Raw genomic sequence first — 144,179 nt, 5'->3', positions numbered from 1 at the left:
GTAACTACTGAGGAGAAAAGGTATTTAACAGTTTACATTTACTAGAATAATTGCACTTCCATGTTAGGTGTACTATGGGAGACCACATATAGTGAATGCAGGGTCCTGAGTTTAGTAACACTTTAAGTTGTCTCTTTTTTAAGGTTTTCTCTTCTAGGGTTTTTGTAAGATATGGACCAGCCCAAAGACTGCTTTTCTCACAGTCACACACCTATGGTTTTTGACTCATGTAAAATAGGTTCATTTTCAGATGCAAAAGTATTAAGACTTCTATTGTGTCATGTCAACATTGCTGTAATGCCTCATTTCATCAGTCATCACCCAAAAGTGTTAACAATTGCAAGTTTTTAAAAATCTGGTGAACTCTTGAGATAATGTCCAAAAAGATTACATAGATGCATAGTCATCCTTGCCTGCCACTGATCTTCTGCTTCCCACTGATGCTAAGAAAACCTTTGACAGGATGGACTAGGTTTTCTTGAGGGATTGGTATGTTGGGGTTGGGACCTCTTATGTGAAGGTGAATATCTGCCTCTACAAAACACCTGAGGCCCAAATAAAGGTCAATGATATCTTCAATCATCCTTTCCGTATTTGTAATAGAACTAGACAGGGGTATCCATTTTCCCATCTCTATTTTGCTTAATTTTTGCTTAAATTTTAGATCCATTACTTGGGAAAAACAGGATGGACCCCAATATCCATGATATCAAAATTGGCTCAGGGGAACAGATATTTTCCCATGCAGATAATATTTTGTTCTACATTATAGATCCACTTACCTCTTCCCCAATTTACTGCAAGAATTGAAAGAGTATGCGCAGCTTTCTAACTTTAAAATAAATTATACTAAATCATAAATTTGGCCTACTATCCTGCCCCTGGCCACAATTCCATACTTGAAAAAAAGCCTTTTTGTTCTCTTGGAGTAAAGGTCCAGTGAAATATCCAGATATTCAGATATGTTGTTTTGGTATTTTTTCCAGACCTTTTTTTTGCAGTGTGTAAATGATGCCTACTTTCATGTCCCTAATCATCCTACCCTCTGCTTATCTCTCTTTGGACATTTTATTTTATAACTCTGTATAGCCACCACAAACTCATCAATGAATCAAGAGAACATCAAATCAGTGTTTCCATAAAATTAAAACTGAATGTATCCCATGGATAAAATTGGGCCAATATAGGTATCAGGACAGCACGCCAATAATCAAGATGGCGGCCACAGAAGTTCCCCTGTACTGCATGTCCCACTGAGAAGGGCTGCACGGGCACACTTGCGTGCACTGATGCACATGAACATGCGCATGCAGGCTAATACTGAGCGGAATGCCAACAAGTTATGCGCGTGTGCGCGCAGGTGCACGTGTGCGCACCATGTGACAGTTCTTGGCGCCAAAGAGACTATTTAAACGGACTCATTCTCCAGGATCAGTGTTGTCTGGTCTACAGCGTTCCCTGGGATTTCTAATATCCGTTTGCCTGTACCTGTTCCAGTTGACCTACCCAGCTTGTCCCCGACTATATTTCTGCTATATGCCTGCACTCGACCCTGGCTTGTCTTTGACTATACTCCTGCCTGCTCCTTCTGCTACCTTTGCGGCCAGCCTGTTGCCGAACCTGCCTGCACCTGACTTTGCTCCTGTATCCACATCTGTTCTGGACTTGTTTACCAGTGCCTCCAGCCAGCCTGCCTGCACCTGCCTGAGATCTAATCTCCAGCCTGACAGCTGTTCCTAGTCCTATCCCGGCTCTACCATTAGTTCCAGTCCAGCTCCACAGCTAGCAACTCTACCCGGCACTCGTGCGACTCTGCACTCCCACACCTCCTGTTTGCTCTACCAGGGGCCTTGAGTCAGAGGTGTAAGAGAGGCCTCCCTCTGCATAACAGACTCTACCACCAGGTACGGGACAATAGGTAAAGTCCAATAAACCTTTTTTTTTATGGAAACCCACATAAGAGCAGATACAACCTATAGAATGTGACCATAATGGAGATTGCACCTATGACTTCAGCACTGCAAGGTAACATCATTAAACACTAAACCACTATGTTGTATTATTTACAAATTATATCAGGATTATATTCTAATAAAGTCAAAAGTGAATTCCACCTTATAATAAGTTGATGTAAAAATCTTCATTGATGCATTAGTGTGGCTATCCATTAAGTGCAGCATCGTACATTAATGATTTTTACGGTTCAAAATATTCTCAATAATGCAGTAGGTATGTACTGTTTTAACTAGGTGTGCTGCTCAGTCACAAATCATGGTAAGTACGCCATATAATGCAGAGGTGTCTTCAGGTCAGAAGAATGGAGAGCTCAGTCATTGTATTGCTGACATCTCATGACAAAGCCCAGCATTCATAATTATTTAATAAACCATCATCCCATTCATACAGTGTAGCATAAAACTTTCATTAACATTTTGCTCTCTGAAATTAGCCTTTTAGTTTGCATCCCCTTTCAGTTTCTTCATCTCTTTACCAAAATGTTTCTGCGGTTCAGGGAGCCATGTGAGTACCATGCCTCCCTACGTGACTGATGGCTCATCAATAACATTAAGCAGCATTATGGACCACATTGGTGTAGACCAGAATCAATACACCCAAGTAAAAAGTCTAATACGTTGACATAGCCATACTCTAGAGAGCTCACATTACAAGAAATTAGGAATTTGCTTTTTTCTCAGAAGGAATGGGGACGTCAGGACTGCTTAGCTGCTTCAAGCTGTGATTGTTTGACTAAGATTTATGGCCTCTTGTTTTGTTGGCAGGGTCAGACAACTTGGTGAAAAAAAAAGAGAAAGATGTATATTAGTCTTGTTAGACGACCACTATAGACAATGCTAAGAAAGTATCTTTATAAACTATTTTTTATCTTTTAAAAACTATATTTAAATGATTAATATTAGTATTTATATTTTTGCATATAGTATTACTGTCAACTTTTGCAACATCATATTTGGTAAATTCTAAGATTTGCTAAACAAAACATGTATACCGTTGTTATCAAAGGTGGATTACATTTTAAAGCAATAGGAGGAAGCCTAAAAAGTAACCTACGCTATAAAAGACAGGGTCACAGGGTGACATCTGAAGTAAAAAGAAATATTGTTCAACATGTTTTAAATATAAACTTTGTAAATTGTGTAACTGCTGTGTAAATCAACACAGTTGATGCAAGCAGATAAAACAAGGGCCTGCATCACCTAGAATTTAGCATTGCCCATATATGCAACAGACAAGCGGTCTGTAGCATTAGAACAGCTCTAATGACTTGCAATAAACAAAATATTGTGAAGTTTACCATAGGATTAACCCTAGATCACCATGTACAGTGGAACCTTGGATTGTGAGTAATGCGGTTAACGAGCGTTTTAAAATACGAGCACTGTATTTTTAAAAGTCCTAACTCGGTTTGTGAGTGTTGTCTCGCAAAATGAGCAGGATTCAGGCCAAAGCAGTTCGGAAATGTTTGGAAAGACACAGAAATACTCAGTTCCTGAGCCTTTGCTGAGGTCAGCCAAACTGTTCTCAGACCTTTTCGGGTGTTTCTGAGGCTCTCCGGTGCCCCCCCCACCTCTAGCCGCATGCGGTATTGCATGCCATTGAAGTCAATGCAGAACTAATTATTTTCATTTCCATAGATTTCAATGGGGAATCTTTTTTTGATATGCCAGTACTTTGGATTACGAGCATTCTCGTGGAACGGATTATGCTCGTAATCCGAGGTTCCACTGTATAAATAATTTGCCTCTAATTTTAGTGGAAATGTTATAAATAGGATCTGTCTAACATATTAGGCCTTGTACTCACGACCGGATCTGTGCGCTGGAAACTGTCTGCCCGACAGTTTCCGGCGTACAAGGCTGATTTGTGTTTGGTTCCGCTGGCGTGTACACACCAGCGGACCAAATTACCGTCGTACCGGAACACGTGCACGTAAACTACGTACGACGTCACTATAAAGGGGAAGACCAAACTTAATGGCGCCGCCCTCTGTTCCTCTTTTGCTAGTTACGGGTTTGCTCGTGTTAGTGAAGGTTTGGTTAGAGCTGATTCGCGCTTCTCGGTCTCCAGGCTTTGACAGCGTGTATTCACGGGTTCAGTGCGTGTGCTTGCGGTAACGTAGTTGTCATTCGGCTATAGGCTAGCAGGTTGTTTCTGCTTTAGCAGTTGCATCCTGTGCGCTCGTATCTGTTTGTCACGCGTTTGTCGCAGGTAGTGCTGGATTTGCGAGTGCTTTCTGTTTGAGTGTGTTCTTGACTGACCAGCCGGCCGGTTTGAAGCCATGATGGAGCAGCAGCGTCAATTTTCGCGAGTTGGTGCTGTTTATGGGATGGCTGCTGGATATGTTCATTTGTCCAGTACTTTGGCCAGAAACAGGGGGCGGAGGCGTTTCTGGACCAAGAATTGGTTGCGCCAGCGTGACCAGTTCTCACATATGCCTCTGCTTAGGGAACTCCAGGAGAATAATCCTAATGACTTTAGGAATTTTCTCCCCATGACGGACCCCGTATTCAACAGTCTGCTGGAACTTCTGTCCCCCTATATCACGAGGCAGGACACTGTGATGCGCCAAGCCATCACGGCCGAGCAGAGGCTTATTGCCACGTTGCGGTACCTGGCGACTGGGAGGAGCCTGCAGGACCTCAAGTTCTCGACAGGCATCTCTCCGCAGGCGCTTGGGGTCATCATACCGGACACGTGTGCTGCCATCATCAAAGTTATGCATGAGGAGTATATTAAGGTAAGTTTTCTGGCTGTAATAATGTGGCCAACTAACTTTATTTTTATTTTCCCAGATATGCTGTGTGTTTAACTAACGTTACCTTTTCTCCCTATGCATGTTGATATCAGCTTTTACATGTTTTTTTCTTGACCTACCTGCATATTTGTCCCTTACCCAATATTAACCTGTCCAGCATGCTATCCTAGGGACAAACCCACCTTGCCATTTTTTAAAACAGGACTTTTTGTTTTTTGTGTCCCCCCCCCCCCCTTCAAACTTTTATTGTCCCCATCAGAGGGCTGTGGAGTCTCTTAATGAAGTGGCCCTATATATTTCATTTCCCAAATTCTCCATGCACATTTTTCTAATGCAATTTTAATACTGTGAACTGTCACAAGGATGCTTGTAGGATGTTTTTGTTACAAAGTACTAAATCTCTTTTTTTGTTTGTCCCCACAGCTACCCTCCACACCACAGGAATGGCAGTCTGTGGCTTCCCAATTTGCCCAGCGGTGGGATTTTCCAAACTGCGGTGGAGCAATAGATGGGAAACACGTCCGCATTGTGCCCCCACTCCGCTCGGGGTCCTACTATTATAATTACAAGGGTTATCATAGTATTGTGTTGATGGCGGTGGTGTCGGCACAGTATGAGTTTCTATATGTGGACGTGGGGAAGAACGGCTGGATGTCTGATGGGGGAGTGTTCGCACGGACTGATTTCTATGATCGTCTCCAAGCTGGTGGTCTGGCATTGCCACCAGATGAAGATAATGTGGAAGGACTTCCGTTTGTGTTCCTAGCGGACGAGGCTTTCGGGCTTGGTCCTCACCTCATGCGGCCTTTTCCCCAGAGGACCCTCACCTCAGAGAGGAGTGTGTTTAATTTTCGGTTGGCCAGGGCTCGGAGGGTAGTCGAGAATGCCTTTGGGATACTCACCAACCGGTTCCGCCTGTTCAGGACATCGATACATCTGTCGGAATATAAATTGGACACCGTTGTATTTGCCTGCTGCATTTTGCACAACTTTTTACGCAGGCACTCCCAGACGTACCTACCCGACATCGGTTCTGAGGCAAGACTACCCTCAGATCCCCTTCCCGGGCTGGACACTGGTCGCGCTGGCTTGGCCCCCCAATCAGCTCGTGAGGTACGCGACAAATATGTTGAGTACTTCATGGGTCGGGGGGCCATTGCTATGCCAGATCATATTTCTTTCTAATTCGGCCCCCAAAGAAAGGAATATTCTCAAAAATAATAAATAATTAGACCATTGGACTTTATACAGTTGTTTGTCATTAATGCTTTTTCTCTTTTTCTCTGTCTTCCTGGTTCTCTAACTAACTTCTTCAATTGTAATGCATAATTGATTTCTCCACTTTTAGTAACTAACCACATTTTGCACAGTATTCACTCATCTACAAACAGGGTATTGAGTCTAGAAATAAGAAGCAACTCCATTTGTAAATTTTGAGGTCAAGTATTTTAATTTTTGCTTGTTCATGACCCCAAAAATTATTTTATATTTTTTTCATTACTCCCTGCTTTTGTACTTAGGAGTCTACAAAATTTTTTTATTATTTTTTTTTTTTCAGGTAATTCAACCAAAAATATTATGCAGATTATACATTTATTAACAAGTTCACATTTTTTTTTATCAAATATAGTTAGATTTATTGTTTACATATATATATATATATATAGACTATTTTTGGTGGGGTGTTTACCGCCTTAATTTTTTTTTTTGGGCATATTTTTTATGCACAAAAAACAATAATTTTTTAACCATTTTTTTTGTTTTTGGTGTGTTTTTCAAAAAGTAAATTTTTAGGTGAGATTTTGGAGTCAAATCTCTACTTCACTAAATTCAGTGATTAGAGAGATTTATAATTCTATATATATATATTTTAAATTTTTTGGCGTTGTTTATTCTTTATGGTCTAAACTTTATAGTATCCCAAAATGTTCAACATGGTCAAAAAGAAACAAAATCCAATTCCAAAAATATAAAAACTCACAACAGCAGTCAGTCATGGTGTGCTTTCACACTGGAACACGCCAAAATTGGAAGATACACACATTCAGTGCAAACTCGCCAAATGTCATTGGTTCAACAGACAAATGGCCACATGTGCTATCTGACATCATGGGTGATCAATGTCTGTGTTCTGTGGGAGCAACCCCTTCCTCTCAACTACTTGAGGATGGAGGAGGGGGTTGGACCCACAAAGCACAGACATTAGATATTCTGTGATGGCAGATAGCACATGTTGGCACACTGTGTGTGTATCTTCAAATTTTGGCGTATTCATTATTAAAACTGTAAAAATGTTTGTGGGGGCGGGGGATGGGCGGGGGGTGTTTCAGTCTTTGACACGGCCCATCATGTCAATAATGTTTTTAAAATTAGATTCGATGACCATCATTCTTTGCCGCATATTGTCCATTTCCGTGCAGCATTCCAAAAGGACATTTGTTAAATTCTCTTCCATGACAACCATCCTTTCACGCATATTGTGCATTTCAGTGCTGCACTCCATTACCTGCTGAATAATTATAGCAGCACTTGCACGTGAAAATATTGGCACACCATCCTCCTCCCCTAAAAAAAAAAAAAAAAAAATGGCATTTACAACATTATTTTTCGATGAGGCCTATCTACATATGTTTTTTTGAATCAAGCTAGGGTGACACTGACCTGATGGGCTTCTCCTTTCCACCTCTTCGACATCTTCTATCACTCCTCCTTCTTCCACCACCTCCCCATCATCTTCTATCACTCCTCCTTCTTCCACCACTTCCCCATCATCTTCGACTCCTCCTTCATCCATCAATCCACCTTCTTTCAATTCGCCAAATTGTTCTTCCGCCACTTGCCCTTCATCTGCTATAACTTCTAAGTCCAAAATTACTTCTTCCTCCTCTCTTCCTTCCTCCTTTCTTCCTTCCTCCTCTCCTTCCACATCCTCTTCTCCTTCCACATCCTCTTCTCCTTCCACATCCTCTTCTCCTTCCACATCCTCTTCTCCTTCCACATCCTCTTCTCCTTCCACATCCTCCTCCTCCTCCACATGTTGAGATGGCAGATTTTGGCCTTGTCTGGCCCTCTCTGCCTCCTCCAAATGCTGGCGACTTCTTTCCCCTGAAATAAACCAAAAAAAATGTAGACTCATCAGCACACAGATATTGGAGAGCATAAATCGCACACATTGCTTAGAAGATGCTTTCATTTAGTTACTTTTATCTTTCACCAAACCTACATTTTGCAATTACTTCTATATGGCAAGCTCTGATCCTGCCCCTTTTTAGCAAAGTGACACACATGGATGTCCCCCCTAAACTGTATTTCTGGGAGACCCTACCAAAACCCATTTTTGATTTGGGGAGACACAGGTGCTCTGCATTGCAGATGTGAAAACATCTGCTTTATTACCACTGTTTTTAGAATGAATCCTGTTTGCCTTTCCCATTCTCATAATTTTATTTTCTAGAACTAGCTTTTACACAATGTTTACAAACAAAGTTTTTGGCCAGTGAGCCATGTCCAGGTGTGTTGTTCCTGGAATAACCGAGCCTTTCTGAGAAACTATGTGATGTTACGTTGTTTACTAAGAACACTATTTGTAAATATGTTGGTATTTAGGTCATAAAAAATAAATGACAACATGTCTTTAAAATTACAAGCAGGCCAAGGAGGCAGATGGTGAAATATACATGGCAACACATTATTGCAGACAATCACCCCCCCCCCCCAACCCCAATATATATTTACTTACTTTTACGCAGAATTTTAAGTATTTTCTTCATCTGATGTGGCTCCCTCAATTTTAAGTCTGACCATCGTTTCCTCAGCTGTTCCTTGGACCTGGTGATCCCAAACAGCCTCTGCATTCTCCTCGCCACCTTGTCCATAATATGTGCCTTTCGGCGGTTAGGGGTCTTGTATGGCCCTAATTCACCATCATAGTCCTTCTTTCGCATGATGTAAACTAACTCCACCATTTCCTGGAACCGCATATTAGTGGCTTTATATCTTCTTTGCCTTGATCGGGACGTCCCTGCCTCTGTCCCTTCACTTGTGGCATGAGAGCATCGTGCCCGCTCGTGTGACATCGCCATCTTTCCTTTCCCACAGAGATTATGGGCGTGGAAAAGATGAATTCTTACGCCATGGGCGGAGAAGAGGGCGGCGTTTAATACATACGCGGAGTGTAGAGAATGCAAACAACGTGTTTACGTCGGTTACGCGGAGAATCTTCGAGCGCATACAGAACATACACAGTTAACGCCATATTTCCTAAACTCATTGATTAGGGGCCTCGCAAAGGTGACGAGGGCGGGGTTTAATAAATACGCGGAGTGTTTAAAAGGTGCACGCCGTGATTACGCATCTTACGCGGTAATTAGGCGAGCGTGAGAAACGAGGAGCGAGAGACAGGAAGGTAAGGAAATTAAAAATGTGATCAGCAGAGGCCTTGAAAATGTAGACACATGGGATGGGGGTTTGGGCTGTTGGTTGCACCCTTTTTAAGCTATTCTGTCTATGGGGTACCACAATGTTATTTTGGTATCCAAATGCTTTTGGACACCTCACAAAATAGAGATGTGAACAATGCTGTACCTCATTGACAAGTTTTTGAATGGTGTATTCAGATCAGGCAAAGTATTGTTCAAGTGTTGGTTGTACAGAGGTCATTAGGAAGTGTCTTTTATGTCATCCATTGTCAGGGGCATGAGATTTACACATGAAAGAGTGCCTAGATGAATACTGTCATTTGTAAGCATTGTTTAGTTTTCTATATTAAAAATATTTACTGCAATGTTAACAATGGCTCTGCATCTAGCAAATCAATGTTTGGTACAAGCAATGTGGCCGAGCTGCCAATCATTGTTTAAACAAGAGAGACTGTGTTTGTAATTAGATATAGGTAATAAATTTGAAGACACATATTAGATCAAGGTCAACGCTGATCCTTTTGAATATTTATTTTTCTGTGGTTTATGTTTTTGGAATCTAGACTCAAAAAGAAATATAATTTTTCAAAAAATTCAATGGACCTCCTACAAACCAAGGAAGCTATAGAGGCCTTACTCCAAAAATATCAGGAGACGCCCATCCTGTGGAATTCCAAACACGCATTATATTGCAATAAAGAGGTACGAGCGGCAGCACTAGAAGAGCTAGCAAACTATATGCAAACTTGGGTGCCAGGATGCACTGCCAACATGGTGAAGGATAAACTTGCCAACCTCAGAAGCACATACAGGAGAGCATACAAAGCTAATAAAAGCAAAAAATCAGGAGCAGCAGCAAGACAAGCAAAGGAACCCAAACTGTGGTATTATAAACAGATGGCTTTTTTGCGGGACGAAATGGAAGGCAGGAAAACGATGTCGAGTCTTTCTTCCAACCTTTCCTCCATGCTACCTTCCAGCGGACCTTCCCCAGATGACCACAGCCCTGCAGAGTCGGAGGAAGAGGGCCTGGCTGACAGAGATGCAGATCTGCCACCCTTCGATGAGGAGGTATAGTAGTTTCCTCTATATTTCTTGCGTAAATAATTCTTGGTGGATTAATGATTAGATATTGTAAAAAAAAAGCCAAGCTGGGAAAAAGCAAAAAAAAAGGTGTTCAGACAAATAGGTGTCAGAGATGACAACTGCAGGGGTCAGAAGTAGAGTGTATTCAAGTAATAATGAACAGAAAATACTAAACGAAAAACATGAAAATGAGTGTGGTTTTATTTAGCGAAATTGTAAAAAATGTCCTTTTTTTTCCACACAGGAAGAAGAGATCAGCCAGGAGGTGGCAGATCCTCAGGTGTCTGTCAGCCAGGAGGAGGCCGGGGTCAGTGGCAGCCAGGAGGAGGCCGGGGTCAGTGGCAGCCAGGAGGAGGCCGGGGTCAGTGGCAGCCAGGAGGAGGCTGGGCCCAGTGGCCTGCAGCAGGTCCCCCCGGCCAGGAGAACCACCACCAGCCAGTCTTCTCCCCCCCAGGTGAGGCCATCAGGCCGAAGGAGGCAGTTGAGGCCTGTGGAGGAGGCAAGCCTCCGCATGATACAGGAGGCAAGCGCCATCATGAGGGCCCCCCTCAACCCCACAGAGGCCTTCAGTGCCTCATTGGCCCATGATTTAAATGAAGGGGAGGAGGACCAGAGAAGACTGGCAAAGGCCCTGATGAACCAGGTCCTTTGGTGGATGCAGAGGGGCCTGCTGACCCCAGAGACTGGGCTATGTGACCCGGCCCGGCTTGCGGAACACCATCCTCCTGCTGCCACATCGACCCCACCTGCAAGACCCCGTGTTAGATCCGCTGGAAGGCTGCCTGGAGGGAAGGCTGGAAAGAGGAGGAAACGTTGATTTTCTGCCTTCCATTTCCTTCCACATAAAGGACATCTTGTTTGTACTACCACAGTTTGGGTTCCTTTGTTTGTGTGCTGCTGCTTCATATTTTTGTGTTTGGCTCCTGAGGCTTGGAAGTTTATCCTTCACCATGTTGGAAATGCAAGTTTGCATATAGTTTGCTATCTATTCTAGTGCTGCCGTTCTTTTTATTTTTTGTGATGACATTTGCCTGAATAAAAGGCTTTTTGCTTTCATTTGAAAACATGTCTATTGTTTGTTATACTGTGGGGATTATTAGGCAGCAAACCTTTAATAAATATACAATGGGTAATTTACAAAGGACACACTCCTTGGGGGGGGGGACATTTGGTGTGCCAACATGGTTTAATATTCTCTAATGAAACACAAAAAAAAAAAAAAAAAAAATTAAAAAATTAAAAAAACATGTAAAAAAAAACTATTTTAAATGGTGACATAACTAGAAACAACAAAAAAAAAAGAAAATATGCACATTCCTTTACAAAAATGACTACTATAAATTATGGAGGACCACCAACCAAAACACACGTCTGGCATAGAAAACATTATTAAAGGATTACATCACAAGCAAGAAATGTGACATTTCAGTATGGGACAACTCTATTGAAATTGCATCAGCAAGAGAACGGGGTTATTCTAGCAAGAGAAGAATTAATAAAACGAGGCAAGAAAATTTGGTTTAGTGCGCCTTTTTAAGACATTGTTCTCTTGCTAGAATAAAAGGTTTGTAATGACGAATGTGCCATATCCCAAACAAACGCGAGTTTTACCTGAACGAGCGCTCCCGTCTCCTCATTTGGACTGAGCATGCGCGGGGTTTTTGTACGCTGCTTTTGTGTACAGACGACCGAACATGTCTGACGGACACGATTCCAGCAGACTGTTTTAAAGCAAGACCAGGAAACAGTTGTTCGTTGGAAAACGGTCTGGCCGACGATTGTTTGCTGGAATCCTGTACGTTGCTGCCTACACACGAACGAACATGTCCGCTGAAACTGGTCCGCGGACCAGTTTCAGCAGACATGTTTGGTCGTGAGTACGGGGCCTTAGTGTTGATCATGAGCACATTGTGGCTGAAGTTGAGACTCTTCACTCGAAAAATTCAGATGCTTTGAAAGTGATTAGATAATTGAAGTAGATTTTCACACATTATTTGAGTGAAGATTCTAAATTTAGTAAATCAATCCAATTGCCTAGACATTACCAGGTAGTTTTTCTTTCTAGTCAAAATAAATTCAACTCAATTCTATGGTCATCCCTCATTCAACTCAATTTATATTGTTAATTTATGCTATGCTAAACCTCTTTATTGGTGTCTTTGATGTTTTCATTCCAGATGCATTCCGAATGTGTTTTTGCATGCCCGTTTTTAGCATGGTTTTGGTGCGTTCCGATGTATTTTTGATGTGTTTTTTGAATGCATTCCACTGTACAGTGGAACCCTTAGGCCGGGTACACACGAACAAACATGTACGGTGAAACCGGTCCGTCAGACCGTTTTCACCGTACATGCCTGCCAGAGGGCTTCTGTACGATGGTTGTACTAACCATCGTACAGAAGTCCGCGCGTAAACAATACGCGGGGCGTGACGCGGAGACGTGGGCAGGCCTGCCATTTAAAGGCTTCCACGCATGCGTCAAAGTCATTCGACGCATGCGAGGGACGGCGGGCGCCTGGACATGTACGGTAGGTCTGTACTGACGACCGTACATGTCCGAGCGGGCAGGATTCCAGCGGACGGTTTTAAAACACGTCCACGAATATTTGCCCGCTGGGAAAAGGCCCGGCGGGCAAATGTTTGCTGTAATTCGGCCCGCTCGCGCCTACACACGACCGAACATGTATGCTGAAACTGGCCCGCGGACCAGTTTCAGCATACATGTTTGGTCGTGTGTACGGGGCCTTAGATTACGAGCATAATCCAATTTGGGAGAATGCTTGTAATCCAAAGTGCTCGCATTTCAAAGAGAGTTTCCCCATTGAAGTCAATGGAAACGAAAATAATTTGTTCTGCATTGACTTCAATGACATGCAATACCGCATGTGACTAGAAGTGGGGGGGGGGGGGTGCCGGAGAGCCTCGGGAAACACACAGAAAGGCTCGAGGACAGCTCGGCTGACCCCAGAAAACCTCAGAAAGGCTCGGGAACTGAGTCTTTCCGGGCATTTCCAAATGGCTCCTGCTCGTTTTGCGAGGAAATGCTCGCAAACCGAGTTAGGATTTTTTAAATACAGTGCTCGTATTGTGAAACGCTGGTTAACCGTGTTACTCGCAATCCAAGGTTCCACTGTTCTGGGGTCCTGTGCATTTCTTATATGTTTTCGATCCATTCCAGTGCATTGCAGTGCATTTTTGATGTGTTTTACTTCCACCATAGCCCACTGTGGGAAAAATGCAGCATGTTTTACTTTTTTTCTGGATCTGGAAAGCCCTGGAATTGACTGTACTTGTTGAAATTATGCCATTGGAAACCATATAACCCACTCTCCATGTGTTTTTGATGCAGAAAAAAATGCACTGGACTGCATGTGGCGTAAACTGGTATTCCATACATGTATTGCACATTTATAATAGTTATACTGCATATTTTTAATAGATATAAGGAGATGTAGTATCCATCAGGTATCCATTTAAATCAGATAAAACAAGATAAGTATAGATTTGTCCCTATGGGTTACTCAGTGCACAGTAAACTTTGCCTTATTGAGTAAACCTAATACCACATAGTTATGAATAAGGCATTAGTTTAGATTTTAGTGCTTCTAAACCTTTTGTCAGTCAAGACAACCTTTAATGCACATTCTCGAAGCATCTCATTCTAAAATGTAAAACAACTAAACTAAAGCTAGATATACATGGATCTAATTTTGACTGGTTCCGCAGGGACCGGGTGAATTTCGATCCATGAATGGGCAGGCTGACTTTACAAAAGTCAATCTACTTTCTGAGTTCTGTACAACTACCCTGTCAGATTTTTGCTGTTCAATCAGCACTGCTGGTTATAGTCGGTGGTAATGATCAGTGTATTCTGAGAGCAAGTCTCCTCATTGTCAGAATACAAAGACACTGTGGGAGGATTCCCCCCATACACCCATTCAATCCAGTCATTTTTTATCCTTCAACCCTGTGGTTGAATGAAAAAAAAATCATCTTAAATTTTGAATGAGACAATTTTTATGAACTGCAGTCAATACTACATGACATCAATAGTGTTGCTCACGAATATTCGCATTGCGAATATTCGACTCGAATATAGCATATTCGAGAAATCGCGCTATATTTCGAAATTCGCGGTGAATATTCGCAATTCCGAATATTCGATTTTTTACAATTTTTTTTTTTAATCAGATCACATCCTAGATATCTCCATCGACGTCTAAAAGCATTGCTGGTATCATTAGAGACCCTGGGCCGAGTAGCTGAAGCGTTCATTGAATTTTCCAGAAAGATCGCAATGCGATTATTCGGCAAACGCAATATCGCGCGATTATTTTCCTCGCCCCGATCTTCCGCATCAGAGCGATTTTTACAGTTTCATTTTTAAAACAGATCACATCCTAGTGATCTCCATAGACGTCTGAAAGCATTGCTGGTATGATTAGAGCCATTGGGCCGAGTAGCTGAAGCGATCATTTTATATTGCCGAATATTCGCAATGCGAATATTCGGCAATAGGAATATTGCGCGATTATTTGCTCCGCCCTTTTGCATCAGAGCCAATCAGAGTTCTCCTTCCACACTCGTCACAGGTTAGCAACCAATAGGAACCTGCCTGCATGGACATTATATAAGCTCACTCCCAGCACCATTTCATTGCAGATTCAGAAGCTTGCTATAGAGTGTGGAGGCTGTTTCTGTGTTCCTGGTTTCCTGGTTTCCTGTGTCTTTGTTCTTGATTGATTTAGATCATCACCAGCATTGCTATTTAGTGATTCCAGTGGATCTTTTCCAGTATATCAACTGCTTTTTTCAAAGCAATAGACCCAAGAGCTTTTTTCAAAGCTACGTTTTGTGCTGTTTTGTGCTGTTTTTTTCATTTGTGTTACTGTTTGATCCTGCAATCCTCCCTGTTCAGTTATATTTGCAAGAGATTTCAGAACACATTTTGCTGAGCTTTATAAAAGAGCTTTTCTAAAAGCTAAGTTTTGTTCATCTTGTGTTACTGTTAGATCTTGCAGGTTCGCTGTTCAGTGATATTTGATAGGCATCTCAGTTCAAATTTTGTTTAGTTTTCCCTAAAGAGCTTTTATAAAAGCTAAGTTTTGTGTTCAGTTTAGTTAAATTTTGTGTAGTAAGTGTACACACTGTTAGTGTACATTTATTTCATCTAGCTTAGCTTAGTGTGTGTTTAGTGTCTGTGTTTTGTGTTTAAAAAAAAAAAAAAAAAAAAAAAAGTTAGTGTTTGTTTAGTGCTTTTTTTTTTTCTTTAATTTTGTAGTCCTTGTCTGGTGTACTACTTTTCTTATAGTTTAGTAGCTGTCTGTGTACGTCTTTGTCTGCGTGCCTGTCTTGTAAAAAATACACAAAAACACATTTTGTTCACATTTTCCCCCCCCAATAAAGTTTAACCCCCCCACACACATATCAGCAATTATGAGCGGCATCCGTGGCCGTGGCAGTAGGGGTAGGGGAGTTACTCCCAGTGCTGGATCGCTGCCAGCACGGGGTACCTCTCGTGCCCCTACTAGTGGTAGAGGATCGGGTGCAAGGGGAGTACGCCTGATCCGGGAGTTCTTCCCATCGGGCAGCCGCCCGATATTGCCATCTCAGGCTCAAGTAGTGGTGGACTACATGGGGCACAGCAGTGCCACTGAGTCGTCGGTCCCGACTCACAGTAGTACCACCATTACACCGTTGCCTGTACTACCCCCCCCCCAGCCCCCAAGAGTCCAGCATCTTACTGTTCGACAGCGACAGTGAGAGGGATCTCTTGGGGGAGGCCATGCATCAGGCAGACCTCCAGCTCTGTCCTGATGGTCAGGACCTTTTTGAAGGGATGGATGAGGAGGATGGGATACCTGCTGGCAGTATCCCAGAGACATCCCTTCAAACTGGTGCTGCTGTTTTGGTGCAGGAAACAGCAGCACCTAGTCAGACCCAGGCGTGGGTGAGGGGACAGCGGAGCCAGGCTAGAGGCTCCATGTCACGTGGTTCCCTCAGACCAACACATCTCAGCCCTTGGTCTGACATCTCTGGGGGCGAAGAGGGTGACCCATCATGGTTGCCATCTGACGCGTCGGCTCACTACGTCAGTGACGACGGGGAAGGTAGGCACCCTGGTGAAACGGTGCGCCAGGTCACCACCAGGGAGACCATCGTCAGGGTCTCCACTGGTGATGGCAGCAGGAGGTGTCAGGAGGAGGAGCAGCAGCAGCAGCAGCAGGCAGCTCCACCTGTGCGCACCGAATCCCAGCAGGTGCAAGTAAGTGTCACCCCATCTGACAGGAGGGCGGTGCTGAAGTCACCTGTCTGGAATTTCTTTACCCTGGTGGCAGACAACCCTACCGTGGCCATCTGCCGGATTTGTAAAGTGAGGGTGAAGAGAGGGAAGTGTTTGGCTCGGGTGGGTACCACAGCCCTGAACCAGCACCTGAGGATAAACCACTGGGCGTTGTATGACGAGATGAAGCGTGGTGGTGGTAGCAGCGCCACCACCACAAGTGAGCAGGGTACAGCAGCCCCTGCCACATCTTCATCTGTTTCCAGCAGGTCATGCCCCCCCGCTCCCTCTAGTAGAGGTACTGGTACCGGCAGCCAGACCTCTACTTCCACAGCACCCTCCACGTCTGTGTCCCGCACTGCCGTCCGGCGCCAGGCGTCGATTTCAGACGCCTTTGACCGCACCACTCCCTTCCCCCCTGGAGACCGACGTGTGCGTTCCCTCAATGGGCTCCTGGCAAGGGTTATTGCCCAACATCTGCTGCCCTTCAACATAGTTGACAGCAACCCCTTCAGGCAGATGTTGGAGCAGGCCCAACCCCAATGGCGTGTCCCCAGCCGCCATTTCTTTGCCAGGACTGGTGTCCCTGCCCTACACCAGCACATTGTGCAGAATGTAACCCTGTCGCTGGATCACGCTGTCAGCGACAGGGTTCATCTGACAATGGATGGCTGGACCAGCAGGCATGGGCAGGGACGCTACATCAGCTTCACGGCCCATTGGGTTTCCCTCCGAGGCGTCGGTGAGGGATCGTCGGCAACCGATCTTGTGGTGCCGCCCCGGGGTGTCCAGGGGAGAACTGCTGGTCTCCCTCAAGCCACTGTCTCCGCAGCTGCTGAGCCTCCCAGCAAGCGCCCCCGTAGCTACTCAAGTGTGGGGCACGTGCGCTGTCAGGCCGTGCTCCAGCTTGTTAGTTTAGGGGACCGGAGACACACTGCAGAAGAAGTGCTGAAAGCACTTCAAGCTCAGGTCCAGAAGTGGCTGACACCCCGAAGGCTCCAGCCAGGTATGGTTGTCTGCGATAACGGCAGCAACCTACTCGCCGCCCTCCATGCTGGCAGTCTGACGCACGTGCCCTGTCTGGCACATGTCCTCAACCTGGTGGTGCAGAAGTTCCTGCGCACTTATCCAGGGTTGAGTGACATTGTGGCAAAGGCGCGTAGGATTGCCAGCCACTTCAGGCGCTCCCCAACCGCTACCGCGTCCCTGTCCAAATTGCAGCGGAAGTACAATCTGCCCCTTCACAGGCTGATTGTGGACAGTGTGACGCGGTGGAACTCCACCCTCCACATGCTGAAGAGGTTGTGGGAGCAGCAAAGGGCGGTGAGGGAGTACCTGATGGAACTAGGCACTGAGAGGGCTTCACCACAACTCCCTTTCATCGCCTGTGCGCAGTGGGGGCAGATAAACCAGGTCTGCCAAGTGTTGTCCTCCTTCGAGCAGGCGACCAAGATGGTCAGCAGTGAGCAAATTGGCCTCAATAGCGTGCTGCCAATACTGTTCATGCTGGAGAGGACACTAGATCGCCTGCTCGAGGCTGGGGAGAGTGCCTTGGTGGAGCAGGAGGAGTCAGCAATGCTCCACCGAGACCAGGGCCAGGACCAGGAGGAGGAGGAGGAGGAGGAGGATGATGATGAAGAGGAGGAGGAGGTGGTTGCTGGTGTCGTCCCGGAGTCAGGGCCTGGTCAGGAGGGAGAGCCGGTGTTGGGGGCACCGATAGTCCGGGGGTTGGGCATGTCTGAGTTTGACCAGCAGCGCCTCAGGGAAGAAGAGTCGCACCTCATTCACCTGGCCAGCATTGAGGAGTCACAGCGGGCTGTGCTCTTCCCCATGGCTGCCCACATGCTGAGATGCCTCAGGAGGGACCCCCGGGTTAAGACCATCAAGACGAGGGATGATTTCTGGATGGCCACCCTTTTGGATCCCAGGTGCAAGGGGAAACTGGAGCAGTTCATCCCAGCCAGCCGGAGGCAGCACCGGATGGAGGAACTGCAGGCAGCCATTGTCAGACGGTTGGAGCAGGCAACTCCCCGGCCTCCAGTTGTCCCCCCTCATCTCACCCAGCAGGTGGCTGCACCCAGCTGCAGCCGAGCAGGGGACCTAATGGAAGAGATGAGGATGTTCTTCCAAACCGAGCGACCCAGTACCACCACCAGCAGCAGCAGCAGCAGTCACCACCAGCGGCTGGCCCACATGGTGGCAGACTACATGGCGTCCGTCGGTGCTTCTGACAGTATGAGCACCGACGACCCCATGGAGTACTGGGTTGCCAGATTGGACACCTGCCGCGAGCTCGCTCAGTATGCGCTGGAGTTATTGTCTTGCCCCCCCTCCAGCGTACTATCTGAGCGGACATTCAGCGCGGCAGGTGGGGTGGTCACGGACAAGAGGACCCGTCTGTCCACAGACTCCGTGGACAGACTCACATTCATAAAGATGAATGAGTCCTGGATCGGCGGTGACTTTCTGGCACCCGTCGTCGGTTCAGGGCGCTGAAGGGTCCCTTGCCATGCATTCCCTGATGAAGCCCCGGACCTGATGTATTTACAGTGCTGAATATAACTATTTCAACATCAGAGAAAATCAATGTTAATATTTGGTACAGTAGGCTTTCTTTGCAATTACAGCGGTCAAACATTTCTTGTAGTTTTACACCAGCTTTGCACACACTGGAGGAGGGATTTTGGCCCACTCCTCCACACAGATCTTCTCTACATCAGTCATGTTTCTGGGCTATCGCTGAGAAACACGGAGTTTGAGCTCCCTCCAAAGATTCTCTATTGGGTTTAGGTCTGGAGACTGGCTAGGCCACGCCAGAACCTTGATATGCTCCTTACAGAGCCAATCCTTGGTTATCCTGGCTGTGTGCTTTGGGTCATTCTCATGTTGGAAGACCCAGCCTCGACCCATCTTCAAAGCTCTAACTCAGGGAAGGAGGTTGTTGCCCAAAATCTTGCAATACATGGCCCCGGTCATCCTCTCCTTAATACAGTGCAGTCACCCTGTCCCATGTGCAGAAAAACACCACCAAAGCATGATGCTACCACCCCCATGCTTCACATTAGGGATGGCGTTCTTGGCATGGTACTCATCATTATTCTTCCTCCGAACACGGTTAGTGAAATTATGATCAAAAAATTATATTATAGTCTCATCTGACCACATGATTTTCTCCCATGACTCCTTTGGATCAGTCAAGACAATTATGTCAGCAGTTATTTCACACCCTATATACTCTTATTAAGACTGCTGTACATCATGGCAACTCCTGCCCATGTGATATGACTCTGTATCAACTACTACTGTTAATACTACTACTGCTGCTTCTGCTGCTGCTGCCGCCCAGTCAATACACCTATGTCAGCAGTTATTTCACACTCTATATACTCTTATTAAGACTGCTGTACATCATGGCAACTCCTGCCCATGTGATATGACTCTGTATCAACTACTACTGTTAATACTACTACTGCTGCTTCAGCTGCTGCTGCCGCCCAGTCAATACACCTATGTCAGCAGTTGTTTAACACTCTATATACTCTTATTCCTACTGCTGTTCATCATGGCACCTCCTGCCCATGTGATATGACTCTGTATCAACTACTACTGTTAATACTACTGCTGCTTCTGCTGCTGCTGCCCAGTCAATACACCTATGTCAGCAGTTATTTGACACTCTATATACTCCTATTCCTACTGCTGTTCATCATGGCACCTCCTGCCCATGTGATATGACTCTGTATCAACTACTACTGTTAATACTACTGCTGCTTCTGCTGCTGCTGCCCAGTCAAGACACCTATGTCAGCAGTTATTTGACACCCTATATACTCCTATTCCTACTGCTGGTCATCATGGCACCTCCTGCCCATGTGATATGACTCTGTATCAACTACTACTGTTAATACTACTACTGCTGCTTCTGCTTCTGCTGCTGCTGCCCAGTCAAGACACCTATGTCAGCAGTTATTTGACACTCTATATACTCCTATTCCTACTGCTGTTCATCATGGCACCTCCTGCCCATGTGATATGACTCTGTATCAACTACTACTGTTAATACTACTGCTGCTGCTTCTGCTGCTGCTGCTGCCCAGTCAAGACACCTATGTCAGCAGTTATTTGACACTCTATATACTCCTATTCCTACTGCTGTTCATCATGGCACCTCCTGCCCATGTGATATGACTCTGTATCAACTACTACTGTTAATACTACTGCTGCTGCTTCTGCTGCTGCTGCTGCCCAGTCAAGACACCTATGTCAGCAGTTATTTGACACTCTATATACTCCTATTCCTACTGCTGTTCATCATGGCACCTCCTGCCCATGTGATATGACTCTGTATCAACTACTACTGTTAATACTACTGCTGCTTCTGCTGCTGCTGCCCAGTCAAGACACCTATGTCAGCAGTTATTTGACACTCTATATACTCCTATTCCTACTGCTGTTCATCATGGCACCTCCTGCCCATGTGATATGACTCTGTATCAACTACTACTGTTAATACTACTGCTGCTTCTGCTGCTGCTGCCCAGTCAATACACCTATGTCAGCAGTTATTTGACACTCTATATACTCCTATTCCTACTGCTGTTCATCATGGCACCTCCTGCCCATGTGATATGACTCTGTATCAACTACTACTGTTAATACTACTGCTGCTTCTGCTGCTGCTGCCCAGTCAAGACACCTATGTCAGCAGTTATTTGACACTCTATATACTCCTATTCCTACTGCTGTTCATCATGGCACCTCCTGCCCATGTGATATGACTCTGTATCAACTACTACTGTTAATACTACTACTGCTGCTTCTGCTGCCCAGTCAAGACACCTATGTCATCAGTTATTTCACACCCTATATACTCTTATTAAGACTGCTGTTCATCATGGCACCTCTTGCCCGAGTGATTTGACACTGTATTGTCAATGTCTACTACTACTATTACAGCTCAGTCAAGACACCTGTGTCCCAATTTTTTGGTACACTATTGACTACTATGACCACTACTGATGCTGTAAAGTATTCCCCAAGTGTTTTTATGCTATGTATTACTATTACCACTACTGCTTGTAAATCATGCCTGTGTGATACTTAGTGGGAATGCTTTAATAAGCATTCCTAGTATGGATACCCGTAAATGTATTAATCTTAATTAGTGTGAATGCTTTAATAAACATTTCCAGTATTGATATCCGTAAATTTAGTAATCTTATTATTCCTTAAGTTTTTTGGTTCTGCGTAACTTCGGCATACTTTCAGCTATTGAGACCATTCAACTGTAAAAATGTTCGTCTCGTTCAGCTAATGATGGGACTTCTTCAAGTTTTTTTCTACTTTTTACACTTTTATAAATTTTAAGCTTTTAGACCCTTTTTTTAAACATTGAAGTCAATGAGAACATCCTTTTCCCCTTTGAATTCACATGCCATGCCAAAAGTTTCAGCTACTTCATACTTTCACTTACAGACACTGAAAAAACTTTAAAGCGGTCACAAAATATTTAGCTATCCGGCTATGACTTTTCAGATCGTTATCGTTTACAATTTTTTGGTGAAAACGCAATTTACGTTTTGCGAATTTTTCACAAAAATGCAATAGGTTATAATGTAATCCTATGGAGGGGATTTAGAGTCTGTCATGTGACCTTAACATTGGAGATCTTTGTAATTAAAAATATCTTTACAAAAAGGGGAAACAAATTGGTCTCACGCCCACAAGATCTACTTTTCATACACAATTTTTATATCAAAACGTAGCTATGCTTGTCTGGTTTATGGCAATGTGACCAATTCTGCGATACGTATTTTAGTTTTAATTATTGGAGCAACAGCCAGAAATTATGTCTCATAGACTCTCATGTGAAATTATCTAAAAAATGTTGCTGCAGAACTCACAAAGACGCTCTTTTCTAAATCGCAGAAATGGCCACATTTTTAAGTTTATCTACATAAATTTCATATCGATGCGTTTACAAGGGCCGTGTATTTCAAACGGTGTAGTCGTTGTATCAATTGCATGTACGTTTGAGGATTTATTAAGCTTTGTTTGGAGGCTTAAATCATGTATTAGATCTGTGAATTAAAAGCGTTTGTAATGTTATTTCTTTCCATAAATAACTTTCCTGACCTCAGTGCAATATTCCTCCTCACTGACCTGGGGGGGAGGGGAAACCTATTGAGGGGGGAGGGGCGACCAGGAAGTCAGCATACTCTATACTTTGCAGATAGAGAAAGAAGCTGTGTGTCCTAAAGATAGTGTAGTGGTTATGGTGAATGTCTTTGGCAAGGGGCTCACCAATTAAGCTATTCAGCATTCCCACTCGCATTTTCCTCAGGAAATGCATTGTCTAGTTATATTATATTTTAATACTCCTGCTGCTGCCTCCATGCTGAGTAAAGCTTCATGACCTTTCTGGCACAGCGGATCCACCAACAGCCTCCGCTACAAGCTACCAGACCGGACTACCAGACCGGATCTAAACAGCAAGTGTAACTATAACAATGAACCTTATGTTAAACCCTGTTTTGCGGCATTTATACTGCAACCATTGGGCTGACTGCAAGAGCTCATCTGCATTCTCTCTCTTTCTTGCTCTCCCTCTCTCTCTCTTTGTATATATATATATATATATTGTTGCTTTTGTTATGTTCATTTTTCAACAGTTTATTTTGTGTTCGTCGTGTCTGTGTCGTGTGCTTTAGTTTGTCCTAGGTTAATGTTAAATAAAATAATAGTATAAAATGTTTTTGCTTATTATGAAGTTAAATGTGTTGATGTTGATTTGTTTGATGTGAAGTTAGATGTGTTGAAAAACCTACAACTCTATCTCAAAAAGAAATGAAACATTTCCAAAAAATAAGTTTTTTTAATACAAAAATAAATTTAAATATAGCTCTCAATCCGTTTCTGAATGCGGTGCATTTCCGCAATCTGACCCGATAGCTGCTGCTCTAGCAGAGCATTTTGTTGGGTGAGGTAGCTCATCTTCCGCTGGTTCTGAAGGATCTTCTGGTGCGTCTTTTCGATGAGTATATTTTGCCTCCTCAGATCTCTTGATGCTTTTAGGATATAATAAAAAAACATTTGGATTTCAAATAACGTTACCAAATAAATAAATATTTTTTTTTGCTTATTAATCAATCATTATCATGTGTATACACTTGTTATGTGTCTAACACATCCCGGGAGTGCAGAATTATTAGGCAAATGAGTATTTGGACCACATCATCCTCTTTATGCATGTTGTCTTACTCCAAGCTGTATAGGCTCGAAAGCCTACTACAGATTAGGCATATTAGGTAATGTACATCTCTGTAATGAGAAGGTGTGTGGTCTAATGACATCAACACTCTATATCAGGTGTGCATAATTATTAGTCAATTTCCTTTTCTTTGGCAAAATTGGCCAAAAGAAGGATTTGACAGACTCTGAAAAGTCCAAAATAGAGAGATATCTAGCAGAGGGATGCAGCACTCTTAAAGTTGCAAAGCTTCTGAAGCGTGATCATCAAACAAAAGAAGCGTGTGGAAAAACAAAGGTTCAAAATAACTGCCCATGAACTGAGAAAAGTTAAGCGTGCAGCTGCCAAGATGCCACTTGCCACAAGATTGGCCATATTTCAGAGCTGCAACATCACTGGGGTGCCCAAAAGCACAAGGTGTGCAATACCCAGAGACATGGCCAAGGTAAGAAAGGCTGAAAGACGATGACCACTGAACAAGACACACAAGCTGCAACGTCAAGACTGTGCCAATAAATATCTCAAGAAAGATTTTTCTAAGGTTTTATGGACTGCTGAAATGAGAGTGAGTCTTGATGGGCCAGATGGAAGAGCCCGTGGCTGGATTGGTAAAGGGCAGGGAGCTCCAGTCCAACTCAGACGCCAGCAAGGTGGTGGTGGAGTACTGGTTTGGGCTGGTATCATCAAAGATGAGCTTGTGGGGCCTTTTCGGATTGAGGATGGAGTCAAGCTCAACTCCCAGTCCTACTGCCAGATTATGGAAGAGACCTTCTTCAAGCAGTGGTACAGGAAAAAGTCACCATCCTTCAAGAAAAACATGATTTTCATGCAGGACAATGCTCCATCACACGTGTCAAAGTACTCCACAGCGTGGCTGGCAAGAAAGGGTATTAAATAAAAAAAAGTAATGACATGGCCTCCTTGTTCACCTGATCTGAACCCCATTGAGAACCTGTGGTCCATCATCAAATGTGGGATTTACAAGGAGGGAAAACAGTACACCTCTCTGAACAGTGTCTGGCAGGCTGTGGTTGCTGCTGCACGCAATGTTGATGGTGAACAGATCAAAACACTGACAGAATCCATGGATGTCAGGCTTTTGAGTGTCCTTGCAAAGAAAGGTGGCTATATTGGTCACTGATTTGTTTTTGTTTTGTTTTTAAATGTCAGAAATGTGTATTTGTGAATGTTGAGATGTTATATTGGTTTCACTGTTAAAAATAAATCATTGAAATGGCTATCTATTTATTTTTTGGTTAAGTTGCCTAATAATTCTGCACAGTAATAGTAGTCACCTGCACACACAGATATCCCCCGAAAATAACTAACACTAAAAACAAACTAAAAACTACTTCCAAAAAAATTCAGCTTTGATATTAATGAGTTTTTGGGGTTCATTGAGAACATGGTTGTTGTTCAATAATAAAATGAATCCTCAAAAAATACAACTTGCCTAATAATTATGCACTACCTGTATACTTCTAGCATCAATACCATATTATGGTTCTACAATCTGACAGGTGCGCTTTATATGTTGTCCATTTTTATATCTACATTTTGTTGTTGAAATGTTATTAATCATTGTGCACATATTTACCTTCCTGAATGAGGCTCACAGGACCGCTCTCTTCCTCCTGCTCTTCTGCTTGAGAAGTTGGGGTGGTGGGGGGGGGGAAGCTCCTCAGCTTGCTCCTCAACAGGAGCTGGGGTTGGGGAGTGGGAGGGCCCTGGCTGCTCCTCCTCATGCATCTCCTCCTCTGCCGCATCCTCCTCTGCCGCATCCTCCTCCTCCTCATCGGCCTGGCGCCTTCTGCGCTTGGCGCGGACAACTGGCATTGGAGCTCCTATAATAACACAATGTTCATATATTATAAAAATGTTTTCTAATGACGTATGCAAATTCTGTGTACTGTGCTGTATTGTATATGAATACAAATTGATTTATATAGACAGTTAACCAATGGGACAATGTTATATTAAAGGGTCTTGTGGGCACTACAGGGGACTGAGCGTGAGCTGGAATGCAACCATGTTAAAATGAGCTGTTTTTGTCTCCTTTGTTTTGTTCAGACCATCTCATGTTAAAAAAAGGGCCTGATGGAGCACACGGGATTACTATAACAACCCCACTCCTAACACAGGAATTTAGTGGTAATCTATATATATAAAACTCAACGTGTGTGTGTGCATAAATGTATGTATGTATGTATGTATGTATGTATGTATGTTCCAGCATCACGTACAAACGGCTAAAGATATTTATATGAAACTTGGCACACAGGTTACTTATATGTCAGCCACAAACATAGGATAGGTGGTTTAAACCTTACCCACCCCCACTTGCCATGGTCGGGGTTTTTCTTTAAAGTCCCATGCAAAGCAATGGGAAAATTATGTTCCCACATAACTTCTGTGTTCCTGTCTGCTGCCCCATGTCTTTTTTCAACAGTACTATGAATACCTTGGCCGGTGGTGATATATGTTAGCACAACATGGCATCTTGGTTAACAACATCTGACCTTACATGAATTACATATGACCTTACATAACTGTCACCAAAGGAGCTGCGGTGGCTCCACGCGATTGCCACTGCACTGACAACTGATTCACCTCTGCAGCTAGGGGTTCGGATCCCGCTCTCGGCTACCTGTGAATTGAGTTTGGTGGTCTCAGCCCCGCCCGTGGTGGGTGTGCTATGCGAGGTTGGGTTGGGAGGACCCCCTCACACCCGCCATTGCCAACCGGGGCATGGAGAAAGGTGGCAGATTGCCTCTGGGGGAGGCCTCCCAACTCCTGCAGGCCGGCTCCTCTCTCTTTCGAGTTCACGCACAAAATACACTTTTTTTAAAAAAAACATAACTGTCAACAATAACTTACCTGGATGATATTTAGCCCGAAGACGTCTGACATGAACCATTTGGCGCCTCTTCAGGTCAGACCACTTCTTAACAATGGCCTTGTGGTCATGTTGGCCGCCAAAGTCAGCGATTAGGGCGCTGACCACAGCCCTTTTCTCTGGCTGCCTCCGCAGCTCATCGTATCCTGTTTCCAGGAACTTCTGCAAGATGAAGAACAAAGTATATTGTAATACTTCTGTTGACAGCCTTATGGATATATGACGTAAATGTATGCTATTCAACAATTGGAAGCATTCTCGCCTTATTAATCAATGACAGGGGTAACATGAAAGATTTTATATCCTGCCATTTCGGTCGCCACCTTTTTTGCATAAATATAGCAGCCATTATCATTTGCATAATTATGAATATATTATTAACAACACAGGATACACGTATAGGGGAGATATGCGTTGCTAACTCTTTTCCCTGTCAGGAGCCTAACGCCCCGGGGGGTCAGAGACGGGACCTTTTTCGGAGGACCACTGACGTATGTACCCGTCGCAGTTTTTTGTGATGTCACTCTTTAGGTGTGTGCACATTTTTCACTGCATCCGGGTGGAGTTTTTGGGTTGTGTTTTGCACGCCACAGGCTTTTCAACAGGAAAAAAACAGCTGGAGGCAGAATGGTTGCAAAACACTACGTGTTTGTTACTTAACTCTGGGTTTCAAGACCAGTCCACCTCCAGCTGTTGCAAAACTACTACTCCCATCAGCCACGGTCTGTCAGTGCATGCTAAGAATTTTACTTTTGCTGCATCTAGGGTGCCACAGTTTAGAGACCCGTGCATAAAGGCCTGAAAAATGGGGGCCTGCAGAACTTACAATACTAGAAGTGCCAGCATTCCCAGGCATGCTGGAAGTTGTAGTTCTGCAACATCTAAAGGGCAATATGTATTCGAACGTCCTTGGGCCTTGAGGACACTGAAGTCAGGACGTTCGCATACGTCCTATGTCCAAAAATTTTTTAAATTCATTATGCTAAATAACAAGGAAAAGTGCCTAAATACACATTTGCCAACCAGGGTGTCTGCAGCTGTCCAGGCATGCTGGGACTTGTAGTTTTGTAAAAGCAGGAGACACATTTTTTGTGAAATACTAATATATGATCATATATACTAACTTTTAAACTAGACTAAAATGCTGGGCTGGGCTGGGACTTGTAGTTTTGTAAAAGCAGGAGACACATTTTTGGTTAAATACTAATATCTGATCATATATACTAACTTTTAAACTAGACTTAAATGCAGTTGAAGATGATGAAATAACAGTGGTCAAAATACTTACACAAATCAGCAACTTTTCCTCAGACTTAGTGAAATTGCTTCCAACCATGTTGCTGTGTGATTGCGCTGCGATCATAAGTTGGAAACTGGCAAGGCTCCAGGAAATGGTCGCGTGTTGTTCGCGTGTTGATTGCGCTGCTTGGACCGAGATGGGTCCATATGGCTTCGGCTGTATGGACCACAGTAACTCTTTTCCCTGTCAGGAGCCTAGGAGCCTAACGCCCCGGGGGGTCAGAGACGGGACCTTTTCGGAGGACCACTGACGTATGCAACCGTCGCAGTTTTTTGTGATGTCACTCTTTAGGTGTGTGCAAATTTTTCCTTGCACCGGGTGGAGTTTTTGGGTTGTGTTTTGCACGCCACAGGCTTTTCAACAGAAAATAACCAGCTGGAGGCAGAATGGTTGCAAAACACTACGGGTTTGTTACCTAACTCTGGGTTTCAAGACCAGTCCACCTCCAGCTGTTGCAAAACTACTACTCCCATCAGCCACGGTCTGTCAGTGCATGCTAAGAATTTTACTTTTGCTGCATCTAGGGTGCCACAGTTTAGAGACCCGTGCATAAAGGCCTGAAAAATGTGGGCCTGCAGAACTTACAATACTAGAAGTGCCAGCATTCCCAGGCATGCTGGAAGTTGTAGTTCTGCAACATCTAAAGGGCAATATGTATTCGAACGTCCTTGGGCCTTGAGGACACTGAAGTCAGGACGTTCGCATACGTCCTATGTCCAATAAAATGTTAAATTCATTATGCTAAATAACAAGGAAAAGTGCCTAAATACACATTTGCCAACCAGGGTGTCTGCAGCTGTCCAGGCATGCTGGGACTTGTAGTTTTGTAAAAGCAGGAGACACATTTTTTGTGAAATACTAATATCTGATCATATATACTAACTTTTAAACTAGACTAAAATGCAGTTGAAGATGATGAAATAACAGTGGTCAAAATACTTACACAAATCAGCAACTTTTCCTCAGACTTAGTGAAATTGCTTCCAACCATGTTGCTGTGTGATTGCGCTGCGATCATAAGTTGGAAACTGGCAAGGCTCCAGGAAATGGTCGCGTGTTGTTCGCGCAATTGCGCATGCGCGATCGAAAAATCGCAATCGCAATATGTATTTTGGTTAAAATATCATACATATTCGATTTCAGAGTGCTGCTACAGCAGTTTTCGAAATATCTGCAATAAATTTCGCATTCGCATGTTGCGATATTTCGATAAAATATCTGGAATATTCTGAGCCAATCAGAGCGCTCCTCCAGCATATCTCGAAATTGCGCAATAAATATCGCATTCGCATGTTGCGATATTTCGATAAAATATCACGAATATTCTGAGCCAATCAGAGCGCTCCTCCAGCATATCTCGAAATTGCGCAATAAATATCGCATTCGCATGTTGCGATATTTCGATAAAATATCACGAATATTCTGAGCCAATCAGAGCGCTCCTCCAGCATATCTCGAAATTGCGCAATAAATATCGCATTCGCATGTTGCGATATTTCGATAAAATATCACGAATATTCTAAGCCAATCAGAGCGCTCCTACCGCAGTTATTAAAAAAATCGCAATTATTTTCGCATTCGCAATAGCGAAAAATCGCATTCAATTAATTTCGATAAAATATCACGAATATTCGAATTTAGCGAATATATCTCGAATATTCGAATATATATTCGAGATATATCGCGAAATCGAATATGGCATATTCTGCTCAACACTAGACATCAATTGGGACTTAATCCTAGAAACATTGAACACAGAAGGAAAATGGGAATGCCTTAGGAAGATTTTAAACAAAGGTATCACACAGTGCATTCCAATGGGAACAAAAATATAGAAGAGTGAAGGTTAAACCTGGGTGGTCAAACCGTAATTAAAAAAAAAGTCTCATTAAAGAGAAAAAATTATCTTTAAAAATATAAAGTTTAGGGGTCACTGTAAAAATTACAACACTACAAAGAATGTAGTAAGAAGTGTAAGAACGAAATCAGGGAGGCTAAAAAAAGACTACGAGAGACACATAGTAGAGGAGAGTAAAAAAAATCCAAATCATTTTTTTAGATATATTAACATTAAAAAGGCAAGATCAGAGCACATTGCCCACATAAGACGATGATGAGAGGATGGTTACAGATGACACAGAGAAGGCAACTGTACTGAATGCTTTCTTCTCCTCAGTTTTTACACAGGAAAAGGAGGGGTATACTGACTACAGTATTGTTAGTGGCACATCACAGGGCATACCCTTGTAAATGACAGGGGCCAGAGTCAAGGAAAGACTAGATAAGCTTAACACAGATAAATCACCAGGACTAGATGGCTTACACCGAGAATCTTCAAAAAAACTCAGGTTATAGCTAGACCATTGTTCCTAATCTATGCGGACAGCATACTGACAAGAATTGTACCAGCTGATTGGAGAAAAGCCAATGTGGTACCAATATTCAAAAAAGGCCAGAGACAAATTCCTGGAAACTACAGGCCAGTCAGCCTAACATCAATAGTAGGTGAATTATTGGAGGCAATAAGGGACTATATCCTTAGTATCATTAGTAGTACAGCATTGGTTGTTCCTGCCAGCCTAATCTGTTAACATTCTGCGAGGAAGTGAGCTGCCGTCTAGCTAGGGGGAGGCCTGTTGATGTGGTGTATCTGGATTTTGCAAAAGCACTCGATATAGTTCCCTATAAACGCTTAATTTTCAAGTTGAGGTCTGCAGGCATGGACCATAAGGTTTGTTCTTGGATAGAAAACTAGTTACAGGGGTGTTTCCAAAGGGTGGTGATAAATAACGTGTACTCAGGAGTGGTAAGTGGGGTACCACAAGGTTCTGTCTTGGGACCGATTCTGTTTAATGTATTTATACTGTAAATGATATAGAGGATGGAGTAAATAGCTCAGTCTCAGTTTTTGTGGATGTCACAAAAAATCAGGGCAATACTTCACATCAGGATATATACATTTTACAAAATAATGGGGTGGGTAAGTACATGGCAGATGAGGTTTAATGTGGAGAAATGTAAGGTAATGCACTTGGGGCAAAAAACATAAATGCAAACTCACTAGGGGGAGAACCTCTGGGGGAATCAAGGATGGAGAAAGATATGGGGGCCCTAGTAGATGACAGACACGCTGTAGCTACCAAAGCAGGCAGAATTTTAGCATGCATAAAAAAGGGGATATACTCCAGAGATAAATATATAATTATGTCACTTTATAAAACTATGGTTAGGCCACATTTGGAGAATTCCGCCCAGTTCTGGTCACCAGTCCTCAGGAAGGATGTGCTGGAGCTGGAGAGAGTCCAAAGAAAGGCAAATAAATTAATACAGGGACTGGAGGACCTCAATGTCGAGAAATGACTGCAAGCACTAAATGTATTCTTGCTGAAGAAGTGACGCTGGATAAGTGCACCCTTATGCATGGATAAGTGCACCCTTGCTGTGCAAACAAGCATGTCCATGGGCTGCTGGAAGGCTGATGTATCCTTCAGCAGTTTAATTGTTTCTAACATCCAGCCATTGTCTGAATGTGTATGGCCATCTTAATTACATAGTAATCAGGGCAGGCTGCCAAGACTACAGAAAGCTGGTAAATTGGGGACAGAAGAAAAAAACATAAAACAAATGTAAAACAGAAGGTGAGGGACACTCCAAAAGCATTTCTCTCATTCTGTAACAGCAATAAAGTCTAAATTATTTCCATGGGTGTAGTTCCTTTAAATATATCACCAAAAATTTGAGGAATACATTCCAGTTTGCTGTGTCAGCCTATGTGTTTACCCAGTGAAGAAATCAGGCAGACTTTGTATAGAGAAGAAAATAATTTAATTTACAATATCACCAATTGAGTTGTAGATTTTTTTCTAGATTAATAACCGCTCAATATAAACAGAGGTTTGTAAAAAATATAGACAGCATTGGCATGAAAAGTGTGCATCCTATTAATGCAGAGCTTACATATGAGTGCATTTTAGAGGCACATTTTTTAGAATAGGCCTTTAGCTTGAAAAATTTAAAACAGTAGGTACTTTTAATGCTTAACTTAACCCTGTCAGAGCAGGATCAATTGTTAAGAATTGCATATCAGTAATAAAAAAAGTTTTTTGTTCCGACTTTCTTATAGCTCACTTATTGAAATACCACCTCTGTATTCTGGCCGCTGTGGGTATTCAAACAGTCAGATGGGTCAAATCCTCATTTCCTCTACTGGAAGCAATGGTTCCTCCGACTAACTCACCGTAATAAGGTAAGAGCTGGTGGTAGAAACAACCCCTTGCAGCTGGTAGCAGATCTTCTACACACTCAAAAGTGTGGAATACATGTAACAGCTGATAAGCAGCAAAGAGTTAATCAAAAGGTTCACCAGAAAGATGCTTTTAGTGCATCTTTCATTCCAGCTATGTAATTCTTTATGAGAGATTCTGTGCTGACAGGGTAATTTTAACAAAACAATGGGGGTTATTTACTGAAGGTAAATCCCCTTTGCACTACAAGTGCAAACTACAAGTGCAAAGTGCACTGACAATGCACTTGGAAGTGCAGTCACTGTAAATCTGAGGGGTAGATCTGGAACGAAGGGAAGCTCTGCTGATTTTATTATCCAATCATGTGCAAGCTAAAATGCTGTTTTTTATTTTCCTTCAATGTCCCCCTCGGATCTACAGCGACTGCACTTCCAAGTGCACTTTCAGTGCAATTTCAAGTGCACTTTGCACTTGTAGTGCAAAGTGGATTGCCTTACGTAAATAACCTCCGATGTGTGGCACTGAAAACTGTAGCAATGCCTTCAGAAAAGTAGCTTTTCGACCAAGGAGCAAACCTGTGTTTTCATGAAAGGGACAACCAGATAAAATAACGTTTTCTTTCCTATCTATCCATTAGAATGCATGTGCTTCCACTGTGTCATAAATTTACAGGAGTTAAGGCTGCAGGTAATACAGGGTGCTGTGAAGTGACCTTGCAGTTTATGCATGCGTTTGCAAATGTGTGCTAACTAAACCCCTGTTTTTAACACATACTATTAGACAGGTTAATTTGGTTGGTAGACAGACTGGTTGGTGAGTTGAGCTGGGAATTTCGCTGGTTTTGTCTAAAATAATGTTTCCCCCTTTTCTTTTGCCTACACCTGAAAAAACGAATTTGAAAATTCTATAAGAATGTACAAACATTATAACATTTCTGAAACTACCTAAAGTCCTAAAAATACAAATTAAAAGAGAATTATGTTTTTTTTTCAGAATTATACTTACCTAGGTGGATGCAGCATCGGTCCGATGCTGCATCTATCCCTTGGATGCCTCTAACACTGAGAACCTAGCGATCTAATACCGCTGATCGCTCATTTCTCATAGCTCCCTAAAGCAGAGAGCTGGTGATTGGCAGTCACTGCTGTCTACTTTGCATGCATACTTCATTGTCATGATCTTACCTGTGCCTGGACCTGCTCTATAAAGTGAGGGCTGTATAAATTGATGGTGATATATACAGTAAGTACCTGTAATAAATATTAGAGGAGGCGGTAATGAAGGTGTGCAGGAAAGGTGGATTAGTCAAAAGGAACTGCCACTTTGTCCTGATTCTTTTTAGGCCAATTATTTTGCTAAAATCAATGTTCCAGTAGATGGTAACCTTGCAAAAAAACCAAAAAAAAACACTAAATACGTACCTCTCTCAGCACATGCTGCCAATCTGTGTGGTATGGAAGAGAGATAACTTCCTGTAAACTTTTCAGAAACCCACAACTCCAGGAACGTTCATTTTGTGGTCTTCTACTGAGCTCTGCAGCTCCTCTCACCCACGCTATGTCATCATGGGACACAATGGTGATGTATGGGTAGGAGAATCAGACCACTGGGCATGGTCAGAGACAAGGAAGCAGACTGCCCTCTAAGTATTGGTTTCCAATGACTCTCCAGGTAGCTTTAAAGGTGTAGTTCTGCAAACTAACAGACACACAGCCTATTAACCATCTGCAAAAAAACTGCTTACAAATTACTTTTTATTGCTTCTTGTTGCTTGTATTATGCAATATAGAAATGACTACTAAAAGAACTAACAACGATTTGGCTTTTAAATTTAGTAAAAGACAGATTAGCAGTTTAAACAATAACTACAATTTTGCAAAAATAATTCGATTGCTGGTATTATTAACCTGCAGGCCAGGGAATATGCAGTTTAACCACCACAAACAATTTTCAGCTTTCGGTGCTCTCACAATTTGAATGACAATTACTTAGTCATACAACACTGTACCCAAATGAAATTTTCGTCCTTTTTTCCACACAAATAGAGCTTTCTTTTGGTGGTATTTAATCGCCGTTGTTTTTTTTATTTTTTGCGCTATAAGAGAAAAAAGACTGAAAATTCAGTAAAAAAAATGAATTTTTCTTTGTTTCTGTTATAAAATTTAGCAAATTTTTTTTTTCTTCATTCTTTTGCATAAATGTGAAAGATGAAGTTACGCCGAGTAAATAGATACCCAACATGTCACCCTTCAAAATTGCACACGCTCATGGAATGGCGCCAAACTTCGCTACTTAAAAATCCCCATAGGCGACGTTGCAGGGTATTGTGGGGTATTGCAGAGTATTGTGGGGTATTGCAGAGTATTTTGGGGTATTGCAGAGTATGGGGATATTGCAGAGTATGGGGGGTATTGCAGAGTATTGGTGTTATTGCAGAGTATTGGTGTTATTGCAGAGTATTGCACAGGGAGGGATGGATGGCTGGATCTGTGACTGCATTTGTCACAGATCCAGCCCACAGCAGCTGCTGCTGCATCCGCTCTCTCCCCCTCTCCTCTCTCACACTGTACCGTTCGGTACAGAGAGGGGAGGGAGAAACCGGCATCATCACATGATGCCGGCTTGTTTACAAGTGATCGCTCTGTCATTGGACGGAGCAATCACGTGGTAAACTGCCGCTATCAGCGGCGATTTACCGTGATCCGTGATCCGCCGGTCCGGAGGACCCGGCGGTCACGGACATTCCCGTGTGCGCGCCCCAGAGGGCGCGCGGGAGCGCGATTCTGGGAGGACGTCCATGGACGTCCTCCCAGAGTTAAGCAACCGCCTTGCAGACGTATTTCGTCTATAGGGCGGTTGTTAACTGGTTAAAAATGAATAGGTTCTGTGTTCCATCTCAGGGGGGGACGTTTTACAACATACAGTCACATGACAAGAGGCTGCATCCTTATGCAGAAGCACTTTGAAAATCCTACTGAATCTGGCTACACCTGATTTTACAGATCTAACATTTTAAAGAAATATATAAAAACATATTCATGTACACCTCAAAGACATGACTTAAAGGGTCACTAAAGGAAACTTTTTTTTTTTTGCTGAAATGACTGTTTACAGGGTATAGAGACATAATAGTTAACTGATTCCTTTTAAAAATGATTAAAAATAGATAAAAAAAACAATCATATAATGTACCTACAGTTTAGTTTCGTTGTTGCTGTTGTTTCCTGGTTCTCTGATGTACAGAGCCAGAGAGCCAATAGAGGGCAGTGGAACTGGATTGGTGCTGAGAAGTTTTAGACACACAGTAATCACACCTCCTTGATTAGTCACCACAGTGAGAAATCTCCCAGTACTGTGGTTATCAGGAAACAGACAACCAGGAAGTCTCCAGAACAGAGAGGAATTACAGCAACATCAAAGCAAAAACGAACAATGAGGACATGAAACCAGGACTGCAGTAAGGTAAAGGAAGCTATTTAGCTAAAAAAAATAATCCTTTAGTGACCCTTTAAGCATAGCTGCAACACATATACTGTACGCAGCATATCTGTTTGTGATACAGGTTAACCTGACAGCTGTATAATAAAACGTGTACTAAATGGAGCTGCAGACTGCTTCAGTTCATCTCTATTCACAACATTCCCTGACAAGTGAGACTGGAGATAAAGCATTCCTCTTAATGATCTTGCATCTGGGCTAGGAGAATTCAATGAAAATCCACAATAAAAATTGACAGATCTTAGCTCGCAGAGCTAGAAAGACATTACAGCCCCCATCCAACTATATATAAAAAGCTAAATTAAATAAATCCTGCACAATTATGGATTACAACATGTTTAGTTTCAACGATCTGGCGCATGGGAGCTCCAGTTGAGGGAATTTAAAACCACAGCTACAGCAAGAAGAGATCCAAGTTAATGTGGCATTTTCAATTCAAATTTTGCTCTGTGTATTAAAAGCAGTTTAGTTCCATTTGTCCCAAATTGCCTGTAAAATGTGAAAACATAATAAGATAAGTGTAAAAATTATGTGGAACAAATTGCACAATTAGAAAAGTTGCTGTCGTCTTTTTTTTTTTTACTTTGACAAAGATGCATCAGTTATTTTACTTTTGTCATTAACCACTTGACCACTGGGCACGTAAACCCCTTAATAACCAGACCAATTTTCAGCTTTCGGTGCTCTCACAATTTGAATGACAATTACTCAGTCAAACAACACTGTACCCAAATGAAATTTTCGTCCTTTTTTTCACACAAATAGAGCTTTCTTTTGGTGGTATTTAATCACCGTTGGGTTTTTTATTTTTTTGCGCTATAAGAGAAAAAAGACTGAAAATTCTGTAAAAAATAATAATTTTTCTTTGTTTCTGTTATAAAATTTGGCACATTTAGTATTTTTTCTTCATTCTTTTGCTTAAATGTGAAAGATGAAGTTACGCCGAGTAAATAGATACCCAACATGTCACCCTTCAAAATTGCACACGCTTGTGGAATGGCGCCAAACTTTGCTACTTAAAAATCCCCATAGACGACGTTGCAGGGTATTGTGGAGTATTGTGGGGTATTGTAGAGTATTGTGGGGTATTGTAGAGTATTGTGTGGTATTGCAGGGTATTGCGGAGTATTGCGGGGTATTGTGGAGTATTGCGGGGTATTGTGGGGTATTGCGGGGTATTGCAGGGTATTGCGGGGTATTGCGGGGTATTGCGGGGTATTGCAGAGTATTGCGGAGTATTGTGGGGTATTGTGGGGCATTGCGGAGTATTGCGGAGTATTGCGGGGCATTGCAGAGTATTGCGGGGCATTGCGGAGTATTTTGGGGCATTGCAGAGTATTTTGGGGCATTGCAGAGTATGGGGGCATTGCAGAGTATGGGGGCATTGCAGAGTATGGGCGCATTGCAGAGTATGGGCGCATTGCAGAGTATGGGGGCATTGCAGAGTATGGGGGCATTGTAGAGTATAGGGGCATTGCAGAGTATTGCACAGGGAGGGATGGATGGATGGATGGCTGGATCTGTGACTACATGTGTCACAGATCCAGCCCGCAGCAGCAGCAGCAGCTGCTGCTGCTTCCGCTCTCTCCCCTCTCCTCTCTCACACTGTACCGTTCGGTACAGAGAGGAGAGGGAGGAACCGGCGTCATCACATGACGCCGGTTTGTTTACTAGTGATCGCTCCGTCATTGGACGGAGCGATCACGTGGTAAATCGCCGCTATCAGCGGCGATTTACCGTGATCCGTGATCAGCCGGTCCGGAGGACCCGGCGGTCACGGAGACTCCCGTGTGCGCGCCCCACAGGGCGCGCGGGAGCGTGACTCTGGGAGGACGTACATTGACGCCCTCCCAGAGTTAAGCAACCGCCTTGTAGACGTATTTCGTCTATAGGGCGGTTGCTAACTGGTTAAAAACATTCTATGTATAAAGTAATATGCATATTATATATCACACAGTGATTGCTAATACCAATGAGATCAGTGTTTTTTAAGTATTTTAAACAAATTGTATCCAGGAAGCCAAGGTGGTTTTCACCTCTCTCCTTGGCTTGCTTCCAAGAGAGACTCATTCCTAAACCTTGCAAGACATATATCTTGGAAGTTAATGGAAAACAATGTTCCATTCAACCCCTTTGCATCTCAAATATTTTGACTGCCATGGTTGCCATATTTTGACTTCAGATAGTTACAGCAGCTGTAGGTCTTCTAGTTATTCATGGCCACCTTGAAATTCAATGTGTTGAAGCCTTTTTATTTAGTTTTGGACAAAGTGGGGAAGAGTTAGAACCTCTGTTGCTTTTTATTTGCAGTCCATGATACCCCTGCTGCAGAGATTTCCTGTCAGGATACAAAGTGATGGGAAAATGCTATAACAACAATCTTTTTCAAGAAAAAAAGAAATGTTATTGCGTAGCTGTAGATTACTAGTTAAATATATGTGTAAATAAGTTAAAAATGGTTTAGTTTCCCTTTAAAAGCTTCTCAGTCTTGCTTTTTTCCCCCTATAAGGTGATTATTTTAGCTGTAATTATTGTAACACCTTTGTATTTCAAAACATCAATTCAGGCAAATTTCACTCTTGATTTTTTTTTTAATTACCCTTATGGAGAAGAGCTATTTCATATAAACGCAAACTGATTTTCCTTTACATCTCTCCCCACTTATCACACTTCTTCTTTCATGAAAATTTTGACTGCTGCAAATCAAAAGCCCTAAATAGAGCATTACCACTTACTACTGTACAGACACATCTCCTAAACTCCAGACACCCTCTAAACTGCCATATTTTGTATCCATACAAGTGTGGGCTTTTTATCAACTTCAGGACCTTCTTAAACAGTAGGAAACAACATATCTCCTAGCTGAGCAGGATTGCAGCTGTGAAGATTACCTTGCAACCCAGATTCTTACACTATGCCTGGGTACTTCTGACCCTGATATCTACATACTGTCTCTGTGCACTGCAGTCATGCATCCTAAAATTTGTGTGAGGTAGAGTAAGACTCAGAGTCATGAGCAGCATCCTAAACCAACTTATCAAACTTATCAAATAGCTCAGGTTACACAATCCTATTTTTCACCATAGAGGATATCTCTGTTCTGGGTCTTCTTAGGGGCCTATGCTTCCATTGGCATTGATAACATTCTCTGGCTGCCACTGGGGAATAGACACCGATCCAGAACCCTCTACTAACCCACTTACTTATAGTATGATACTTAGTAAAGCAACATGGAAAATTCTGCTCTTCAAACACTTCTCTACTCTCATTGTAGACAACCATTTGTTTCCCCCAGGCACCAGCGACCCTTGAAGCCTCGTACACACGACCGAGGAACTCGACGAGCGAAACACATCGTTTTCCTTGTCGAGTTCCTTGTTAGGCTGTCGAGGAACTCGACAAGCCAATTTTCTCCATTCCCGTCAAGGAAATAGAGAACATGCTCTCTTTTTGGCTTGTCGAGTTTCTCGACAGTTTCCTTGACGAAAATGTACACACGACCGGTTTCCTCAGCAAAAAAATATCTCCCAGCAAGTTTCTTGCTGGTTTTTGCCGAGAAACTCGGTTGTGTGTACGAGGCTTTAGCCCTTTCCTGGAGCATTAAGGAGCAGTACAAATTTGAATCAGAAATTGGTAAATTGTCACATTTGTCCCTACTATGTTCTGCAAGTGTTTTGCAGAGAAGGGCTTCTGTAGGGTGCAGAGTTAGTGTCTTGCCCAATACTAATTGTTTTCTGTCCTTAGCCCAAAAAGTTGAATCTTGGGGATATCCTACTACACGTGACTGTAGACTCTTGGTGAGGGGCATACTTTTTAATTGTTAGAGGATAATTTGGGAGGAGTTTTGTTATGTGGGATAGTACCAGTTACCATTACAGCATTATACCTAGTTATGTTGTTATCCCCAAATAAATAATGTTCTTGTCTCATCTATCACACTCCTGGAAACCCCCTGCACTTCCTCTATCCTTATCAGAAATGCAGACTCGATCCACTTACTCCTAGCATCATATGTTGAATATACACTCCCAACAACATCTCTCCTCCTTACACTGCTAAATAAGAACATGACCTCCATATAGCTCTGACACCGGTGGATTGAAACTCAAACTGATTAGCAACTTTTGAAAATGTTGTCAATGTCCTTGCAATCAAAGCTAAATTCAAACTTTTGCTATGGTGGGACCCGTTACCATCTCAAATATCAAAATCCATACCAAATTATTCTCTAAAAAGTAAAAATTATGTCCTCGCCAAGAACGTACAGTCACATGTAGTAGAAAAGCCCCAAGATCCAACCTTTCTTTTTGTTAAGGACAAGCAAACAACTGCATTTTATAGAAGTCCTACTCTGCAAAAAAAGGCGCCAATTTAAGTTAGCAACTCACATATTCACTGTTAATAAAATAATCATTGCAAAAGAATGAAAGACAATCTCTATTCCCTTTAGGGAGTTTAAAATAGGGTTACCCAGACACAATTTTTTTAAAGTGGTTGTAAATCCACTTTGCAAAAAAAATAAAAATCTAACACCTGCAAGACAAAGACACAATGAGCTAGTATGCATAACATACTAGCTCATTATGTAATACTCACCTGGGATCAAAGCCCCCGTTGCAGTGCCCGACACAGCACCGGCCCAGAGTTACATCCAGGTATTGTTGCTCCGGCGCTGTGATTGGCCCAAGCCGCGATGAAGTCACTCCTCCGCATGCGCGCAGGACCCGCCGGTAATGGCATAGTCACTGAAAGCAACGGCACCTACGATTACATCGGCACATGCAAATACAGGGGATATCTCCAAAACCATTCTGGTTTAGGAGATATCCAGGGTAGCTACAGGTAAGCCTTATTATAGACTTACCTTTAGCAAAAAGTGTGTTGTAAGGGTTTACAACCACTTTAAAAACAATCTTCCTTGAAGGAGGACATTTGACAATTTAAAACAAATCTTGTGTCCATAGGTTGAAAAGGTTTCACTACCGACTTGTATTTTACACTCTCTAACCTTTGAAAAATGATTGACCTCTAAATTTGGGATTTTTAAGGCAATTTTTGTTTTAAATATGACATTTTTTAAATATTAAAATTGTTTATTTTCATATTAATTAAATAGGATTTAGAAATAAATGTTAAACATATAAACACTCCGTAACCTATTGAAAGCCCTACTGCCACTACCTGGCTTTCCTATTACACAACATTTTCCTTCTGGTTCGCCCCACTCCACTGTTCCCTTTCCTCCCTTCAGTTCCTATATGCCAACATACAAAATTGCAAACTTGTAAATAATGTGCATGGGCAATGCCCTTAACTAGAGATGTTAACACAAAAGAAAAAAAACGCAGCATGGGGTCCTTCCTAAAAAAAACAACAGATCTGTATCCTTGATGAGGGTTGGCGTGGATTTTAAGGAGGAACCCCACGTAAAAGGAATCAATGAAAACAAAATGTGGTCCCTCTACAATCCTAAAAAACAGACCCTTATCCAAGAATGCAGTAAAGGGGAAGTGTGGGGGTGGGGCGTGTGCAGCACCTACTTTGTATCATGCCAGGCTATATGCCCTCAACATGGCCCTTGCAAAACACCTTGTGCCTATGTTGATGAGGACAAGGGCATCTTCCCCACATCCCTGGTCAGGTGTTTGTGGAAGCCTGTGGGCAGGGGGCTTATCTGAATCTGGAAGCTCTATTAAAAGATACATACAGTATCTCACAAAAGTGAGTACACCCCTCACATTTTTGTAAATATTTTATTATATCTTTTCATGTAACAACACTGACAACATGACACTTGGTTACAATGTAAAGTAGTGAGTGTACAGCTTGTATAATTGTGTAAATTGTCTGTCCCCTCAAAATAATTCAACACACAACCATTAATGTTTAAACTGCTGGTAACAAAAGTGAGTACACCCCTATGTAACAATATCCAAATTGGACCCAATTAGCCACTTTCCCTACCCGGTGTCATGTAACCCGTTAGTGTTACAAGGTCTCGGGTGTGAATGGGAAGCAGGTGTGTTAAATTTGGTGTTATCACTCTCACTTTCTCATACTGGTGACTGGAAGTTCAACATGGTACCTCATGGCAAATAACTCTCTGAGGATCTGAAAAAAATAAATGTTGCTCTACATAAAGATGGCCAAGGCTATAAGAGGGTTGCCAAGACCCTGAAACTGAGCCGCAGCAATGGTCTAACGGGACAGGTTCCACTCAGAACAGGCCTCGCTATGGTCCACCAAAGAAGTTGAGTGCACGTGCTCAGCATCATATACAGAGGTTGTCTTTGGGAAATAAACGCATGAGTGTTGCCAGCATTGCTGCAGAGATTGAAGAGGTGGGGGGGTGAGCCTGTCAGTGCTAAGACCATACGCCGCACACGCAATCAAATTGGTCTGCATGGCTCTTGTCCCAGAAGGAAGCCTCTTCTAAAGATGTTGCACAAGAAAGCCTGCAAACAGTTTGCTGAAGACAAGCAGACTAAGGACATGGATTGCTGGACCATGTCCTGTGGTCTGATAAGATCAAGATAAACTTATTTGGTTCAGATAGTATCAAGTGTGTGTAGTGGCAACCAGGTGGAGAGTACAAAGACAAGTGTGTCTTGCTTACAGTCAAGCTTGGTGGTGGTAGTTTCATAATCTGGGGCTGCATAAGTGCTGCCGGCACTGGGGAGCTCATGTTAATTGAAGGAACCATGAATGCCAACATGTACTGTGACATACTAAAGCAGAGCATGATCCCCTCCCTTCGAAAACTGGCCCGCAGGGCACTATTCCAACATGATAACAACCCCAACCACACCTGCAAGTCAACCACTGCCTTGCTAAAGAAGCTGAGGATAAAGGTGATGAGGGGACAGCAAATTTGCACTGTTATACAAGCTGTACACTCACTACTTTAGATTGTAGCTAAGTGTAATTTCGTTAGTGTTGTCACATGAAAAGATTTAATAAAACATTCACAAAAATGTGAGGGGTGTACTCACTTTTGTGAGATACTGTATTACGCATATGCATTCAAAAATCTTTTTTAAAAGTCCTTTAATAAAGAATTAAAAAATACTGCAAAAAAAGTTTCACTGAGTAAGTCTATTATCAATCACATCATGCCAATCAATGCAGATCCCTGTCACTCAAGATAAATGACACCTGCTGAAAAAAACACCAACCAATGGACACAATCAACTCAGCAATATCACGGTGATTTCTAGTAATTTGCTGAACCTCCAAAATAAGTAAAATACGGTCTAAACAGTCAAACCCCCTGTAAAACTATTTGGTACAGTGTTTTTGGTGGAATAGACATCGGGGGGGTTAATTAAACTGGGGCAGACAGAATCTGGTGCAGCTTTGTAAAGTAATTAGTCAGCTTCTATCTTCAGCTTGTTCAGTTAAGCTTTGGAAATAAAAACTAGAAGCTGATTGGCTGCCATGCGCAATTGCTAAAGATTCTGGCTACTCCAGTTGTAGTCAATTCTTATCACTGTATGTCTCTTCTGCCAAACATTTTTTTTTCCTTTTTGCTAGCAATGTTTACTTCATAAGGCTGCCTGCAGCATATGTGCAGTGCAGTGAATATTTTCAGCTTCTACAGCCGTAGCCAAAAGTTTAGAGAATGACACAAAAAAATTATGTTAAAAAATCTGCTGCTTCAGTGTTTTTAGATCTTTTTGTCAGATGTTACTATGGTATATTGAAGTATAATTACAAGCATTCCATAAGTGTCAAAGGCTTTTATTGACAATTACATTAAGTTTATGCAAAGAGCCAATATTTGCAGTGTTGACCCTTCTTTTTTTAAGACCTCTGCTATTCGCCCTGGCATGCTGTCAATCAACTTCTTGGCCACATCCTGACTGATGGCAGCCCATTCTTGCATAGTCAATGCTTGGAATTTTTGAGAATTTATGGGGGGGTTTTGTTCACCTGCCTCTTGAAAATTGACCACAAGTTCTCAATAGGATTAAGGTCTGGAGAGTTTCCTGGCCATGGACCCATAATTTTGATGTTTTGTTCCCCAAGCCACTTAGTTATCACTTTTGCCTTATGGCACGGTGCTCCATCATGCATTGTTTCTCACCAAACTGTTCTTGGATGGTTGGGAGAAGTTGCTCTCAGAGGATGTTTTTGTACTATTCTTTATTCATGGCTGTGTTCTTAGGCAGAATTCTCAGCCACTCCCTTGGCTGAGAAGCAACCCCACACATGAATGGTCTCGGGATGCTTTACTGTTGGCATGACACAGGACTGATAGTAGCGCTCACCTTGTTTTCTCTGGACAAGGTTTTTCAAGATGCCCTCAGAAATGGGATTCATAAGAGAAAATTATTTTACCCCAGTCCTTAGCAGTGCAACCCCTGTACCTTTTGTAGAATATCAGTCTGTCCTGGATGTTTTTCCTGGAGAGAAGTGGCTTCTTTGCTGCCCTTCTTGACACCAGGTCATCCTCCCAAAGTCTTATCCTCACTGTGCGTGCAGATGCACTTATACCTGCCTGCTGCCAATTAAAAATGTAACATTCTATGAACAGGGAAAAATGGGGCTCAGCTTGATTTTGTTCAAGCTTAATATAAAAAGACAAACATGAGAATTGAATAAAAGTGACACAATCCTCTCTTGTATTAAAGTGTATGTAAACCTGTTTCATGAAATTTGAGCTGGGTACATATATCTGCAGTGTTATCTTATCTCTCTTCAAAAACAAAGTCCCGTGGCTTTCTCCTGCTCTGTTCTTCTGTTATCAGTATTATAACTTTTGACAAATTCTCTGTCAACTGTGATAAAACCAGGCTGAAATTAGTTTCAGGGTGGGTGCTATAAATAGATTAGCAGAGAGCTGGTCTATTCACAGCACATACCTGCCTATGTAGGGAGGGGGTGTGTGCCTGGATAATATTTTGGGAGATGAAAAGGCTGCTCGCCCCGGAATTGCATGAAAGAGAGATTTCCCCATTGGGGCTTTTAGGCAGCAAGAAAATATTTTGGAAATGACGTTGTTGTATAAATTAATATTTAATGCCGAGGATTTCGGATATCACAGAGGTACAAAGGTACAAAGGGGGTCACAGGATGATAACATTATATAGGTTTAAAAACAAATAACATTGCTGGATGCAGTAAGCATGACATGATTACATAACATGATTGCAAAATAATTTTTTCCTTTGACAGTAGGAGGCTAGTGAAAACCACATGAGCGGTGCTGTAGCCCCGACACGTTTCGACCAGTTGGGTCTCTTCAGGGGGCTGGGATTTCTAAAAAATATATATAGAGAGAGTATAATAATTACATAGAATCAAAAATAAATGGGAGAACATAGGTCAACACACATCATAAAGAATTAGCCATAATAATTTCATATTTACCACTGAGGCAAAAAAATGTGGGCAATGTATAAGGCCATGGGGTGGACCACTGGGGCCCAGGCTGCCCCCACCTCCCAACAACGAGCGGCCTGACCAGGACAGCTTACAGGGAGCCGCATGATGAACGCCCTCCAAGGGCAGCGGAGGAGCAATCCTACAAGAAAAACACCCATAATGAACCGTGGTTGGATTAATTAATATTGAAAAAATGCATGAATTCCAGGGGGCTGTTAAATGAAAGCTGGCCCGTATGTATGTATCATAGTAGGTATGTAGAATATAGCATGGGCTAGGGCAAATGTTGGTGACCAACATTTGTAGAGAAGAGTAGGGGCATCCATAGAGTCCAATAGGGGTAGGTTAGTAAGTAAGAGTAGTAGGTTGTCATAATAGGGTTAATAGATGTTAATTAGCAATAGATTGATTAATTGGTGATGTGGTGTTGGGGAGGTGAAGTGAGTAAAGGATGATAGAGTAATGAAAAGGTATTTTATATATGTGTATATATATATATATATATATATATATATATATATATATATATATATATATATATATATATATATATATAACAAAATGTGTAATTGCCGTTTGGGGCAGTAATGATAACCAAAATGCATGGGTGAGGGAATAAAACATTTTTGCATATGTGAAAATAATATGTGAAATAAATTGTGAAGGATTGCTATTATTGAAAACAATAACAATAAAACAATGAGGTGAAATGAAATGCAAAAATATGTGTAGGTTGAAAAAATGGTGGGGTGTATCCCTGGTGCGGGGAATTGGAAGTAAATAATTCAATAATTAAAATTAAAGTAGGGTATTGTGAAATGATAAATGTAGTAAATTATACAAGTAGTAAGATGGTCACAAACGTGGCCTGGGTAGTGGGAAATATAATTACCTGAAGCAGTAGAATGTTGGGGTTGCTCTAATAAAGCGGTTGAAGCTTTTAGTGCAGGAAGGCACAATAGAGGAAAGGACAGGATACAGAGACAAAAGCAAACAGGGATGCAATTAGCATCTGACCTGGCTTGAGTGGAGTCTGATAATGATAATGCCTGGGCCCCAGTGGTCCACCCCATGGCCTTATACATTGCCCACATTTTTTTGCCTCAGTGGTAAATATGAAATTATTATGGCTAATTCTTTATGATGTGTGTTGACCTATGTTCTCCCATTCATTTTTGATTCTATGTAATTATTATACTCTCTCTATATATATTTTTTAGAAATCCCAGCCCCCTGAAGAGACCCAACTGGTCGAAACGCGTCGGGGCTACAGCACCGCTCATGTGGTTTCACTACTATATATTATTATATATAGCCTCCTACTGTCAAAGGAAAAAAATATTTTGCAATCATGTTATGCAATCATGTCATGCTTACTGCATCCAGCAATGTTATATGTTTTTAAACCTATATAATGTTATCATCCTGTGACCCCCTTTGTACCTTTGTACCTCTGTGATATCCGAAATCCTCGGCATTAAATATTAATTTATACAACAACGTAATTTCCAAAATATTTTCTTGCTGCCTTTCGGGGGGGTGTGCCTTTCCTCAAATGAGCTATCTCCTACTGTAAGCAAAGAATCCACACCCATTGCTGAATGAGGAAGTGAAAATTCTAACAGGATGTGCATTTTCGAAACAGTATACAAAGTTAAAGACAGCAGATGTACATGAAAAACTTATGTAGGGAGATTTGTTTAATCTCTGTGTATCATATGAGGCTGTTTACTTCAATGGGTATATGTGAGGGTTTACATCCACTTTAAGAGAGGTATGGACTGCAGAGAAAGATACATAATTTTGCCCCTGACTCCTTCAAGAGCTGGTTCTGTCCAGCTCAGTAGATTGCTTTAAAAAAGGTATCTTTCCTAAATGTGCATAATATAAATGGATACTAATGGTTATAGGTACAGTTGCTCCAGGGAATATCCAATTGCCTCTTGGGGGATCCGGAAGGAACTCTTTTTTTTACGTCTGGAGAAAAGGAGATTTAATCTCCAAATGCAGAAAGGTTTCTTCACAGTAAGAGCTGTGAAATGTGCAATAGGCTCCCTAAAGAACTGGTTCTGGTCAGCCCAGTAGATTGCATCTAAAAAAGGCCTGGATTATTTCCTAAATATACATAATATAACTGGGTACTAACATTTATAGGTAAAGTTGATCCAGGGAATCTGATTGCCTCCCAGGGTTTTAGGAAGGATTCTTTTCCCCTGCTGGAGAAAATTAGATCATGCTCTGCTGAGGTTTTTCACCTACCTCCGTATCAACTGTGGGTATGTATGGGATTGTATGATTTCTTTTTTCTTTTTTATTGGTTAATCTAGATAGCTTGTACCTTTTTTCAACCAGATTATGTAACCAGAGCATATAAACCTCTTCTGAAATGTGATTACATAAATACTAAACTCAGACAGCACCTTGTCAGTATGCAAAGCCTTTACAGCAACTTAAAATTAGGTCTGTCTGGTAAACTGTGCTCATTCATAGAACATTGGGACAGCACCTTGTCAGTATGCAAGACCTGCACAGTGACTTGAGATTACTTCTGGCTGGTAAGCTATGCTAGTTTATGGAGCATTGGGTGGGTGAATACTTTCCAGTATTGATAACATTTAATGTTGGATAACAAACAGGTGACAATTTATTTAGCTACTGATGACTCGTATGGGTTTATTTTTCTTTACAGGCTCCAGATGTTCAGAAACCATTACATAAATTCCATTATTTTCCTTTAGAGAACGTAACACTTTTGTAATCTTCATACACTAACCTATATTAAGAAAAAACTCCTGTCTAATAGGTTTGTGCAGGATTATCAAAAAGCAAGTAGCTTGTCAAATGCTAAAACATAATTATAATGGCGTGGAGCCTGCAGTGGACTCTTGGGAAGCGCAATGCCCAAATTACTAAAGTTCATTATCAGCAGCAAACTACTGTGAATATTAGAGTGTGTTTTACTCCCAGATTGATACGTATTATTCCACAGAGTGGGAAATATTCTAGTAAAGTTTATGAGCGTCAGCAGATATGATCTAAGGCTCTAAATGATTGTCTTTAACATACAGTGCATTAAAAGTTACTTGTCAATCAGAAGCATGGAAAACATTATTTACAGTAAAGAAGAACATTTAAAAGAACATTTTCAAGTTAAAGCATCCAGAACAGGGAGGGAATCACATAGTGCTTTCAATCTGCTGGAAAGTCATCTTTAGATCAACTAATGAACCCTTTAACCCAGTCCTTTCCCCAGTTACTTCCACACTTATTAATAAATAACAAAGCTCTAAAACTAGCTTCCGTTTCATGAGGTGTATTGTAGAACTGAGTAATGAAGGCACATAAGTGTTGATTGCATATTTTACCACTTCTCTTCCTACTACACATATCCTGGTGATGTTGAACTTGGTGTTGTTTTCTGCTTCTCTTACTCAATTGTGAATATACTCTAGGAACCTATACACCAGTGATATGTCACAATTGCAATGTTCTCACATGTATATCACTTGCTGGTGGACCCTACCCTTAAGCTGTTTTAAAGTGAGAAGACTGTTACAGAATATTTATAAAGACTGATGCTCTTCATTAGGGATGAGCTTTATGTTTGATTCGAACATGAGTTAGACTCAAACATTGGCTGTTTGCCCGTTCGCCAAACAGCGAACAATTTGGGGTGTTCGCTGCAAATTCGAAAAACCGCGAAACACCCTTTAAAAGTTTATGGGAGAAATCAAAAGTGCTAATTTTAAAGGTTAATATGCAAGTTTTTGTCATAAAAAGTGTTTGGGGACCCAGGTCCTGCCCCAAGGGGACATGTATCAATGCATAAAAAAGTTTTAAAAACGTCCGGTTTTTCGGGAGCAGTGATTTTAATAATGCTTAAAGTGAAACAATAAACGTTAAACATTCCTTTAAATTTCATACCTGGGGGTGTCTATAGTATGCCTGTAAAGTATGCCTGTTTCCCGTGCTTATAAAAGTCTCTGCACAAAATGAAATTTCTAAAGGAAAAAAAGTCATTTAAAACTACTCGCATTTTTTTTTACATTTTGGTTCGGGGTTCCCCTTAATATTCATACCAGACCCAAAGGGCCTGGTAATGGACTAAGGGGGAACCCGTGCTGTTTTTTTTTCAATTACTTTTATCTGTATTGCCAGGACCCGACAATTCATTATAGCTGCAAGTTTTAAATTACTTTTTTTCTTTGGGAGAGGGTGGCTCCCTACCAAAGCACCTTGTACCCCTACTTGAAGTGCCTGATATGGATTTTGGGGTGACTCCCACGCCATTTTTTTTTACATTTTGGTGCCGGGTTCCCCTTAATATTCATATTAGACCCGAAGGGCCTGGTAATGGACTGGGGAGGAACCCATGTCATTTTTTTCAATATTTTTTTATGTATATTGCTGGGATCCGGCAATACGTTACAGCCACAAGCAATTTTAAATTAAATGTTTTCCTTTATAAATTCAATTTTGCTATGGGACTGTTATGAACATGGAAAATGGAAAATGACAGGCAGACTAAGGGGACCCCCCATGCATGATATTTAAAGGAATATTTCACTTTTATTGTTTCACTTTAAGCATTATTAAAATCACTGTCCCCGAAAAAACAGACGTTTTTAAAACTTTTTTTGCTTTGATACATGTCCCCTGGGGCAGGACCCAGGTCCCCAAACACTTTTTAGGACATTAACTTGCATATAAGCCTTTAAAATTTTATCCACAACTGACACTATGGGCTCATGCACACTGCAGCTAAAAAAAAAATAGCTGCTTTTACAGGTGTAGCACTACCCCCGAAGGAGCTGCTGGTTTGTTTTGGGCGACATGTTACCTCTATTCTGCCGCCGTCTAGGGTACACAATGAGAGCTGAGAAGAACTGCAATGTCCACACTAGATGTATTTCTCTATGCTTTATTACCCAACGGGGTAAAATAGTAGAGTTTAAGAGGTAGAAGGGATAGTAAGAAGTAGGTGTATAACTTAGTTCGGAAACAATCCTGCTTCCAGCAATAAACCTTTGTCGCCACTCAAGCCAGAATGAGTCTTGTGCACCTGGATATGCCTCTCTCACCAGCCTAGCAGCTAGAGTGTCACACGGATCTTTAGCAAAGTCTCTGCCACAGACCTTCCCAAAGATGGAGATGTATTCGGTCCAGAATCCTTCTCAACACAGGATTAAGCACCCGGATCTCTCTTGAATAAACTTTGGTAATTCAAAACTGACAGGCAACCATCATTCAGCCCTTCAGTAATGGTGCGTCCTTTGCTGAAGCTTAAGGCCTCTCCTGAAATACCAGCCTCGTGCTCGGTACTCCCCCAGACAAGTTCTTCATCGGACGGCTTCCTCCCTCAGGACGGACAGCACAGGACCACTCTGCAACTGTAGACCCAGTCTGACTACTAGGTCTACACGGTAGATTTCAACCCCGGACCAACATGGTCCCAGAGCCAGGAACACTTGAACAAGCACCCCCGGCCATGAGGGCCACACACGGGGGGTGGTGGGACAACAGCCAGGGATGGCCTCACAACAACGTTGACCCAGAACTAATGACGTCTGTCTCTTAAGTACTCTCCCCCAGCATGCACAGCGAGATGACCAACCCCCACTGATTGGCTACTGAGGAAAAACACCCAATGCACCTTGACTCGACTGCTGTCACCCTTAGCCTGGGGTGGTACAGGCACCCCAGGCAACAATACTGGTCACTCACAACACAGCCATGGCTGGAACAGAGGCCTAAATTTGGCAAAAATAACACGGTCAGAGGCAACTAAATCTCTGACCACCCTCTAAATTTAAGGCAGCACCAGCTATAAAAGTAGCAGGGCACTCCACAGGCCTTTGAGTTTTTATTTCTGTGTCTAAATGCTTAACCTCCCTGGCGGTATGATTCTGTCTGGAATTACGTACCAAAAGCGGTACAATTATTTGCAAGTAAAAATTTGGTGATTTGTACTGTAGGCCTGTAATTCTTAGGAATAACTCACTTAAATCTGACCAAACAAGAATCTAATAGGCATCCCGGGTATGACATTTTTTTTAAAACAAAATGATAAATTATAATATAATAAATAATTATAAATAATTATAACAAATAATAATATAATTCTAATAAAAATTATTCAATAATGTAATCAAATCAAAATCACTGAAATTTTCTCAGTTGCAAAATTGTCGCTGTCATTATTTTTATTTTTTTATGACGATGTTCCCCACAAATCGCTATCGCACAATTCTGCAAGTGATTATAATTTATTATCGCTGTTTTTTAGCTGATCTAAAACCATTTTTGACATAAAGGGACACTTTTGGTTGCTATGGACAATCTACAGTTTGCAGGGAGAAAGAAAGGTTTTTATTATATAAAATGACATGTAGGACATTGGGCAGACCACTAGGGACAAGGGGGGTGTGTTTTTTTTACATACAGTACTGTAATCTATAAGATTACAGTATACTGTATGTATAGTGTTTGTTTACCTTTTTGAATTTGGCGCCGATCTCCGCTCCCGTGCGTCGTAACGTCGCAGGGAACAGAGATCGGCGGCATAGGAGGACGCTGTGTGAATCGAGCGAGGTCCCGCTCGCTCACACATCGCGGTGACATCGCTGGATCCAGGACAAGGTAAGCCAGCGCACGCTGCAGGCTCTGCATATCTACCCCGAGCGTGACTCGGGGATACCGATTATAGCAGAAAAAATCAACCCCGAGTCACGCTCGGGGATACCGCCAGGGGGGTTAAAGAAGCTTGTGCTTTTTGTGCTCTTTTGTATGTTTTTATTGAGCTTATTTGAGCTTATTTAAGCATAACATTTTTTTTTTTCACAAACCCTCCCCGCAGCAATTTTTCCTTTTTTTGTGTATGTGTTTTTGCCCTTTTTTGCGCTTATTCAGGCACTTAGGTGTCTTTTCTGCTCAAAAACTCCTCTTAAAAATGTGAGATTGGTGGGTGTTTTTTTTTTTGCCTGTAAGAGCATATGCCTGTAACCTCCTGAAAAAGCCATTTGGGGAGTTTCCAGGCAGAATAAACAAGAGTTTAAGTAAACTCAAAAGCCTGTAGGAGCAGCTTCAGTGAGCTTCTTAGTGATGCAGTGTGCATGAGCTCTAATAATGGGGTACCATTCCTCCCACTGATACCAGTGGTGGGGCACTATTTTTCCCACTGATGCCAACAAGCAGAATTTTGGAGAACTCTAAAGTGAACATTGTTCTATATGCTTAAAAAAAGACTTTCCTGTAAAAGACTGTGGGATTGATTTTAAACTGTACACAATCTGGCGCAGCTGTGCATAGTAGCCAATCAGCTTCTAACTTCAGGTTGTTCAATTAAGCTTTGACAAAAAAACTGTAAGCTGATTGGTTTCTAAGCATTTAGGTAAGCAGTTATCACAGGCAAGACTTTTACCAGTTTAATTTTTGCAACAGGTTACATTTAGTGAGTCAATTTACATGTTTTGATGTAAAGAAAGCTCATCCAGGTGTCCCAACAGCCATCTCTAAATCCACCCTTTAAACCAACTTACCCCAGAAAAGGGATGGAGGGTGGGACGTTCCTCTGATGTCTTCCTACGCGACTGTTATGGTACCACCCCTTCCTCCACACTTTTCTCCTGTACTCCTCCTCATCACCCTGTCTATCCACCACTCATGTAAGTACCAAACTCCCACCTAATTTCTTTGTCACGTTAACTCTGATCTGTCTGGTTCCCCTTCCACCCTGTCATGCCGGCCCTACGCTTTATTCATTGCTCCTATCTCCCGGACTTCCTTTAGCCTTTAGTCTATCTATGGAGTGAACAAAAGAGGGTGACTACATTCCTACACACGCAGTGGAGACATGGAGAATGAACATAACCACCTCTAACAAAACATGTATAGAGGAGCTGCATGTCGTGAAGTCATCACGTTCCTGAAAGTGTCCCTGGAAGTGTGTTTCAGCCACTTGGGACAGCCTATTATACAGAGCTGTATATTTTTTACTTTGTAAGTGCATTCAGTTTACTTTAATAAAAGTGTTTGTTGGATTTTATACCATGTGGATCATTAGGTCTCCTTTTTTTTCTTACACATCAGAGGAGATGAAAAATTATATTGATGTGTTACTCTATCCTCGTGGCCGTTGTCACAGTGGATACAAGCTTAACCCTGTGGTTATGACTGTACAATGCAATATATGACTTCTTAGTAACTTGAGTCATATACTTTAGGTAAGTCTTTATCTGTGTCTTTGTGGTGATGGAGATTCATCTGGCATGGGATTCACAGTTTATCTTTTGGACCCTTTCTGACACTACAATATTTTTGTATTTTGATACATAATTGTTTTTTTCACAAACTTTTAACTTTAGGAAAATTCTTATCTGTTTTTTATTAGCGCAGTACATTAGTTGAACAGACTTCTATTGCTATGCTGTATGTCTTATAGCATGCTAGTAGCTTTTAAAGGCAGGAATCTTTTTTACCTCAATGCATTCCCTACAATAAGGTAAAACATTTCCTAGCAGTTATATCATTCCCCTTACCCCCCTTATACTTACTTCCTTTTTCGATCTATCTCCTCACAGGACATGGAGGCAGCAGAGGGTGCCATTGGCTCCTGCTGCTGTCAATCAAGGAGTGAGTGGGGTCGAGCCAGGCTGTGTGCATCTATGGATAAACGCAGCCTGGTTCTGGATTGAACCCCAAAATGTGCCACTATAGGAGATGGTCCAGTATGGGGGGTGCACAGAGAAGAGGAATAGCCGAGAGCGCTGGAGGAGACCCCCATTGCACAGAACAGGTAAGTATAAAATGTTTATTATTTATAAAAAATATATGGCTTACATTCAATTTAAGTAATGCTGCATGGTATTAACAGGTCCATGTAAATACAACAAGCTTAACTTGCCTAGGCTGCTTATTTCATCTTTTGCCAGGATGAAGTGGTGAGTGGTTGAGAAATGATTTGCTCCAACATATTTTTTTATTTTCATACTGCAAATAAAATATGTTCTCTGTACAAAATTCAAATACATAATTGTATTAAATTAGTGAATTTTGTAGGCCAGAGCAATGACGCTAACACATTTTTTCCCAACTTGAATCCAAAAAAATGTTTAGTAAGGTCTAAATGTTTTACATGTGGCTTGTTTTGTTATTGGAATGTTCCTATTACATGGTCTGAGCTCACCTAATGATTTTTATTTACATCAAATGCAGCAGGAAAATATCAGAGATATCTTACGATGTATATTGTCTAACATCTGGTCTCCAGCATACAGATTCTGATAAAAAAAAACAAATATCTTGTGAATATTTAGTGACCGGGATGTAACCAAGAATATACTTTAAAGTTCATCCAAAATTTTATTAAAAAAAATATCAAATTCTCTGAGAAAACTCAAAGAAAATGTGCATGCATGCAGCAATTACACATTAAACATAAACTCAAAACACTGCATCAAAATATAAAAAAAAAAAAAATTATATATAATCTAAAAAACACACACACATTTAGACACTGTAAACTGACTTTACAGCCCGAAAAGCTCTCCTATTCACTTTCTGTTCTGTAAGTGACCATACACTCAGGCCTCGTACACACGGCCGAGGAACTCGATGTGCCAAACACATCGAGTTCCTCGGCCAGTTCAGCCCTGAAGCCGCCGAGGAGCTCGGCGGGACGAGAGCTCCCATAGAACAACGAGGAAATAGAGAACATGTTCTCTATTTCCTCGTCGAGCTCCTCGTCGGCTTCCTCGGCCGAAAGTGTACACACGACCAGTTTCCTCGGCAGAATTCAGCCAGAAACTCGGTCGGAAGCTGAATTCTGCCGAGGAAACTGGTCGTGTGTACGGGGCCTAACAAAAACATTCTGAAAGGAGGACTGAGCAGACAAATATGCTTGCCAGAATGTTGCATCTGCTGCTGTCAGGGTACTAGCTCCATCTCTGACAGATTCCCGCACATGCCCAGTAGAATGACATTTCGGCGCATGCCTGTGCGTGGTTTGCGCGCACGCATGCGCGGTACGGCAGCGCGCCGTGTGCGTGGAAGCGCGCACGTGCACGTATGCGGCAACCCTGGGGCCAATCAGAGGCCGGACATTCCTATTTAAACCAGCAGCCTTCCCTGAACAGGTTGCTGGTTTGTCTTCAGCTCCTATGTGTTTACCTGTTGCCGTACCTGCCTGTTTTGACCCGGAATTCCTGACGACTCTCCTCTCACCTGGAACCTCTGACCCTTTGGCTAACGTTACCTGGATTGCTGTTGTCTCCTGCCCCTTGACCTTGGCTTGCTCTCATGGACTCCCTCTGAACTCTCCGGCCCTTGACCCTCGGCTTGTGACTCGGATTTGCCCTCATCTCCTGTGGACCCTACCAGACTCACCTACCAGTTCCTGCCTGACCAACGCTTGTTTCCAGTCTTCTGCACCTGCCCTGCTTCTGTCAGCTGCACCAAGTCTTCCTGCCAGCTCCCGGCGCCGGTGCCTCCTTGTGCCGTCCCTCCTCTGTCCCAACTCCAGGGAGTGGTCTGCACAGGGTCGCAAAGGTGAGCCGCCCTCAGCATCTCGGTCTCGGTGAGTACAGGTTCTGACAGTACAAACCAGCCAGATGTCTGAGACCGACAGGGCGCGCTCACCCTTTGAGACGCTGTGCCAACAGGTCTCCGCCTTAACAGAGGCAGTCCAGAAGCTTCAGGAAGGCTACCTCCAGATTGATGGCCGCCTCCAACAACTGGCCGGTTCCCCAGGTCCATCCACTGCGGCCCTAGCCTCTTCACCCGGACCTTCTGCTGCCCAAGCTCCTGCAAGCCCTGCCATGATGGGGAGTAATCCCGAACCCCGGGTCTCCATGCCCGAGCGATTCTCAGGCGACCGCCGGAAATATCGGGCTTTCAAGAATGCCTGTTCCCTTTACCTGGCCTTGCAACCTAGAACTTTTGCGACCGAAGCTGTTAAGGTTGGATTCGTAATCTCTCTCCTTTCTGAGGAGCCTCAAGCATGGGCACACTCCTTAATGGAACAACGCAGTCCAATACTTGACTCTATGGACACCTTCTTCACCCACATGGGGAAATTATACGACGACCCCCTACGTGCAGCCACCGCAGAGGGTACTCTGCACAGCTTAAATCAAGGGAGACGGCCGGTGGAAGACTACACCGCCGAATTTAGAAAGTGGTCTGCTGACACAGGCTGGAATGAGTTGGCCCTCAGGTACCAATACCGCCAGGGCCTCTCTGAGAACCTAAAGGATGAGCTTGCAAGGTCGGCCCCCCCTGCCTCTCTGGAGGATTTAATCCAAACCGCCACTCAGCTGGATAGGCGCCTTCGAGAACGTCGTTCGGAGAGGTTCCAGTCCAACCGGCCTAACTGGGTTCCACCAAGATATGCTCCAGTACCTCCGCCTCACCCAGCTCCACCAAACACCTCATTACCCGACCCAGAGCCGATGCAGCTTGGTATAGTACGGGCCCCTCTAACTCCAGAAGAAAGACTCCGGAGGCGTCAATCTAACCTCTGTCTGTACTGCGGAGCCGCCGGACACTTTTTGCGCACTTGCCCAGTAAGGCCTTGTAAGTCGAAACCTCCATCTGCTATCAATTTCCCTGTTACCAGTTTGCCTCAGACTTATGTTATCCTCTTTCTTTCCCTACAGCTCCCGGAAGGGGCAACACGTCTGCCGGCGATAATTGATTCCGGGGCCTGCAGCTGCTTCTTGGACTCATCCTTGGCCCAAAAGCTGCATATCCCCTGCCGTACCAAGGATTTTCAGCTGCAAGTTCATCTGGCTGATGGCTCTCTTCCCCGTTCCGGATTGATTACCCAGGAAACCCTTCCTCTTTGTGCCATCTCAGATTCTGGGCACCGGGAGTTCCTCTGTTTGGACTTGATCCCGTCCCCCATGTTCCCTATCATTCTGGGTCTCCCTTGGCTACAAGTTCATCTGCCCTGCATTGATTGGCTCAAGAAAGAAGTCAGCTTCCCTTCCACCTACTGTTCCCAGCACTGTCTCGCACCCGCTCCAGTCGCCTGCTCCACGAAAGCTACTCCACCTGAAGACCTACAGCATGTTCCTCCAGCCTACCTAGACTTCAAGGATGTCTTTGACAAAAAACAAGCCGATTGTCTCCCACCACATCGGTCATATGACTGCCCCATTGACCTCTTGCCCGGATCTGAAATTCCCTTTGGGCGCATATTCCCCTTGTCAGAGACTGAGTTGAAGACCCTCAAGGTCTATATTGAAGAAAATTTAAGTAAGAAGTTCATCCGTCCCTCCTCCTCGCCAGCGGGGGCGGGGATCTTCTTTGTCGAGAAAAAAGATGGATCGCTTAGACCCTGCATTGATTATAGGGAGTTAAACAAAATTACCATCAAGAACCGGTACCCGCTGCCTCTAATCCCCGAGCTCTTTCAAAGGTTCCAATCAGCTCAGGTTTTTTCTAAATTGGACCTCCGGGGCGCCTACAATTTGGTCCGAATAAGGGCAGGAGATGAGTGGAAGACTGCGTTCAGGTCCAGATTCGGGCACTTCGAGTATCTGGTCATGCCCTTTGGGCTCTGTAATGCGCCCGCCACCTTCCAGCATCTAGTCAATGACATTTTTCGACAATTTTTAGATGACTTCCTCGTAGTCTACTTGGACGATATTCTCATCTTTTCAGCCACAAAAGAATTACATCGGCAACATGTCAGGCAGGTTCTCACCATCTTGAGACAACACCGGCTTTATCTCAAATCAGAAAAATGCGAGTTCGAAAAGACATCAGTGCAATTTTTAGGATTTATCATTTCTGTTCATGGGGTAGCCATGGATCCCCAGAAAATCAGTGCTATTCAGGAGTGGGCACCTCCAACAGACAAAAAGGGCGTTCAGCGCTTCATTGGCTTCGCCAATTTTTATAGACGATTCATCATCGGTTTTTCATCAATTGTTTCTCCCATCACCAAGTTGACCCGCCAGGGGCACCGCTTCCAGTGGCCACAAGAGGCTCAGGAGGCCTTTATCAAACTCAAAACGGCCTTTACCTCGGCACCTGTACTTTGTCATCCGGATTCTACGTTACCTTTTGTTCTAGAAGTGGACGCCTCGGAATCTGCTACAGGCGCTATTCTTTCCCAGAGACAGGGACCGAAGTCGCTTCTTCACCCAGTAGCCTACGCCTCTCGGAAACTAAGTCCTCCTGAGCGCAATTACGACGTAGGCGATAGAGAACTACTGGCCATAAAATTTGCACTGGAGGAGTGGAGGTACCTGCTGGAGGGGGCAGCGCATCCCATTATCATTTTCACTGACCACAGGAACCTGGAATACTTACGGTCTGCAAAACGCCTTAGGCCCAGACAAGCCCGTTGGGCTCTTTTTTTTGCTCGCTTCAATTTCCATATTACCTATCGTCCTGGCGCAAAAAATGGAAAAGCTGATGCCCTCTCCAGGATGTTTCCAGAGACGCCCGATACTTCCGAGCCCAGCACGATCCTGTCACCTCAAAATGTTTTGCTTCTCCCTCAAACAGATTTGTTGACTGCTCTAAAGACCGCATGCCAACGGTGCCCTGATCATGAGGTTTTCTCCTTGGAGAAAAAGGACGACCTGCTGTGGTCTCGTGGGAAGATTTTTGTTCCAACAGAGGCAAGACAGTTAATCCTCAGCACCTTCCATGATCGTAAATTGGCTGGCCATTTTGGTACCCGTAAAACTTCCGAACTGATCTCTCGCTCCTTCTGGTGGCCTAAATGGAGGTCCGACTGCAAGGATTATGTCTCTTCCTGCATTCGCTGCCAGCGGAGTAAGGGGCCAAACACGAAGACCTGGGGGCTGCTGAAACCCCTTCCTATCCCAGAACGGCCCTGGATTGAAATCTCCATGGACTTTATTGTCGATTTGCCTCCTTCAGCCAGGTTTACCACGATCCTAGTCGTGGTGGACCGTCTGTCCAAGATGGCGCATTTTTTGCCCATGGTGGGTACGCCCTCCACGGCAGACACAGCCAAAATCTTTTTTAAAGAGATTATCAAGCTCCATGGAGTGCCCAAAAGCATAGTATCTGACAGAGGTACTCAATTCACATCCAAATTTTGGAAGGAACTTTGCAGAGCTTTGGAAGTGAAGATCTGTCTGTCCTCGGCCTATCACCCTCAAAGTAATGGCCAGACAGAACGCACTAATCAAACGCTAGAACAGTATCTACGATGCTTTTGCTCAGTCTCCCAAGACGATTGGTCCTCCTTGTTATCTACAGCCGAGTTCGCTTACAATAATTCTATACATTCTTCCACAAACCAAACCCCGTTCTGGGCTAACTTCGGTTTCCACCCTTCCTTTTTGCCGGACTCCATTCCGGAAACATCTGTGCCCGCGGTCCAGGAACGTGTGACCTGCATCCAGCAAAACTTTCAGAAGTTACAGGAAAGCATGCAGCAAGCTCAGCAGGACTATAAGAGGTTCCATGACAAGGGGAGGAAGGATTGCCCTGTCTTCAAAGTGGGTGAGAAGGTCTGGCTATCCGCCATCAACCTCAAGTTACCTATTCCCTCTCGGAAGCTGGGTCCAAGGTTCATCGGGCCATTTGAGATCAGGCGAGAAATCAACCCAGTAGCTTTTGAGTTGGCTTTACCCAGGTCCTACAAGATCCACCCTGTGTTTCACGCCTCTCTGCTTAAGCCCGTTGTGTCTGACCCCTTCAACGGTAGAGAAGAACTGCCACCTCCACCAGTGGAGATTGAGGGTGAAAAAGAATTTGAGGTGGAGGCTATCTTGAGCTGCAGGAAAAGAGGAAGGCAGTTGCAATACCTTATAAAGTGGAAGGGATATCCCCCTGAAGATAACTCTTGGGAGCCTTCCCGGAATCTCCATGCCCCTCGCCTGATTCGGGCCTTTCACCTGGAACACCCGGAGTTAATGACCAGTTTGGGCGTCCGGAGTCCGCCCCTTGGGGGGGGGCACTGTCAGGGTACTAGCTCCATCTCCGACAGATTCCCGCACATGCCCAGTAGAATAACATTTCGGCGCATGCCTGTGCGTGGTTTGCGCGCACGCATGCGCGGTACGGCAGCGCGCCGTGTGCGTGGAAGCGCGCACGTGCACGTATGCGGCAACCCTGGGGCCAATCAGAGGCCAGACATTCCTATTTAAACCAGCAGCCTTCCCTGAACAGGTTGCTGGTTTGTCTTCAGCTCCTATGTGTTTACCTGTTGCCGTACCTGCCTGTTTTGACCCGGAATTCCTGACGACTCTCCTCTCACCTGGAACCTCTGACCCTTTGGCTAACGTTACCTGGATTGCTGTTGTCTCCTGCCCCTTGACCTTGGCTTGCTCTCATGGACTCCCTCTGAACTCTCCGGCCCTTGACCCTCGGCTTGTGACTCGGATTTGCCCTCATCTCCTGTGGACCCTACCAGACTCACCTACCAGTTCCTGCCTGACCAACGCTTGTTTCCAGTCTTCTGCACCTGCCCTGCTTCTGTCAGCTGCACCAAGTCTTCCTGCCAGCTCCCGGCGCCGGTGCCTCCTTGTGCCGTCCCTCCTCTGTCCCAACTCCAGGGAGTGGTCTGCACAGGGTCGCAAAGGTGAGCCGCCCTCAGCATCTCGGTCTCGGTGAGTACAGGTTCTGACAGCTGCACTGTCCAGTCACAAACTAGCATCGGAGGATATCTAAATGTATAAATTAAAGTTTATGTATAACCAAAACTTTTGATTGTATGGATTTGGTCTTTTTGGAGAGATAGTAATGCCTAAAGTGAAACAATAAAAGTGAAATATTCCTTTAAATTTCATACCTGGGCAGTATCTATAGTATGCCTGTAAAGTGGTGCCACTTTACAGGCATACTATAGACACCCCCCAGGTACGAAATTTAAAGGAATACTTCACTTTTATTGTTTCACTTTAAGCATTATTAAAATCACTGCTCCCGTAAAAACTGCAATTTTTTTAACTTTTTGTTGCATTGATACATGTCCCCTGGGGCAGGGCCCAGGTCTCCAAACACTTTTTATGACAATAAATTTTATATTAAGCTTTAAAATTATCACTTTTAATTTTTCACGTTCGTGTCCCATAGACTTTAATGGTGTTAAAAAAATGTTTCCTGTTCGCATGTTCTACTGCGAACCGAACTGAACTGAACCGAACCGAACTCAAACATCGGGCTTATCCCTATTCAGTGCTAGGGATGAGCCGAATATCCCCCATATTCGGCTCATCCCTAGCACTGAATAGGGATAAGCCCGATGTTTGAGTCGAACGTAAGTTGGACTTGAACATCGGGTGTCCGCCTGTTTGCCAAACAGCGAACATTATGCTGTGTTCGCTGCAAATTCGAAAGCCGCGGAACACCATTAAAGTCTATGGGGCACCATGAAAAACAAAAGTGCTATTTTTAAAGGCTTATATGCAAGTTATTTCCATAAAAAGTGTATGAGGACCCGGGTCCTGCCCCAGGGGATATGTATCAATGCAAAAAAAAGTTTTAAAACTGCAGTTTTTTCGGAAGCAGTGATTTTAATAATGTTTAAAGTGAAACAATAAAAATGAAATATTCCTTCAAATATCGTGCCTGGGGGGTGTCTATAGTATGCCTGCATTTTTCCCATGCAAAATAATATTTAGAAAAAAAGTCATTTAAAACTGATCGCGGCTGTAAAGAATTGTCGGGTCTCAGCAATATAGATAAAACTCATTGAAAAAAATGGCATGGGTTCCCTCCCTGTCAGGAACGAGTATGGAGATCAAGATGCTAAGAGGGCTCCCCTTGCAGCTGAGTGCAGCGCGACCCTGGAGTTGGGAACAGGAAGTGCGGTGCCCACAGAAGCACGGTAGGCCAGGTGCTTGCTTGCAGTCTGATGAGCTCAGCCACTGAGGAATGGAGATACCAGAAGCCAGGCCGGGGGTCAAACACAGGTAGGTCAGTCCAGAGCATATACAGGGGCGAGCCAAGGTCATACACGAGCAGGGTCCAGGTACAAGCCGAGGGTCAAGCCGGGTGGTCAGAAAGCAGAAGCAGAGTCAATAAGCAGGCAGAGGTTCAAACACAGGAGATCAGGAAGCAAGGTTAAGGCAAGCCTGGTCACAACGGATAAACACGGATCAGGAGACAAGGTCAAGGTACACAGGAGACTGAAGAGCTAATCCAGCAATAAGCAGCTCCAGCAGCAGGCCTAAATAGACCAGGAAGTTGGTCATGTGATCTGTTCAGGTTACAAGGAGGAAGTACCGCCCACCTTAGTCACCATGGCAGCCATGATTGTCTTGGGCGGAATTTCCAGTCCTTCTTCGGCAAATTTCCCTGACACTCCCCCAGTCCATTACCAGGCCCTTTGGGTCTGGTATGAATAATAAGGGGAACCCTGAACCAAAATTAAATATAAGAATTGTGTGGGGTTCCCCCCAAAATCCATACCAGGCCCTTCAGGTTTGGTATGATTTTAAGGGGAACCCTGCACCAAAATAAAAAAAGGAGTAGGGGTCCCCCAAAATCTATACCAGACCCTTATCTGAGCATGCAACCTGGCAGGCCGCAGGAAAAGAGGAGTGGCGAGAGAGCACCCCCCTCCTGAACCATACCATGCCACATGCCCTCAACATGGAAGGGTGCTTTGGGGTCACCAAAGCACCTTGTCTTCATGTTGTTGGGGACAAGGGCCTCATCCCCACAACCCTTGCATGGTGGTTGTGGGGGTCTGCTGACAGGGAGCTTATAGTAATCCTGAAGCCTCCTTTAACAAGGGGACCCCAGATCCAACCCCCTTCCCTATGTGAATTGGTAATTTTATCCCTACTAATTCACAAAAAAAGGTAAAAAAATAAAAAATAAAAATGTCCCGCGATGTAGATCCATCTTACGCCGCCCGACGAACCGAAAAAAGAAAAAACGCAACACCTCTGCTTGTCCCGAAGTGTCTACTGTCTTTTTTTTAAATTGTTGACACTTTTTCCTGTGAATTAGTGGGGGTACCCCTTACCAATTCACATAGGGGAGGTGGGACCTTGTTAATGGGGGCTTTCCAGATTCCGATAAGCCCCCTGACCGCAGACCCCCACAACCACTGGGCAAGGAATGTAGGGGTGAGGCCCTTGTCCCCAGCAACATGGGGACAAGGTGCTTTGGTGACCCAAAAGCGCCCTCCCCATGTTGAGGGCATGTGAACTGGTACAGTTCAGGAGGGGGCATGGTTCGGGGCCCCCTTAATATTCATACCAGACCCAAAGGGCCTGGTAATGGACTGGGGTGGACCTATGATGTTTTTTTCAATGAGTTTTATCTATATTGGCGATACCACATGTGTGAGACTTTTACACAGCCTGGCCACATACAGTATAGAGGCCCAACATCCAAGTAGCACCTCCAGGTGTTCTAGGAGCATAAATTCGTATTTTTTTTCATAAATTTGGGCCAAAAAATGTATACAGCTTAATAATCCAAATCAGTGGATATTATTTTATCTTTTTGAAGGTTATAAAGTCTACAAGCTATGTCGCCAATCATTGAAAATTGAGCACACCTGATGTACTAAAGGCCTATGTCATTTCTTGAGGCACTAACAAGCCAAGAAAGTAAAAAAAAATCCCAAATTACCCCTTGTAGACATTTCAAAGTATTTAGTAAGTTGCATGGTGAGTTTTTTGAAGTTGGAATATTTTGCCATAATTCTGTGCAAAATGATTTTTTTTTTTTTTTTACAAAATGTTCATATTAATAGATTATTGCTCTCACACAGCATATGCATACTTGATGCTACTCTCCTAAATAGATTCTCCTAATCCTCCTGAGTATGGCGATACCACATGTGTGAGGCCTTGTACAAACGACCGAGGAACTCGTCGTAAATGAAACATCGTTTTCCTCGACGAGTTCCTTGTTAGGCTTGCCGAGAATCTTGTCAAGCTTTCTTTGTGTACACACTGTCAAGACAAAATCTCATCGTTCTCAAACGCAGTGACGTTCAACACGTACAATGGCACTATAAAGGGGAAGTTTGATTCCACTGGCACAACCCTTGGGGCTGCTTTTGCTAATCTCATGTTACTGCGCGTTAAGTAAAAGTTTGGTATGAGACGATTTGTGCTTTTCCGTCTGTTACAGCGTGACGAATGTGCTATCTCCATTACGAACGCTACTTTTACCGAAGGTGCGCTCCCGTCTCATACTTTATTCTGTGCATGCGCGGGTTTCTAAGCATACACACAAACATGTTTCTCATTGTAAAACAGTTTTCTCGACTAAAAACATACACACGGCTGTTTTCCTCTGCAAAAAAGCTCTGCCACCAAGTTTCTTGATGGATTCTGTCGAGGAAACGGTTGTGTGTTCGAGGCCTGAGACTTTTACACAGCCTAGTCACATACAGAGGCCAAACATCCAAGTAACACCTCCAAGCGTTCTAAGAGCATAAATCCGTATTTTTTTTCAGAAATTTGGGCCAAAAAATAAATACTGCTAAATAACCCAAGTTAGTGCATTGAAAATTGATCAGACCTGATGTACTAAAGACCTATCTCATTTTCTCATTTTGAGACACTAACAAGCCAGGAAAGTACAAATACCTCCCAAATTACCCCAAATTACCACTTATCAAGCACAGAGAACTCTGATATATTATCTCACAGTTTTGTTTGTTTTTTGGACCCAGAACACCTTATTAAAAAAGAACACAGTCTAGGGAAGAAATGACTCTTTAGTAGGGATGAGCCGAACATACCCGCGTTCAGTTCGCACCAGAACGTTCGAACAGACCGCTGGTTCGCGCGAACATTTTTAACCCCATTGAAGTCTATGGGACTCGAACGTTCGAATTCAAAAACGCTCATTTTAAAGACCAATATTCAATTTAATGTTGGAAAACGTCTTTCAGAACCCGGGTCTTGCCCCAGGGAACATGTATCAATGGAAAAAAAAGTTTTTTAAACGGCCGTTTTTACGGAGCAGCGATTTTAATGATGCTTAAAGTGAAAATAAATAAATGAAAAATTCCTTTAAATATTACACCTGCTGTGTGTCTATAGTAGTGGCACGTGTTTAGAAATGTCCCTGCACAACATGAAATTATTATAAGAATAAAGTAATTTAATACTGCTTGCGCATGTGCTGTGTGGCAACAATATCTCAATTATTTTAGGGGTGGTGGGGGGCCATTATTTTTTTGTGAAAGCAAAATTTTAGAAAAAAGGGCACCCCTCAAACATACTGTAATTGGAGCGCAACAAAGAGCCACATGCAAAGTATTGCATCAAAAATTGTTATTAGGCGCCCCTGTTAAACAGGGGCAGAAAAATTGTGCCTTAGGCACAACACAACACTGCAACCCCTCCCAATAACTGTAATTGGAGCGCAACAAGGAGCCACGTGCAAAGTATTGCATCAAAAATTGATATTAGGCACCCATGTTAAACAAGGGCAGAAAAATTGGGACTTAGGTACAACACAACACTGCAACCCCTCCCAATAACTGTAATTGGAGCGCAACAAGGAGCCTCGTGCAAAGTATTGCATCAAAAATTGTTTTTAGGCGCCCCTGTTAAACAGGGGCAGAACAATTGTGCCTTAGGCCCAACACGACACTGCAACCCCTCCCAATAACTGTAATTGGAGCGCAACAAGGAGCCACGTGCAAAGTATTGCATCAAAAATTGTTATTAGGTGCCCCTATTAAACAGGGGCAGAAAAATTAGGCCTTAGGCACAACACAACACTGCAACCCCTCCCAATAACCGTAATTGGAGCGCAACAAGGAGCCACGATCAAAGTATTGCATCAAAAATTGTTATTTGGCGCCCCTGTTAAACAGGGGCAGAAAAATTGTGCCTTAGGCACAACACAACACTGCAACCCCTCCCAATAACTGTAATTGGAGCGCAACAAGGAGCCACGTGCAAAGTATTGCATCAAAAATTCTTATTAGGCGCCCCTGTTAAACAGGGGCAGAAAAATTGTGCCTTAGGCATAACACAACACTGCAACCCCTCCCAATAACTGTAATTGGAGCGCAACAAGGAGCCACGTGCAAAGTATTGCATCAAAAATTGATATTAGGCGCCCCTGTTAAACAGGGGCAGAAAAATTAGGTCTTAGGCACAACACAACACTGCAACCCCTCCCAATAACTGTAATTGGAGCGCAACAAGGAGCCACGTGCAAAGTATTGCATCAAAAATTGATATTAGGCGCCCCTGTTAAACAGGGGCAGAAAAATTATGCCTTAGGCACTAGTGGCGGAGCCCAGAAACACAAAATTTCTTACTAGCTACCAGCAAGAAAAGTGAGGAGAAGGATATTCCATCAGCAGCATAACAGGACAGTCACTCAGCATCAGCATACGCAGTCTCAAAGGGATCTGACATCAACAAAAAATTATTATTCAGTAACATCAGCATCAGGTGCTTGGTAGCTGGTCTTGATCCAAGCCTGATTAATTTTGATGAAGGTCAGTCGATCAACAGAGTCGGTGGAGAGGCGCACCCTGTGATCGGTCACAAAGCCTCCAGCAGCACTGAATGTGCGTTTTGAAAGAACACTGGATGCAGGGCAAGCCAGTAGCTCAATTGCGTACTGTGCAAGCTCTGGCCAGTGATCCATCCTCAAGACCCAGTAAGCCAGAGGATTTTCGGTGGGGAAGGTGTCCAAGTCGGATCTTGCCCCTAGGTATTCCCGGACCATGTAAACCAGACACTGGCGATGGTTGCTGGAACCGGTCAGACCTTGGGGCTGCGCACTAAAAAATTGTCTGAACGCATCGGTCAGACGGCCACCTTCTCCACCGCTCCTTCTCTGACTCACCGAAGCCTCAGCAAGACGTTGTCCAGGGCCAGGTTTTGGTAATCCCCCCAGTTCTGGGAACACGTTGCACAGACCCTTCTGCAAGGCCTCCCGCAGAAGTTTCATCTTCTGCTCCCTCTGCGATGGCAACATAAGGTCCGCTACCTTACTCTTGTAACGTGGATCAAGGAGAGTTGCCAGCCAGTAATGATCCCTCTCCTTGATAGCATGTACACGAGGATCCTTACGCAGGCTTTGCAGGAACAGGGAGGCCATGCAGCGTAGGTTTGCAGAGGCATTCGGGGCAGAGTCCTCTGGGTCACTGAGGACGACAGTATCCGCAGCCACCTCATCCCAGCCACGTAAAAGTCCACGTGTTCCTTGGGATTGTAAATGATCCCTTGAAGACTGCTGCTGTTGATGCTGAGTGCTAGGCTCCACCTCCATGCTGCTGATACAATCATCCTCCTCCTCCTCATCCTCCTCCTCCTCTTCCTGTGCGCTAGGTGGGCAAGCAGGAACAGTGTCTGGATAAAGGGGGCCTTGAGAGGTAAGGAAGTCCTCCTCTTCCTCCCTCTGTTCTGCCTCAAGGGCCCTGTCCATTATTCCACGTAGCGTGTGCTCCAACATGTGAATAAGAGGGGCCGTCTCACTGATGCATGCACTGTCACTGCTCACCATCCTCATGGCCTCCTCAAATGGTGACAGGACAGTGCATGCATCCCTGATCAAGGCCCACTGGCGTGGTGAAAAAAACCAAGCTCCCCTGACCCAGTTCTGCTGCCATATTGGCACAGGTACTCATTGATGGCCCTCTGCTGTGTGTGCAGCCGCTGCATCATGGCCAATGTAGAGTTCCATCTGGTGGGCATGTCACACATTAGTCGGTTCTTGGGCAGGTTGTATTCCCTTTGGAGGTCTGTCAGCCGAGCAGTGGCATTATATGACCTCCTGAAATGCACACAGACTTTCCTGGCCTGCTTCAGGACATCCTGTAAGCCCGGGTACCTGCCCAAGAACTGCTGCACCACCAAATTCAGGAAATGCGCAAAACAGGGCACATGGGTGAGTTTTCCCTGTCGCAGGGCAGAGAGGAGGTTGGTGCCATTATCGCTGACCACCATTCCAGGCTTCAGCTGGCGTGGCATCAACCACCTCTGAGCCTGCCCCTGCAGAGCTGAAAGAACCTCTTCCCCAGTGTGGCTCCTGTCTCCCAAGCACACCAGCTCTAGCACCGCATGGCATCACTTGGCCTGCATTCCTGCGTAGCCCCTCGTACGCCTACGGAGCACGGCTGGTTCTGAGGAAACATCACCACAGGAAGAGGCCACAGAGGAAGAAGAAGAGGAGGGGGTGGAGGAGAGAGGTGTGTCACAAGCAGTAGTAGTGTTTTGGAGGCGTGGTGGCGGAACAACCTCCAAAACTACTGTACCTTGCCCTGCGTCCTTCCCAGCTGCCAGCAGAGTCACCCAATGGGCCGTAAAAGACAGGTAACATCCCTGTCCATGCCTGCTGGACCATGAGTCAGCGGTAAGATGCACCTTACCACTGACCGCCCTGTCCAGCAAGGCATGGACATTGCCTTTCACATGCCGGTAGAGAGCCGGAATCGCCTTCCGGGAGAAAAAGTGGCGTTTGGGTACTTGCCACTGAGGTACTACACATTCCACAAACTCACGGAAGGGGGCAGAATCTACCAACTGAAGGTAGCAGTTGAAGTGCTAGCAATTTTGCTAAGCTAGCATTCAACTGCTGGGCATGTGGATGGCTGGGAGCATACTTCTTTCGGCGCTGCAGCAGCTGGGGCAGGGAAATTTGTCTGGTACTATCAGTAGATTTCCCGCATGTACTACCACTACTAGGTTGTGACACACCTATTTCTACACCTTCAGTGCAGGCTTCAGAGAGGACTGGGGGTCTAGTGGGATTGGAGGTCACAGAAGGGCAAGGGGAGGTCCGCTTTGGTCTTTGGTGTGGGTCTTTCTGGTATGCTTGCCAACGAGCTGCATGGCAGCTCGACATATGTCTGGACAAGCATGTGGTGCCCAAGCGGGTGATGTTTTGGCCACGCGAGATACGCTTGAGACATATGTTGCAAATAGGAAAGGTACGATCTGATGGACATGTTTCAAAAAAGGCCCACACCAAAGAACTTTTGCTGTACCGTTGAGACACAGCAGCGCCATGCACAAGCGAAGATGTGCCACGTAATGCAGTTGGTGTGCTGCCCTTAAGCTGACCCCTGGAGGGCATCCTGCCTCTTTGAAGATGTGCCTGTGCCTCGTCCTCCTCCTCCTCCTCCTCCTCTTCCTCCTCCTCTCTCCTATCAGGCACCCACGTAGAGTCAGTGACCTCATCATCCCCTCCCTCCTCATCACTGTCGAAAACCTGGCAGTATGCTCCAGCTGGGGGAACATCACTGCCAGATTGCTGTCCCCCTCGGCCACCCCCTCTCCCTGGGCTCACATCAATGCCTTCCTCTATCTGTGTTCCGTCATCGGAGCCTTCAAAACGCTGCGCATCTTCATGCAGCATGTACCCAACACTGTGTTGAAACAGTTCGGGGGACTCCTCAGGAGGACATGGTGGGACTAGGGAAGGATTGTGTGATGCCATTGTGCAGAGGGAAGAGGACGCCTTGACAGCTGCTTTGCCAGACAAACTACAATCAGTCTGTGTGTCAGAGGATGAGGAGGATGAGGACGGCTTGGTCATCCACTCTACTAATTTCTCTGCATGTTGAGGCTCAACATGGCCAGCTCCCGAAAAGAAGGACCAGCGGCCACGGCCACGTGCTGAAGAGTATGCACCACATTGACCACCAGCGTTACCTCTAGATGCAGAGCCTGCTTGCCCTTGTGACTCTCTGCCTCTCTTTGTTGTCCTTCCAGACATATTAATGCATTTAGGTGATATTAAACAGCAAACGTGCAGTCAAACCAACTGCGTTTAGGTGCTATTAAACAGCAAACGTGCAGTCAGACCAACTACGTTTAGGTGCTATAAAACAGCAAACGTGCAGTCAGACCAACTACGTTTAGGTGCTATAAAACAGCAAACGTGCAGTCAGACCAACTACGTTTAGGTGCTATAAAACAGCAAACGTGCAGTCAGACCAACTACGTTTAGGTGCTATAAAACAGCAAACATGCAGTCAGACCAACTAAGTTTAGGTGCTATAAAACAGCAAACGTGCAGTCACACCAACTGCGTTTAGGTGCTATAAAACAGCAAACGTGCAGTCAGACCAACTACGTTTAGGTGCTATAAAACAGCAAACGTGCAGTCAGACCAACTACGTTTAGGTGCTATAAAACAGCAAACGTGCAGTCAGACCAACTACGTTTAGGTGCTATAAAACAGCAAACATGCAGTCAGACCAACTACGTTTAGGTGCTATAAAACAGCAAACGTGCAGTCAGACCAACTACGTTTAGGTGCTATAAAACAGCAAACGTGCAGTCAGACCAACTACGTTTAGGTGCTATAAAACAGCAAACGTGCAGTCACACCAACTGCGTTTAGGTGCTATAAAACAGCAAACGTGCAGTCAGACCAACTACGCTTAGGTGCTATAAAACAGCAAACGTGCAGTCAGACCAACTACGTTTAGGTGCTATAAAACAGCAAACGTGCAGTCACACCAACTGCGTTTAGGTGCTATTAAACAGCAAACGTGCAGTCAGACCAACTACGTTTAGGTGCTATTAAACAGCAAACGTGCAGTCACAACAACTGCGTTTAGGTGCTATAAAACAGCAAATGTGCAGTCAGACCAACTACGTTTAGGTGCTATAAAACAGCAAACGTGCAGTCAGACCAACTACGTTTAGGTGCTATAAAACAGCAAACGTGCAGTCAGACCAACTGCGTTTAGGTGCTATAAAATAGCAAACGTGCAGTCACACCAACTGTATTTAGGTGCTATTAAAGGATCACTAAAGGAATTTTTTTTAGCTAAATAGCTTCCTTTACCTTACTGCAGTACTGGTTTCATGTCCTCATTGTTCGTTTTTGCTTTGATGTTGCTGTAATTCTGCTGTGATCTCCACACTTCCTGCTTGTCTGGCTCCTTATAACCACAGTACTGGGAGCTTTTCACGGTGGTCTAAGCTGTCATTACTGTGTGTCTAAAACTTAACAGAACCAATCAGATTCATTTTAAAAACAAAACACTGCCCTGGATTTGTTTGTTTTTGTTCTGTGGGTCTCTTTACTTCACAGAAACATGAAACCAGTTTAAAACCGAAAGTGAAACTAGAGGCACATTATATGATTGAATTTAATCTGTTTTTAATCATTTTTAAAAGGAATCAGTTAACTTTTATGTCTCTATACCCTGTAAACAGTAATTTCAGCAAAACATTTTTTTTCCTTTAGTGACCCTTTAAACAGCAAACGTGCAGTCAGACCAACTACATTTAGGTGCTATTAAACAGCAAACGTGCAGTCACACCAACTGCGTTTAGGTGCTATAAAACAGCAAACGTGCAGTCATACCAACTACATTTAGGTGCTATAAAACAGCAAACGTGCAGTCACACCAACTGCGTTTAGGTGCTATGAAACAGCAAACGTGCAGTCAGACCAACTACGTTTAGGTGCTATTAAACAGCAAACGTGCAGTCACACCAACTGCTTTTAGGTGCTATAAAACAGCAAACGTGCAGTCAGACCAACTACGTTTAGGTGCTATAAAACAGCAAACGAGCAGTCAGACCAACTACGTTTAGGTGCTATAAAACAGCAAACGTGCAGTCAGACCAACTACGTTTAGGTGCTATAAAACAGCAAACGTGAAGTCAGACCAACTACGTTTAGGTGCTATAAAACAGCAAATGTGCAGTAACACCAACTGCATTTAGGTGCTATTAAACAGCAAACGTGCAGTCAGACCAACTTCGTTTAGGTGCTATAAAACAGCAAACGTGCAGTCACACCAACTGTGTTTAGGTGCTATAAAACAGCAAACGTACAGTCACACCAACTGCGTTTAGGTGCTATTTAACAGCAAACGTGCAGTCACACCAACTGCGTTTAGGTGCTATTAAACAGCAAACGTGCAGTCAGACCAACTGCGTTTAGGTGCTATTTAACAGCAAACGTGCAGTCACAACAACTGCGTTTAGGTTCTATTAAACAGCACACGCGCAGTTACAGCAAATGCGTTTAGTTGCTATTAAACAGCACACACGCAGTAAGAGCGTGTCATGATCTGTGTCATGGCTTTGGTCACCTGCTGGTGGCACTGTTTCTCCCAGTAACAGGGGTGCAGTTCTGGTGTCCACCAGCGGGTGTCTCCCATGGGATGACTCCTCTCAATTAAGGTGAACTGCTACAGGTATATAATCCCGCCCTTCACTACAGGTCAGTGCTTCAGTATTTTGCTTGTCAGCCTGTTCCCTGCCTGATCTGATAGCTGTAGCCAACCTGTTCCTGATTTGCTCCCTGCCCTGGACTCTGGTTCTCCCCTTTGTCGCTTATTGACCCCGGCTTGTACTTTTGGACTTTGCTGCTCTCTCCTATCCTGGACCCCCGGCTTGAACCTTGGACTTGCTTGTGTCTCATCCCTGCATTACCTGCTAGTTACGCTCTGATTTCTGGTATATATTCATTCACTAGTTCTGGTGGTTTATAGTTTGCTGTGTCATGCTTGCTTGTCTTGGGGGTTTTCTATGATTGTTTTGCACATGTGCTTAACCTTTAATAAACATATATTTTTCACTATCTTGGTGCCTATTTCCGTTAGTGCAGCCCATTGACCTGTTACCCAGTACTCAGATGCCTGCGTAGGCACCCCCTGACATAATACTGAAGCCCTATAAACAGGTCGGCTGCACTTGGGAAATTGGCTCTGGACATTTGCTATTATAAAATGCATCTGGAAGATATTTTGTACCTGTCACTCCTGGCAACAGATGACAGAGATTTCTGCTATCAGGAATTAAGTGAATACACTAGAGAGCAGTTATTGGAATGTATCCGTATGGCTCATGTTTTTGTTGATCAGGGCAGTTTTTTGTTTGAGGATGTGCAGCCATTGATTCGGGTCTGCACAGAGTTGGCTCAGTCTGATGCTGCTAGTGGACGTGACGATTACACACCTCCTTTTAGTGCAGCTCAGGTAGAGTCTTTGGTGTGGCTGTTGGAAGATGATTCAGCCTTTTTTCATGAGCAGTACTCAGCTTGTCCTCAACAGGTGATTGCAGCATGCATTGATTCTGTGCAGTCTCTGGTCAGACAAGCTGTGTGCAAACCTGATTTTGTGCAACCATTATTACAAGCTTGGTCTAGTTTGTTGTACTCAGCCCCTGTCAGCTCCCAACCATCCATTTCTAGTTACCAACCTGCTGGGATGTCTTTTTCTTTACCCCCAATTCCCACTTTTGCTGAACAATACACCCTGCTAACAACAAAGTACCAGTCCTCTGTTTCCTCCTGCTGCACTTACCCTGCCTTTAACCCTTTTGCTGCTTCTCAACTGCCTCCGTTTGTTCCACCAAAATCCTCTTCAAGGTTGGGACCCTCTGTTTCACCACCCCTCCGCTCTTTACCCCTACCAGCTGTATCCATTACCTCCAACCCTATACCCATATACAAATCCTCAGTGGTGAAACCAAAGAAGAAGAAAAAGTTTTTTCCAACCCACTCGATCCTGCCACTAACCCAATCTGCATCCACTTCAGCCAACCTGCTTCAGCCTGTTCCAGTGCCAGCCACTCAGCTTGTTGTACCTGCTGCCCAGTTTAAAGTTACAGTACCTGCTATCCAGTCCGAAGCACCTGCTGTTCTGTCTGATGTGCCAGTGTCTGTGCCCGTTGCCCAGTCTACAGTTCCAGTACCTGCTGCCCAGTTTAAAGTTCCAGTACCTGCTATCCAGTCCGATGCACCTGTTGTGCCAGCACCTGCTGTTCTGTCTGATGTGCCAGTGTCTGTGCCCGTTGTCCAGTCCAGAGTTCCAGTACCTTCTGTCCAGTTTAAAGTTCCAGTGCCTGCTATCCAGTCCGAAGCACCTGCTGTTCTGTTTGATGTGCCAGTGCCTGTGCCCGTTGCCCAGTCTACAGTTCCAGTACCTGCTATCCAGTCCGATGCACCTGCTGTTCTGTCTGATGTGCCAGCACCTGCTGTTCTGTCTGATGTGCCAGTGCCTGTGCCCGTTGCCCAGTCTACAGTTCCAGTACCTTCTGCCCAGTTTAAAGTTCCAGTACCTGCTATCCAGTCCGAAGCACCTGCTGTTCTGTTTGATGTGCCAGTGTCTGTGCCCGTTGCCCAGTCTAAAGTTCCAGTACCTGCTGCCCGGTTTGAAATTCCAGTACCTGTTATCCAGTCCGATACACCTGTTGTTCTTCCTGTTGAGCCACTGTCTGCTGCCCAGCCTGATCTGCCACCGTCTGCTGCCCAGCCTGATCTGCCACCGTCTGCTGCCCAGCCTGATCTGCCACCGTCTGCTGCCCAGCCTGATCTGCCACCGTCTGCTGCCCAGCCTGATCTGCCACCGTCTGCTGCCCAGCCTGATCTGCCACCGTCTGCTGCCCAGCCTGATCTGCCACCGTCTGCTGCCCAGCCTGATCTGCCACCGTCTGCTGTCCAGCCTGATCTGCCACCGTCTGCTGTCCAGCCTGATCTGCCACCGTCTGCTGTCCAGCCTGATCTGCCACCGTCTGCTGTCCAGCCTGATCTGCCACCGTCTGCTGTCCAGCCTGATCTGCCACCGTCTGCTGTCCAGCCTGATCTGCCACCGTCTGCTGTCCAGCCTGATCTGCCACCGTCTGCTGTCCAGCCTGATCTGCCACCGTCTGCTGACCAGCCTGATCTGCCACCGTCTGCTGTCCAGCCTGATCTGCCACCGTCTGCTGTCCAGCCTGATCTGCCACCGTCTGCTGTCCAGCCTGATCTGCCACCGTCTGCTGTCCAGCCTGATCTGCCACCGTCTGCTGTCCAGCCTGATCTGCCACCGTCTGCTGTCCAGCCTGATCTGCCACCGTCTGCTGTCCAGCCTGATCTGCCACCGTCTGCTGTCCAGCCTGATCTGCCACCGTCTGCTGTCCAGCCTGATCTGCCACCGTCTGCTGTCCAGCCTGATCTGCCACCGTCTGCTGTCCAGCCTGATCTGCCACCGTCTGCTGTCCAGCCTGATCTGCCACCGTCTGCTGTCCAGCCTGATCTGCCACCGTCCGCTGCCCAGCCTGGCGGCCCGGTTCCTGCCTTTCAGCCTGATGTGTCACCTTCCCAGCCTGATGTCTCGGAGCTTGCTACCCAGCCTTATGATCCGGTGCCCTCCGCCCAGCCTGATGTCTTGGTACCTGTTAAACCAGTTCCGGATGCTCAGCTTGCCGCTGATTCTTCCCTGTCCTATCATCAGTCTGATTATGATGCTCTCGTGTTGTCGGCCCCCGAGAGGTTTATACATGTTGCCCTGCCTGTTTTCACCGCTAGATCCAAACTTCCAGACCCTGGTGGTGGTAGGATGCATGCTCTGTTTTCGGACTCGGGGGGCTTGTCTCCCAATGGGTTAAGAGACTTTGACCGGAAGACTTTTTGGGACCTTTCCGCATCTACATGCACTACCAGGGCAAGGGCAGAATGGAGTGTCCAGAGGCCACTCCTTGGGGGGGGGGAACTGTCATGATCTGTGTCATGGCTTTGGTCACCTGCTGGTGGCACTGTTTCTCCCAGTAACAGGGGTGCAGTTCTGGTGTCCACCAGCGGGTGTCTCCCATGGGATGACTCCTCTCAATTAAGGTGAACTGCTACAGGTATATAATCCCGCCCTTCACTACAGGTCAGTGCTTCAGTATTTTGTTTGTCAGCCTGTTCCCTGCCTGATCTGATAGCTGTAGCCAACCTGTTCCTGATTTGCTCCCTGCCCTGGACTCTGGTTCTCCCCTTTGTCGCTTATTGACCCCGGCTTGTACTTTTGGACTTTGCTGCTCTCTCCTATCCTGGACCCCCGGCTTGAACCTTGGACTTGCTTGTGTCTCATCCCTGCATTACCTGCTAGTTACGCTCTGATTTCTGGTATATATTCATTCACTAGTTCTGGTGGTTTATAGTTTGCTGTGTCATGCTTGCTTGTCTTGGGGGTTTTCTATGATTGTTTTGCACGTGTGCTTAACCTTTAATAAACATATATTTTTCACTATCTTGGTGCCTATTTCCGTTAGTGCAGCCCATTGACCTGTTACCCAGTACTCAGATGCCTGCGTAGGCATCCCCTGACAGAGCGACTGCGTATATGTGCAAATAAATAGCACACGTGCAGTAACAGCTAATGCGTGTATGTGCAATTAAATAGCACACGTACACTAACACTAAAGACTAAAGACTATGCAGGCAATACAACACGTTAGAGCACTGCATCAAGCACAATCTCCTGCCTGACAAATACTAATAGCAGATCTAGCTATGCTATACAGTTTATAAATATATGTACAACTCCGAGGGATGTAGATATATTCTCTACAAACTGTAAATTTAACTATACTGACTAGCCTTCCTGCTCTATCTATCTATCTATCTATCTATCTATCTATCTATCTATGTATCTATCTGGTAGAAAAGACACTGTGTCTCTATCTATCTCTCTCTAACTGTCTGACTGATCTGCTCTCATTAACAACCGCAACACACTACACGAGGCCGCCTTGCAGGCTGCCTTTTATAGTGTGGGGCGTGTACTAAACCCCCTGAGCCATAATTGGCCAAAGTCACCCTGGCTTTGGCCAATTATGGCTCTTCGTTTTTTGCACGCTGTGATTGGCTAAGCATGCGGGACATACAGCATGCTTGGCCAATCATCAGCGCTCAACGCCGCAGTGAATTATGGGACGTTTTGCGTCACTCGAATTTGGCACGAACGACCCGTTTTGTTCGAATTTCGACGAACGATCGAACGACCAATGTTCGAGTCGAACATACGTTCGTATCGAACGCGAAGCTCATCCCTACTCTTTAGTAGCCAGGTCCTTAATCTCTTCAGATAGTTAATTAAATGTATCACTTTAACTGTACATTTTTATGCTTCCATTGATGGCTAACACAGTACAACACTCTATTACTATGAACTGTCTTGCAAATGAGGTTTTCAGAATTTGTGAATGGCTGCTATATGATTTTCTGTCGAGCAAAATGCTGAACATCGTTCATCTAGTTATTCATGCGTCTCATTGTATTTGCTTTTTCCTATATGGTTAGATCTAAAGATGTTGTGCCTATGCTGTGCAATGGGATTATTATTCCTAAGATGCTTGGAATCTGAAGAACTTTGATTCTTAGTTTCCCTTAGGCTGATCATTCATGTTCTTTAATGCTTCCATACAGAGTAACATGTTCATGAGAGGAGTTTTATTAAATTAGTGGCACTTAATCCAGTGTCGTATTGTCAGTTTAGAAGAAGGAAATGAACAGGCGGCAAGCCTTTAAGTGTCTCTGTGGGTGTTTGTTTGGCCATTGCCCAGGCAGTTTTCTCACTCTTTGCCAAGAGCTGTTTGTATGGGCGCCTGGCTATATCCCTTTTCTGGTTCTGAAAGCCTGCGTGAAAATTTCTGTTTCAGGAAACTCATGCCAATTAGAGATGTGTTATGACACATGAAAAGATTATAATTATGCCTTGGCTTCCATGCAGAACTGCTCTGACACATCAATGACATAGAAGGATAACCACATAGAAAATGGTTTTCTCAAAGTCAGTTCACACTATCTTTTTTAAATATGCACCACAGTATTACTTTCTTACAGTTTTTACATTTTCTAGCGATGTATTTTTTGTTTGGAAATAAAGAGGGATATTATGGATTGCAAGAAAGATTTTTTTCTGTTCTTGCATATTGTATTTTAGCGATTATAAAAGTCTATAAATGGTCTGATGTATAAATAAGCTTTTACTAAGAGTTATTATGTATGCACACAGTGCCTTGATTTGAAAGAAAAATATAATTGTGTGTTATTATTTTTTGATTATTATATAATTCTAAAAAGCTTTAATATATATTTTCTTTGCACATACTGTAAATATTGTTTTAGAAGTAAATAGTAGTTCAAACAGAGTATACCAATAACACAGGATTCAGAGCGTACTTTGGAGGTTGCTTCCTTACATACACTAGACATGTACATGCCCAAAAACTTAATTTAGTTACGAATGCATTCGTTGATTGAATGCTTTCTTTTTGGATGCATTCATGGAACTAATTCATTTTCAGGATTTGTTTCTTATCTTTAACATTCAGTTTGTTTAATAGTTGGTTGTTAAGGAGCAGGCACCAAATGTAAACAAACAAGAACACGCATAAAAAATAAAGTGGAAACAGGATTGGGCTCCCCCTCCAATCCATTCCAGGACTTTCGGGTCTGGTATGAATTTTGAGGGGAACCCCATGCCAAAATGTTAAATAAAATCATGTGAGGTCCCCCCAAAATCCGTACCAGTGGATTTTAATTGGAACGCCACGCCAGCATTTGTAAAAAAAATGGCATGGGGTCCTCCCCAAAGTCCATAGCAGACCCTTATCCGATCACGCAGCCCAGAAGACCAAAAAATATGGAGGACAAGTGAGCACCCCCCCTTCTGAACCATACCAGGCCACATGCCTTCAACATGGGGGGTGCTTTGGGAGAAGGTGGCTCCCTACCAAAGCACCTTGTACCCCTACTTGAAGGGCCTGGTATGGATTTTGGGGGGACCCCCACGCCATTTTTTTTATTTTGGTGCCGGGTTCCCCTATTAGACCCGAAGGGCCTGGTAATGGACTGGGGGGGAACCCATGTCATTTTTTTCAATAATTTTTTTATGTATGCTGCTGGGATCCGGCAATACGTTACAGTCACAAGCAATTTAAAATTACATTTTTTCCTTAAGAAATTTCATTTTGCTTTTGGACTGTTATGAACATGGGAAAAATGACAGGCAGACTAAGGGGACCCCCCGTGCATGATATTTAAAAGAATATTTCATTTTTATTGTTTCACTTTAGGCATTATTAAAATTACTGCTCCTGAAAAAAACGGCTGTTTTTAAAACTTTTTTTGCATTGATATATGTCCCCTGGGGCAGTACCCGGGTCCACTTTTTATGGCAATAACTTGCATATAAGCCTTTAAAAGTAGTACTTTAGATTTTTCATGTTTGTGTCCCATAGGCTTTAACGGTGTTCGCACAAATATTTTGTCTGTTTGCATGTTCTGCTGCAAATCGAACTGGGGGTGTTTGGCTCTTTCCTACTATAAAAACAAAAATAGGAGAGTACTTATTTTTGTATTTGTTGTCCAGCTGTGGCTGCAGAGAAAGGCACGTGAGTTTGAGCTTTTGGGGTGCACTCCCTCATGCAATAGGCTGCACACTCCTATGACAACACTATTTTATTTGCCCTACCTTGTAGTACTGTATTCAATGAGAGCTATGGTAAATATCTGCAATTACAAGCTCTGGCTCCCATTGGGTGCTTTGTTTGACACTACAATCTGAAAGATGCTGCGTTGAGTTGGGCAGCTGATATTTTGGGGCCATTGTCCTTAAAGGGGTAAAGTGAGAGATAAAGATTGCCCTCATAGGCTTTGCCTGGACTATTAGGACAAGGGATCCCTGAAATGTGTGTAGAGGGAACCAGTGAAAGTCAGCCTATGGACTTCAAAGACTGTTCTGATGGAGGGAGCTCACCAGAGATGAATTTTTGTAGTTATGACAGTAATCATTTGGCCATTTACAACTGTACAGAAGCCTGTGGTATTATCTATCTGAGAAACAAGGGGGAGCAGGCCTTACAATTGGGCCACATGTTCTCTTTCTAAAAAGATGGTCAGTTAATACAGTTAATACAGATAATACAGTTATCTATAAAATGGTAGTCTCATGCACATGAAGCTAATATTGTGGAGCTTTCTGTCACATTCTCTGTAAAGTACTAAATATTACCTTCTTGTGCGGTTCAACTCTCTATACCATGGCAGCATTTTGTACCATGCAACAGAGTGTTTTATAATGTGCAACTTCAACTAGGTTTTTGATTTCCTAGGTTACTGATTGGGCGCATGTCTACAGAAATCCATATGTGTAGGTCTCTAGGCCATAGTTAAAAAGCTGGTAGAAGCCTTTGGTTTAAACCTAGGGAGGAGCTGTTTCAGATCTTAATGTCTAAAGCTCCCAATAAATTCAGGAATGAGTTACAGCAATTTATTTACAGTAACTGTAGTGTAATTCTGTTACCTAATTATGTTACCCTACTTTAAGCAGCTCAATAATTATATTATTTACAATTACAGGTCTAACAGGATTGACTGTACCTGTCTGGTTCAATGGCTAATGAGAGACCTGCATGAAAATCCCAGGTCATTTATCAGTATTGGGACCGGATCTGTAGCCTGGGACTGTGCTTTTTCTTAATTCCTTTAAACCATGATCATTAGGGATTAGGATAAAACCTTTATCTTAGTTGAAGGGATTTATGCTTCTCATACAGGATGACATAAAGGAAATAGTTGCACAAGATATCAGCACCTGTTAATTTTATGTTAAATAAGGAATCACTACAGAGTGTTATGCCCTTGTATGTACCGGTATCTTACTTTACATGGAATTTGGGCAGTGCATAGGTATTTAACACCTTTTTAGCTTGAAGTGCAAGAAGAAAGAAAGAAAGAATGAAAGAAAGAAAAATAAAAAAAGAAAGAAAGAAAGAGGGAAGAAGGAAGATACGTTTTTAACCACTTAAGTACCAGATTATTTTCCCCCTTAATGACAGGCCATTTTTTGCAATTCTGCACTGCGTCACTTTAACCTCCCTGGCGGTATGATTCTTTCAGAAAAAAGGTGCTGAAAGCGGTACCATTATTTGCAAGGAAATTTGGCGTTTTATACTGTAGGCCTGTAATTCTTAGGAATAACTCACTTAAATCTGACCAAACAAGAGTCTTGTAGGCATCCCGGGTATGAATTTTTTTTAAAAACAAAATTATAAATTATAATATAATAAATAATTATAACAAATAATAATATAATTATAATAAAAATTATTCAATAATGTAATCTACTCAAAATCACTGAAATTTGCTCAGTTGCAGAATTGTCGCTGTCATTACTTTTATTTTTTTATGACAAATTTCCCCACAAATCGCTATCGCACAAGTCTGCAAGTGATTATAATTTATTATTGCTGTTTTCTAGCTGCTCTAAAACCATTTTTGACATAAAGGGACACTTTTGGTTGCTATGGACAATCTACAGTTTGCAGGCAGAAAGAACAGTTTTTATTATATAAAAGTACATGTAGGGCACTGGGCAGACCACAAGGGACAAGGGGGGTGTTTATTTTTTACATACAGTACTGTAATCTATAAGAATACAGTATACTGTATGTAATGTGTTTGTTTACGTTTTTGAATTTGGCGCCGTTTTCCGCTCCCGTGCGCCGTAACGTCGCAGGGAACGGAGATCGGCGGCACAGGAGGACGCTGTGTGAATCGAGCGAGGTCCCGCTCGCTCACACAGCGCGGTGGCATCACTGGATCCAGGGACAAGAAGAAGAGATTAAAAGTATTAAGACCAAACTCGATCCTTTTAAAGAAGGACAAGAGTATAAAGAAAAATCCCTAAGTCTTCTCAATCTTCTTGAAAAAGAGGATAGAGACCAAAAGAATAAAAAGAAAAAGAAATTTAATAGGGACCTAGAGGACTATCAAAATAATATGGTCTTTAATTGGCAGAGGAAAATGCTAGAGGAACTTAACAAACTGAGTACCACCGATATGGAAGTGTCTGGGCAGATAGGAACCATTCCAGGTTACACTAACTCACAGTTGCCAGTAAGTCAGAGCCGTAACCCTCCAAATAGAGTGGGAGGGCATCCACCTAGACCTTCTCCTAGAAGAGTTCGGGGCGGCTCTAGGGGACCTCCCCCTAGAGACCACGTACGGTTTATGGGACCACCCAGACCCCCTAATGGTCCTGTGTTCCAAACTGGCCAACCCCAAGGGGGTTTTGGTTATGGGGCCCCCCCTATTTTGGGGAACTACTATCAGAATCAGGGACCCAGTACACATCCTCATGGACCACGAGGGAGAGGATGGGGTTTGGGCGTCCCAAGTGGTAGTAATACGACTCTTGCTGCTAATGGCAATTGGACTCCTGCTGTCAATAGCAATTGGAGATCATTGGGAGAAGAGGAATTTTCCTCACCATCCTATCTCTACCCAGAATCAGGGTCTGTATGGGATTACAACGTGCCTACCTCAAATTCCTTTTTTCCACTCAGGGACAAAGTGGGTCCGGATGGCTATTTAGCCCCTGAACCTTCCCAATACTTTGCTCCCAATGGAGGAGATTGGTTTGCACCACCCCCTCTTCCACCTCAGGGTGTTCCTGCACTGGGACCCAACAATTGCCCGAATTGGGGTTTTCGCAGGGCCGGGCAGGGCACCAAGAGATTGGGAGAAAGAGGAGAGGGAATAGAGGGGGGAGGTGTCATAGGACCACCCAAGCGTCCCAAAATGTAACGGGGCAGGGTATTTTCAACCTGAGCTCCAAAACCTTGACTGACTCTGAGAAACTACTGCTGGATAAAGGGCTTAAATACGCACCTCCTCAAAGTCTTAATAAGTTCGGCACTTATATGGACATCCATAGATTCATCAGGAAAATCAATATTAAACGTTACATGATGGGAGTCTCATTCTCCAATCAACCATCTATCAATAATTATGTTCATTCTGGCCTAGCTAACGCCTCTTTGTTCAATCCTCCAGGAGGATTGGCACCATCCCTGAAAACTTTCAGGGATGTTCTCATTAGAGATCTGGATTCGATTGAGACGAAAAAGGTGAGACTGAGTAAAACCTTACAAGAGGGATTAGACTATCTCTGTACAAATAAGGACCTGGTAATCAGGCCAGCGGATAAGGGGGTGGTATTGTGGTTCTCGACAGGGTAGATTACCTGAAAGAGATGCACAACATTGTTGATGATGCCAACACATATTCCATCTTACCAAGTGACCCCAAAATCCGTTACAATAGGGAACTAGAGAAATTAGTAGAGAGGGGTGTTTTTGAAGGTATACTATCAGCTAAAGAGAAATTGTTTCTCATACCTCGAGCGCCTCGCACTCCCACAATGTACTATCTTCCCAAGTTGCATAAGGATCCTGTCTGCCCCCCGGGACGCCCTATAGTAAGTGGCATAGATTCTATCACTTCCCGGGTGGGCAGATATATTGATTTTTACTTGCAACCTCTGGTTAAGAAAATACCATCCTATGTGAGGGATTCCAAGCATATTATGAACATAATATCCGACCTACCAGTCACCTCGCGTCTATGGATGGCTACTATTGATGTAACATCGTTATATACAATTATACCCCATGCCCTAGGTTTTGAGGCAGTTAAACTTCATCTTGATAGAGATTCTGGCTTACAATCAAAGCAGGTAGACTTCATTATGTCTTTGCTAAAGTTTGCAGCAGACTCAAACTATTTTTGGTTTGAAAATAGTTTTTACAAACAAAATACAGGGGTGGCAATGGGGGCCAAGTATGCCCCGAGTTTGGCTAACTTGTTCATGGCCAAATGGGAGGAGGATGTCATCCACCTCGAAGAGACCCCCCAGATCATTCTCTGGGCGAGGTATATTGATGACATCCTCCTCCTATGGGCTGGTGAGCATGGTGATTTGATTGACTTCATTGGGAATCTCAACATCAACGACAGAGGAATACAATTGAAGTTCGAGGCCAGTCAGACCATGGTCCATTACCTTGATCTGAATATTCAAATAAAAGATGACAAACTTGTCACCTCGACTTACTTTAAAGGCACTGACAGGAATTCGTTCATCCCTTTAGATAGCTGCCATCACGAACCGTGGCTCAAGGGAGTTCCTAAAAGCCAGTACCTTAGAGTAAGACGCAATTGCTCCGATCTCGGGGATTTCCATACCCAGGCCAAGATACTTACTGAACGGTTCTTGGAGAAAGGGTACTGTCAGGAATTCCTACAAGTAGTTCTTGATCAGGTCGCCTCAATGGATAGGAGTGACTTGTTACGGGACAGAGGAACCAAAGAAGGGGACAATTTCCCTGAAGGGGTGCCTTTTGTCACCACCTACTCGATCCAAAATAGGGCTACCACTCACCTTGTCAAGAAACACTGGCACATTGCCATGAGTGACCCCCAACTTAGGGACATTCTGCCCCCGAAACCTAGGGCGATCTTCAGGGGGGTGCAGCCCTTGAGGAATAAGATCTCAGCCAACGTCATAGACCCCCCTCTTAGAGGGTCAGGTTTAATTTTCGATCAGTTAAAGGGGTATTACAGATGTGGTCGTTGTCGAGTCTGTGCTTTAAATTCTAATAGACAAAGATGTGTTAGATCCTTTACCTCCACGGCAACGGGTAAGGAGTTTAAGATTGGACCCTGTGTTACTTGTGCCTCTTTAGGCGTAGTATATTTGGTACAATGCCCGTGTGGCCTACAATATGTGGGCCGTACCAAACGGGCTTTTCAAATACGAGTCAACGAGCATATTACAAATATATTATCGGGGTTTAGGAATTACTCCGTCTCAAACCACTATAGGTTAAAACACAAAAAAGATCCCTCTAACACATTGTTTCTAGGGATCGATAAATACAAACCCCATTGGAGAGGGAGCAATCTGGTACGTGAAATCTCACAGATGGAAATGGGGTGGATTTTTCGCCTCAAAACCTATACACCTTTTGGCCTGAACATAGAAACCGACGTCAACGCCTTTATTAACAATGCTTAGTGTGGGCCTATTGTGATTGGCTTCCATGAGGGTAGGATTAGTATTAATTTTCGTTAAGTAATTGGTTCTCCCCATGGAAAAGTTCCTGTGAGACAGTGGTATATATTTTTCCCTGAAAAGTAATTTTTATTGTATTTTATTTTTATCTATATATTTTTTTCACTTAATAGATTCGTTTAGCGAGTAAGAATATAATAAATATTCATTTTTTCACTGATTAAATTTTCACAGCTTCAATGACCCACTTAGGTGGGTGTTTTTTTAGATTTTCACATGTCAGCACTCACAATTGGGAGGTTCGGCTTCGCCTGATCTCCTGGTCTTCACAACATGCACGCGACTCTTTAAACCAATTAACAGGCACTCTCACTGGGGTCTGTGTGCAATATATTTAATTATATAAGTTTTTATAATTTCACACTCTATCACATATACAATTCCTCACCAGATCACTTGGAATTTGTGGACTACTAATATGTCCTTTTGTAAGGAATTAACACTTTTTTGTTATTTAGGTCTATTATACTCTTTATGGACTAATATCCAAAGAACTTTTTTCATTTACGGCGCTTTCCGGTCCTCAATGTGGTCGTTTGACCTTTTGAGGCTGTAATGTGCTGGAGGTCTATTATGGGATTGATACTAATTCCTATCCCTTCCTCTTCACGTTGGGGTGAATCAACCTCACGTTTATACGCTAGATGGCAGTGGTGAGCTTACGAAGGAGATGCTATAGGAAGAGTGTCTTGTGCCAGGCATTCAACTTCCTTTCCGCCCTTCTCCCAAAGCCCCTCCCTTATGCTCTGGCAGCCGCCAGTTTTGAAACACAAATCTGGTTTCCGCCCGTTACGGGTTTTTATGTTATTATTTAAGTTTTTTTCGCTAAATTTAGTCTTTGCCGTCTTGCAAGTGGACTCGCGGTGTGCGGTCCGAGTAAGGGCAAAGTTTTACCATATCAAAGATGGCGTTCCTGGACTCATGAGGCAGCCTTTCACAATAGGCAGTGGGTCTATTTATACAAGGTGATTTACTGCATGGCCCTACCCCCATTGACAACGTCCAATTAGTGACGAAACGCATCTGGGAGGATCACGCAGTGACGTCACCACGCCAAGGAGTAGGGCTCCTGTATGCCGGCCGGCAATTTATACTTATGCTGTTTTTTATACGCTCGCTTGTGAGTATGTTTTACCTTATTTTTTTAAATAAAAGTGTATGGTTATAGAGTTACGCTATGTGCGCCTCTTTTTTTATCTATATCTGAAACGTTGGAGCTGACATCCATCACACTGAACGGACAGGGGACTCTCTGGTGGAAAACGTCCAAGGATTAAAGGCCTCGGCTGGGTTATAGCCATCTGCCTTAACTGCTTGCCTTCTGGTAAGCGGCTCTTCTTTCCGGTGGAGGGTCACGTTTGTTTATGTGTCACTTGGTGGTGTGAAAACGCATGAAATATTTTCGCCAGGGTCTAATCTGCCTACCTCGTGAACATACAACTGTTTCTTAATCAATTACGGAACAAAATCACAAACTCAGAGACTGTGTATTTCAATTGACTGTTTTTTGGCGTGGCTTTTATCTGTTTATTTTTGCTTTTGTGTTATCGCACGCCAGCTGCTGCCTGGGATTAGAGGGTGGGAGGATACTTGCGCGTTTTTTTGTTTTTTTACCCGCCGTATGATGCTCTTCCACCGTGACAGCTGTTATATAGCTAAGAGCGGGGCCACCCTTCACGTGCGCGGGTGACCCCCACCCCTCTGACGCAAAAGGGAAATGCCGGGTGACCTCACCCCCCTCTGACGCAACGGGAAACCCACGTTGCATCAGAGGGGGCGGGGTCACCCTTACATGTCACTGGGTAACCTCAAGGTTTCCCTCAGCTATATAAGAGCTGTCACGGTGGAAGAGCGCCATAAGGCAGGTGCCTCCCATGGAGGCAGGATGGAGTCAGAGTTTTTTTTTTCCGTATCCTCATATCCTCGATTGAAAATGGATTTATATCGCTGGAATTTTTTTTTCTTTTTTTTTCTTTTTAATAAAGGACTTGTCCCAGGCTGTCTACTGTGTTTTTTTTAAAAATACACTTTATTTGTGAAATGGTAGGGGTATAATGTACCCCGTTAACAATTCACATAGGGGGACGGGATCTGGGGGTCCTCTTTGTAAAAGGGGGCGTCCAGTTTCCGATAAGCCCATCGCCCGCAGATCCCCACAACCACCGGCAAAGGGTTGTGGGGATGAGGCCCTTGTCCCCATCAACATGGAAACATCCTCCCCATGTTTTGGGCATGTGGCCTGGTATGGTTTGGGAGGGGGTGCTCTGTCATCCTCCCTCTTTTCCTGTGGCCTACCAGGTTGCGTGCTCGGATAAGGGTCGGGTATGGATTTTTCGGGGGATCCCCACACCATTTTTTTAATTTTGGCACGGGGTTCCCCTTAAATCCATACCAGACCTGAAGGGTGTGATATGGATTTTGAGGGGGACCCCTATGCCATTTAAAGAAAAAAATTGGCGCAGGGTTCCCCTTAATATCCATACCAGGCCTGAAGGACCTGGTATGGAATTTGGAGGGACCCCCACACATTTTTTTTAAATTTTGGTTTGGTTTGGTTCTGGTAATGGACTGGGGGAGGGAACTCATGTCGTTTTTTTCAATGACTTTTATCTGTATTGCCGGGACCTGACAATTCATTATAGCGAGCAGTTTTGAATGACTTTTTTTCCTTTAAAAATTTCATTTTGTACAGGGACTGTTATAAACACGGGAACAATGTGCTACTTTACATGCATACTATAGACACCCCCATGTACGAAATTTAAAGGAATATGTCACTTTTATTGTTTCACTTTAAGCATTATTAAAATCACTGGTCCCAAAAAAACTACAGTTTTTCAAACTTTTTTTTGCATTGATACATGTCCCCTGGGGCAGGACCCGGGTCCCCAAACACTGTTTATGACAATAAATTGCATATTAACCTTTAAAATTAGCACTTTTGATTTTCATGTTCGTGTCCCATAGACTTTAACGGTGTTTGCGTGTTCAAACTAATTTTTTGCCTAAATCGGCAGGGGTGTTCCCTAGCGACTTGTCATGCGATTGACAAATCGCATGATAAGTCGCATGCTATTGCCAGCAATCGCACTGTTCAAAGTGGTGCGATGACAAATTTGCAGTGCCGCATGGATTTGAAAAAGTAGTGCATGCACTATTTTTGGTGGTTTCAGGTGCGACTTAAATAGACATCTCGTCATGAAGCCATACAGATGTCTTTCAAGTCACACTGACATGCTGCTTTGAAACTGTGCGATTTCAGATGAAGTCGCTCGATTTCAAAGCCGCAGTCAATGTGAACAGGGGCTTAATTGTTAAAACAAGCAAAAGAAAATCCCAAAGCACATCAGGAAGATTCACCTAAAAGTGGGTTAAACAGACAAACCTATAGCACAAACTTAGTCATATTCCATTTATGAAGTTGTAACTGTGTTTGCATATAATGTGCAGAAATATTAGTGCAGACTAAATACTTTATACCTATCTGACAATGACAAGGTTAACAATATGATGTCACTAATGGAAATAACATGTCTGATATTCATTCAGTATTTATGTGTGCAGCTATGAATGCCAAAATGGTTATATCCGTATGATGACAAGCTTTCATTCCCTTGATACTGATAGGTTTGTATGACTACTATCTCTGCATTGTATGATCACAATGCATTCCTGTTTACTAGACACATTATGACATTGTACAGTACTTCTAATTCACCATGCTTCATAGGACACAAAATTGTCATTCTTTCATACAAAATGCATGCTGTAAAAGCTATGATAATTATACAGGGATGGAAGACGCTATTAACAATTCATGATCTTCCATAGTTCACTTAGACTATTACAACTCTATCATCTCCTCTATAAACATTAAAGGATAGCCCTGGGTTATAGGAGTTATCCTTAAAGTCATTGTAAAGTCTTGTTTTTTTTTATTTTTTTTATTATTTTAACAAACAGGTTATTCTTACCTGCTCTGTGCAGTTGCTTTGCACTGGGCAGCCTGGATCCTCCTCTTCTCGGTCCCCCTTCGCTGCTCCTGACCCTTCCCTTCTATCGAGTGCCCCCACAGCAAGCAGCTTGCTATGGAGGCACCTGATTGAGCTGCAGCTCCGTATGTCCATTCAGACACTGAGCTGCCCTGCCCCCTTCCCCTCCTGAGTGGCTAACTGACCTTGATTGACAGCTGTGGGAGCCAATGGCACCACTGCTGTGTCTTAGCCAATCAGGAGGGAGAGTCAGGGACTGCCTTTACAATTCCTTTAAACAAAAAAATCATATATTAGGGACCCTCCCTTCTAGCAATATGGAGGAATGCCATGCTCAATAATAGGGATGAGACAAATGTACCCAGGCTTGGTCTGCGGAAGGTTCACCAAACTGTGCTCTAAACATTAATCTGAACCCCAGTGAGGTCAATGGGAGACAAAACTCAAATCAGTTCTGACCATTTTCAAGGCCAATAGGCAAGAGATTGTCAAACAATGTCCATGGTTTGCTGGGCACTGCTCTGGGGGACATGATCCACTGCATGCAATTTTATTTTGTAAATGCTGTTAGGTAAATGTTTTGTAAATGCTGTTAGCTCTTTTAACTGCTTGCCTACTGGGCACTTATACTGTACCCCCTTCCTGCCCAAACCAATTTACCTATATTATTATTTTTTTTATACAAATAGAGCTTTTTATTTTGGTGGTATATAATCACCACTGATTTTTTCTTTTTTGCACATTTTTCTTTGTTTTTGTTATAAAGTTTTGCAAATTAGTAGTTTTTCTTCACAAATTTGTGGCAACATTTATACTGCTACAATGCTTTGGTAAAAATAACGCAAATAAGTGTATATTATTTGGTCTGTGTGAAAGTTAGAGAGTACAGTACAAGCTATGGTGCTAATCATTGAAAATTGATTATACCTGATCACAACCTGATGTACTGATGGTCTGCCTAGGTTTACATTGATGTGATTTGAGGGAGCGCACAGCGAGCGTATTTCCGGGAGGACGTACATGGAGACTCTCTCTGCATTTTAAGCCTGCACTGTAGCCGTCTTTCGGCTATTGCGTGAGCGCCAAGTAGTTGATAATGCTTAAAGTGAAACATTAAAACTGCACTTCAAAATGCCTGGGGGGGGGGGCTAAACCTGCTTGTGAAGTGGTGCATCTGTAAAATGTATACAATCTAGTGCAGCAAATGTGACATTTACAGAGACAACAATACCACTAAACTGCTGGTAAATTACTTTTTCCTGCCAGCTGGCTTTTCTTTGTAAAAAATGGTATGGAGAACTGCACAATATATTCCAGATCCTTAAGGATATTTGATAGTGTCCATTGGACTAGCGAATGTCATATTCCACTGCAGGCATATTTCCCCTTAATTCCCATGACGCCTGGTGAAGGCTCCTGATAGTCGCCGGCCACTCAAAGAATAGCACACACCACTCCTTAGGAAAAAAAGGGAGCCTCTTATCATAGTAAAAGCCAAAGTTCAAGTTTATTAAGCAATATGATGCACAAACTAAATCACACTGCGCTTTCAACCCCTAATGCATTTCACTTGGAGCTCATTGTTAATATTATCATCACACATGTTCCTGGAACGCGCTCTTGAAGTAATGGGTGCTGCAACAACAACCAGGCATCCCTTATATCTGGATTTCACAATTAACATGAGTGAATGAGGGGAGAGACAAGGAAGGATATGAGGGAAGGTGGAAAGGGGGATAGAGTGGAAAGGAGGATAGAGTGGAAAGGAATATGGAGAGGGGGAGGGAAGAATGAGAGAATAGTCACTTATCTAAATAATGGGGAATATTCCATTATAATTAAAGCAGAGTTCCGCCCTTTTTTTTTTCTAAGTTAGCAGGTATAAATACTGCAGCTGCTGACTTTCAATATTAGAACACTTGCCTGTCCTGGGCGCCCACGATGTCCTCACCCGAAGCCGATCTGTCCCTCGGCTCTTGGGTGGAGGCACCGCCATCTTCGGTAAGGGAATCAGGAAGTGAAGACTTGCGGCTTCACTTCCTGGTTCCCTACTGCGCATGCTTGTCAACATATTCAATATTCTGTATTTTTAGAAAGTCTGTATTTTTTAAATGTACATCTATAAAGTGTTTTGTCACATTGTTCAGTCTGTTTGTAAGTGTATTTGTAGTCTACCATACAATCTCCTTGTAGTGCAGCCCACATATTGTAGGCCACATTCTTCACATGTACTAACATATATCATATATTAAATATTACAGTTAACTAGTTGTTTAAACCTATATTACTTCCTCGTTGTTGTAGAGACAATGTGGTGTGGGCATCCCAAATGTTTACAATAGGAACATCTCATCCCACCACATGTGAACGACCCTTAGGTTCTACTACCTCTACCTAGCTTAGGTCTGATAAACAGGTTGAGTGATAATTTATTTCCTATATTGACTGCTTTTCAGGACATGAGCATCACACATTTTCCTATGATTTCTCTATAGCTAGAATACAGAATGGAAATGTATGTATTCAATCCATTTCAGGCTATACCTACTAGAAAATATCACCTGTTCCTGTCGGTTATCATTCTTCCACTGCTGATCCTCCACTTGTTTAATCACAGTTTTTAGGGCCCTTGTGTAAGATTTGGAGCTGCCTGTGTATGTGGAAGCAGGGGCGGATTGACAACTCATGGGGTCCCCAGGCAATAGGAGATTATGGGGCCCCCGGGCAATAGGAGATTATGGGGCCCCCGGCCAATAGGAGATTATGGGGCCACACAGTATACACACGCACACATACTGTATGCATACACAGTATACACACACAGTATACATACACACAGAATACACATACACACATTGAAAAGGTACCGGAGAGACGGTGCAGCTATAATCTTGGGATTTTTAGACCAAAAAGATGTCGGTGGGACATTTCAGCGACAGATGTAAAAAACACAGATTTTTATATACTGTCCCTGGTTTTACTGAGGCTGGCAACCCTGATGGGGCCCGCCAGTGGCATGGGGCACTCGGGCAGTGCCGAGTGCCCGAATGGTCAGTCCACCCCTGGTGGTTAGCCAATCTAACTGGCTGACCTCACACACAGGCAGGTCCATACACACAGATCTCTGTCTGGCAGATCTGCTAGTTTATAATCTACTTGCAATTTGCCAGCACACAGTATAATTGCATACTGATTAGCAAGGAACTTTGACCGAGTACATAGACACTACAATGCAACACCTTTCACGAGGATGTTCATTCTAGATCTGTCTGTCAGTTTTTCAGATGGATCCAGACTGAACGATAGTGTGGGGTTTGATTTTTTTTTTTTTAATTAAACATTTTTATTTCCCACGAACATGTACAATTTTCCAATGCACAAACATTTTTTCTTGTTCAGTACAAGCATTCTATACGTGACATACGTAGGTGATACATAAAAGATCCTGATTAATTATAAAGGCAGGTATTAAGTACAGATGCAATTGTTTTTTGGGGTAGTAATAAACCTTTTGCATTTATATATATTTGAATAGGGTGATATATATGGTCCAGACCCAGTTGGGCGACAAGTGCAGGGAGCAGGTATACTCTGCAGTGCTATACACAAGTGTCAGATGCATTAAGCCAGCGATCCCAGACTTTGTTGTATTTTGCAGGGCACTCTCTATTAATGTAGATTAATTTTGTATATGGCAATGTGGTATTAACGTCAGTCTTCCGGTCAGATAATCTAGGGGGAGTCTGCCTCATCCAGAGTTTAGCAATTGTTTTTTGAGCAGAGAATAAAGTCTCATGCAGAAAAGTTTTTGTGTATTTATCAGTATCAGCATCTGGAAAAATACCCAATTGGCATGGTTTGGGGTCTAGGGTCAGCGGAGATCACATTCTGTCATCAAGGAAATCCACCACCTGTTTCCAAAATCCCTTTATGTGGTGGCAAGACCACAGGAGGTGGTAGAATGTGCCCGTTTCTCCATTGTAGAGGAGACACGTGGAAGGTTGTCCCTGGTTAAATTTAGCCATTCTTACAGGTGTGAGGTATGTGCGGTGCAGAATTTACATTTGGGTTAGTCTGTCAGATAATTTGGGTGAGACAGCTTTGCATGTGTCTAGTGCCTCATTCCAGTCTTCGTCCTCGTTGTTCCCTATGTCTCTCTCCCACTGTGGTTTTACATTGAAAGCTATTTTTGTTGATGAAGGAGTATGTAGCATGTTATAAAATATTGTTATACGTTTCTGGGGGTCGTCACTCTTGACTACATCCATTATGGGATTGCGGGTGGGATTAGGCAAGGATTCTAGAAATTGTGAGAGAATAGCATGCCTGATCTCTACACCAGGCCTCAAAGTCTGGCACAGTCAGGAATTCCTGGAGTGATTTATTATGCCATAGGGGAGAATAGCCGTTATGTATGGGCATGGCCAACTTGACAGAGGCCAGTCTCCATATCTTCCTATAATGGTTTAGAAGGGAATTGTGTTCCTCTTTTTTTGGTATTACCTTCAACGCCTGCCACTATAGCGCAGATGGGGTCGGTGGTCAATTGGGCCCAGGTGGGGAATATGAGTCGAAAAAATCTCTTCCTGTCAGTCTTATCTATGTGGAACAAATGAGAAAGTTGGGATGCTAAGTAATATTGACTGAAGTCTGGTAGGGCCGTACCAACCAGGTCAGTGGGATTTTTGAGTAGTCGCCATGCCAATTTGTGTCTATTCTTCCCCCAAACAAAGGGCATCTATGATTTTAAAATATTTCAGTGGTAAATATACCGGGGTGTGCCAAAGTATATATAGAATGTTAGGTAACAGTATCATTTTAATTAGGTTGATGCGACCCAGTGCTCCAAGAGGGAGACGAGCCCATATTTGGATTTAATCAGGGCGAAGAGTGGTTCCACATTAAGAGAGACATAATCGATCAGTGACCTGCTAGCACACACTCCTAGGTATTTGATACTCCTCACTCGTCGCAGGGGCAGCCGGGTCTGTAATTCAGTCTGGAGAGCAAAATCCAGAGGGAGAATTTGCAACTTCTCCCAGTTGATCTTGAGTCCAGAGAATGAACCAAAGTGTTCAATTGTTCACAGGGCTTCAGCTAGAGCGGGGCCTGAATCTGCTACATATAGTAACGTGTCATCTGAGTACATGCTTATTTTTTCTTCCAGGTCATCCACACGGAAGCCCTGGATCAATAAGTTTCCTCTGCTGGAAATTGCCAGTGGTTCTGTAGCTAAGGCATACAGAAGGGGGGGACGAGGGCAGCCCTGTCTGGTGCCCCTGGAGAGTTCAAAAGTGTCTGACTGACATCCGTTGGCCATTACCCTGGCTACTGGGGCCTGGTACAGCAAGCGGATCCATCTGAGAAATTTAGGGCCAAATCCGTATTGTGCCAGGCATTTCCATAGGTAGTTCCACTCTACCGAATCGAGCGCCTTAGCAGTGTCAATCGTCACCACCACTCTTTCTCCAATATTGTCATGACGGGCTTGCATATTTATGAACAGTTTTCTAAGGTTGAATGAGTTGTTCCTGCCTGGCATGAAGCCAGCTTGGTCCTCGTGCACTAGGGATACGATAACCTAATTGAGGCGTAATGCCAACATTTTTGCCAAGATTTTCATGGCCACCTGGAGCAGGGATATGGGTATATAGGATTCGGGGGGACCTAAATCCTTGCCCAGTTTGGGAATGAGTACTATAACTGCCTCTCTCATAGACGGAGGTAAAGTGAGGGTCTCAAAGAGGTGAGTATAGAGGGTAAGCAGATGTGGAAGGAGAGTCTCACTATATTGGGAGTATAATTCAATGGATAACCCATCAGACCCCGGCGACTTGGATCTAGGAAAACTGGCAATTGCCGACGCTATCTCCTTGGTTGTTAGTGGGGTTTCAAGCATTTCTATTTGAGCTGAGGTCAGTTGAGGGATGGGAAGGTCGTCTAGGAAGCAATCAATGGGTGTTGGATCATTAGATGTAGTGGTTGTGTATAAGGAGCTAAAGAATCTGTGGAACATTGCTGTTACTGCTGTAGGTTCGGTTATCATCTCACCTGATTGGTTTGGCAGGGAGATCACTACTGGGGGTCTGTCCTCACTGTGAGCCATATACGCCAATAGCTTTCCTGCCCTCTCTCCGTGCTTAAACAGCTTCTGTCTAGAGAAAAACAGCTTTCTTCTAGACATCTCAAATTGTAACTGATTAGCTACCCTGGTTTGCAGTTTAAGGAGGTAGGCTTTGTCAGGTGAGGGGTTAGTTTCGTATTGACACTCTGCGAGTAATAGCTCCTCTAGTACCCTGTCTGCCTTCTCAACCGTGGTTGTTTTAAGTCTGTTGATTTGTGATATAAGAGTGACCCTCGCGTGTAGTTTAAATGATTCCCATATGTTTGCAAATAAGGTAGAATGTGCGTTGTCTTGGAAATATATTTTCCATTCATAGTCCATCTGACCATCATCTAGGAACAATGAGAGCCAAAAGGGGTTCAGTCTCCATGTCCTGGGTGATTTAACTACAGGGACAGCAAGTGTAATCCAGTATGGACTATGGTCTGATAGGAGTCTGGGGCAGAAGGCTGCATCCAAAAGACGAGGCACCAGTATCTGAGATAGTAGGATGAAGTCTATGCGGGACATCGTGTTATGGGTGGAAGAGAAGCATTAGTATGCCCTTGCATTTAAGTGTTTAGTCCTCCACGAGTCAGTTAGGTTAAAGTGTGACAGTAATCTGGCAAACCTGGTAGACGTATGGGGCCTAGGAATCGAGGGAGGCTGTTGTGCTCTGTCAAGGCTAGGATTTAGGGTAGTATTGAAGTCTCCTAGCCAAATGGCAGGGATCGTCGGGTGCTGTGCCATAAAGTCGAGTCCCTCCGTGATGATTATCATAGAGAATGGAGGTGGTACATAATAAGCCATCAGTAAAAACTGTTCACCATATATCTTAGCATGCAGAAAAACATAGCGACCTTGTGGGTCTAGGCTCAGGTCACACAACTCAAAATGTAGGGACTTAGTTATGAGCAAGGACACCCCCCTTGTGTGTGTGTGGTATAGACTGAATGATATGTCCAGCCAAGCCAGGGGCAATTCAGAGCAAGCTGTAGATGACCAACTATATGTGTCTCAACCAGGACTATGATGTCTGCCATTTGTTTTTTAATGTATGATAGGATGGCTGAGCACTTAATTTTGTCTCGTAATCCTCTAAAATTCCAAGTTAAGAACTTCAAAGACGCCATATCAGAGTAAGGTGTGAACAGAGGAGTTTAATCGCGTAAGGCCTTAGGGTCTCGCAAAAGGGGGCCCCCGCCCCACATATGTCAATAATCCTTCTAGATAGGGAAGCGTGTAGGAACATACTGAACATTGCATTCTGGAACTGGTAACATTCGCACTTGTTACGATGTACTTGTGGTATAACAATCCCCCTCCCTCCCACCTAGCCCAACACGACCCCAACTGGTGTAGGCATATTCCCATAACAAAACACAAAACACAAACTAATAACGTGTGAAGTGGATCAAATACTTTGTTCAAGTAAAAAAGTAACATAGTCAAGACCTAAATCAGGGCCCTAAATGATAAAGGTTGGTATGTTAGTACATCCCTGGAATCAAACTGCACAGGACATATTATAATAAGGCTTGTGTTGTACGATAGGGTGGATTCCAGGAGAAGACCATGCTCACAATCCAGGTCTCCCTTGTAGTGTAGGGGGGCAAAACTTCACTGAATAAGTCTTGCATATTGTAGGACTGTTGTGTCTCCTAGGAGTATTTTTCCGGTTATAGAATGGAATGTTCACGCTGTATGCGACTTCAGCCTGAGTGTTTCATGCATCTCGGCCATGACGTTCAAGATACACTTGCAAGTACCAAGGCAGGGTGATGCAGGTTCAGAGAGTCTTTGAGCAGGTGGATTAGTCACCAGGTAACTCGTATTTCAGGTGGTGTAAACAAGAGATAGGGCCTCTCCATTGCAACAGGGAGGAGGGGGGAAAGAAAAACCAGGAGGGAGGGACGATGTGCTTTGACCACGAAACGCGTCGGGAGGACTCCACTGCCACCCCATTTGCGTACAAGAACTCTTTAAACTCCATCCAAATGTAAGTTTGATAGCTGTGAATAAAAATAAAATTTTAATCTATCAAACGGAATTACGCTATGTGGCCACTCTTCTCTCTTTTCTATATACACCATTAATATACTGAGCAAACCAGTTTGGGGATTCCATTACAAGTACAGCTTCCAGCTTGTTCCTATATACTCATCCCATTGAAAGATATTCTGACCGGTTAAGCGAATGATTCCTGCCAATGATCGTCCATGACATCCGTCATTTAAAGCTTTGCATGACTTTCGGTGGCATATGTCATCGTTGGTCAACGTGTTTCGGTAAGCCTGCATTTTTCTTGGTGGTGGGATTAACACACTGAAGAAGTCACGCATTTGCATCTATTCACTCACTCACCTGATTGACTTTTAGATGTTTATGAACTTTTTCACTTAATATTCATTTGGTCACTACAGTTTTGCGTTTAGTTACCAACCAACAGGTGCAGCAGACCACCTGCATCACGTGCCAGTAAGGCACATTCCTTGTTCCTCTTAGCAGAGGGACTCATATACGATTTGTGCACATTTTATTTATTATTGCTATATGTGTCATAATTTTATATTTTATGGTATTTGATTTTCGTTTCTGTTAGTCATTTTAAGCGCTACACATTTATATTCCTTTGTTTTTTCTGCTTTTCTTGAATGAGCCGTGTTAGCAGCTACTATTCACTCACAATTGGCAGCGCAGGGTATCCACCCTTCTTTTCCAGGAGGGAGGGATAGCAAACGGAAAACTGGAGCTAGTGAAAGGGAGGCTCGATAAAAAATGTATAGTACCTGAGTTAAGTGAGACAGTTACCCCTGCGTTGTAAAGAAGGGGGTTTGAGGTCTCTTGTTGCAGCACACGGACGTGTGCTACACGCCGTAGGTAACCGTCCACTCTCCTGTTGGTTCCGCGGCATTCCAGCCAGGTTATAGTGTCCTCCGGGGGTTTCCAAGAAAATGGCACGGTCAGCATCTTCTACACAAAGGCGCGCCGGGAACAACAAGGAATATTTAAGATTTTCGATGCATGTTTTTTGGCTTCGGTAAAGCTTTGTCTGCGTTTCTGCCATTCAGTGGAGAAGTCTGGAAAAATGGCTACCTTGACATTGCCAATAGGCATATTGCTTTTCACTCATGCCATGCATAGAGCAGTGTCTCCGTCCTTGTAATTTAGCAGTTTAGCTATAAATGTGCACGGAGGGGCACCCTGTGGAGGGGGTCTAGCGGGGATGCGATCCGCTCGTTTAACTGCAAACGTGGCCGAAAAGGCCTCTCTGCCATACGATGTAATAAGTAGCTGCTCTAGGAATGTGGTCGGGTCTTTCCCCTCAGACCCTTCTGGCAGGCCAATTAAGTGAAGGTTGCACCTGCGGAGTCTGTTTTACATGTCGTCTTGTTTCGCCAGTAGTTGGTTGATCTGATATTGCATGCGTTCTGAGGTATTCTGTAATGGCGGGATCGCGTCCTCCACCTCTCCTAATCTGGTCTCAGAGGTCTTAACCCGCTCCTTGAGCTTGTGGAGGTCCTGCCTGACTAGGGAGATATCCACCTTCACCTCATCAATTTTAGTCGTGAGGTTTGCTTGTAGTCCAGAGATGGCCTCTAGTACCTTATCTGTGTCTGCTCCCGTTGTCTCTCTCCCCTCCGACGCAGCGCTGCCATCTTCCTCCAGGCTGTCTTTCTCCTGATGGCGGTATTTGTCCAGCTTGGCGGCCATGTCCATCTTAGGTTTCATTGGTGCCATTGTTGTTAGGAAGAGGTCGTAGTGGTAGAGAGGCTTGGTGATGTTAATGTTAGGGGGGTTGGTCTGGGTGCCGGGGGAGCAGAAAGGCTGGGATCAGTTGCATACACAAGTGTAGGGTGTAGCAAGATGTCCGCCGCACGTGTCACCCAGGGCTAGGCCGCAGCCATTTCCTGACCTAAATGGGGCTGTATATGTGCTGCAAATTCAGCAGAGGACGTATGCCAGAAGGCGAAGGATCTCTGGTGGCAAGGGGAGGTTCAGTTCAGGCAGAGGAGAGGTGGGGAGGCCGGGGGTGTCCCACAGGGTGCAGAAAGATGGCCGCTACTCACAGGCCAAATCCAGGAGCCGTCCACAGGCCGGTATACAGAGATGCTTCTGTGAGGGCTTTGGACAGCGGTTGGCGATTTGGTCGACCATCTGTGCCGTGTGAGGAGGGAGCCAGGCTTCAGGAAGGTCGGGATGGAGTGCTGGCAGGGAAGCTGGGAGCAGCAAGATGGCCGCCGCTCTCCGGGACTAGGCCAAAGCCCCGGTCTGTCCTAAAAACGGCCACCGTGCGGGGGAGTGCCGCTCTGTCCAGACCACCGAAGAGTCGGGAGCCTGTGAAGGTACAGCAGTGGGGGTGCTGGGTCCTCAGGGGGATCTGTCTGGCTGCTTAGGGATGTCGCCGGAGGTCAGGATTAATTGTGTAGAGGAGTAATAGACGGAGCACAATTCACTTGCGTCCTACTCCATGCTGCGTCAGGCCACGCCCTCCGGGGTTTGATTTATTAAAGGCAAATAGACTGTGCAGTTGCTCCAAAGCTTAGTAAATGAGCAGAAGCTCTGCTGATTTCTTCATCCAACCATGTGCAAGCAAAAAAAACGATTTTTTTAAATTTTCCTTGCATGTGATTGGGTATTCTTTTCAAAGTTAAGCTTTACCATTTGCTAAGCTCTGGAGGAACTACCCTTACAGAGTGCAACTGCAGCCTATTTGCCTATTTTCCTTTAGTATGGCTATAGGTGGGTGGATATAAATGGATGATCATCTGTTTACATCTGCCTACATTTGGGTCCATTCAGGTCTGTTATTAAATGGAACAAGGCTGTGTTATTTTCTGTTTAGATGGATCTGAACAGATGTAAACGGATGCTGTCCATTTACATCCATTCTGTTTATGTCCATTTTTAGGTAAGAAGCATTTTTCATTTTATCTTTGTCAACTCCGATTGGTATTTGCAACAATTAAAAAACTGATGTAAACTAAACTGAACTGAAGTGCAAACTAATGTAAACAGAACTGAAGAAAGATGTGCAAACTGGTGTAAACTGATGTAACCTGAATTCGTATATAATAATTTTTTTCTTTGCAAAAAACCTGATTGAACTACGATGTCCATGTGAAAGGACCCTTAGGGATGAGCTCAGGCGTGTTCAGACACAAGTCCTAACCAGCCTTGTCTATCCTAGCAGGAAGCTGTCAAAATGGACAACCCCACGAGCATGCCCTGCCCCCAACCACACGTATACAAGGGGTGTGTAGATATGCAATGCAATGGCAGGGAATGCCTCTGCCACCTATGATTGGCCGCTAGACTTATGTTTAAACATGTCTGAGCTCATCCCGGGTTACAATGGGAAAGAAAACACATAATCCTTCTCATGGTGAAATCCTACCCCTTCTTGTGTAGCCCCAAGACTTTTTTGGATGCAGTGCATATGCAGAACACTGTTCTGCCAAGGATAGAAAAAACACCATAGGCATGCACACAGGATGTGCCAGGTGTGCCTGGGCACACCATAATCACACTGTGTGATGCATATTACCAATGTTTAGACCCCTGATATTTCGCCAAATAAATTTTATTTTTTTTTCCTCCTAAAAAATTGTAAAAAAAGTAATTAAAATAACATTGTCACTGCTCTACTGACACCACCAATATCTGCCTTTATGACACCATTCACTACTTGACTAACACTTTCCATATATATACACATGCACACACGCATATGTGTTTGAGCTTTGGGGTGCACTTTGTAAGTGTAGTTGCATTTTGCAAGTGCAGTTGCTTCCGAGTAGTGATGAGCTTCGAGTTTGAGTCGAACTCATGTTCAACTCGAACATTGCTGTTCACCTGTTCGGCGAACAACGAACAATTTGGGGTGTTCGCGGCAAATTCAAAAAGCCGCGGAACACCCTGTTAAAGTCTATGGGAGAAATCTAAAGTGCTATTTTTAAAGGCTAATATGCAAGTTATTGTCCTAAAAAGTGTTTGGGGACCTGGGTCCTGCCCTAGGGGACATGTATCAATACAAAAAAAAAAGTTTTAAAATTGGTCGTTTTTTCGGGAGCAGTGAATTTAATAATGCTTAGAGTGAAACAATAAAAGTGAAATATTCCTTTAAATTTTGTACCTAGGGGGGTGTAAAGTAAGCATGTGAAATAGCGCATGTTTCCCGTACTTAGAACTGTCACTGCACAAAGTGTAATTTCTGAAAGAAAAAAAGTAATTTAAAACCGGACTCGTGGCTATAATGAATTGTCGGCTCCCGGCAATTCAGAGAGAATTCATTCATAAAAAAAAAGCGTGGGGGTCCCCCCAAATTCAATTACCAGGCCCTTCAGGTCTGGTATGGATATTAAGTGGAACCCCGCCATCAATTTAAAAAGAAAATGACGTGGGGTTCCCCCCAAATATCCATTCCAGACCCTTCAGGTCTGGTGTGGATTTTAAGGGGAACTCCACCCCAAATTTTTTAAAAAAATGGCGTGGAGTTCCCCCAAAAATCCACACCAGACCCCTTATCTGAGCACGTTAACCTGGCCGGCCGCAGAAAAGAGGGGGGACAGAGTGCGGCTCCCCCCCTCGCCTGTACTGTACCAGGCCACATGCCCTCAATATGGGGAGGATGTCTCCATGTTGATGGGGACAAGGGCCTCATTCCCACAACTCTGGCCGGTGGTTGTGGGGGTCTGCGGGCAGGGGGCTTATCAGAATCTGGAAGACCCCTTTAACAAAGGGGACCCCCAGATCCTGGCCCCCCCATGTGAATTGGTAATGGGGTACATTGTACCCCTACCATTTCACGAAGGAAGTGTAAATAGTTGTAAAAAACACACACACACCGTAGAAAAAAGTCCTGGTGCAAACCGAACAGGGGGGAGTTCGGCTCATCCCTACTTCCGAGCTTAGTGAATCCGGGGACGTTCTGTTGTCTTCCATCATCCAATCACATCCAAGAAAAAAAAATGTGATTTGCACATGATTGGATGAAGGAAGTCAGCAGAGTATTACCACAGTTAGTAAGCTCCAGAGCAAATGGCCTTGCAGAGTGCAACTACACTTGCACAGTCTATTTGCCTTTAGTAAATCAACACCAGAGTCCAAGGAAAAAGATAAATTACCAATATGTTTTCCTTTGATAAATACAGTAAATTTCGGAATAAGATCATAAGAAGGGGACCGTGAGTGTTCATTTTTAGTACAGACTCAGTACGCATTAAGGAAAAAGACAAATGGATAGCCAATACTGTTTCAATAGCATTGCCTAACAATGTTGAACATGGTGCACTTTATCTGCTTGATGTTGAGTGTGTAATGCATAAACAATCATTTATAAATTACATAGTGCCAATGGTAATGTGGGGTTGTGAAGAAACCCTGCTGGTGTCCATTTAGTAATAATAAGTGAGGGATGTGGGACACGCCACACAATCAAAGCTGACTGCTAACATGACAGCCTTGCTGGCAGTTTTCACATTACCGGATAACAATATAACAATATAGTGACATGTACATATTAGGCAGATGTGTGCTGAAATTGAACCTGGTACCATCACAGAAATTCCCAGGTTATTTTTTCATTCATTCATGACCTGATTTGATTTAGTAAGAAGCAAAACTGTAATCTTTTACTTGATTTTTAACCACTTCAATACTAGGCACTTTTACCTCCTTCCTGCCCAGGCCAATTTTCAGCTTTCAGTGTTGTCACACTTTGAATAACAATTGCAACACCATACCCATAATACTTTTTTTTTTAACACAAATAGACCTTTCTTTTGGTGGTATTTAATAAGCATTGTTTTTTTTTTGTTTATATATATATATATATATATATATATATATATTAGTGCTGTCAGTTAAACGCGTTATTAACGGCGTTAACACAAACCCATGTTAACGCCGTCAATTTTTTTATCGCGCGATTAACGAGGCGGCGTTCGGGGGTTATACCGGGATGATGCCTGCAGGCATCATCCCGGTACCGTTGTTTAGAGCGGGCGATCGGCTATCCAAACATAACAACCGATGCGGCTAAAAGCCGCTCGGTTGTTATGCCGGAGGAGCGGGAGGGGACATCCCCCCCCTCCCGCCGCCTTTCGCCGCTCTGACCGGGCCTCCATCCGCCGCGTTCTGTGTTCAGGCGGAGACTGACACTAAGCCGTAAACGGCTTTGATTCAGTCTCCGCATTGAAACCACGGAAGCGGCGTCATGACGTCACTACCGGGTTTCTCGGCTGCCGATGGCGCCGGATTTAAAAAAGTACACAGTATTCAGAATCGCCGTTTTCGGCGATCTGAATACTTTGAAGTGCAAAGGAGGGCTCGGAGGTCTTTTAGACCCCGATCCCTCCATAAAGAGTACCTGTCACCACCTATTGCTGTCACAAGGGATGCTTACATTCCTTGTGACAGCAATAAAAGTGATCAAAATGTAAAAAAATAAAAAAACACAATTTAATATTATAAAAAAATAAGAAAACAAAAAAAAAATGTTTTAAAGGGTGAACCTCCTTAATCGCGCGATTAATCGTGAGTTAACTATGACATTAATGCGATTAATCGCGATTAGAAATTTTAATCGCTTGACAGCACTAATATATATATATAATTTGCTAAACAAACGAATAAAGACCAACAATTTCAGAAAAAAAAAAGTATTTTCTTTATTTCTGTTATAAAATTTTGTAAATGAATACTCTTTTTTCATAAATGTAAGTCAAATGTATTTCCTTGTTGAAAATAACCCAAATCAGTGTTTGTTATTTAGGTTGTGTCACTTCCGCTGTTTGGAACATGGGTGCATTCCAGGAACCGCAATAGAGGCAGGAGGGAGCTTGCTGTTATTCTTCCTGATATTCTTTATCACCTATGTAACTGCAATTTCATTGTATTATTTTTAAACTAATACAACATGATTACCATTTCTCTTTGGGTCTTCCCTATCTTTAAATTTACAGTGATTGGGGGTGTTGGAGAGGAGAGCAGAAAGAGAGGAGGTCACTGGTCTCAGGTGCAAAGGAGGCTATATATGGTGTACATATGGTTGGAGAGATAACAGCAAAGGAACACCTAGACAAAGAGAACAAGCACTGTTTGACCCACAGTTTAAGGGGTTTAAAAACTTTGGGGCTGACCTCATACACAGAGATGAGCACAGGTGTGGACACAGCACAGAGGGGAAGATTTGAATTCAGCACCACTTTTCATTTTTTGACTTTTATGTTTGGTTCAAAAGAATGGAGAGTGTGTTGTAGCAAAACATCCTCTTTATTTGATATATATGTGTATCCGTAAATATTGGTTTTATGTCAAGACATTAGTAATTGGTGTTTGGTAATTTTATAACACACATTGATAGGGGGAGTACAACATTGGTTTATTTTTTCAATGTATGGCAAATTTAGCATTTTTTTTTGGTAGGGCAATTTCTGAATATTTGTGCTTATAAATGATTATACACTATTGCATTTGTGGTCATGGATTTATCATATGGTAAAGCCCTGAACTCCTATTGTTTTTGCTAATATCATTACTGTGCTGCTTGACGTTCTCCATACTGGAGACTCTGACAGGTGGAAGCAAAGCCCTGCCTCTATCATGATGTCCACCTCCATATGGAGACATGGTGCAGAACGAGGCATGGCATTGGTAAACCAGTAATGGGGAAACATCAACTGTAGGGAGACCACAGGCAATACTAGCATTTAGTCCTTTGCCCTTGATCTGCTTTTTTTTTTGGACACAGATTCCAAACTTCAGTTCCTCTTTAAAATAAAATATGTTGATCTCATATATTACCATCCAAACTATGAATTGTCTATGAGTCCTAGACTAGCATTGTGGGAAATAGCAGTTGGGCATTTTGTAGCATTCCAAGCAGAGCATGAATAGTCAACAGTTGAATACGGCTGCTTCAGTGTAGATATATAACTACAACCTATACATATAAATGTGGCTTATAACCATATAACCATTATTCATAAGGTTGATTTACTAAAGACAAACAGGCTATGCACTTTGCAAGGGCAGTTGTGCTCCACAAGTACAGTTTCTCCTGGTCTTAGCAAATGAGATAAAGCTTCACTTTACAAAGAATTTCAAATTACATGCAAAGGGGGAAAAAATGCATTTTTGTCTTGCCCGTGATTGGATAATAGAAGTCAGCAGAGCTTCCCCCTCATTTGCTAAGTTCTGGAACAACTGTGCTTGCAGGGTGCAACTGTACTTGCAAAGTGCACAATCCACTGTATTTGTCAATAGTAAACACACCCCATTGTTTATATGAAGCTTACCCCATTACACACAGATTTCATCTAAATTAAATATACATTCTTTAACTATATGTTACAGTTATAGTATTGGTGATTTTCTGCACAAGTGGAAGGGAAAATGTTTACATTTTTTTGCATCACCAGGATGCTTAACACATTTACTATTTGGTATCTTTATTAATGAATACCAGAATGTTAGACAGGCATGTCTGTCCAAAGTGAACATTTTTTTTAATTGAATAAATCATGGACCTATTTATAAAACTTTTGCAGAAAGCATTGTTTTTAAAATGTTTTCTACAATGATTAATAAATATAGTGTAATGCATTGTAACTGTATTATTATTTCTTAGCCCTTCAAAGTATTTTTCAAGAGCATTATTTATGATATAGATAGATAGATAGATAGATAGATAGATAGATAGATAGATAGATAGATAGATAGATAGATAGATAGATAGATAGATAGATAGATAGATAGATAGATAGATAGGGCCAAATCCACAGCCAGCGGCGCAAATTAAGTTACTCAAAACTTATGTCATTTAAGTTACGGCGCCCTAAGTTGGTGTCGTAAGTGCCGTATCCACAGCGCATTTGCGCACAAAATTGCGCCAGCGTAAATTAAATTCAGAGGCGTAAGGCGGGGTTATTGCAAGTGGGAAGGAAGTGGAAGTGTAATGAGCCGTGACCCCATGCAAATGAAGGGCCGGCCGTACTGCGCATGCGCGCACGAATCTGCTGCTCACTGCGCATGTGCAGAACTTTGCTTGGCGCAATCAGTGAGATAGGTAAAAGGCCAAGCGTACTTAGTTTGAGGATCGCCCTGTGTATAAAAAGCCCCAGTCAAACACACTTCCCTTGCAAAAGTATATCCCAGTGTTTCCCTTCCATGAGCAATTTGCTTCTGCTCTTAACGTTTGTTGGTGTGTTGTTAAGTTGTGTTTGTGAGAAAAGTGTTTGAGGAGTTGGAGAGTCTAGTTGGTGTTTGTTTTTGATAAGTGTATTTTGTTAATTTGTTTGTTATTGTTTTTGCTGGGTTTTTTTTTGTGCTTGTATTTTGTTTGTTTTTTGTTCGTGTTTTATTTAGAATTTATAGTAGCTGTCTGCTTGCGTGTTTAGATTTTTGTCTGTGTTTTGGGTGTATATTTTTGTCTGTTTGTTGGGTGTATATTTTTGTCTGTTTTTCGGGTGTATATTTTTGTCTGTTTTTGGGTGTGTATTTTTGTCTGTTTGTTGGGTGTGTATTGGTGATTGTTTTTTGGGTGAGTTTCTTGGTGCTGGGTGGTGTCTGTGATGGCCCCCAAGCGCAGGAAGCTTAATTTCACCCTGGGAGAGAAGTGAATTCTTGCTCGGGGCATCGTGCGATATGGGCAATATCTGCATGGCCCTGAGAGCTGGAACACCCCCCCGGCCAGGAGGAAGGAGCTCCTTAAACGGATAACGGATCAGGTCAATGCGGCGGGGGGGGGAGACCAGGACCCCCGCTGGCATACAGAAAAAAATTAACGACCTTAGGTGCGTCGTCCGCAATAAGATGGCAAAGATGGACGCCCATACCAGGGGCACTGGAGGAGGGGGACCCTGCCCAGTCAGACTGATGGAGGAGGAATGGGCCGTGGCCCAGTGTTTCCACACACAGCAGGTGGTGGGCCTGCCTGGCTATCAGTCAGATGTTGCTGTGAGGACAGGTAAGTTTTTGTTTTTTCTCTCTGGTGATTAGCATGTGTGGGTGGGGGAAGGGAAGATGTGCCAAGTGTGTGGATCCTCAAACCTGTGATTGTTTTGTGTCCTCTACAGATGGCCAGGAGGTTGCAGGCCCATCAGGCCAGGAGGTTGCAGGCCCATCAGGCCAGGAGGTTGCTGGCCCATCAGACCAGGCTGCTCCACCACCCCCAAGACAGGCTGCTGATGACTCCCAAGAAGGGCAGGATTCCCCAGGGGAGGGGAGTGGCCAAACCTCCCCTCATGAGGAGGTTGAGGGGGAGGAGGTTGAGGGGGAGGAGGATGAGGGGGAGGAGGATGAGGGGGAGGAGGAAGAAAATATTCAGATTGGCCGGGAAGTCCTGTTGGCGTCTGATATGATGACCTTTGAGTCTTCCCCTGAGGCTACCCCAGAGGCTGGCACCAGTCAGGCCACCATCAGGGGTAGCCCCTCCCACTTCTCCCCCAACAGGCCTCCACCCACAAGGGTCACTCTATCCCCTCCTCCCAGGCCACAAGCCACAGGGGCAGGCAGGATGGCGACCCAGGACACCATGGAGGTGGCCGAGCGTCTGCCGGTCAGTCTGCTGAGGGACAATGCCCGGCAGACCCGCACTCTGGATAAAATGCTCCAAAAAATGACCCAGATGGAGCACAGCCTGGGTGTAATGATGGAGCAGTCGGTGATGTGGCCACCAACTCAGTGGCGGTCATTACATGCATGAACGACCTACAGACCGCCACAACAGGCGTGGCCCGGGAGGTGACTGCCCTGACCCAGGCTGTGCAGGACAATACTAGGTCTGGCCAGGCCAATGCGGCTGCCCTCACTGCCTGTCTCAGTAGAATTGCAGTGGTCTTGGAAGGCAGGCCAGCAGGGGAGGCTCCTCCTTCCCCTGCTCACCCCCCCAGGAGGCTCCTCCTTCCCCTGCTCACCTCCCCAGGAGGCTCCTCCTTCCCCTGCTCACCCCCCCAGGAGGCTCCTCCTCCCCCCAGGAGGCTCCTCCTTCCCCTGCTCACCCCCCAGGAGGCTCCTCCTTCCCCTGCTCACCCCCCCCCCCCCCCCAGGAGGCTCCTCCTTCCCCCCCCAGGAGGCTCCTCCTTCCCCTGCTCACCCCCCCCAGGAGGCTCCTCCTTCCCCTGCTCACCCCCCCCAGGAGGCTCCTCCTTCCCCTGCTCACCCCCCCAGGAGGCTCCTCCTTCCCCTGCTCACCCCCCCCAGGAGGCTCCTCCTTCCCCTCCCCCCCCCCAGGAGGCTCCTCCTTCCCCAGCTCACACCCCCCAATGGACATCCTCCGCGAGGGCGTGGCCGTGCCCATGCCCGTGCCCTTGGCCAGCCAAGGCGTAGCACTCGCCGCCAATAAGTAATTAGCAGGGATACTTTTGTTTTTTATTTTTATGTTTTTTTTTTATTTTTATTATTTCATTTGGTATTCTGTACTTATGATTTGATTTATGTGTGTGAATGATGTGTGAATGTGGGGGGTGGCATTCCTGATAAAATAAGGGTGTCACCCTCAGTTTTGGTGGAGAAGGGATCCCCAGGACCAGGGAGAAGTGATCCCAGGTTCCTGAATGGTGTATGAATGCACAGTGACATAATTGGAGCCGTGGCGTGGCGTTGCTGCTCCCAAGTACCAAAGGGGGGGGGGGTACTTGGATCTAATCCAATTCGATGTGCATGTGATGTGTCTGTGCTAGGGACCACAGTGGCGTGCATTTATGCATTCTCATTGTGACATCATTAATGTGCGTTTACTCTGCAAATATGCATTCTGCAAGGCGTCTCCTGACTGCTGTTCCCTCAGAAGAGGGGGTACCCTGGGTTACTAAAGTCACTATTATAGATAGGGGCATGGATGCCCCTGGCATGGTGGCATACAGATTGTAGTCCAGCAAGTGTGTGTGGTCAGCTCTTCCTTCATGGTATTGCTTTAGCTGACCTTTACACGGCATGTGTAAAATTAGGGCTGCTTTTATAAAGTGTAAAATTGCTCCGGGAAACTAACAGAAGTGCACAGGTCGTAATCTACGCCGCACACACTTAATTTTGTGGATCGCCCTATCTCCCTCATTTGCATCTTTGCCTATCAAATACAGCAGCATGTCTAGCGTAATTTGCGCACAAAGAAGCGCCAGTGTAATTATTTTAGGTAGGACGGAAATACCGGAATTTCATGCGTATCTCGTTTTGAGGATCAGGCGCAAAGATACGCGCCGTGTAAAATTAGAAATCTCAAGTTAAGTCGGCGCATCTGCTTTGTGGATTTGGCCCATAGAGTCATTACTAGACTGTGAGCAATGTACTTTTTGTATTGAAAGAGGCATAGACACAAGTGATTGAGTGTCACAATATCACCCTATAGAAAACATTAGTAAAACCTCATCTGGAATATGCAATTCACTTTTGAGCACCAGTTTATAAAAAGGATGTTGTAGAATGGGAATGAGTGAAGAGAAATGAAACCCTCAGCTCTGAGGAAATAATACCTGAACTGAATGTTTTTCTCCCTCGAGAACAAGCTGTTAAAGGGGTTGTAAAGGTAAAAAAAAAATCCCCTAAATAGCTTCCTTTACCTTAGTGTAGTCCTCCTTCACTTACCTCATCCTTCCATTTTGCTTTTAAATGTCCTTATTTCTTTTGAGAAATCCTCACTTCCTGTTCTTCTGTCTGTAACTCCACACATTAATGCAAGGCTTTCTCCCTGGTGTGGAGTGTCGTGCTCGCTGCCTCCCTTGATGGGGGAGGGGGCAAGCAGGAGAGTCAGGACGCTCTCTACATTGCAGATAGAGAAAGGAGCTGTGTGTTAGTGGGCATCCTGACTCTCCTGCTCGCCCCCTCAAAGAAAGGGGGCGAGCAAGACACTCCACACCAGGGAGAAAGCCTTGCATCACTTTGTGGAGTTACAGACAGAAGAACAGGAAGTGAGGATTTCTCAGAAGAAATAAGGACATTTAACCACTTAAGGACCCCTTCACGCCGATATACGTCGGCAGAAGGGCACGGCTGGGCACAGACATATACCTGTACTTTGCCTTTAAGAGCCCAGCCGCAGGGTCACGAACGCTCGCAACCCCGTTGGAAGCTCCGTGACCGCGGGACCCGTGGACCCGATCGCCGCCTGTGTCCCACAATCGGTCACAGGAGCTGAAGAACGGGGAGAGGTGTGTGTAAACACACCTTCCCCGTTCTTCTGTATGTCAGTGACACGGATCGTCTGTTCCCTGATATAGGGAACGACGATCAGTGACATCACGCTTACAGCCAAGCCCCCCTACAGTAAGAATCACTCCCTTAGGGCTCACTTAACCCCTTAGCGCCCCCTAGTGGTTAACCCCTTCATTGCCAGTGGCATTTTCACAGTTATCAGTGCATTTTTATAGCACTTTTTGCTGTGAAAATGACAATGGTCCCAAAAATGTGTCAAAAGTGTCCGATGTGTCCGCCATAATGTCACAGTCACGAAAATATATCGATGACTAGTAAAAAAATAATTATTAATAAAAATGCCATAAAACTATCCACTGTTTTGTAAACGCTATACATTTTGCGCAAACCAATCGATAAACGCTTATTGCGATTTTTTTACCAAAAATAGGTAGAAGAATACGTATCGGCCTAAACTGAGGAAAAAAATAAAATGTTATATATTTTTGGGCATATTTATTATAGCAAAAAGTAAAATATATTGCATTTATTTCAAAATTGTCGCTCTATTTTTGTTTATAGCGCAAAAAATAAAAGTCGCAGAGGTGATCAAATACCACCAAAAGAAAGCTCTATTTGTGGGAAAAAAAGGACGACAATTTTGTTTGGGAGCCACGTAGCATGATCGCGCAATTGTCAGTTAAAGCGACGCAGTGCCAAATCGCAAAGAGGGGCAAGGTCTTTAACCTGCATATTGGTCCGGGTCTTAAGTGGTTAAAAGCAAAATCGAAGGATGAGGTAAGTGAAGGAGGACTGCACTAAGGTAAAGGAAGCTATTTAGGGGATTTTGTTTTTGTTTACCTTTACAACCCCTTTAATTAATACAATCTCCTTGTATAAATGCATAAGCAGTCTATGTTGTAAAGTTAAGAAGTGTCTGATCACCTGCTCTACTATGTGCACACAAATGGATTGTGTAAAATAAATATATAAATTGAACCAAAAAGAGATTTAAGCTAAAGAGAAAACCTAAAGTGAATATATGTGTATGGGTCTACTACTGAATACCTGCAAGTCAATCTAATTGATTGTAAGAAATGATAAAAATGAGATATGTGGTGTAGCGCCCCCCACTAGTACTGCATAATAAAATACATTGATAATGCATAATACGACACACTAAGAGCACATTACATGTGAGGTGAGGTCCTATACATCATTAGAACCAAATACATTGTGTGGAATATAAAAATAATAAACAACAAAAGACACTTTAAATAAAACACCACAGTGATGCCTAAACCAGTGATAATCAGTGATAGACAAACAAAAAGCCGCGGCTTTTTGTTTGTTTATGTTTATTGTGTACTTCGCACGATAGCTGCTGCCTTGAGATCATTGTGTTGCAGCGCAGTTTTCTTGTGTATAATCAGTGATAGGCATTTCCAGTGATACAAAGCAAGCTTGAAAGACAAAAAAGTCCAATATAGTGGCTAGTCAATGGGTCCCATAAAAGTATGGCAGCAATTTCCAGTGCTCGCCAGTTGCACACCCTTATTGGGCTACGCATGCAATCTGAGTGCACCAGAGCTAGTGCACGAAAAAATGTGAGTTGTCATGGCTTATGGTTTTTATTAAAGTGGATCTAAGGGTCTAACTACCCACCAGAGGTTTATTTAGCCCCTTAATGGGGAAGACTCATTTTGACCTGTGGAAGGTCAGTAATGGAGTAATGAAGGTGGAAATTGCTGTGAACCTTTTATGGGACCCATGGACTAGCCACATCACTATATTTATTGGACATTTTGTTTTTCAAGCTTGGTGGAAGGATAGAAAATTGTATATTCTATGGGCTGCTTTAGTCTTTACATACAAAGCCTGTTTTATTTTACAAGTCCACTGCAAGAGCATTGTTGAAAATATCTTCAACAGTGATTGACTCAAGTGTATAACTCAGTAGATTGTTTCTAAATGTACATAATACAACAATCCGCTGATAAATATAAGACGTTACATTGAAAAATATTAATACAGTAAGTTATCTGATTAAGAAGGAATATTTTGTCTGTATGAGCAAATTGGGCTGTGCACTATAAGTTGTTTTTTTTAGGGGGGGGGGGGGATTGCCTTTCTATGGATTGTCTACAGGTTTCTAAGTATTCAAAGAGTATTATTTGGTTGAACTCAATCAATGTTTTTTTTAAAAAAACAGGCTAAATGAGCATTCTACTTCTGAATATTACCACTGTGTGTTCGATAGAGGAAAATAAAGCAAGAAACCATTCCCCGCTGCCAATGGGACACACAGCAGCAGCAGTCCCAGAGTAAGAATAACAGCTTGACTTCCAATATCTTTATTTGTTTAGCCAATACACAGAACTGCAATTTAATACTTTACAAAATGTAAGGAATAAATCACAACAACTCCCAATTCAGCCCTTAAAGGGCAGATACAAAGGTATTGTCATTAGAATTATGTGCAGCAACAGACATCTCCAATTAAACAGTCCCCTGCAATATGGGTAGCCTTATGTAGGGCTTACCTAAGGGACAAACGCAAATACTTCTAAACATTGGAAGTGTCAAGTTTGGTAAAAAATCTTGTTGGAAAGGGCCCAATCGTCCTGTTCTTTGCTGTAATGTAATGAAACATTTAACAGCCTTTGCTATTGTCAGCTGAGTCACAAGTTATAATTCAGCGAGTTCTTGCAGATTCAAGGACAGGCAGTGGCTTTAATGCCACTTATGCCTCTTAAATGATACAACATACAGCACAACTTCTATAATTTTTACAAACAGAGAAAGCCTATTTTAATGTGCATATGTCGCGTGGTGATACCGCGAATGCACCTGTATAAATTGTGCCACCGCCCCGATATATCGAGAATTTGAGTGAAAAACTATTAATTGGGCTTTGAGGGCACACGGTACAATTTGGTATAGAAAACTAAAGATTTATTGAGTATGAAATATCATATAAAATCAAACAGACATAAAATCAAATTTAGGTCAGTGACTAATACTACACGGGTAGTGACAACAATATACAATCTTAATATATACAAGCTTAATCTGACAAGCACAGTTACAAGTATAATGTTGAGTTGTATATCCCATGTGATATTTCCGGAGGTTTACTGGAGGCCTTGCTCTACATGTTACGCGCGTTAGCGCTTCCTCAGGAGCATAAGATATTGCATAGAATCAGTCGCATTGGGGGTAGACAAGCGACAGTAGTGTCTTAACCCCACAGTGGCTGAGTGGACAGATTCTGTCAATCCAGCCTAACGTGGGGATATTATCAAAAAACACATAAAAGATTATAAGGGAGGGTGATCAAGCAGTCAGGTGCTGGTAAGCACTTGAATTCAGGTCCGGGGATCTGCACGTGCGGTATTTCAATGCTCAGTGTGCTAGGGCTAGATAGGGTAGATGAAACCATCTAATAGCGCAGTCTTTCAATCCTAGGTATGAGTGCCAAAGGATATTGTATAGTACTGCCAGAGCAAAATCCTGTAGCCTGATCCGCACCTAAATCCGCACGTGTCCCCAGAGAGGTGATATCACCTCTCTGGGGACACGTGCGGATTTAGGTGCGGATCAGGCTACAGGATTTTGCTCTGGCAGTACTATACAATATCCTTTGGCACTCATACCTAGGATTGAAAGACTGCGCTATTAGATGGTTTCATCTACCCTATCTAGCCTAGCACACTGAGCATTGAAATACCGCACGTGCAGATCCCCGGACCTGAATTCAAGTGCTTACCAGCACCTGACTGCTTGATCACCCTCCCTTATAATCTTTTATGTGTTTTTTGATAATATCCCCACGTTAGGCTGGATTGACAGAATCTGTCCACTCAGCCACTGTGGGGTTAAGACACTACTGTCGCTTGTCTACCCCCAATGCGACTGATTCTATGCAATATCTTATGCTCCTGAGGAAGCGCTAACGCGCGTAACATGTAGAGCAAGGCCTCCAGTAAACCTCCGGAAATATCACATGGGATATACAACTCAACATTATACTTGTAACTGTGCTTGTCAGATTAAGCTTGTATATATTAAGATTGTATATTGTTGTCACTACCCGTGTAGTATTAGTCACTGACCTAAATTTGATTTTATGTCTGTTTGATTTTATATGATATTTCATACTCAATAAATCTTTAGTTTTCTATACCAAATTGTACCGTGTGCCCTCAAAGCCCAATTAATAGTTTTTCACTCAAATTCTCAACTTCTATAATTACCCAAGTATGTATATATGATTGGATGAGGTGGAAAGTGTGACATCACTACCATGTCTCTCCACCTTGTCCAATCAGAGAATGATTTACATTAATTCAGAAAATTCAAAGCATTCTCTAAATATCACTCATGCCAAGTGGCCAACCTCCACAACACAATGCATCAAGCCGGCTACTCAGGATGGGACTCAGAAGCAAGTGGAGATCACTGAAGTAGTGGTGTCTACTTCAGTGATTTCCATCTTGCAAGGGCATCAGCCATGTATGGTAAACCATGGACCAATGTAACTGAAATGTAGAAATATACCATGCTTGGAATTCCTCATTAAGAATTCCATGTTTAACTTCACTTAAAAAAGTTTGTTTGGGCCAAACGGTCCCAAGCAAATTATTTCTATTACAGAATGATGTGACAGCTGTGTACTTAAAAGTGGAGTATGCCTGTATACTATAATAAACTGTAGTAGCATTCACTACATAGAGTAAGCGATGCTGCATTCCAGAATCAGTATGGGTGGCTTCCCATCTGCTGCCTGATAAAAAGAAATTCAATCTCAGTGCTTCTCCATCATTCTCTCCTAAACCCATTGTCTGTCCACATCTCCACCTTGGCCAATCAGAGGAAGCCATGTTTTCTTTGATAAAACTATGGCTTTTCCTGAATGGTAAAGAAGCACTAAATCTGACTCTCTTTTGTATACACTATACTGCTTACTGTTTGTAGCTAATGCTTCTTCTTTCCATCACAGCACACCCAGTGGCCTCATTGTTCAAATGTATGTTAACACAAAAAAAACAAAACAAATATGGATCCTGCTCCTTTAAAGCATGTTATATGACACAGTGCTTATCGTGTGGCATCTGGACCCCTGTAAAACCTATTAAACCTGTCTGATCCTGCCAGTTTCTCACCACCCCTTGTAAACTGACCATGGTAATCATGGCTTCTGAGCCCTTACACCGTGGTCAGTTTGCATGCCTCCGCCATCCGCAGCCTACTGTCTCTCCTCTATGCTCCCGTATCATCCTCCCCCTCCCATCCCTGCCTTTTGGCTCCTGTGTCAGCGTCCCCCCCCCTCACCCTCCACCCCCCCCCTCTGCTGCCTTAATAACACGTCCTACTTTAAATAATCCACTCTGTCTTATAATAATATGTCCCCCTGTGTGTAGGCTGTATAAAAAAAAGCTGCATATACCTTATCTGTGAGCGCTGATCAGTTGTGACGTGACGCGCCGCATCTCTCTGGCTTTCTTCTACTCTCCTCCTCCCCTCCAGAGTGATTTCAGCAGGGGAATCTCAGCCCATCTCACTGCATCTGTCACACAGAGAGATGTGGAGCATCACGTGACTGCTAATCAGCGGTCACAGATAAGGTATATACAGCATTTTTATATACAACAGACACACAGGGGGACATATGATTATACGGCAGAACAGATTTTAGAACGTTTATGATGTGGGTTGACAAACGCTTTCAGTAATGGAAATAGTTTTTTTGTGCTAGATTGACCCAAATTAACTATTTAAAGTGTTCCACGTTAAACATTTTACTTTAATGGTGCCATATAGCTGTGACCAGAGGTAACGCCAGAATTTCATAGTTTTACTTTTTCCCATCTTCCCCATGTTACATTGCACTTCATGAAAGGAAAAAGTTTGCTTAAATGGTTAGTACATCTGAGTTATGATCAAGTTGAGTTTTCGCAGACTGGGGTTAGTACGATGGTTCTGTTTTTATGGGTTTTGGATTACAAAGATTCTGGATGAAATTGTACAGGTTTGCACTAGTACTTGATGATCATGCACAGGTGCGTATGTCATCCAGCATGAATATTGATAGATGAAAGAGAGGGATTTAACCACTTCCCCACCGCTCCATAGACAAAAGACGTCTACAGAGCGGTGGAGTTATTCCGGGACGACGTCCATGGGACGGCCTCCCAGAATGCTTCACTCGCGCGCCCCCTGTGGCGCGCTCCCAGAAGCATCTGTGAGCGCCGGGTCTAGAAGACCCGGCGCATCACAGATCGCGGTAAATCGCCGCTGATAGCGGCGGTTTACCACGTGATCGCTCCGTCAAATGACGGAGCGATCACTTGTAAACAAACCGGCGTCATGTAATGACGCCGGTTCCTCCCTCTCCTCTCTGTACCGATCGGTACAGTGTGAGAGGAGAGGGGGGAGAGCGGCAGCAGCAGCAGCTGCTGTGGGATGGATCTGTGACAAATGCAGTCACAGATCCATCCCTCCCTCCCTGTGCAATACTCTGCAATAAATAACACCCATACTCTGCAATACCCCCCGCACTCTGCAATACCCCCCACACTCTGCAATACCCCCCACACTCTGCTATACCCCCCACACTCTGCAATACCACCAATACTCTGCAATACCCCCCATACTCTGCAATACCACCCACACTCTGCAATACCACCAATACTCTGCAATACCCCCCATACTCTGCAATACCACCCACACTCTGCAATACCCCCCACACTCTGCAATACCCCCCATACTCTGCAATACCCCCCATACTCCGCAATACCTGCTAATATGACAGAAACGAGAATTTTTATTTTTATTTTTACAGAATTTTCAGTGTTTTTTCTTTTATAGCGCAAAAAATAAAAACCGCAGAGGTGATCAAATACCACCAAAAGAAAGCTCTATTTGTGGGGAAAAAAGGACAAAAATTTCAGATGGGCACAATGTTGTATGACTGAGTTATTGTCATTCAAATTGTGAGAGCACCGAAAGCTGAAAATTGGTCTGGTGAGGAAGGGGGTTTAAGTGCCCAGTGGTCAAGAGGTTAAATATTACAATCATTTATTTAAGATTTAGGGTTTTGGATTTTCCAAGGGCATTTGATACAGTTCCTCATAAATGCCTAATTTACAAGTTGAGGTCTGTTGACTTAGATCAGGGGTGTCCAAACTATGGCCTTCCAGTTGTTCAGGAACAACAGTTCCCATCATGACTAGCCATGTCCATGAATGTCAGAGTTTTACAATGCCTCATGGGACGTGTATTTCCACAACAGCTGGAGGGTTGTAGTTTGGAGACCCCTGCCTTAGACCATAGTACAGTGTATGTACATGGATAGAAAACTGGTTACAAGGGTGTGTACAAAGGGTGGTTATAAACAGCAAATACTCAGAGTGGTCTGGAGTGATCTGGAGTGGTAAGTGGGGTACTCCAAGGCTCTGTCCTGGGGCCTATTCTGTTTAATTTCACAGATGATATAATTATAGATGTTGCTATAAATAGCTCAATCTCTGTGTTTGCTGAAAATATGAAGCTAAGCAGTGCAATAGCTTAAAAGCAGGATATAGAAACCTTACAAGAAGTCCTCAGTAAACTTAAGGTATAGGCAACAACATGGCAAATGAGGTTTACCACTTGCTGACCACAATACATATATATACATTGTGATATGCAAGTGGTTTGCCAGGGTTATGGCTGAAGCTATAGGTGACTGAGTATTTCAACAGCAGTACACCTGCCACACCACCTGTGCACCTGTGATATACTGTGTTTCTGTCAAGTACATAGTCAGGGAGAGGTTCCTGAAATATTTTTCCTATAGGGGCAGTCAGCACTCTATAGGTGACTGAGTATTTCAACAGCAGTACACCTGCCACACCACCTGTGCACCTGTGATATACTGTGTTTCTGTCAAGTACATAGTCAGGGAGAGGTTCCTGAAATATTTTTCCTATAGGGGCAGTCAGCATTCTATAGGTGATTGAGTATATCAACAGCAGTACACCTGCCACACCACATGTGCACCTGTGATATACTGTGTTTCTGTCAAGTACATAGTCAGGGAGAGGTTCCTGAAATATTTTTCCTATAGGGGCAGTCAGCAATCTATAGGTGACTGTATATTTCAACAGCACTGCACCTGTCCCCTGTAATATACTGTCTGTGCAGTACATTGTTTAGGGCTGGGTTCCTGCTTCTTGCTATAGGTGGAGAAATATATAGGTGAATCTCTGCCTATTTCACCAGCTTACTCTATTTTTGTATTTAAAATTTCTCAAAATTAAGGCAAGACCCTGAATTTGAGAAATATATAGGTGAATCTCTGCCCATTTCACCAGCACTCCACCTGTCCCCTGTGATATACTGTCTGTGCAGTACATTGTTTAGTGCTGGCTTCCTGCTTATTGCTATAGGTAGAGAAATATATAGGTGAATCTCTGCCTATTTCACCTGCTTACACTATTTTTGTATTTAACATTTCTCAAAATTAGGGCAAGACCCTAAATTTGAGAAATATGAGGAAAACGTCAAATAAGGGACGTGGCCGCGGTCGTGGTGCTGCTGGTGGAGCTCCTGTTACAGGCAGAGGACGTGGTCGATCTGTGCCAGCTACAAGCACAAGTGAAACACCTTTCTCAGGTGCGAGTAGCCGACAGAGCCTGCAGCGGTATTTGGTCGGGCCTAATCCAGCTCTACGAATGTTGAGGCCAGGAGCAGAACAGGCGGTAGTAGATTGGGTTGCTGACAGTGCCTCCAGTTCCTTCACATTGTTTTCCAACCAGTCTTGTGCTGAAAGCTCAGAGTTGGCGCCTGCAGCCGATGTCCACCATCAGTCTTTCACCTCACCCCCTTGCAAATCAGCCAAGCAGTCTGAGCCCCAAAGCATGCAGCAGTCTCTTCTTCTTTTTGATGAGTCTGTTAGCATGTGTTCCCAGGGCCATCCACCTAGCCCAGCCTCAGAAGGGGAAGAGATTGAGTGCACCGATGCCCAACCACTTATATTTCAGGATGAGTTCATGGGGGGACTATCACAGCACGTCTTGCATGATGATGATGAAACACAGTTGCTGGTGCTTTTGCAATTGTGCAGACCGACAAGGAGGGCAGTGGTGAAGACTGGGTGGAAGATGATGTGCAGGACGATGAGGTCCTCAACCCGACATGGAATCAACCTCATGCAGGTGACCCAAGTGTAGTTCGGAGGAAGAGGCGGTGGTCGCACAGAGCCACCAGCACAGCAGAAGAGGGAGCAGGGGGCAAAAGCAGAGCGTCCGTCCCCTAGACAGTACGCCTGCTACTGCCCAACGCAGCAAGGGACCGAGCACAGCAAAGCCAGGTCCAAGGAGTTCCCTAGCGTGGCAGTTCTTCACACAATGTGCTGATGACAAGACTAGTGTTGCTCACGAATATTCGCATTGCGAATATTCGACTCGAATATAGCATATTCGAGAAATCGCGCTATATTTCGAATTTCGCGGTGAATATTCGCAATTCCGAATATTCACATTTTTTCAATTTGATTTTTAAAACAGATCACATCCTATCGACGTCTAAAAGCATTGCTGGTATGATTAGAGACCCTGGGCCGAGTAGCTAAGCTGAGGCGATCCTTTTATGTTGCCAAATTGAAAAAAAAACATTGCGATTTTTCGCTATTGCGAATGCGAAAATGATTGCGAATTTTCGATAACTGTGGTAGGAGAACTCTGATTGTCTCTGATGCAAAAGGGGGGGGCTTTGTGTATGTTTCTGTTATGAATATTTGTATGTTTGATATTATTTTTTTTTGTAAGAAGGAAAAAATTGCGCATACCTTAAAAAAAGGGGAGAATACAGCAGCAACTCAAAAATGTTATACAACATAATTCGAGATTTTCCTAGCTTGTGACGGAAAATATTGATTATATGAAGACAGGAGGCGAGTATCTTATGCATTAATCCTTCTTTATTAATGCTCACAGCAGAAGTGTAAAACCTTTAACGAATGTAATAAAAGAAAAAACTGGTAGAACCACACCTCCCAGCAGTCCCATGGCCTAAACCACTCCCATTCTAGTCTCTATAAATTGGACTGCTCTCACTAGAATCTTCCTCTTTCTTTGCGTGAGTACGAGGTGTCGTTTCTTAGTCCCCGATTACCGACTCTTCGGCCAGCCGGCCCACGATTTGTAACCGGAGACTTTCAAAGGAGGAATGTCGTAGGCCCCGACTGTGTCGACCCACAGCACTTGTTGATTGAACCGAACAGGGGAACATCACCCTAACCATAGGTCAACCAAACGAACGGCTCCAGGTAAACGAAAAGTCAGTAGCCTGAAATAGAAGACCCAAAACATGAAAGGGTTGGGAAGGGAGGGAAGATACTCGCCTCCTGTCTTCATATAATCAATATTTTCCGTCACAAGCTAGGAAAATCTCGAATTATACATCAGACAGGAGGCTCATATCTTATGCAAGTTCAAAGCTAACACAGCATAAATGTATATACCAAGAAAAAGGTCAAAACATTACATAGCAATCAAACATCATAAAACAGACATGGCAACATGATCCTCCGGTCTGAAATAGAAAAAACGGAAGACTGATTCAGAAGACCAATCAGCCGCCATTAATAGTTCAGAGAGTGAGCCTCCGGTCGCCATCACCTTGGTAGCCATGGCCCCTCTGGCCGAGTGTGCTCCAAACAGCGTGATGTCTATACCCGCCAACGCCATGGTGGACCTAACCCAGCGCGCTAGAGTGGCGGTTGTGACCGGATGATGAGGTCTGATGTAAGAAACTAGTAGTTGGGAGGAGTCCGGACTACGTAGATCCACGGTGCTAGCTTCGTATGCTTGTAGGCATCTAACCACACAGAGTCGTGGGTGTGTAGGGAAAAAGGGATAAAAAACCGAATGCAGGCCGGTCTTCGTCCTGCGGACTATCGTGAACTTGACGCCTTGAGGTGAAAATTGTCGCCTAGAGATGTCCAAGGCTCTAACGTCGGAAACGCGCTTTATAGAAATCAGACAAAGCAGGATAGTAAGTTTGAATGACAGCATCTTAAGAGACAGCGACTCGTTGTCTTCCCAGCTCGAGAGCATGGCAAGGACCCTGGAAACGTCCCAAGTGGACTGATACTTAGGCCGCGGGGGTCGTTTGAACCTGATACCTCGCAGGAGTCTGCAGATCAGGGGGTGTTTGCCGACAGGCCTTGAATCCACTGGATAGTGATAGGCCGATATGGCCGACCTGTAAACATTGATGGAACTGTAAGCCTTGCCAGAGGAAAAAGACTCTGCCAAGTAGTTCGCAATGATGGTTATAGGGGCATGCAAGGGATCAGCTTGCCGTTGGTCACACCAACGTACCCAAAGTAGCCAGGCTGATCGGTATGCCGACCGAGTCCCCGGGGCCCAGGCCATGGTGAGGAGGTCTCTAGCCGAGCTTGAAAGGCCGTCACCCGGGTCTGGCATCCAGAGACCAGCCATGCTAGGAGCATCAGGTTGCCTTCTTCCACTAAGGGGTGAATGCCCTTGGTCGGGTGTAACAGGATACGAGGGAACTGGGGAAGGACTCTGGGGTGATCGATGATCGAGTCCAGCAGCAGGGGAAACCAAGGTTGAGCTGGCCACCACGGTGTGATCAGAACCACTGTTGCTCCCTGATTGGCGATTTGCCGAAGGACCCTGGGGATCATTGAGAACGGGGGAAACGCATAATGTGTGCCCCCTGTCCAGGAGTGGCGGAAAGCGTCCACTGCCGAGGACCCTGGGTCCGGTCTCCAACTGAAGAAGTGGGGCAGTTGGTGGTTGAGGCGAGAGGCGAAAAGGTCTATGCCCAAAGGTCCCCAAAGTAAATTTATCTGGGTGAAAACCGAACGGTCCAAGCCCCAGTCGCTGGAGTCTACCAGATATCGCGAGTTCCAGTCTGCTACTGTGTTGGAGACCCCCGGGATGTATTCTGCTAGCAGAGAGATGTCTCGAGACAGACAGAAATGCCAGATCTCCGCGGAGATATCCGCTAGAATCTTGGATCTGGTACCTCCCAGGCGGTTGATGTATTGAACCGCTGAGATATTGTCCATGCGTAATAATACGCAACAGTTGGTCCGTGTTGCCAGGAAACTCTGAATGGCGAAGAGAGCCGCTGAGAGTTCCAAAGCGTTGATATGTAACAGGGATTCCTCCCTGGACCAGATCCCTCCTGTGGACAGTAGCCCCAAGCGGGCGCCCCAGCCATGTCGGCTCGCGTCCGACTCGATGACAACATCTGGTTGTGCATTGAAAATTGTCCGGCCGTTCCACTCGGTGGCGTGGCGAAGCCACCAGCGTAACTCGACCTGAGCTTCCGGGGATATGGACACTTCGTCCGCGTAGCGGAGGCCCCGTCGCAGGTGTAAGATTTTTAACCTCTGGAGGGCCCTGTAATGTAAGGGAGCCGGGAAGATGGCCTGGATGGATGCAGCTAGTAGGCCGACTATGCGTGCTAGAATGCGTAGGGATAGGAAACCCTTGCGCAGAACCGCCCTGATCTCTTTCCGGATTAGAGCCAATTTCTCGCTGGGAAGTCGCAGGATAGCGAGTTGGGTGTCTATTGAGAAGCCCAGGAATTCCATCTCCTGTGCAGGGACGAGAACCGACTTTTCTCGGTTGATTACGAAGCCCAGGCTTTGTAACAGGTCGATGGTCCAGTTCATGTGACGATACGCCAAATTCCTGGAGTAAGTCATTATGAGGAGATCGTCCAGGTAAATGATCAGACGAACTCCCCTGCTCCTCAGAGCTGCCACGACCGGTTTCAGGAGCTTGGTAAAGCACCACGGGGCTGAGGATAGGCCGAACGGTAGGCACGTAAATTGCCAGATGCGACCCCACCATCTGAAGCGGAGGAGGTGTTGAGACTCTGGATGCATGGGAACCGTGAGGTAGGCGTCCTTTAGGTCTACCTTCACTAACCAGTCCCCTGGGGTGAGTAGGTCCCGGAGGCAGTGAATGCCTTCCATCTTGAAATGCCGATAGGCGACATGTTGGTTCAAGTCCCGGAGATTTATGACCGGGCGATAACCCCCCCCCTTCTTCTTGACCAGGAAGAGGTTGCTGAGGAAGCCTGGGGATGGGGTGACGACTTCGGTGACCGCATGTTTGGCTAACAATTCCCGAAGTTCGGTGTCTATAAGGGTCACATTTTGTTCTGAAAAATGGATAGGGGGTGGTATTATCCCCAGAGTCGGTGGGGAAACCAGGTCTATTTGGAAACCCGTTACCGTGTTCAGAACCCAGGGATCTGCCGTAATCGCAGACCAGGCGTGCGTAAAAAACATTAGGCGGCCTCCCACCGGTATGAGGGGAAAGGGAATGAGAGTGGTACTCACCGGAATACGGGCGTGAACGAGGGTATCCTCTTTGGCCGCGTCCTCTCCAGGGTCTTCCACGGGGGGGGAAGAATGGTGCCGGTTGCGCGGTGGTGGTATAGTGGGAGGGAGCCTGGTTATAGTGTGTTTGGGCAGTAGACCTCTGGAAGGGTCTGCCCGTGTTGTATCGGCCGGCAGAACGGCCCCTGTTTCTGCCGGCCCGGGGAAAAACTCTGGCGTTGTTGGTTTTCTTCAGAGATGTTTGTGCTTTGTCCAGGCTATTGAACATACCAACAAATTTATTAATGTCCTTTATTAAGGACTCGCCAAAAAGCATGCCCTCTGCTGAGGGGCCTGGCTCGGACTCTGCTAAATGGGCTAATTGCGGGTCGAGGCGCATGAGAATTGAGCGTCTGCGCTCGACTGAACAGGCGGTGTTGGCGTTGCCCGTAAGGCATATGGCTCTTTGGGCCCAACCGCGCAGTTGATTTAGGTCAACCCCTTGGCCATTTGCTGCGGATTGTTCCGCCAGATTCAGAATTTTTGTCAGAGGCCCGAACAGGTCCAGGATACGATCCTGGATATTATTGAAGGACCGATCGATCCCTTTCTTAGGCATCTTTCCTGTTTTAAGCAGGTATTTCATTAGTATAGGGTCCACTGCAGGTGTGACAACCGCTTTCATAGGGATATGCGGGCGGGGGCACTCCGCTCTAAGTTTGTTGCGATTGGATTTATCCAATGGTCTCCGTGCCCAGAGCTCTACATATTGGGACACATGGGGCAGAGGAGACCAGTCCCCCGAGCGGGGATGTGAGATAGTGTCAGGATTGAAAAGGGGTTCCCCCATGGCGTCTAATACGTCTTTGCCCTGGTTGTCAGGGTTGGCATCCGGGAGGATTGCCGAAGCCCCCGCATCCTCTTCCTCATAACAATCAGACCCTGAGACCTCTGATTTATCCGACTCGGCGGATGAATCGTCGTCTGACTCTATGATGTAAGAGTCTGGTTTGGCTCTCTTAGCGGAACCATGCCTTTTTGTTGACTCTCTGAGGCTCAGAGGTTGAAAAGGGTCTGTAGGATGCGTGGGGTGGCAGTCCGTGGAAGGATCTGCTCGCAGCATATTGTTAGCTTCCCCTGCCGGGGAGTCATAAACCGTTACCACGTTCTTCCTTTTAAAGGAGGATTTTCCCTTCTTTGTGGCCGGTTCTGTGCCGAGTGGTACGGACACAGGGGGATAGTTGGATTGGGAAGCCCCAGAAGCGGCAGTTACTGCTAGTGCTGCTTGGACAGACTGATTAATAAGGTCCTGTAATTGGGAAGTACTGAGAAGGTGAGTAGGTTCCAGGACCAATTCCTGCCCTGTGGGGGAGGGGGAGCCCTCTTCAGTCATAGTGATGAAAGAGAGAGGCAGCGGTGCAAGGGTTAATAGTGCACAGAAGTTTTGCAGATATGTGAAAATAATATATATATCTATATGGCAGGCAGCACCTAAAGGTTCTGAGTAGTAGAATGTGGGCACAGGGTAAGGATGGGAATTAAATTCCCAGGAGAAAATGCGGTGAACAGACTATACCAGGCTCTCCCTCCGGTCACCAGCGCCGACTGGCACGCGACGGGAGGAGAGCCTGTGAGCGAGAGCGCTCTGGGGGCGAAGTCTCGCGAGACTACGGCCCCCAGGCGTCTATTGGTTGGAAGGTGAGAGAGAGAGAGAGCACGTCTCCCGGGTCCAGCGCGCGAAGCGATAGGACGGCGGGGGCGGCTCTGCAGGAGTAGAGTGAGTGGTAGGCTCCGCCTACCTGGCGACGCGCGTTCGTCCTATGGAGGGGAGAGAAGGGGGAGATTGCCCAAGATGGCGCGCCGCATAGGAGAAAGAAGAGGGAGGTAGGGTGCGTAGATCGCTGACAGATCTGACAATATCAGCGGTGTCAGCGGAAACGGAGGTAAGGAAAAATATAGAGAGGTACAGAAAAATGTTAAGGATAAAGAGGTGTTAGGTACGATACACTAAAGGTGAAAGAGCTTGGAAAGAAGCTTAGGTATCAAGGAGATATGGGATTTCTTCAAAATCGCACCACTAAAGACATAGAAATATATATAAAAATATATATAAAAATATAAAAATATATATAAAAAATAATATCAATATCTAATAATCCATGTATACTTATCTATGCTCCGCCGTGAGCAGAAAGAAAGAGGAAGATTCTAGTGAGAGCAGTCCAATTTATAGAGACTAGAATGGGAGTGGTTTAGGCCATGGGACTGCTGGGAGGTGTGGTTCTACCAGTTTTTTCTTTTATTACATTCGTTAAAGGTTTTACACTTCTGCTGTGAGCATTAATAAAGAAGGATTAATGCATAAGATATGAGCCTCCTGTCTGATGTATAATTTAATACAAGACAGAAAATGGAGTCGCTCTACAAGAATAAAAAATATGTCTAGTGACAAGACATGTGGGCAAATTATAAAATAAACAAGCGCAAATAACTTGTGAAATACACAGTGAAACAAATATATAAAGAAATATAGTCCCAATAATAGAAAAATAATCTTTCATAAAAATGTCTTTGATATGTGAAGTGAAAAAAAGTCCAAAGCATGCAGCATGAACGTGTTCAATCTTCAAGGTGTTTGATTGACAAACGGCTGTGACAGATGGATAGAGTAAAGAATCACCACCAATGCAAAACACTTTTTATTTTGTATTGTAAAATATCAAGAATATTCTGAGCCAATCAGAGTGCTCCTTCCGCATTTGCCGAATATTCGCAATTATTTTGTATTGTAAAATATCAAGAATATTCTGAGCCAATCAGAGTGCTCCTTCCGCATTTGCCGAATATTCGCAATTATTTTGTATTGTAAAATATCACGAATATTCTGAGCCAATCAGAGTGCTCCTACAGCATTTGTCGAAATTGCGCAGTAAATATCGCATTCGCATGTTGCGATATTTCGATATAATATCACGAATATTCTGAGCCAATCAGAGCGCTCCTCCAGCATTTCTCGAAATTGCGCAATAAATATCGCATTCGCATGTTGCGATATTTCGATAAAATATCACGAATATTCTGAGCCAATCAGAGTGCTTCTACCGCAGTTATCAAAAAATCGCAATTATTTTCGCAATCGCAATAGCGAAAAATCGCAATCATTTAATTTCGATAAAATATCACGAATATTCGAATTTAGCGAATATATCTCGAATATTAGAATATATATTCGAGATATATCGCGAAATCGAATATGGCATATTCTGCTCAACACTAGACAAGACACGCGTGGTTTGCACGTTGTGCAATCAGAGCCTGAAGCGAGGCATAAACGTTCTCAACCTGAGCACAACCTGCATGACCAGGCATCTAAGTGCAAAGCATGAGCTGCAGTTTAGTAGACACCTCAAAAACCAAGAAAGGTCTCTGGCTCCTCCTGCTTCCTCTTCTGCATCAGTCTCGGGCCTCTCTGCCTCTTTATCCACCTCCGTAGTGACAGTGCCACCTGCCACCCCTCAATTAGAGGACCGGCAAGCAACACTATCACCTGGGTCACCAAACATCTCCACAATGTCCCATGGAAGCATTCAGCTCTCCATCTCCCAAACACTGGAGCGTAAGAGGAAGTACCCCTCTACCCACCCGCGATCCCTGGCCCTGAATGCCAGCATTTCAAAATTACTGGCCTTTGAAATGCTGTCATTCCGTCTGGTGGAGACACAGAGTTTTAAAAGCCTGATGGCATTGGCTGTCCCACAGTACGTCATGCCCAGCCGCCACTACTTTTCCAGGCGGGCCATCCCTTCCCTGCACAACCAAGTGGAGGACAAAATCAGGTGTGCACTGCGCAACGCCATCTGTGCCAAGGTCCACCTAACTACGGATACGTGGACCAGTAAGCACGGTCAGGGACGTTATATCTCCCTAACAGCGCACTGGGTAAATGCAGTGGCGGCTGGGCCTGAGGCGGATAGCAGTTTGGCGCATGTCCTTCCACCACCGAGGATTGCAGGGTGCTTCAGTTTGCCTCCTGTTCCTAACTCCTTCTACTCCGCTTCCTCATCCTCTACCGCCTCCTCATCCAGTCAGCGTAACAAATTCACCACCAACTTCAGCACAGCCATGGGTAAACGCCAGCAGGCAGTTTTAAAACTTTCCTGTTTGGGGGAAAAACCACACACCGCGCAGGAGTTGTGGAGGGACATGGAACAACAGACTGATGAGTGGTTGGCGTCAGTGAGCCTAAAGCCGGGCCTGGTGGTGTGCGATAACGGGCGAAATCTCGTAACAGCTCTGGGCCTAGCCGGTTTGACGCACATCCCTTGCCTGGCGCATGTGCTGAATTTGGTGGTGCAGAGTTTCCTGAGAACTTACCCCGATATGCCACAGCTGCTGCAGAAAGTGCGGGCCGTCTGTGCGCACTTTCGGCATTCTCACCCTGCTGCTGCTCGCCTGGCAGCGCTGCAGCGTAACTTCGGCCTTCCCACTCACCGCCTCATATGTGATGTGCCCACAAGGTGGAACTCCACCTTGCACATGCTGGCTAGACTGTGCGAGCAGCAGCAGGCGATAGTGGGGTTCCAGCTGCAGCACGCACGCGTGAGTCGCTCTGCGGAACAGAACCACTTTACCACCAATAACTGGGCCTCCATGTGAGACCTGTGTGCCTTGTTGCGCTGTTTTGAGTACTCCACCAACATGGCCAGTGCCAATGACGCCGCTCTCAGCGTGACTATCCCACTTCTATGCCTCCTTGAAAAAACGCTACGGGCGATGATGGAAGAGGATGTGGCACAGGAGGAGGAGGAGGAGGAGGAGGAATCGGGATCATTTGCAAGGCTTTCAGGGCAGTCATTCACAAGTGGCTCCGAGGGTGGGTTCGTGCACCAACAAAGGCCAGATACACAATTGTCTAGCAAGGGCACAGTTCTGGAGGATGACTCGGTGGAGGATGAGGAGGAGGAAGACATGGAGGAGGAGGAGGAACCATGTTCACAGCAGGATGGCATCCAGACCAGCACATGGCCATTACTGGTGCGTGGCTGGGGGGATACAGAGGACACAGATGATACACCTCCCACAGAGGACAGCTTTTCGTTGCCTCTGGGCAGCCTGGCACACATGAGTAATTACATGCTGCAGTGTCTCCGCAACGACCGGCATGTTTCGCACATTATGACAGGTGCTGATTACTGGGTGGCCACGCTGCTGGATCCCCGTTACAAGGACAATGTACCGTCCTTAATCCCCTCACTGGAGCGTGAACGCAAGATGCGCGAGTACAAGCGCAGGCTGGTAGATGCGCTGCTGGTGCAATTCCCACCTGGCAGCGGGGGCACAGTGGAAGCAGAAGGCGAAGGCAGAGGAGGAGGAAGAGGTCGCCAACGCAGCAGGGGCACCGCCAGCACCTCAGAAGGCAGGGTTAGCATGGCCGAAATGTGGAAAAGCTTTGTCAGCACGCCACAACAAACAGCACCACCAGCTGATATGGAACGTTTTAGCAGGAGGCAGCATTTCAGCAACATGGTGGAGGAGTATGTGAGCACACCCCTACGCGTACTGAATGACGGCTATGCCCCCTTAAACTTCTGGGTCTCCAAATTGGGCACATGGCCTGAGCTTGCCCTTTACGCCTTGGAGGTGCTGGCCTGCCCTGCGGCCAGTGTATTGTCTGAACGTGTATTTAGCACGGCAGGGGGCGTTATATTTTTTATTTTAATTTTTGTTATGTTATTTTAAGTTATTTCCCTATCCACATTTATTTCCAGAGTACTTGCCATGCTCTTCCCGACATTTTGCTGCCATTTGCAGCCCTCCAGCCCTTTCCCTTAGTTTTTTAGAGACATTTTTGTAGTCAAAAGTCCGGGTCCCCATTGACTTCAATGGGGTTCGGGTCAAAGTCCGGGTTCGGGTTCGGTCCCGAACCCAAACTTTTTTTTCAAAGTCCGGGTTCGGGTCCGAACCCGAACATCCAGGTGTCCGCTCAACTCTAATTACAAGGAATGTTTACATTTCTTGTAATAGGAATGAAAGTGATCAAAAAAAAATATTAAAGGGACAGTGCGAAAATAAAATAACAGAATTTGTATTTATTTTTTAAAGCGCCTTTATCCCTCCATGCTCGTACACAGACGCAAACTTATACATAAGTCAAACACACGTAAGTAAATGGTGTTCACACCACACATGTGAGGTATGGCCAGGAACCTTAGAGAGAGAGAGCAATAATTCTAGCACCCCCCATGTAGCACTCACCTTCCTTTTCTAGCTATATATACATAGAGGGTATCACTTTCTCACTAGTATATTACATTGCTTTTGTTATAGATAACTAATAGCAACACGCACTTGAGTCACATTTTGATGACTCATGGATGAGGCACAGTAGGATTACCACATTGGTGGAGGGATGTGGCAACAGCTGGTTGTATAAGAAATAAAGTTTTGGCTCTGTTTATATTTATGTTACTTACAGTATACTGAGGCATGTAGAGAGCTCTGAGTTGGAGCTAAATACTCTAATCCATAGTTCATACATTCAAACCATTAACTGTATACGTTTCATTTTATAGCTTGACTGTTACTTATTTTCCTGTAGAAGCGGACTAAGTCCTGTGAAACGCAACATCTTTGGAAATGAAAGCAAGCAAGTCATCACTCAACCTTCTAAGGCCCCATACACACGAGAGAATTTATCCGCGAATACGGTCCAGCGGACCGTTTCCGCGGATAAATCCTCTCGAGGATTTCGGCGGATTTTCATGCGATGGAGTGTACACACCATCGCATTGAAATCCGCGCCGAAATCCTCTGGCGATGACGTGTCGCGCCGTCGCCGCGATTATGACGCGGCGACGTGCGCGACGCTGTCATATAAGGAATTCCACGCATGCGTCGAATCATTACGACGCATGCGGGGGATCCCTTCGGACGGATAGATCTGGTGAGTCTATACAGACCAGCGGATCCATCCGTTGGGATGGATTCCAGCAGATGGATTTGCTTGGCATGTCAGCAAATATTCGATCTGCTGGAATCCATCCCAGGGGAGAAATATCCGCGGAAACAGATCCGCTGGCGTGTACACACCATAGGATCTATCCGCTGAAACCCATCTGCTGGGATTTTTCAGCGGATGGATTCTATGGTGTGTACGGGGCCTAAGGGATGATGATTTAAATTCCTACTGTGTAGTAAACAAATATTTGTTCACATATGTGATTTTATGTTATGTTATGTCCTTTTTGTATGTCTGTTATGGTTTTAATAAGTTGTTATACAATACATTTTGATCATTTTTCAACAAAACGTACATGGTGCCTTTAAAGTCCTCTATGTCTGCTCCATTATTGGATCAGGTTAGTCCATATATGTTTCTATACCAATAACTTTTGTCTACTTTGCTTAGTTAGTAAGGTTTGATATACATACTCATGTCAGAGCATACATGCTCTCATAAAAATACTTTTATACTATATACCTTGACATTTATCTTACTAGTTTTGGCAAATCATTGAAACACATACAATTATCTTTACAGCTGATATCTATCAAGTTGCATACTGAGACAATTAGGACCATTCACCTTTACCCATGCCATGTCTGCCGCTTGACGTCCTCCCTGGGGGTATCTGTGTCTGTTTTCTCCCCCTCAGCTCCCGTGCCACACTTTGGCTGCTGCCATCCATTTGGGGGTTCAGCAATGGAGACACTGGCTTTGTTCATTGGTAAGTATTGGGCCATTTTTTTCTGGCCCCTTCTGCCATTGTTCTTGCATTTACCACTGTGACACATCTCCCTATTTATTTTAGATACATTCCAACCGCATCCACCCCTGATGAGCGAGCAATGATCTCGCGAAACGCGCGTCGGGTTCTTTGATGCGTGCATTTGTATATACTGTATTGTATAACGTTTGTATCAATTTTAATTACCCTTTATTATGTGCAAATCCATTGGCTGAGCTACCATGCTGTATTCATGTATGTACATCTGTTTTAATAAAAAAGTTATACTGTTACTATTTTTGTTACTCAGTGGGAAACTGTGACCAACTCATTTAAAGTCCCAAGGGCAACTCTTTCTTTTTATGCATATTGTTAGTTTATAAGGTTTTTTTCGTACAATTTTCTGGTAGGATGTGGTACCGGACAACTTAGTCCAAATATTAGAGGACCTCATTTGAGACCCTCCTCTTGCAAAAAAATATTTTATATATAAAATGTTTGGGGTTCTAAGTAATTTGTAAGCAAAAAATACTGATTTAAACTTGTAAACAAAAAGCTTGGACAGCAAAATGTAAAGTAATGCACTTGGGGATCAAAAAGCTACCTCGATCAATGCCAGGAGAATATTAGCATGCAAAAAAACGGGATTTACTCCAGAGATGAATTCTGCCACTTTACAAGACTCTTGTTCAGCCACATCTTGAGTATGCTGTCCAGTTCTGGTCACCAATCCTTAGGAAGGATAAGGGCAATAAAGCTAATTAAGAGACTGAAGGACGTTGGTTATGAGTAACGACTACAAACATTAAACTTCTGCTCCCTGGAGAAGACATGCTTGAGAGGAGATATGATAGCAATATACAAGTACCTCAAAGGTGAACCCAGCATAGGAAGAAAACTATTCAGCTTCAGGGAGCTTAAGAAGACAAGTGGCTACTCCATGCAATTGAAGGAGAAGCAGTTTACCCTTTACTTTACTTTACTTTTAGAACAGTAAGGATGTTGAACCCCCTTTCACAATCAGTAGTGTCAGCTGGAAGTATCAATAGTTTAAAAAAACTCTTAGATGGGCATCTTAGTGAGTGCAATATACAGGGATATGGGAAATTATATTGATTTAAACACACTAACTATGTAACAAAATGATATGTTTATTAACAAATTTTAATTATTTATAATAAGAAAAAAGAAGTCGCGCTAGTTCAAAAATAAAAAATCTAAAAATAGTGAAAATCCTGTGACTAGTTAAACCAAATAGTTAAATATATGGTGATAAGCACCATCCATGAAGAAGTGCAATTAACATATAACCACTAAGCGACACAAATATATCTAAATCAATACAACATATTGACAGTCCAAGTGAGCCAAAAGGTTAAAGTAGTCCGCAGGTGTGTGATGAAAAAGAATCTTCCGACTAACAGTGATATCAACCACGCTGTGTTTTAGACCAACAGGAGACCTCCACCACAGATAGTACTGACTCTTACCAGAATTCAGTAAAAATTAGGCATGAATATCAAATCCAGCAGCAACATACAGGGTAATCTTCAACCAGCAGTATCCATAAATGAATATTCACCAATAGAATCCAGGCTCCATAAATGCAAAGGAAACACCAAGAGAGGAATATAGTGTAATACTGCGCTGGTTTATTGTAGCATAAAAAGAGCCAAATGCTTACTTACATCTCCAAAGAAAGAAATAGGCATCAAGCGGACATAAAATCAGGTACAAGGTAAAAAAACACACAGCCGGCCGGACTGTGTATAGGCGTGCGTCCGGATATCCGGATCCTTACACCTGGTAAACGCGGCAACGTCAGAGCGTCTCCTCCCGACGTTTCGTCACAATGGGGACGTGTTCACGGGGTGAACACGTCCCCATTGTGACGAAACGTCGGGAGGAGACGCTCTGACGTTGCCGCGTTTACCAGGTGTAAGGATCCGGATATCCGGACGCACGCCTATACACAGTCCGGCCGGCTGTGTGTTTTTTTACCTTGTACCTGATTTTATGTCCGCTTGATGCCTATTTCTTTCTTTGGAGATGTAAGTAAGCATTTGGCTCTTTTTATGCTACAATAAACCAGCGCAGTATTACACTATATTCCTCTCTTGGTGTTTCCTTTGCATTTATGGAGCCTGGATTCTATTGGTGAATATTCATTTATGGATACTGCTGGTTGAAGATTACCCTGTATGTTGCTGCTGGATTTGATATTCATGCCTAATTTTTACTGAATTCTGGTAAGAGTCAGTACTATCTGTGGTGGAGGTCTCCTGTTGGTCTAAAACACAGCGTGGTTGATATCACTGTTAGTCGGAAGATTCTTTTTCATCACACACCTGCGGACTACTTTAACCTTTTGGCTCACTTGGACTGTCAATATGTTGTATTGATTTAGATATATTTGTGTCGCTTAGTGGTTATATGTTAATTGCACTTCTTCATGGATGGTGCTTATCACCATATATTTAACTATTTGGTTTAACTAGTCACAGGATTTTCACTATTTTTAGATTTTTTATTTTTGAACTAGCGCGACTTCTTTTTTCTTATTATGCTTGTCTGTGCTGTATGGCACACTTAAGACGCGGCTGGTATTTATTTATTTATTTTTCATTTTTTATTTTTTTTGCACTTTATGCTGGGTCTGCGCAACAATCTTCTCTTTTTCTTTAATTATTTATAGTGTACCCCCTATAATATGACCAATCTTTAGGTATGAACGCTTACTTTTTGAAGAATCCCCACACATCTACTTCCTTGAATTTCCTTTGAATATGCACTGCTGTGTCACACATTTCACAGAGCCAGCCTTCTAGACTACACGTGCCGAGAGGAGGAGTTTAAGGTAGTGGGGTCAATGCAGGGAAAACTACACCTCATTACTGCTTGCAGACAGCAAAGTATTGTGGTATATGTTGTCTTTAGAAAGTGAAAGCTGAGTTGCACCCAAAAGTTGAACTTCCGCTTGTTCGTCTCCTCCCCCCTCCGGTGCCACATTTATCACCTTTCAAGGGGTGGGGGGAAGGGACCTGTTCTTGACAAGTCCCCTTTCCCACTTCTCTCCTCCTTCCTCCGCCGGGCCAATTAGAAAGTGCAGTGCGCTTCACGCATGTGCAGTAGTGAACGGGCTGAGAAGCCGAAAGACTTCACTGCTGTGTTCCCTCACTGGCAATGCGGTCTCCATGGACAGGTAAGTGTCTATATATTAAAAGTCAGCAGCTGCAGTATTTGTAGCTGCTGACCTAAATTTTTTTGTGGGGTGGGCGGACCTCCGATTTAACCAAAGGAATGAAGAGAGAAGAAGCTGCACAACATGCAGCAAATACAGGATGTTGTGGAAAGAGATGGCCAGCAGACAGGCAGAACTCACAATATAAAAGAACAATTTCCAAGGCTGATCACAGATCAGAGTAAGGTGTTGATCCTGGTCCTCTACCACGTGATGAGCTGTGATGTAAACAAAAGCAAGTAATCAGCTTCTGTAAATGGGACATCAGTCCTGCACACTGCCTCATCAGTGCCCACCAATGCAACCTACGATTGCCCATAAGTACTACTAAGCAGTGCCCACCAGTGCCACCTATCAGTGGCACTATCTCTGCAGACACCCAATCACTGCATCATCCTCCAGCGCTTTACCTTCTGGGATCCAGCTATCCACCTCATGGACTGCTGAGTGACAACGGACCCCCACATATTTACATGCCCATTCATACCATTATCCTGTGAGTAGCCATTTGGCTGTTTGTGTTGCTATAATAAATACTTTTAATACTGCACTTAGTCTGGTGCTTTTTTCTCACTTTAATTTATCCTCTTCAAGTAGCATATGCTTACGTTCCTTTAACTCTCCTCAACACATTTTTCCTCTGGCAGTGATGGAAAGCCCTGTGCAAGCTGTTAGATTCATAGTTTACAGTGGGCTAAAAACTCCCTGTGACAGCATTGATCAGCCCAGTGCTGTGACATGGAATAAGCTGCCTATACTCAGGAAGGGGTATGAGGATGGGTAAAGCATAGGTTTGCTTTAGTCTTATCTCAGGCCCCATCTAAACACAGATGACCCTGTGAAATCTAAAGAAATGTCTCAGTCTTGTATATATAGCATATATTACTGCAGAACGTAAGTTTTTCTTTTGCAGTACTATCTTTTTTTTCCAAGATGCTTTTGCATTGTGAAATATGGGACATTCTTGGAAGCTGTTTCCCTGGAGAAGAAGTCGAAATAATTACAGTGAAGTAAATGAGTCTGCTAGAAATACGCACAAAGGTATTGTCGTTCTGAAATGGATATAGAGATTTTATTACTTTAGTGATTGCTTGGATGAAGGGAAAATTAGTAGAATGACTGGCCATTGAGTTTTACCTGCTTTTAATGATTTAAGTAACATCATGACAAACCTCTTATTTAATAAATGATTATGGGTCACCCAGGCAATCTTCACATGTGTAAGTAAACCAATATGGAGGTGCAAGGCAAGGCTGTTTTGTTTTTGCTATTTGAAACAGAAGTGGTATAAATATATTCAACATATTGTGTAGAATATACAGTATATTACACGTTAGAACTACTTTCAATACCAGTTACTTGGTGAACTGTATGCCATTAACACATTACATCATAGGTATGTTTTGTTGCAATAAAATGTTTGGTGCAAAAGCAATATTTATATATAGTTTATGGTGCTATTGTGCTGTTACAGCTAAGGGTTTGAGATCATGTTAAGAAAAAGGGTAAAAGTATGTAACAATTTTTTTTTTTTTTTGTTTGGATAGGGTTAGATTTTCAGTAAGGTTTTTGTTGCAGTCTGTGTCCACATTGAGTAGATTTACCCCTCTGTGTGTCCTAATGACTACTGTTACCTGGACAGAAAGTGATGGGAAATCCATATTTTAAAGTTGTCATCAGAACAAGAGGAGGTGGTTTACACTTCCAAGCAGGAGCCTATTCCAATGGGAACTGCATAAGAGAAATGGATTCACTTTAGGGAAAATTTTCTCTCACTTCATGTTGCTTCTCTAGGACATCAGGAGTAAAGATAAATCTTCCCAATGGCAGAGCAAAAAATAATCTGATGGGGCTCTAATACTTTTGTAAATTATCCAGAACCAAAAAGAAATGCCTATGCATACACTTTAAAGTGGAAGTATACTCACCTCCACTCTAGCAATGAGGGGTCCAAAAGCTCCCCTCGTAGGCCCCTGATCTTCTTCGGCGGGTCTATTTCTGGGTTCAGATATTTGGATATTTTGATTGGCCAAGCTGTTGTCTTTCAAATGCTCCAGAGTTCATCCATCTAGGACAGTGGTTCTCAACCTTCTAGTGCCGTGACCCCTTGATAAAAATTTCCCAAGTTGTGGGGTCCCTAACAGTAACATTTTAGTAGCGTGGGTGGCCAGCACCCAAGGCAAGACAAGTAATTTGTGCCCCTAACCCACGGGCATTTTGTGCTCCCTGAGTCCCTTCCACTCATACAGTATTAAAACCCCTTATGGTACATTTTAGGAGGCACCATTCTCTTTGTTCTCCTTTTTTTTTCCTTTTATCTCTCTCTATCCTAGTTTTTTACCCACCATCCCTCTCTCTAGCTGTCTTTCTTGTTTTCTTATTCTCTCTCTCCCTTTTTCTTTGTTCCTCCCCCTCTTTTCCTCTCCCCTCCATGTATTCTCTATTTTTATTCCTTCTTACTCCATGGTGGGGGGAGTGGCAGTGCTGGCGGGAAGTTGGGATTAGTGGCAGTGCTGGGGGATGTTCTGACCTTACTAGGTGCTCTTGATCAAGGTCATCTGCTGATCGGAGAACTGTAGTGGGAGATTGTAATGGCAACTCTAATCACAGGTAGTGTTACTCTCTGCCTCCCAGCCATGCCGTGAACTGAATGGGCGGCTGTGAAGAGGCTGAGTGGGCGGCCACGGGCTCCAGAGACAGTGGTGAAAAGGCTGGGAGAGCGGTGTGGGCTTCAGGAACAGCCCAGGATTCGGTGACCCCTGGCAAATCGTCATTTGACCCCCAACAAGCTGGTAAGAATACCTTAATGCAGAAGAGACATATAGGGGTTGATTTACTAAAACTAAGAGTGCAAAATCTGGTGCAGCTCTGTACAGATAGCAATCTGCTTCCATTATTTTTGGCAAACCTTAAATAAGTTAGCTAAAGTAAGAAGCTGGCTATCATGTACAGCTGCACCATAGTATGTCTCTTCTGCATGTAAAACCTTATGTCTGCAAATTTGCATTGTGTAAGTAAAGTTCCACCAAAGTGCTATGGTTAGTGGGAAGCTTGAGGGTTAGGTGTAGGGTTAGGTGTAGTTCGAACATTTTTAGTTCAAGCTTTATTTGAGCTGAGTTTTTAGCTTTAGCCTGTAAAGCATTAAAATTTGCAGTCAATGGATCATGGTTGCAGTGCCAGGAACTTGAAAATTTCCTCCTTTAGCTCCCTGCGCATTCCAAGGTATGGACTTTCAGTTGGAGAGCTGGAGGAAGTATTAATATACTGTAAGTGTAAATTAAAACACAAAATGAGGTGGGGCAGCAGGATTTTTTTGGTACTGTCATTAGACTTTACAACAGGTTAAAATCACAAAATTATATTACATATATGACACGTGCTGGCGTATAACACGCACCCCAATTTTAAGAGGGAATTTTTTGGAATTGTTTTTAATAAACAACTTTAAAGCAATCTAAGCCAGTCTCTGGGGTGTCCCTCAGACTTTCCTGACAGATGGGAGGGGAGGGACAAAGCTAGGAGAACAGCAGCTCTCATGCATAATGCTGGATCGCAATGGGGTTCAGGGAAAGTAATCATAGAGCCTGGGATGTCCCCAAATAATGAGACTAGATTTCTACAAGAGAGCGGTGTCAATGCTGCAATACACGCCGGCTGATTTATAAAATTTATTTGGGCTAGTGGCAAGGATTGGCCGTCCACCTAATAAAACTTAGTGTACGAAGTACACTTACCTCTCACACATACCTCGGTGGGGAAGGAGGGGGACGAGCACCCGCCAGAAATCACTGAGCCGTCATCTCCTCTCCACTCGGCTCCCACTCGGCTGTCACGTCACACACGCACAGTCCCGCCTCCGCCATCGGCATTGGACCATCTCCTGTGATAGACAGAACACTGGTCCAATGCTGGTGGCAGAGGCGGGACTGTGCGTGTGTGACGTGACAGCCAAGTGAGAGCCGAGAGGAGATGACAGCTCGGTGATTTCCGGCGGGCGCTCGTCCCCCTCCTTCACAGGAGATGGTCCAATGCCGATGGCGGAGGCGGGACTGTGCGTGTGTGACGTGACAGCCGAGTGAGAGCCAAGAGGAGATGACGGCTTGGTGATTTCCGGCGGGCGCTCGTCCCCCTCCTTCCCCTCCGAGGTATGCTATTGGCGTATAGCGCGCACCCGTGATTTTGCCCCTATTTTCACGGGAAAAAAGTGCACATATACGCCGATAAATACTGTATTTATACAGGCAAACAAAATATGTATACAAAAGTGTATATATGTATACAAAGGGGTAAAATTAGTATGCCTATTCTTCCCTCTGGACGTCTTTTCCCAGGTACTTGTTGAATAGCTCTCTCTGCATATCTGTACAGATGTATTTCGTCTAGCAGCATACTTTTCCATATACACTGGGCATTAATTGCCAGGTTGGATTATTACCTGTTGTTCTTTGTTGCTTCCCCCATAGGATTTGTTTATTAGGATTATTACCTGTGGTTCTTTGTTGCTTCCCCCATGGGATTTGTTTTGTTTCACTGGGCTTGCTTTTGTCTCTTTTGACCTGTTTGAATGTATATTTTTCATCTACTTGCCTCATCTGTTTGTGTTTCATAGTTTCTCTTTTGGTGAGTATTTATTGTCCCTCTAATTTTGCCTTTTGAAATCATTATATATGGGGGACTAGAATGTTCTCGCTCAAGTAAGGCTATTTTTGTCCTATATGTATCTGCTTATCTCTAGATAGGATGTAAGTGCCAGGATAGAAACGCATTCAGAGCTCAATTAGGGGTATACCTATTCTCTTGGGCATGGATCTCATATTTGAATATTTGATACACCCTCCAATCTTTTAAAGTCCACCCGTGTTTTATCTGCCCCACCGCCTTTGCCAAGGATTTGTCATTAGTCCAAAATTAATGTTATTTTGGTACGTATCATATGGATAATCCATTACTATGAAGAGTTACCATTACTTTGAAGATTAACTATGGATCTTATAGGAGTACTGTCTAAATCAGGGGTGGGCAATTATTTTTTCGATGGGGCCACATGAGAAACTAAAAATATTTTGGAGGGCCGGGCCAAAAGGCTAAACTCAATACTGCATAAAATCAATTGTATTTCTTTATAAAAAGCAGTACATATCATTGTTGGACAACTGGTACGAGTACTTGTTATAGTTAAACAATGAAAAAGTGAGGTTGCCTTACAAGAAAACAAAGTATTAGGTTGGTTGCATAGTTCCCCCATATTTGTAGCATAGTTTCCCTATATTAGGTAGCAGTTCCCCCACATTATGTAGCTGCAGCAGTTCTCACAGATTTGTAGCATAGATTACCCCCAAACACCCCCCTCCACCAATGCCGTTTTATTTTTTGCTTGCAGGCTGTAAGAAACAAATAAAATGGCACAGGGGGACAGGGGGGGGATTTGGATGCTGCAACAAATGAAACAACACAGGGGGGTTAGGCAGGGTGCTGCAAGCTGCAGAACCCCCCTAATCCCCCTGTGCCGTTTAATTTGTTGCAGCATTCCCCAAGGCCCCCCAGACCACCTGTGCCCTTTTATTTATTTTCTTTTTATTGTACTGCCAGCATCTATGCCACACCTACCGCTTCTAGCAGATATTTGATTTTTCACTTACCGCTTCTAGCAGATATTTGATTTTTCACTTACCGCTTCTAGCAGATAGACCACCTAAGGGTGCTCAGTGGACAAGTGTCCACGTAGGCAGCGCCAACACCCCTACCCTTACTTACCATTGTATGAATAATGTTGCAAGCTTGCACATGGACTGCTCACAGACTGATGAATACCATCCATATTATATACTTCTCATATCTATTTTCTGTGGTGTCTGTCCCTTGTCATGCTTTGTGCACATTTTATCTCCTCTTTTTTGAGTTTCTGACATCAGCTGGTTTATGTAATTTTATCAAAAAATGCACTAATATATTGCAAACCATAGCTATGGTTTGCAATATATTGGTGCATTTTCTGCTAAAATTACATAAACCACCTGATGATGTCAGAAACTCAAAAAAGAGGAGATAAAATGTGCACAAAGCATGACAAGGGACAGACACCACAGAAAATAGATATGAGAAGTATATAATATGGATGGTATTCATCAGTCTGTGAGCACAGCAACAAAACATCACTCACCATCACAACAGATCCAAAGTACGATGACTGTGAAGTTTTCCTGCACCGTCCTAGGAGGGCCAGTCACATCCACCACGCCGCATCAATGGCTCCTCACAGGCGCGCGGAAAGGAGCTGACGTCATCTGACGTGATGTCAACTCCTTGTGTGCGTCTGCACGTACGGCTCAAGCCGTAGCCCCGCCCCCTCCACTAGCTGATGGCCGGCCCAGCCACTGACCATCATGCAGGAGACGTTGCGCAATGTAATTTACCCTGCGCCGCCAGCTATTACATTGCCGTAACTAGCGCTCCACCCGGGGGCCGGATTAAAAGGTCCGCCAGGCTGTATACGGCCCGCGGGCCGTAGTTTGCCCAGGTCTGGTCTAAATGATTGATAATATATACTGTATAACTCCAGTGGCCTCACCTTTTTGTTCCCATGCTGCTTGTCCGGCGATGTATGCCTTGATGCCTCCATGATGGCTGTTGGCTGACCCCGCTTGGCTGTTGGGGTAAGTGTTCTCTAGACCACACTTCTCAGCAAATGCTTTTCTATATAGACTGAACACTCATGGATGTTAATTTGCTCACCATCTCTTTAAAAGTTTGCATAAAACTTTGATATTATTAGTAGCAGCCGTTAAGAGGGATAATCATTTTATTTTATTGTATTTTACCCTATTGTATACATATTTGGTTTGTCTGTATGATTCATTTAAAATATTTTGTTTTGTAAACTATATGAAATAAAAGTTTGTGATTTTGTCCTATTGTAAAGTCTAATGGTGGTACCGACAAAGTCTTGCTGCCCCACCTCATTTTGTGTTTTCATTTATGATATTATAGGATTTGGGTACCTATGCACCCTTTTTTGTCAACACCTCTACCTCCTGAGCAACCATTCTTATTTTATACTGTAAGTGTGATCACTGCATTTGTATTCTATTAAGAACTACAAGTATGTTAGCCACAGTGGCAGATGGGGTAGAGCTCCTTGAATAAATGATGTGCTGAGTGGGTGGAGCTCTGCACATCTGCGTTCATTGCAAAAGTAAAGGCTGTATTCAAATGTAAACCCCTATATTCTGTGGCAATATGGGGGGTTTTACAGCATAAATGTTGTACGTTACACCATAAACATGTAACATATTGCAAATGGTGGAGTTAGCCTTTAAGATTTCATTTATGGTTGTTCCTGCACAAAAACAGTGTACTCACACTGTAGGGTTGATTTGTCGAAGGCAAATAAGCTGTTCACTTTTTAAGAGAATTTACACTTAGCAAGGAAATCTTCCTTTAGCTTAGTGAATGTAGTGAAAATGTACTTTGCAAGGAATAACCTATCACCTGGAAGGGGGGAACAAAGCACAATTTTGTTTGCACATAACTAGATGATAAAAGACAGCAACGTTTCACCTCATTCAGCGAGCTTAGAGAAAATTCCATTGCAAAATGAACATTTCCTTACAAAGTGAACAGCCCATTTGCCTTTAGTAAATCAAGTGTTAGTGCCATTCACATCCGTGTGATTAAAACAAAACTACATACAATTTACAGGTGATAAAATGTCACTTGAATGATATGTGCCTGAAAATTATATTATAATATAATATATTATAATATAAACCATACTCCCACGCCAATATTCAGAAGCCATAATAAATACTATTATATGTGTAGATTGGTGTTCTGTTTTGTTGTTGTTAGAATCCTTTATTTATATTATACAGTAGACGGTACTTTATTTTTTGTATTCATGTTATCAAGGACATGTCTCTGGCTACTTTCTGTTAAATCTATAATCACCAGCAAATATTTGTCTTGTTCCAAACTTTGTTGAAAAAGAGAGTGATTGCTTTTGATGTTAAACCTGAGTAAGTTTGACTCAACAATGTCTATTCCGGTGCCATAGAATTTATAAACCAGGCTCTGAACAAAAAGAGAAATCTGGCAAAGGTAGAGTTCTCTGCATGATAACAAGAGGAAGAAAGACAGGGTGAAAAGAAGGATGAGAAGGAAGTGTTGAGGAAGCAAGGAAAGGAAGGAAGAAAGAAAGGACAGGGGTGAGGAAGGTCACTGTTTTTTTTTTTTTTTTATATATTTTACCAATGGAATGATTATAACCATACAATAACTGCAATTAACAACTAACTAAACATTATTTACTAACTGTATATTATTTTAGTGTTGAATAACTGACGTTTATGATGCATTGTAACCATAGGACTTATTAGATTTGCAGAAATATATAATTTTTTTATTTTTTTACTTTTATTATGAAAACATGTTTGAATCTCACAATCAAAAAAGTTTTAATGAGAAAAGTGCTAATAATACCTAGAAACAATGATGTTCCCCAAATCTTTGAAGAATAAAGCAATATAAGAGAACTGTAGCATGGACACACATAAAACTGAATAAGAAGAGTACACTTTACTTAGTCCGGTTGCAGTTTAACAAACACATACAGTATACATGAACAGTATAAAAACTAAGCTGAATACTATTCAATTTAACCGAGAGTAGTACTTAAAACTCAGTGACATTTCCCAAAAAATGGTCATCAAAAAATTCCTCAGCTTTTCTCAGTAAACATTAGTGTTGGACAAATGCAAGTTTAAATAAAAAAAAAGTCTTTTTACTGTTTTAACAAGAATTTTCAGTCTTTACCACTGTGGACCCAGAAAAAAAACATAACTGGTTATTCCTGTGGGCATTTTTTTTTTTTTTTTTACAGTTCTTTGAGAATAAAATTTTCAGCAATCAGTGTAACTGTAAATACTGTCTTGTTTGCTAGAACATGTGTATGCTTGAAATCCACAATGAGTGCTATGTACATTAGGTAAACTTAAAAAGTTGTATATGAGTTCCTTTGGCAAACATGAGATATTTGCTGTAAATATAACATAAGCATGAATAATCGTAACAAACTGATGCTGTAACTTAAAGAAAAATTATATTGACTTTACATACAGGATGCTACGGCAATGAATTATAATCTCAGGGAGTTGATATTGTTGAAAGAGGTATTAACTGGAAAAAAAGTAGCAGGAGGATTCAATACACATAGAAATGTAATATTTTGGCAGAATATCTTGGTCAGGTTAATATTCTTTCACTAGTAATTTTTTTAGCTACATAAGCTGTCCATGTTATTCTCCAGCTCAGGCAAAATGCGTAAACACAGAAAACATGTGAAGGTTTCATAGAGAAAAAAAGTGCCTTGCGCTTTTCTAAGTCTCTATACACTGTTCTCAGCAAAATGTTCAAATAAATTAGCAATATTATCTGTGTTTTTTAATCATCTTAATTTTCCTTTACCATAGGAATGTAGTCCATCTGAGGTCAAGCACATGCTTCCAGGTTATTGTACTATAAGTGCTTCAGCTGTTGGTCTCTTGATGAGGAGTTTTTTTTTTTTTTTTATGTTTTTACAATAATGAGGTAACATGGCCTTGCTGACCACCCAGATACTAAGAAGATTGTAAGTTGATCCCCAGTCTATGTGTAAGAATTCCCAAGATAAAGCCAATGACACACAAATACTACTGCTTTTGCCTGTTTCTAGCTATATGGACATAAAGGGATTCATTTTGGCGGAGTCTCCTATCAGGGGAGGTTTGTGGAGCCACCTGGATGTTTTTATTACACAGGTCTGGGCTTGTAAATTTGAGATGTAATATTAAAACTCTTTACTGCAGAATGGCCTCTGACATATGCATTGACTTTAAAGGGAAGTGCATCTTGCATTTGCTAAATCGTTTAAAAGAAATACTTTTCTTTTAACAT

At 43.8% G+C, this 144,179-nt stretch overlaps 1 protein-coding gene across 3 annotated transcripts in view; it reads right to left on the bottom strand.

The window, feature by feature from the left end:
- Window positions 1-142,803: 142,803 nt before the first annotated feature.
- BNC2 (basonuclin 2) overlaps window positions 142,804-144,179 on the bottom strand; it is a 736,294-nt gene continuing 734,918 nt past the window's right edge. For all 3 annotated transcript variants that reach the window (XM_040360192.1, XM_040360199.1, XM_040360205.1), the window contains one exon: window positions 142,804-144,179. This exon is cut by the window's right edge and continues 2,547 nt beyond it. The gene's annotated coding sequence lies outside the window, so the exon portion shown is untranslated.

The sequence above is a fragment of the Rana temporaria genome, chromosome 1 (genome assembly GCF_905171775.1).
Source record: "Rana temporaria chromosome 1, aRanTem1.1, whole genome shotgun sequence".
Classification (NCBI taxonomy): domain Eukaryota; kingdom Metazoa; phylum Chordata; class Amphibia; order Anura; family Ranidae; genus Rana; species Rana temporaria.
Note: the sequence above shows the minus strand (reverse complement) of the source record. Positions and strands in the feature narration are given on the sequence as shown.